General features: G+C 41.6%; 1 protein-coding gene across 1 annotated transcript; it reads left to right on the top strand.

The window, feature by feature from the left end:
- Positions 1–25,315: 25,315 nt before the first annotated feature.
- Positions 25,316–119,428, top strand: DOK7 (docking protein 7). The gene is made up of 10 exons (XM_077814666.1): positions 25,316–25,547; positions 31,653–31,853; positions 48,131–48,250; positions 58,628–58,735; positions 60,846–61,720; positions 92,797–92,839; positions 103,614–103,679; positions 104,741–104,812; positions 108,575–108,727; positions 119,292–119,428. The coding sequence occupies exons 1-10, from the start codon at positions 25,328–25,330 to the stop codon at positions 119,426–119,428; spliced, it is 1,995 nt and encodes a 664-aa protein (XP_077670792.1). The 5' UTR covers positions 25,316–25,327.
- Positions 119,429–132,608: the final 13,180 nt, after the last annotated feature.

Below are 132,608 nucleotides of genomic sequence, written 5' to 3'. Positions count from 1 at the left end.
TGCCAGGTGCCCCAGAGGGAGTGAACCTAACAGGTAATGATCAGGTGATCTCTCTCCTGCCATCCATCTCCACCCTCTGACAGAGTCTAAGGACATCATTCCTTACCCATCCTGGCTAATATCCATTAATGGACTTAACCTCCATTAATTTATCTAGTTCTCTTTTAAACCCTGTTATAGTCCTAGCCATCACAACCTCCTCAGGCAAGGAGTTCCACGGATCGACTGTGCACTGTGTGAAGAAGAACTTCCTTATATGTGTTTTAAACCAGCTGCCCATTAATTGCATTTGGTGGCCCCTAGTTCTTATATTGCGGGAACAAGTAAATAACTTTTCCTTATTCACTTTCTCCACACCACTCATAATTTTATATACCTCTATCATATCCCCCCTTAGTCTCTTTTCCAAGCTGAAAAGTCCTAGACTCTTTAATCTCTCCTCATATGGGACCTGTTCCAAACCCCTAATCATTTTAGTTGCCCTTCTCTGAACCTTTTCAAATGCCAGTCTATCTTTTTTTAGATGAGGAGACCACACCTGTACACAGTATTCAAAGATTTATATAAGGTTAATAAGATATTCTCTGTCTTATTCTCTATCCCTTTTTTAATGATTCCTAACATCCTGTTTGCTTTTTTAACTGCCATTGCACACTGCATGGGTGTCTTCAGAGAACTATCCACGATGGCTCCAAGTGCCTTTTCCTGATTAGTTGTAGCTAAATTAGCGCTCATCATATTGTATGTATAGTTGGGGTTATTTTTTTCCAATGTGCATTACTTTACATTTATCCACATTACATTTCATTTGCCATTTTGCTGCCCAATCACTTAGTTTTGTGAGATCTTTCTGAAGTTCTTCACAGTCTGTTTTGGTCTTAACTATCTTGAGCAGTTTAGTATCATCTACAAACTTCGCCACCTCACTATTTACCCTTTTCTCCAGATCATTTATGAATAAGTTGAATACGATTGGTCCTAGGACTGACCCTTGGGGAACATCACTAGTTACCCCTTCCCATTCTGAAAATTTACCATTTATTCCTACCCTTTGATCCCTGTCTTTTAACCAGTTCTCAATCCATGGGAGGATCTTCCCTCTTATCCCATGACAACTTAATTTACGTAAGAGCCTTTGGTGAGAGACCTTGTCAAAGGCTTTTTTGGAAATCTAAGTACACTATATCCACTGGATTCCCCTTGTCCACGTTTGTTGACCCTTTCAAAGAACTCTAATAGATTAGTAAGACATGATTTCCCTTTACAGAAACCATGTTGACTTTTGCCCAACAATTTATGTTCTTCTATGTGTCTGATAATTTTATTCTTTACTATTGTTTCAACTAATTTGCCCGGTACTGACGTTAGACTTACCGGTCTGTAATTGCCGGGATCACCTCTACAGCCCTTTTTAAATCTTGGCGTTACATTAGCTATCTTCCAGTCATTGGGTACAGTAGCTGTTTAAAGGACAGGTTACAAACCATAGTTAATAGTTCCACAAGTTCACATTTGAGTTCTTTCAGAACTCTTGGGTGAATGCCATCTGGTCCTGGTGAATTGTTACTGTTAAGTTTCTCAATTAATTCCACTTCAATCTGTGACAATTGCTCAGATTTGTCAACTACAAAAGACTGCTCAGGTTTGGGAATCTGCCTAACATCCTCTGCCTTGAAGACTGAAACAAAGAATTCATGGTCCAATGGAACCGTCAATAACACAGATGGTGGCAATGATTGCATACTCTGTCATCCTAACAAAAAGTCAAACTGCATTGATTTGACATCAGAAAGCCATAATCCTCTGACCTGTGTCATCAGAATTGTAGATTATGGCTTTTTAGAAATGAAGCTTCCAGACATGTCAGTTACATGAAGTCTTGGAATTTTAGTTCAGATGACCTTATTCAAATACTGAATTGGGAGTTTTTAAGAGGTTTTTACTATACCATTAAATATTTTCAAAAATTGTTTTTAAATATCTGAAACTTTAAAATGGTGATTGGATACAAGTATATTATATACCATTAAAATAATTGATTCCATTTGATGGTTCTGGCAGTATCATAAACCACAGGGATTTTTTTTAGGTCCAGCAAATGATTTTTAAAATTACAAAGATAGACTTTGTATAAAAAAAGAAGAAATAAGTTTCTAAAAGTATAAAGAAATGCAAATGTTAATAAACAAGATAAGTGATGTGAATTATTGAATAAAAATATAATAACATTAAAAGTCTGTTTTTGTAGGTACTCTATTATTTTAAACATATAAATTAAAACCAATGGGAGCTTGATGGCTCAGGGGACTGGTAAAAGATGCAGGATGAAAATCCTGTGCAGAAAGCTAGTACAAACCCCAGGTTTAAGTTTCAGCAACGTATACTGGTGTGCTTGACTTCTGCACAAGGGTGACTTTCAAACCTGCCTGAAGTAGAGAATTGTTTGGGTCTGGGGGTTTGGACAGATGCAATCTCTGATCATCCAGTATGGTGATGGCTTGGTAGCCTGTGTGAAAAGAATGTGTCCATGTAATGAGACTCACTATTACCATGCTGGTGGACCACAAGGACTGAACTAGCATGAAAGCAAACTGCTACTCATCTTCAGAGATAGTGCTGCTGGAATAGGGTTTGCTGAAATCCGCTAGTGGGACACAGTGTGGGAGATTTTAACACTCCCTGTACTGTACTGCATCTGTTCTATGGACTCAATTTCACGTTAAAATTAATATCCATCTGAGCTGTACAAATTTTTTTTGGATGTCTGGCAACATGTACGCAGCCATTCAATCTTCACTCAGTTTGGGGAGGGTGAAGGAACAGCTGGCTGTGGGTTTTGGAGTTTGGTGCTGATGACAGCTTTTTTGTTGTTGTTGTTGTAGTTATTGATCTTATCATTTCTTTTTTAAAACGCTCACTGAGGCATCTGGGCCCATTTATATCAGTGTACAATAACAGTAACCGCATGGACAAAAAGTCAATGAAACTTAACCCACTCAACCTACCTTTCAAACAAAGGCCTGAGGAGCAGCTCCTCTCAGCTGGTGAAAATTGCCATAGTGCCATTAACTTTACTGGAGCTCTGACCATTTAATCAAGCTGTGGATCTGCCCCCAAGGTGAATAGATAATCCCTGCAGTGTGTCCTGGAGGTCAACAAACTAGAATGTTGTAATATTAGCAGGAGAAGCAAAATCCAGAGACAAAAGACTCCACTGAGAATGGTCTGCCTCCAGACTCTCATTCTGTTGAGAATATTGTTCACAGCGCATCCCAAAGGGGCATCATCCCACTCTGTGCTCTTGAGATTTTTGTTGGGTTTATACCCTTGATCAAGGAATTAGGTGCCTACATACCTTTGAGGATCTAAGCCTAATTTAGAACTTTGTTTAGATGGAAATTTTAATTATACCTCATATTGTTACTTCACCATTCCCATATATTTACAGATGAGGGATTATCTGACTGGAGAGAGAAATCCCATCCTATATTTATGCTCAAATTAAAGATGATTTTAGCTAGAAATTGAGCTAAAGTGAAAAGCCAGTTGACAGAAACAAGTCCCTAATAAAATACAAAGCACACTTCATGCACAATTTTAATAAAATCTCCTTTATTATGTATCATGAGATAGCTCATCCAAAGTGACTGATTCAAAGGAAATAAATACACTTAAGCATCTAATGATACCAGCTAAAACCAGAATATTCTATTATGCCATTGTAAGAAAAGTGTACTGTGGTGTGGCTACAGAAGCTCAAAGAAATTCAGAAGATGGAATTAGTTAGCACCAAATTCAGACTCTGGTAGGAAATATTTTTAGAATGATAGACTTGAATTAGTTCATTGTTTAATTAAGTAAATCTAAGGCAATCAAATACATAGCCTATTTTATTTATCCTGTCAGCTAGAGGTTAAAATTAAGTGAGGCTGTTTCACTTCATTATCTTGTGCCAGTCCCTTTTGAAAAGAAAAAAAAGGAATATTTATTAATCTCAAGTCATCAGCATCTTGTTTCATACCATCCTTAAGGCGGCCCTGAGTGGTGTTTCCAGAAAGTATTTTGTGAGATAGCCTTTACATTAGAATCATAGAATCATAGAATATCAGGGTTGGAAGGGACCTCAGGAGGTCATCTAGTCCAACCCCCTGCTCAGAGCAGGACCAATCCCCAATTAAATCATCCCAGCAAGGGCTTTGTCAAGCCTGACCTTAAAAACTTCTAAGGAAGGAGATTCTACCACCTCCCTAGGTAAAAAGAAAAGGAGTACTTGTGGCACCTTAGAGACTAACCAATTTATTTGAGCATGAGCTTTCGTGAGCTACAGCTAACGCATTCCAGTGTTTCACCACCCTCCTAGTGAAAAATTTTTTCCTAATATCCAACCTAAATCTCCCCCACTGCAACTTGAGACCATTACTCCTTGTCCTGTCCTCTTCTACCACTGAGAATAGTCTAGAACCATCCTCACTGGAACCACCTCTCAGGTAGTTGAAAGCAGCTATCAAATCCCCCCTCATTCTTCTCTTCTGCAGACTAAACAATCCCAGTTCCCTCAGCTTCTCCTCATAAGTCATGTGTTCCAGACCCCTAATCATTTTTGTTGCCCTTCGCTGGACTCTCTCCAATTTATCCACATCCTTCTTGTAGTGTGGGGCCCAAAACTGGACACAGTACTCCAGATGAGGCATCACCAATGTCGAATAGAGGGGGACGATCACGTCCCTCGATCTGCTGGCAATGCCCCTACTTATGCATCCCAAAATGCCATTGGCCTTCTTGGCAACAAGGGCATACTGTTGACTCATATCCAGCTTCTCGTCCACTGTCACCCCTAGGTCCTTTTCCTCAGAACTGCTGCCTAGCCATTCGGTCCCTAGTCTGTAGCGGTGCATTGGGTTCTTCCGTCCTAAGTGCAGGACCCTGCACTTATCCTTATTGAACCTCATCAGATTTCTTTTGGCCCAATCCTCCAATTTGTCTAGGTCCCTCTGTATCCTATCCCTGCCCTCCAGCGTATCTACCACTTCTCCTAGTTTAGAAATTTTGAATTATCTTATAATGGAGGGAAGTTTGAAAGGCATGAGATGGAATGCACCGTCCTAGCGATAGGGGTTCCACGACCACCACGCTCAAGAGAAGGAGGCGGGTGGTGGTGGTCGGGGACTCTCTTCTCAGGGGGACTGAGTCATCTATCTGCTACCACGACCGGGAAAACCGAGAAGTCTGCTGCTTGCCAGGAGCTAGGATTCATGATGTGACAGAGAGACTGCCGAGACTCATCAAGCCCTCGGATCGCTACCCCTTCCTGCTTCTCCACGTGGGCACCAATGACACTGCCAAGAATGACCTTGAGTGGATCACTGCAGACTACGTGGCTCTGGGAAGAAGGATAAAGGAGTTTGAGGTGCAAGTGGTGTTCTCGTCCATCCTCCCCGTGGAAGGAAAAGGCCGGGGTAGAGACCGTCGAATTGTGGAAGTTAATGAATGGCTATGCAGGTGGTATCAGAGTGAAGGCTTTGGATTCTTTGATCATGGGATGGTGTTCCAAGAAGGAGGAGTGCTAGGCAGAGATGGGCTCCACCTAACGAAGAGAGGGAAGAGCATCTTCGCAAGCAGGCTGGCTAACCTAGTGAGGAGGGCTTTAAACTAGGTTCACCGGGGGAAGGAGACCAAAGCCCAGAGGTAAGTGGGGATGTGGGATACTGGGAGGAAGCACAAGCAGGAGAGCACAAAAGGGGAGGGCTCCTGCCTCATACTGAGAAAGAGGGACGATCAGCGAGTTATCTTAAGTGCTCATATACAAATGCAAGAAGCCTGGGAAACAAGCAGGGAGAACTGGAAGTCCTGGCACAGTCAAGGAATTATGATGTGATTGGAATAACAGAGACTTGGTGGGATAACTCACATGACTGGAGTACTGTCATGGATGGATATAAACTGTTCAGGAAGGACAGGCAGGGCAGAAATGTGAGGGAGTTGCATTGTATGTAAGAGAGCAGTATGACTGCTCAGAGCTCCGGTATGAAACTGCAGAAAAACCTGAGAGTCTCTGGATTAAGTTTAGAAATGTGAGCTACAAGGGTGATGGAAAGTATAGGGGACAATTTCCTGGTGCAAGTGCTGGAGGAACCAACTAGGGGCAGAGCTCTTCTTGACCTGCTGCTCACAAACCGGGAAGAATTAGTAAGGGAAGCAAAAGTGGATGGGAACCTGGGAGGCAGTGACCATGAGATGGTCGAGTTCAGGATCCTGACACAAGGAAGAAAGGAGAGCAGCAGAATACGGACCCTGGACTTCAGAAAAGCAGACTTTGACTCCCTCAGGGAACTGATGGGCAGGATCCCCTGGGAGAATAACATGAGGGGGGAAAGGATTCCAGGAGAGCTGGCTGTATTTTAAAGAATCCTTATTGAGGTTATGGGGACAAACCATCCCGATGTGTAGAAAGAATTGTAAATATGGCAGGTGACCAGCTTGGCTTAATAGTGAAATCCTTGCTGATCTTAAACACAAAAAAGAAGCTTACAAGAAGTGGAAGATTGGACAAATGACCAGGGAAGAGTATAAAAATATTGCTCGGGCATGCAGGAGTGAAATCAGGAAGGCAAAATCACACCTGGAGTTGCAGCTAGCAAGAGATGTTAAGAGTAACAAGAAGGGTTTCTTCAGGTATGTTAGCAACACGAAGAAAGTCAAGGAAAGTGTGGGCCCCTTACTGAATGGGGTAGGCAACCTAGTTGACAGATGATGTGGAAAAAGCTAATTACTCAACGCTTTTTTTGCCTCTATCTTCACGAACAGGGTAAGCTCCCAGACTGCTGCACTGGGCAGTACAGCATGGGGAGGAGGTGACCAGCCCTCTGTGAAGAAAGAAGTGGTTTGGGACTATTTAGAAAAGCTGGATGAGCACAAGTCCATGGGGCCGGATGCGCTGCATCCGAGAGTGCTAAAGGAGTTGGTGTATGTGATTGCAGAGCCACTGGCCATTATCTTTGAAAACTCATAGCGATCGGGGGAGGTCCCGGATGACTGGAAAAAGGCTAATGTTGTGCCCATCTTTAGAAAAGGGAAGGAGGAGGATCCGAGGAACTACAGGCCAGTCAGCCTCACCTCGGTCCCTGGAAAAATCATGGAGCAGGTCCTCAAGGAACCAATTCTGAAGCACTTAGAGGAGAGGAAAGTGATCAGGAACAGTCAGCATGGATTCACCAAGGGCAAGTCATGCCTGACTAATCTAATTGCCTTCTATGATGAGATACTGGCTCTGTTGATGAGGGGAAAGTAGTGGACATGTTGTTCCTTGACTTTAGCAAAGCTTTTGCAATGGTCTCCCACAGTATTCTTGCCAGCAAGTTAAAGAAGTATGGGCTAGATGAATGGACTAGAAGGTGGATAGAAAGCTGGCTAGATTGTCGGGCTCAACGGGTAGTGATCAATGGCTCCATGTCTAGTTGGCAGCCGGTATCAAGTGGAGTGTCCCAAGGGTCGGTCCTGGGGCTGGTTTTGTTCAATATCTTCATTAATGATCTGGAGAATGGCGTGGATTGCATCCTCAGCAAGTTTGCAGATGACACTAAACTGGAAGGAGAGGTAGATACTCTGGAGGGTAGGGATAGGATACAGAGGGCCCTAGACAAATTAGAGGATTGGGTCAAAAGAAATCTGATGAGGTTCAACAAGGATAAGTGCAGAGTCCTGCACTTAGGACGGAAGAATCCCATGCACTGCTACAGACTAGGGACCGAATGGCTCGGCAGCAGTTCTGCAGAAAAGGACCTAGGGGTTACAGTGGATGAGAAGCTGGATATGAGTCAACAGTGTGCCCTTGTTGCCAAGAAGGCCAATGGTATTTTGGGCTGTATAAGTTGGGGCATTGCCAGCAGATCGAGGGACGTGATTGTTCCCCTCTATTCGACATTGGTGAGGCCTCATCTGGAGTACTGTGTCCAATTTTGGGCCCCACACTAGAAGAAGGATGTGGAAAAATTGAAAAACATCCAGCGGAGGGCAACAAAAATGATCAGGGGTCTGGAGCACATGACTTATGAGGAGAGGCTGAGGGAACTGGGATTGTTTAGTCTGCAGAAGAGAAGAATGAGGGGGGATTTGATAGCTGCTTTCAGCTACCTGAAAGGGGGTTCCAAAGAGGATGGATTTAGACTGTTCTCAGTGGTAGCAGATGACAGAACGAGGAGTATGGTCTCAAGTTGCAGTGGGGGAGGTTTAGGTTGGATATTAGGAAAAACTTTTTCATAGGAGGTGTCATAAATATAAAGGGAAGGGTAAACCCCTTTAAAATCCCTCCTGGCCAGAGGAAAAATCCTCTCACCTGTAAAGGGTTAAGAAGCTAAAGGTAACCTTGCTGGCACCTGACCAAAATGACCAATGAGGAGACAAGATACTTTCAAAAGCTGGGAGGAGGGAGAGAAACAAAGGGTCTGTGTCTGTTTATATGCTGCTTTTGCCGGGGATAGACCAGGAATGGAGTCTTAGAACTTTTAGTAAGTAATCTAGCTAGGTATGTGTTAGATTATGATTTCTTTAAATGGCTGAGAAAAGAATTGTGCTGAGTAGAATGACTATCTCTGTCTGTGTGTCTTTTTTGTAACTTACGGTTTTGCCTAGAGGGATTCTCTATGTTTTGAATCTAATTACCCTGTAAGGTATCTACCATCCTGATTTTACAGAGGTGATTCCTTTACTTCTATTTACTTCTATTTCTATTAAAAGTCTTCTTGTAAGAAAACTGAATGCTTTTTCATTGTTCTCAGATCCAAGGGTTTGGGTCTGTGGTCACCTATGCAAATTGGTGAGGATTTTTACCAAACCTTTCCCAGGAAGTGGGGTGCAAGGGTTGGGAGGATTTTGGGGGGAAAGACGTGTCCAAACTACGTTTCCCTGTAAACTCAGTTAGAGTTTGGTGGTGGCAGTGGATATTCCAAGGACAAAGGATAAAATTAATTTGTACCTTGGGGAAGTTTTAACCTAAGCTGGTAAAAGTAAGCTTAGGAGGTTTTCATGCAGGTCCCCACATCTGTACCCTAGAGTTCAGAGTGGGGAAGGAACCTTGACAGGAGTGTGGTGAAGCACTGGAATGCGTTACCTAGGGAGGTGGTGGAATCTAATTCCTTTGAAGTTTTAAGGTCAGGCTTGACAAAGCCCTGGCTGGGATGATTTAGTTGGGGATTGGTCCTGCTTTGAGCAGGGGGTTGGACTAGATGACCTCCTGAGGTCCCTTCCAACTCTGATATTCTATGATTCTGTGTTTATTGTTTTCCACTAATCTGGTGGCAGATAATTCCTCTTGTAAGGAGTCAAGCTATAGCACACTGGGCTGTATATTCCTCCAAGGGAGAGGAGAGCTTCTCTTTGTTTGGTATAATTTACCTATTCTGAATTTACCTTTTGTTCATATAGCCCTCTGTCCTGCAACGGATCTCGATGAGCTGTGGATCCTTGCACCTGTGCAGTGCCCCACTGATTATAATGGATCTGTGAACTGGATTGCAAGAGGGAGGCTTGGCACTGTAAACTCTTCCAGGGGCAGACCTGTCTTAGTCTGAATTTAAGGTACCTAACACACTGTTGGGCACTGTGAGGGAGTTCGGAGACACAACTGCTTAACTCCCCTTCGTTTTAAATGGGAGCTGGTGCTCAACTGCCTTTTGTGCCTTGGGAAATCGGCTCCAGTATAAATAATAAACATGTACAGCAATTATGTAGTGCCTGTACCTCAATGGCACGGCGTAGCTAGTTTGCTCAGACTTACTGGGAAAATTCACCTCTGGGTTGAGATGAAGCACAAAACGTTTCGGTTTCTAACAGAATGAACGTGCCCAAGTTCTAATCTAAGGGGATGGAGCTAGAGTGGCAGTAGGGAGCATTGCTCACGCTCATTAGGATAACGAAGTAAGTATTTATGTCTTAATCCTGATTCTTGTCCGTTAGGCTGATCTTCCTGCCTATGAAAAGTAGCGATGACTCTCCACGGCAGAGTTCAGCGCCCTGGTTTTGACCCAGCCCAGCCCAGCCCATTATGCCTGTGCACAATGCTGAACACATGAGGACTCCCGCTGGCCTTTCACGGGACTATGCGAGTGCTTGATGCGATGCCCAGAGCTCAACGCTGGGTTAGCTCAAGGTCCAAACCCAGTTCTCAGGGTTCCTGTGGGGTGTTGGGACCGGTGCACCGCTTCATCCCATGGATCAGCGGTTAAGTTGCCTTAGGGTAGGTGGCAATCTAGTGTTTCACCCTGGCCCATTAAACAGCCAAGCGCCTCTCCCAAAGTTCAGGGCTGTGGCAAGCTGCGTATTTGCCCCCTGCTCACACACGCTAGGGCAGGGGTGGCCAACCTGAGCCTGAGAAGGAGCCAGAATTTACCAATGTACATTGCGAAAGAGCCACAGTAATACGTCAGCATTCCCCCGCCCCACACCGCTCCGTTCCCAGGGCCTCCTACCCACCGATCAGCACCTCCCCTCCCTCCCATCAGCTGTTTTGTGGTGTGCAGGAAACTCTGGGGAAGGGGGAGGAGCGAGGGCATGGCTGGCTCAGAGGAGGGGGCAGGAAGGGGTGGAGTGGGGGCAGGGCCTGGGGCAGAGCCAGGGGTTGAGCAGTGAGTGCCCCCCCGGCACATTGGAAAGTTGGCGCCTGTCGCTCCAGCCCCGGAGTCGGTGCCTGTGCAGGGAGCCGCATGCTAACGTCTGAAGGGCCACATGTGGCTCCGGAGCCACAGGCCAGCCACCCCTGCGCAAGGGCAAGGAGGCCGGTGGCACCTTTAAGACTAGCAGATTTATTTGGGCATAAGCTTTTGTGGGTAACCCCCCTCCCCTCCCCACTTCTTCAGAGGTGAAAAAAGTGTTTTTTTGTTTTGTTTTTTTTTTACCCACGAAAATCTGTTAGTCTTAAAGGTGCCACCGGCCGCCTCCTTGTTTTCGTGGGAACAGGCTAACACGGCTACCCCCTGATGCTCGGGAAAAGGGGGATCTTTCAAAACGTGTCTAAGCACCGGCCCGAGCCCTTGAGTCCGGCCGGGCCAGAGCGCAGCCAGCCCCCCTGAGGCAAGAGGGGGTGGGTTGGGGGGGTGCACTGGCTCGGCCGTGCCGCCGCAGGGAGCGCGGGGCTGCGGCTGGCGCCCCCCCCCCAGCCCCCGGGCTGTCCGCGTGCAGCGGCGAGCTAATAAAGCTATTTTGAAAGTGACCCCGCGGCCCCGGCCCCGGGAGCGAGCGAGCGAGCGCCGCGCCGCGCCGGGAGCAGCTGTCTGGCTCCGGAATCATGACTGAAGATGACGGATTCCGTGGTGGTGGAGGGTCATGTCAAATTGAGAGATGGAAAAAAGGTCCCCGCTTTGCAGCCTTCCCGCTTTGCAGGGGAGGGGGGGGCCCTACTCCTACCCCCCCCCCCAGGGACTGCCCCCTCTCTCCCCACCCCGGCAGGGCGCCGAGCCCCGGGGGCTGCTTGGCTGGCGGGGGAGGGGAGAGCTGGCCGCGGGCTAACGCTGATGTCTCCTTGTTTCTCCGCAGTGGAAGAATAGGTGGCTGGTGCTGCGCAAACCCTCCCCGGTAGCAGGTAGGTGCCGCCGCGGGCTGTGGGCGGGGGAGTGGGCAGCTCCTCTGGGGAGACAGATCACCCTCCCCCGGGCTCCTGGCAGAAGAGCCAGCCCTGGGAGCGCGCCCCGCCGGGGGCCGGGTGTGTGGAGATTAAACTCTCCGCGCACCCCAGACACGGGGCTGGGCTGGTTTCTCCTTCTTCCCTCCTTTTCTAGCAGCCAGTCACTTGGCAGGGCGCCGAGCAGCTAGAAATAGCAAGAGAGGATATGGAGGGCGCCCCAAAGTGTAACTGAAAGAGAGAAGGGGAAAGGCAACGGGCTAGCGCGGGGACCTGGCGGGCTTCGTGGTTCCTCCCCTGGAGGGCTGGCTGGCTGGCTCGCTTTAACCTCTTGGGGGTCACTGCCGGCTCCAAGCTGGTGCAGCGGCGCGGGACTCTCTCTTTTCAAGTTCCCACATCTCATCTGTTCGGGGCTGCTTGCTACCCCCTTGGCTCCAACTCGGGTGGAGCCTTGCTGTTCCCTCTTCAACAGCAGCTGGGTTGTTCGATCCATCTGATCTGGGCCTCCTCTCTTGTAATATCTGACCACTTCCGAGGTGGCCTTTTTCCCCTGGTGGAAGGGGTGGTTCCTGAATTGTTAGTGAACTTATTGGGGCAGTTTGAAAATCATGGAGTTGAAGGCTCCCACAGAACTGTGTTGTTATATTTTCAAGTCTGGAAATATTTTTCAGTGTCACATGGACTGCAAAGTCATGTTTTTTGTCTTGTGCATATGTATGTGAGCCTGCATCACTGAAAGCTGATTTTGGAATCACTATGAACTATTGGTTGGCTTTGGACTTTAGTTTATATCTTATCTTCTTTAGGGTCCGTTTTTCACATGAGCATGCCTAAAGTTAGGTACATGTATCATTGTTTAAGTAATCTAAATTCTTGTTTTTATTAATATTTACATGCTGATTACGTCTCTATTTAGCACCCAAAGTCTGTTGTTCATAAAGATAATGTTCAGGCTTCCGAATATGAATTTAGATTCCTGACTTTAGGTACTCGAAGTAGGAAACTAGATTCTTCAGAAAGTGGCAGATCAATAAAACATGAATGCTTATTCTACACTTTAAAATGTATTATTTTTATTATTTAAAATCGACCATGATTGTTGAATGCCCATAAACCAGGGTGCTCTTGCTTTGATGTGTTTTTAGTTTTCATTTCTTTAAACAGTTCTACGGTAAAGCTCTTCAACTTTGCGTTTGCAGCTGTTTCTGCTAACAGGTGCAAGAATGCAATCCAAAATGTCTGTGAGGCTTTCTGTTAGTTAATGTACAATGCAGTTTTTTCAGCTGTTTTTCACCTCTTTGGAGGGACGCCCATTCTTTGCCCAAATGAGCCCTATAACGGCAACTTGCCAGGCGTCAGAGCGCCACACCTAACATTCATAAAAAACGACCACATGCAGCTCCTGTTGTTTCGCTTGGAAGTAAGTGTGAGCTATGGAAGTTAAAGCTAATGATCCCTGCTTGAGATTATCCATTTATTTCACTTAAGAGACAGCACAGCATGCTGGGAAGGGAATCTGCACCCTGTAGATGGGGCTGGGGTGCATTTCTGTATCAAGGAGAAAGGAGGTGGTAAATTGCACTAATCTTCCTTATGGGTCCTGATACGTTTGTGAAATGCACTCCCCCAGTGAAACCCTGACATTGTGATGTTTCATTTTGTTGTATAGATGTTGTCTATTAAAACATCTTTAGGAAGAGGTTAAAACAAAAGGTCACAAAACCAAATATTGAAAACCAAAGGTGGGACACACAATGATTATGCAATAGTAGCTACTGTGAAGCGTTCAGCTAGGAAACCTGAGCTGAGATTAACAATTTGGCAGTGTAGACCACACTGTTTCGTATTTGACTAAGCTGTCAACTACTGTAAGAATTTCATTTATGGTTCGATATGTTCTAATGAACATAAGAACAGCCATATGAGGTCAGACCAATGTAAATCTAGTCCGGTATCCTGTCTTCCGACAGTGACCAGTGCCAGGTGCTTCAGAGGTGGTGAACAGAACAGGACAATTTATAGAATGATCTACCTACCCCTGTCGTCCAGTCCCAGCTTCTAGCAATCAGAGGTTTAGGGACACCCAGAGCATGGGATTACATCCCTGCTGATTTTGGCTAATAGTCATTGATGGACCTATCCTCCATGAATTTATCTAATTTTTTTTAACCCAATTACACTTTTGGCCTTCACAACATCCCCTGGCAATGAGTTCCAGGTTGACTGTGTGTTGTGTGAAGAAGTACTTCCTTTATTTATTTTAAACTTCCTGCCTATTAATTATATTGGGGACCCCGTTTTGTGTGTTATATGAAGGGGTAAAAAAAACACTTGTTCACTTTCTCCACACCATTCATGATTTTATAAACCTCTATCATATCTCCCCTCAGTTGTCCCTTTTCCAAGCTGAATGGTTTGTCTTCTTAATCTCTGCTTATGTGGAAGCTGTTTCATACTCCATATCATTTTTGTTGCCTTCTCTGTACTTTTGCCAATTCTAATATCTTTTTTGAGACAGGATGACGAGACCTACACACGGTATTCAGGGTGTGGGCTTACAGTGGATTTATATGGTGGCACTATGATATTTGCTGTCTTATTATCAATCCCTTTCCAAATGGTACCTAACGTTCCGTTAGCTTTTTTTGATTGCGAGCGCACACTGAGCGGATGAGCAAACTATCTATGGTGACTCCAAGATCTGTTTCTTTAGTGGTAACAGCTAATTTAGACCCTATCATTTTGTATGTATAGTTGGGATTATGTTTTCCAGTGTGCATTACTTTGCACTTTTCAATATTGAATTTCAACTGCCATTTTGTTGCCCACTCACCCAGTTTTGTGAAATCCCTTTGTAACTCTTCACAGTCTGCTTTGAAGTTAACTATCTTTAGTAACTTATTATTGTTTGCAAACCTTGCCCCCTCACTGTTTATCGTTTTTTCCAGATCATTTTTGACTATGTTAAACAGCACAGGTCCTAGTACAGATCCTTGGGTGACTCCACTATTCACCTCTCTCCACTGTGAAAACTGACCCTTTATTCCTATCTTTTAATCAGTTATGGATCCATGAGAGAACCTTCCTTCCTTGTCCCATGACTGCTTACTTTAAGAGCTTTGGTGAGGGACCTTGCCAAAGGCTTTCTGAAAGTCCAAGTACACTCCATCAAACGGACCACGCTGGTTCACATATTTATGAACCCCTCAAAGAATTCTAGTATGTTGGTGAGGCATGATTTCCTTTACTAGAGCAGTGTTGACTCTTCCCCAACATACTGTGTTCATCTATGTCTCTTACCATGCTGTTCTTTACTATTTGTTTCAACCAATTTGCCTGGTATTGAAGTAAAGGCTTACTGGCCTGTAATTGCCAGTATAGCCTCTGGAGGCTTTTTAAAAAATTGGCGTTACATTAGCTATCCTCTAGTCATCTGGTATAGAGGCTGATTTGAGTGATAAGTTACATGTCATAGTTAGAAGTTCTGAAGGAACTCAAATATGAAACTGCAGAACTCTTGGCTGAATACCATCTGGTCACAATGGGATTCACGATGTGACAGAGAGACTGCCGAGACTCATCAAGCCCTCGGATTGCTATCCCTTCCTGCTTCTCCAGATGGGCACCAATGACACTGCCAAGAATGACCTTGAGCAGATCACTGCAGACTACGTGGCTCTGGGAAGAAGGATAAAGAAGTTTGAGGTGCAAATGGTGTTCTCGTCCATCCTCCCTGTGGAAGGAAAAGGCCTGCGTAAATACTGTCGAATTGTGGAAGTCAACGAATGGCTACACAGATGGTGTTGGAGTGAAGGCTTTGGATTCTTTGATCATGGGATGGTGTTCCAAGAAGGAGGAGTGCTTGGCAGAGATGGGCTCCACCTAACGAAGAGAGAGAAGAGCATCTTCGCAAGCAGGCTGGCTAACCTAGTGAGGAGGGCTTTAAACTAGGTTCACCGGGGGAAGGAGAACAAAGCCCAGAGGTAAGTGGGGATGTGGGATACTGGGAGGAAGCACAAGCAGGAGAGCGCAAAAGGGGAGGGCTCCTCCCTCATACTAAGAAAGCAGGACAAACAGCAAGTTATCTCAAGTGCCTAATGCAAGAAGCCTGGGAAAACAAGCCTGGGAAACAAGCAGGGAGAACTGGAAGTCCTGGCACAGTCAAGGAATTATGATGTGATTGGAATAACAGAGACTTGGTGGGATACCTCACATGACTGGAGTACTGTCATGGATGGATATAAACTGTTCAGGAAGGACAGGCAGGGCAGAAAAGGTGAGGTAGTTGCATTGTATGTAAGAGAGCAGTATGACTGCTCAGAGCTCCGGTATGAAACTGCAGAAAAACCTGAGAGTCTCTGGATTAAGTTTAGAAGCGTGAGCAACAAGGGTGATGTCATGGTGAGAGTCTGCTATAGACCACCGGATCAGGGGGATGAGGTGGACGAGGCTTTCTTCCGGCAACTAATGGAAGTTACTAGATCGCAGGCCCTGGTTCTTATGGAATATCTGCTGGGAGAGCAATACAGCGGTGCACAGACAATCCAGGAAGTTTTTGGAAAATGAAGGGGAAAATTTCCTGGTGCAAGTGCTGGAGGAACCAACTAGGGGCAGAGCTCTTCTTGACCTGCTGCTCACAAACCGGGAAGAATTAGTCGGGAAAGCAAAAGTGGATGGGAACCTGGGAGGCAGTGACCATGAGATGGTCGAGTTCAGGATCCTGACACAAGGAAGAAAGGAGAGCAGCAGAATACGGACCCTGGACTTCAGAAAAGCAGACTTTGACAACCTCAGGGAACTGATGGGCAGGATCCCCTGGGAGAATAACATGAGGGGGAAAGGAGTCCAGGAGAGCTGGCTGTAATTTAAAGAACCCTTATTGAGGTTACGGGGACAAACCATCCCAATGTGTAGAAAGAATAGTAAATATGGCAGGCGACCAGCTTGGCTTAACAGTGAAATCCTTGCTGATCTTAATCACAAAAAAGAAGCTTACAAGAAGTGGAAGATTGGACAAATGACCAGGGAAGAGTATAAAAATATTGCTCGGGCATGCAGGAGTGAAATCAGGAAGGCCAAATCACACCTGGAGTTGCAGCTAGCAAGAGATGTTAAGAGTAACAAGAAGGGTTTCTTCAGGTATGTTAGCAACACGAAGAAAGTCAAGGAAAGCGTGGGCCTCTTACTAAATGAGGGAGGCAACCTAGTGACAGAGGATGTGGAAAAAGCTAATTACTTAATGCTTTTTTTGCCTCTGTCTTCTTGAACAAGGTCAGCTCCCAGACTGCTGCACTGGGCAGCACAGCATGGGGAGGAGGTGACCAGCCCTCTGTGAAGAAAGAAGTGGTTCGGGACTATTTAGAAATGCTGGATGAGCACAAGTCCATGGGGCCGGATGCGCTGCATCCGAGAGTGCTAAAGGAGTTGGTGGATGTGATTGCAGAGCCATTGGCCATTATCTTTGAAAACTCATGGCGATTGGGGGAGGTCCCGGATGACTGGAAAAAGGCTAATGTCGTGCCCATCTTTAAAAAAGGGAGGAAGGAGGATCCTGGGAACTACAGGCCAGTCAGCCTCACCTCAGTCCCTGGAAATATCATAAAGCAGGTCCTAAATTCTGAAGCACTGAGAGGAGAGGAAAGTGATCAGGAACAGTCAGCATGGATTCACTTAGGGCAAGTCATGCTTGACTAATCTAATTGCCTTCTATGATGAGATAACTGGCTCTGTTGATGAGGGGAAAGCAGTGGACGTGTTGTTCCTTGACTTTAGCAAAGCTTTTGCAATGGTCTCCCACAGTATTCTTGCCAGCAAGTTAAAGAAGTATGGGCTAGATGAATGGACTAGAAGGTGGATAGAAAGCTGACTAGATTGTCGGGCTCAACAAGTAGTGATCAATGGCTCCATGTGTAGTTGGCAGCCGGTATCAAGTGCCCCAAGGGTCGGTCCTGGGGCTGGTTTTTTTCAATATCTTCATTAATGATCTGGAGGATGGTGTGGATTGCACCCTCAGCAAGTTTGCAGATGACACTAAACTGGGAGGAGAGATAGATATGCTGGAGGTAGAGATAGGATACTGAGGACCCTTGACAAATTAGAGGATTGGGCCAAAAGAAATCTGATGAGGTTCAACAAGGACAAGTGCAGAGTCCTGCACTTAGGACGGAAGAATCCCGTGCACTGCTACAGACTAGGGACCGAATGGCTAGGCAGTAGTTCTGCAGAAAAGGACCTAGGGATTACAGTGGATGAGAAGCTGGATATGAGTCAACAGTGTGCCCTTGTTGCCAAGAAGGCCAATGGCATTTTGGGATGTATAAGTAGGGGCATTGCCAGCAGATCGAGGGACGTGATCGTTCCCCTGTATTCGACATTGGTGAGGCCTCATCTAGAGTACTGTGTCCAGTTTTGGGCCCCACACTACAAGAAGGATGTGGAAAAATTGGAAAGCGTCCAGTGGAGGGCAACAAAAATGATCAGAAGGCTGGAGCACATGACTTATGAGGAGAGGCTGAGGGAACTGGGATTGTTTAGTCTGCGGAAGAGAAGAATGAGGGGGGATTTGATAGCTGCTTTCAACTACCTGAAAGGGGGTGCCAAAGAGGATGGATCTAGACTGTTCTCAGTGGTAGCAGATGAGAGAACGAGGAGTAATGGTCTCAAGTTGCAGTGGGGGAGGTTTAAGTTGGATATTAGGAAAAACTTTTTCATAGGAGGGTGGTGAAACACTGGAATGCGTTACCTAGGGAGGTGGTGGAATCTCCTTCCTTTGAAGTTTTTAAGGTCAGGCTTGACAAATCCCTGGCTGGGATGACTTAGTTGGGGATTGGTCCTGCTTCGAGCAGAGGGTTGGACTAGATGACCTCCTGAGGTCCCTTCTAACCCTGATAGTCTATGATTCTGTGGTCCTGGTGATTTATTGCTGTTCACTTTATCAGTTTGTTCCCAAATGTCCTCTGTTGACAACTCAACCTGGGGCAGGTCCTCAATTTGTCACCTGAAAAGAATGGCTGAGGGAGGTGTGGGAATCTGATGCAAAGAATTCATTTAGCTTCTCTGCAACAACCTCATCTTCCTTGAGTGCTGCTTTAGCAACTTGATCATTCAGTAGCCCCTCCTTTCTGTTTTCCCCAGAAGGCTTTGACTTCCAATTTTAAAAGATGTCTTTTTGTCTCTCACTGTCTCTTCTACTCTGTTTAGTCATGATGGCATTTTCAGCTCAGGATCTGGAGGCCCTGCCCAGCTTCAGAGTCTGAGCTCCTGTCCAGGCCGCAACATCTGCCCAGCTATTTTAGCATGGTAGTGTGAGACCTGCTAGCATGAGTCTGTGGAACCAGATGGGGAGGCTCTTGCCCCAATGCAGTGTAGACATACCCTCTCTCTCTCTCTCTCTCTCTCTCTCTCTCGTGCTTCACAAAAATCTGAGAAAGATCTTGCTTTTGTTTCTTTGCACAATGGGAAACTTTTTAAAATCTCAAAATTTTTCACAGGTTGGGACAATACTGTGTGTGTGTATGTGTTTGTGTGTCCTGCCAGCTCTAGGTAGAAATGTACTTAAGAAAAAAAAACTGAGTGTCTCACATAGTCATTGTCTTCATGAGCTGTCTCCAAATACCACAAGAATTATGATTAAAATAATGGAAGTTGACAACATGGCAACTATAGTACTTCTTAATAACAGTGACCCCCATCTTGCAATCTGATAGCACAGACAAATCCTGGACACTTTTAACCCTGGAACTAGTGTCTTATGGGGATCAACAGGACTGCATGCATGTTCAGGAGTCTGCCCAGGAGAATCGGATTGCAGGATTGGGGTTTGTTTCCATTTCCACCCCAGACAGTGTTGGGACAAACTGCTGCCAATTTTACATTTTGTAAACCTGAAGAATTTACAAAATTTAAAACCAAAACAAATGTTTCTATGATATTAAGAAGATCCACTAGATTTTTTTTAAACGAAGAAATATCCCCTTGAAGTGTTTATAATTCAAACATTGCAGTGTTCTGCTAGAACTCAAAAAGAGTGACGCTGACCATGAACAAAATGGTTACTACTGGCTCATCCGTTTTCACTGTCCAAACTGAAATAAATGCAAATAATAAATGAATGATATGGTCCTAACCTTGCAGCCCTCACTCAGGCAACGTTCCTAATGAAGTCAATGGAAATTTAGTCTGAGAAACGGGGGAGTGACAAATTGAACCTCATAAGTCGGGAAAAGTAAATTTTTTTTAAAAAAGAATCCTTTTCATTTTCATCAACTATGGTGTTACAGTCTTGCTCACTTTTGGTTTTTATTGTGAGATTGATCATATTGGGTGTTTTTCTTGAACCCTTAGGTCCTGGAATCATATGATTACAACTCATTCTTTAATAAAGGAGTACTTGTGGCACCTTAGAGACTAACAAATGCATCCGATGAAGTGAGCTGTAGCTCACGAAAGCTTATGCTCAAATAAATTTGTTAGTCTCTAAGGTGCCACAAGTACTCCTTTTCTTTTTGCGAATACAGACTAACACGGCTGCTACTCTGAAACAACTCATTCTTTCTCTTTTTTCTTTTTCATTTTCTTTTTCTTTTTTAAAGTATATTTCACGGTTGTGGAGAAAAAGCTTGGAAGTGTTATTCAAGTGAAGCCTAACATTTCAGAAACCAGAAAGCAAACAAAAATAATCCCACATTTATTATATTTAAAATCTCATGATTGGAGGCCTAATTCATGAATTTTGACTGCATGGAGTTGACAACAGTGGTGTTATTTGTAACATAGATAAGGAATGTTGTAGGGATTTTTACACTATCAAGTTAAAAACATGTTTTTCATTAAATTTAGAGTATCACAAAGATGACTTAATATGAGACAACAGTACTTTTACTACTGATGTCAACACTAGCTCTTTTAACATTTAATACCTTAATTTTAGGAAATTAAGGAAATTGCTGGCTATGACATGAAGCACATGGAAAACCATATGCATGTCTATAATGCATACAAAATGCGTACGTTAATGTGTGTTAATCCTAGGGTCATGAAATTCAGTTGAGTTAGGCCCTGGACCTGCACTTTACAATGGATAGATGGGCTGATGTGCCTACAAAAAGCCCCCTTGATGTCCGTGGGGCTGCAAGCAGGTGTAACTGCCCACTTGCACATTATAAATTACAGCAGTGGTTAGCCCTGCAAGGAGTTGATGCCTTTGTGTGATGAGTCATCATGAGCCTGAGTCTGATGAGTCATCTGAGGTAATTACTTGGGAGTCCTAGGGATCCAGCGAATCCACAAGCAGGAGTCTAATCAGGTGACCCCAAGATAGCTAGCTAGGCTCCTAATGAAAGCAGACACTCAATGTCACTAAATTGTCAGGGATACTCCCTGCTGCCTGGTAGCTCTGATGCAGTGCTCCTGACCCTGCTTGTGCCTGTTCCAGCTCCAGTCATAGCTGGCCATCCCATTGTCCTGACGCTATGCCATTGCCATACCCAGGGTATAATCTAGACTGGTGAGTAGCTGTATCACCTGTGCTCTCTAACCTGTGGTGTCTTTTACACTGCTTTCTGGTGTTGCCTCCACTGGACTGCTCATCAATAGCTGGGAATGACTTACATGCACTTTTCAGAGTAGCAGCCATGTTAATCTGTATTCGCAAAAAGAAAAGGAGTACTTGTGGCACCTTAGAGACTAACCAATTTATTTGAGCCTAACCTTTAAATTTCCCATGCACGGGATGAAATTATGGAAAAGCAGCATCACTTGCCCCATAACCTCAGCCGTGCAGAACACAATGCCATCCACAGCCTCAGAAACAACTCTGACATCATAATCAAAAAGGCTGACAAAGGAGGTGCTGTTGTCATCATGAATAGGTCGGAATATGAACAAGAGGCTGCTCGGCAACTCTCCAGCACCACTTTCTACAAGCCATTACCCTCCAATCCCACTGAGGGTTACCAAAAGAAACTACAGCATTTGCTCAAGAAACTCCCTGAAAAAGCACAAGAACAAATCCGCACAGACACATCCCTGGAACCCCGACCTGGGGTATACTATCTATTACCCAAGATCCATAAACCTGGAAATCCTGGGCGCCCCATTATCTCAGGCATTGTCACCTGACAGCAGGATTGTCTGGCTATGTAGACTCCCTCCTCAGGCCCTACTCTACCAGCACTCCCAGCTATCTTCGAGACACCACTGACTTCCTGAGGAAACTACAATCCATCGGTGATCTTCCTGATAACGCCATCCTGGCCACTATGGATGTAGAAGCCCTCTACACCAACATTCCACACAAAGATGGACTACAAGCCGTCAGGAACGCTATCCCCGATAATGTCACAGCAAACCTGGTGGCTGAACTTTGTGACTTTGTCCTTACCCATAACTATTTTACATTTGGGGACAATGTATACCTTCAAATCAGCGGCACTGCTATTGGTACCCTCATGGCCCCACAGTATGCCAACATTTTTATTGCTGACTTAGAACAACGCTTCCTCAGCTCTCGTCCCCTAATGCCCCTACTCTACTTGCACTACACTGATGACATCTTCATCATCTGGACCCATGGAAAAGAAGCCCTTGAGGAATTCCACCAGGATTTCAACAATTTCCATCCCACCATCAATCTCAGCCTGGACCAGTCCACACAAGAGATCCACTTCCTGGACACTACGGTGCTAATAAGCGATGGTCACATAAACACCACCCTAAACCGGCAACCTACTGACTGCTATTGCTATCTACATGCCTCCAGCTTTCACCTAGACCATACCACACGATCCATTGTCTACAGCCAAACTCTACGATACAACCGCATTTGCTCCAACACCTCAGACAGAGACAAACACCTACAAGATCTCTATCAAGCGTTCTTACAACTACAGTACCCACCTACTGAAGTGAAGAAACAGATTGACAGAGCCAGAAGAGTACCCAGAAGTTACCTACTACAGGACAGGCCCAACAAAGAAAATAACAGAACGCCACTAGCCATCACCTTCAGCCCCCAACTAAAACCTCTCCAACACATCATCAAGGATCTACTACCTATCCTGAAGGACGACCCATCGCTCTCACAAATCTTGGGAAACAGGCCAGTCCTTGCCTACAGACAGCCCCCCAACCTGAAGCAAATACTCACCAGCAACCACACACCACACAACAGAGCCACTAACCCAGGAACCTATCCTTGCAACAAAGCCCGTTGCCAACTGTGTCTACATATCTATTCAGGGGACACCATCATAGGGCCTAATCACATCAGCCACACTATCAGAGGCTCGTTCACCTGCACATCTACCAATCTGATGTATGCCATCATGTGCCAGCAATGCCCCTCTGCCATGTACATTGGTCAAACTGGACTTTCTCTACGTAAAAGAATAAATGGACACAAATCAGATGTCAAGAATTATAACATTCAAAACCAGTTGGAGAACACTTCAATCTCTCTGGACACTCGATTTCTGACCTAAAAGTGGCTATTCTTCAACAAAAAGACTTCAAAAACAGACTCTAGCGAGAGACTGCTGAATTGGAATTAATTTGCAAATTGAATACAATTAACTTAGGCTTGAATAGAGACTGGGAGTGGTTGAGTCATTACACAAAGTAAAACTATTTCCCCTTGTTTATTTCCCTCCCCTCCCCACTGTTCCTCAGACGTTCTTGCTAACTGCTGGAAATGGCCCACCTTGATAATCACTACAAAGGGTTTTCTCCCCCCCTTCCTGCTGGCAATAGCTCATCTTAAGTGATCACTCTCCTTACAGTGTGCATGATAAACACCCATTTTTTCATGTTCTGTGTGTATATAAATCTCACTGTATTTTCCACTGAATGCATCTGATGAAGTGAGCTGTAGCTCACGAAAGCTTATGCTCAAATAAATTGGTTAGTCTCTAAGGTGCCACAAGTATTCCTTTTCTTTTTACATGCACTTTACTGCCAGTTGCGCCCAGGTTTTTACCAGCCTGAAGTATACTGCAGCAGACTCCCAGTCCCAGATATTTCCCCAGAAATGTACGTCTTGTATTGCCCAGTCCTTTCCTGGACATGCTCATCATTTTATTAATAGAAATGATGTGCACAAAACCTGTTATCCCAAGTGGAGTTTCCCAAATTCTTCAATGCAAACACTCTGGTTTAGATAAAACAACAAAGAGATGAATTTTAAGTGACTACAATTAATGAGGCATACAAATCAGAAACGCTTACAAGCAAAACAAAGATAAAACACAACTCATGTCTCATTTAACAAGCAATGTTAAATTCGAAGTAAATGTTTTCCGCGCCACATGCTCTCAGCAGTCTTACTGGCCAAACTTGTTAGGCCAGGACCCCTTCTGCTGTTTAACAGCTACTTCCTTTGTTCCTTCTGGTGCAGTGACTCAATGGACAGAGAAAGGGGTGCTCTTTGGATGTCTTCCCCTTTCTTTTTATATTTCTCTTTCTCCTTTGAGAAGCATCTGCAGCTGAGATTCAGGAGACAAAAAGTTTGTGTGGATGGGAACATTTTTCCCTCATGCCCCCTTTTCTGCCAAAGAATGACCATTTAGTAAGTAATGGCCCATTGACCTTGTTATCACCTGGCCTGAGGCATCAGCTTGCCTTTTGTCTCTGAGGAACTGGTTTGACCACTACCCAGACTTGGAATATGTTTTAGTAATACCATAAAGTGGAATTTTGTAATTTACATACAATGTTGCTAGATGTATTTTACCAGGACCATAATGACCAGCAAATTAAGTTTTCAAATGATACCCCACAAGGCATACTTTGTACAAAGATTATTACAGTAGTGCGCAAGGGGTGAATACAGGGGTGTACAGTCTGTTGCACCCGTATAAGCCTGAGATAAGGAAGAGCGTCATAATGATGGAACTTACAGTGAGACTAGATTTTAAAACATAATGTAAAAAGTGTAACAATTACTGTTATCAAAAGAGCACCAACAGTATAATAGCATCAAAATAAAAACACAAATGTCAAATCTTAAACAAATAATACAAGTCCTGGACACATCCTACGGGGGCTCACACAGACACCATGAATAAAAAGAAATTGAACATAAAGCATCAAATGTTGACTTATACAATTTAAGCCCAAAGCCTGCAACTTCTTGTGCAAGAGTGAGCTGATGTGCCTGCATGGTACCCCCTGAAGTCAGTGGGGCTCTGCCCAGGCTCAGCAGTCCATTTGCACACAGGGAATTGCAGGATTTGGGCCCTACATCAAATCCTGCACTTCAGAACACAGTGAATTCTAAGAAAGGAAATATGAGTGTGAATGCTAGGTAAAAATGAGAGGGCATAGCTTTAAGTAATTCTCTACCTGATCCATTATTGGCATTATCCAGAAGAGATTCTTTACCCTTGATCTTGTTTATCGTTATAAAAGTAAGATTATAACTTTAAAAATCACGATTTAAGCATAGTTTTGATAGGAAATTAAGCTGAAGGGCAGAATTCCGGAGAGAGACAGTCATCTGCAAGAAATATTCTTCTCTGTCTGTCTTAAGTCACCTTAAAAACAGCCTGGAAAATATTCACTTTTTACAATTTTTTTTAGTAGTTTCCACGGAGTGAAAACTGAATTAAGCCAGCCTATGGCACAGTTGGCAAATGTGTTTTCTCAAGTCGAGTACTGAGAATTGTGTTCCGTTACGCGTCAGGTTCTCTGACAGCTCTGCTTCTTTCAGATTGTTTAGTCATGTTGGTGTACAAGGATAAATCTGAGCGAGCCAAAGGACATAAGGAGAGGAGCAGTGTGACCTTAGAAGACATCTGTGGCCTGGATCCTGGTCTCTCCTATGAGGGCTTAAATCACACACTTGCTATCATCTGTCTATCTCAAGTCGTGATGCTGGGATTTGACAACAAGGAAACTATGTATGCATGGGATGTACGGATTCGCTACAGTTTGGGGGAAGGTAACCTTTGTCTTGTCACATTCTTCTCTTTTGGAAAGAATGCAAACAAAACCCTTAGTTGAAAGGGCCCAGATTGTCACTGGCCTTGGAGCCAACAGCCTTCACTTCCTTGTGCGCTCCAGGTCAGCTGTCACATGCAGTGTGTAACGTGTGTGTACTGCCCACTAGAGGTGTGCCACAGAGAGGGTAAGGTAATAACTGCAACGTGCTTCTACTATCTTCTTTGGCTCAGGTATTAAAGGCTTGTGTTTTGTGGAGCTGAGGGGCCAGGGCTCTAGTCCTAGCTATCCAAGTCAGAGGTTTGTCAGCTTTAGCTTTTAATTGTGTCTATAGCACATGGATTCATGACAAATCCTTGTGCTCAGGGAGGACAAAAACTATGAGTGTTAGAGCCATGATTAGAACCCAGGAATTAATACCCACTCCCAGTTCTGTCTGATAGACTAGATAATAAGCAGTGCTGCTGAACATCCCCTCTCAAATACATGTAATGGGAGAATCTCATAGTAAAGATGCCATTCTCACCTGTACGTTTAACTTTAATCTACTATGTCCTTCATTTTCAGATCTGTAGCTCTGAAATGCGTTGTAGTGGCCGACAATTTATGGGGATAATCCAGGGTAATTGGCTTTTAGTGTTTGGTAAAGCATTAGGACATACATTTATTATTACTGATGATCATTATTATTTATGTATAATTTATCACCTTTAAGTGTTGACGATGGGCGTGTCACTATACAAAGACACCCTTGCCTCAGAAGCTTATGGTCTAAAAGACAGATGCAGATAACTCTAGATGCACTGAGAATTGTGGAGGAGGGTGCAAGCTTGGCAGGGTTTGTTTTGTTTTCCTGATTTCATTCTAATGCAGTGTTGGGGTGGGGAAAACATGTAGTATAAGTTTGTGTGCATGGGGTGTGTGTGTGTGGTAGAAGTGAGCCTTTAAGAAGGACCTGAATAAGGTGTAGGGGGAACCTGCTGTATCAGAATAGAGAAGTTGTTTCAGGCATAGGGGGTAGTGTGGAAGGCATGGAGATAGGAATTGGGGAAAGAACTGGAGAGGCATGAAGGTTGGCACAGTTGGCAGAGCAAGGACAGGGCTTATTGAAAGGACAGAATGGAGTATGTAAAACTTGGTCAGGAAGAGCTCTTTGGAGACCTTGGGGAGAACAGTTTCAGTGGAGTGCAGAAGCAAGACAGGAGGCAATTCAGAAGGGATTTAGAGGAGAGGGAGTTAAGGTAGTGGGTGTACACAGTCCATTCAGTTTAGACGTGAAGGAAACCAGGGAAATGGGACAGTAGTTGTTTGAGGTTTGGTTCTTTGAGGTTGGGGACAGTAAAATGTGTTTGTATGCCATGGGGCAAAACGGGGAGGGGTGGGCGGTTTGGAAATAGACAGTGAGCAAGATACCTGAGTCTGACTGAGGTAAAGGAGAAAAGGATATTAGGAGGGGATGGAGGAAACTTACAAGAGAACCTGACAATTTTCTCCTTGAAGTCAACGAGCTCCTGGGCTGAGGGGGCCAGGTATGGCCTGTGTTATGCAGGAGATCAAACTACATGATCACCGGGGTCCCTTCTGGCCTTGGAATCTATGAATTTAAGGATGGTGGTTAAGGACTTGAGGGGGCAGTAAAAGGTGGCAAATGAGCATTGGTGGTTGTAGGTATGGGATACCATTAGGGAGGAGGACTGGAGCTATTTTTCAAGGAAGATGGCAGAACAGAATGAGGAGTGGGTGAACTTGGAGTGGAGAGTTTCCTCCAGAAGTGTTCTGCAGAGGGAGTAGATACAGAGGGAGCTAGTGAGATGATGGTGGGAGAGAGAGGCAAGAGAGGCAGGGTTAGAGGATCCAGTGGAATTAAGGGAGCCAACTATAAAACTGAGGGAAATGAGAGATTTCAGAGTAACAGCCGTGTTAGTCTGTATTCGCAAAAAGAAAAGGAGGACTTGTGGCACCTTAGAGACTAACCAATTTATTTGAGCATAAGCTTTTGTGAGCTACAACTTACTTCATCAGATGCATGCAGTGGAAAATACTGTGGGGAGATTTATATACACAGAGAACATGAAACAATGGGTGTTACCATACACACTGTAACAAGAGTGATCAGGTAAGGTGAGCTATTACCAGCAGGCGAGCGGGGGAGGGGAAAACCTTTTGTAGTGATAATCAAGGTGGGCCATTTCCAGCAGTTGACAAGAACATCTGAGGAACAGTAGCAGGGGAGGGAAGGGGGGAAATAACCATGGGGAAATAGTTTTACTTTGTGTAATGACACATCCATTCCCAGTTTTTATTCAAGCCTAAGTTAATTGTATCCAATTTGCAAATTAATTCCAATTCAGCAGTCTCTCGCTAGAGTCTGTTTTTGAAGTTTTTTGTTGAAGAATTGCCACTTTTAGGTCTGTAATCGAGTGACCGAACAGACTGAAGCGTTCTCCAACTGGTTTTTGAATGTTATAATTCTTGACATCTGATTTGTGTCCATTTATTCTTTTACGTAGAGACTGTCCAGTTTGGTCAATGTACATGGCAGAGGGGCATTGCTGGCACATGATGGCATATATCACATTGATAGATGTGCAGGTGAACGAGCCTCTGGTAGTGTGGCTGATGTGATTAGGCCCTATGATGGTGTCCCCTGAATAGATATGTGGACACAGTTGGCAACGGGCTTTGTTGCAAGGATAGGTTCCTGGGTTAGTGGCTCTGTTGTGTGGTGTGTGGTTGCTGGTAAGTATTTGCTTCAGGTTGGGGGGCTGTCTGTAGGCAAGGACTGGCCTGTTTCCCAAGATTTGTGAGAGCGATGGGTCGTCCTTCAGGATAGGTAGTAGATCCTTGATGATGCATTGGAGAGGTTTTAGTTGGGGGCTGAAGGTGATGGCTAGTGGTGTTCTGTTATTTTCTTTGTTGGGCCTGTCCTGTAGTAGGTAACATCTGGGTACTCTTCTGGCTCTGTCAATCTGTTTCTTCACTTCAGTAGGTGGGTATTGTAGTTGTAAGAACGCTTGATAGAGATCTTGTAGGTGTTTGTCTCTGTCTGAGGTGTTGGAGCAAATGCGGTTGTATCGTAGAGTTTGGCTGTAGACAATGGATCGTGTGATATGGTCTAGCTGGAGGCATGTAGATAGCAATAGCGGTCAGTAGGTTGCCGGTTTAGGGTGGTGTTTATGTGACCATCGCTTATTAGCACCGTAGTGTCCAGGAAGTGGATCTCTTGTGTGGACTGGTCCAGGCTGAGGTTGATGGTGGGTTGGAAATTGTTGAAATCCTGGTGGAATTCCTCAAGGGCTTCTTTTCCATGGGTCCAGATGATGAAGATGTCATCAGTGTAGTGCAAGTAGAGTAGGGGCATTAGGGGATGAGAGCTGAGGAAGCATTGTTCTAAGTCAGCAATAAAAATGTTGGCATACTGTGGGGCCATGCGGGTACCCATAGCAGTGCCGCTGATCTGAAGGTATACATTGTCCCCAAATGTGAAATAGTTATGGGTAAGGGCAAAGTCACAAAGTTCAGCCACCAGGTTTGCCATGACATTATCGGGGATACTGCTCCTGATGGCCTATAGTCCATCTTTGAGTGGAATGTTGGTGTAGAGGGCTTCTACATCCATAGTGGCCAGGATGGTGTTTTCAGGAAGATCACCGATGGATTGTAGTTTCCTCAGGAAGTCAGTGGTGTCTCGAAGATAGCTGGGAGTGCTGGTAGCGTAGGGCCTGAGGAGGGAGTCTACATAGCCAGACAATCCTGCTGTCAGGGTGCCAATGCCTGTATTCCTGTGTAGAGTGGGAGTGAGGTTTGGGGACTACACTGTAAAAGTTACATTTCAGGAAGGAAAGACTGCTACTTTCTACAGCTACATCAGAGTTGGGCCTATACCACAAAGTTTCTATCCAGATCTAAACTTTCCTCAAATTTGGGTGTGTTTAAATCTAGGTGTTGACTTGGCACATTTTAGGGGTGATTCTGGAACTCTAGCTGTCGATTTTTTATTTATGCAGCAATTGGAGCTTGCAACCATTAGTTACCCTGTTCATCATTTAGATGTGGTGGAACAGAACCACTAAGCTCATAGTCTGGTAGCCTCTAAACTAGGGCTACTTACAAAGCTCCATCTTGTACAAACAGAAGTAACGTCCGAGTGATGTCTAAGTTGATGTAAGACTGAATAAGGAACATTCTATAATCAGCGATGATTTGGTTTCACTTTGGTAGTGTATTGGATTTTTCTAAATAAGTGGTAATAATCACACAGCAGACAAGCAATATCACCTGAACACAGATTTGTTCCCCAGCAGTGTTTTGGAGCCACGCCATAAGTAGAGCTATGGTGAGTTCTCTCTCTGGCTTCCTTTTACATTTCTCTTGAATTACTTTCTGGCTAATTCTGCTAGGACCTTAGGGAAATTATCAAATGCAGGTATAGATGAGGAGTTGTCTGGCAGCTAGATGGTAATTTATTGAAGAACACAGCAGAATACTTATATGAGAAGCAAAGATCAGATGCTGTTAAATTTCCTGACATTTTAAAGGTGAGAAAATCTAGTCAAGGAGAAGGGAAGAATAGTTATAAGAATTGGTTCTTTAGTGCTTTCCCTGTGGATTTTAGTGATGAGTAGGCAGTTTTTGGGCTTAGTGTGCACCTCTGATGCAGAGGAAATTTTAAATATTTTAATATTTTAAATATGTAGTAATACTTTAGATCAAGGTAATCCTTAGGAAGTTGGTCAGTTTCGAGGTATCTGTCACCTGAGAATCCACTAACTTCCTGGGATACAGCAATAACAACAGTACTCAGCACCTTTCATCCATAGATCCCGAAGCGCTTCACAAAAGTGGGTAAGCGTCATTATCCCCATTTTACATGTAGGAAAACCAAGGCACTAAGATTGGGGATGACTTGTCAAAGGTGGCAGAGTGAGTCAGTGGCATAGCTGGGAATAGAACCTAGCCTGCTGCCCTGTCTACTGAACCACATGGATAGTACATGTGGGGAGGAGAGTCTGTGACTGTTGTGAGAATAGGATGGGTAGAACCCCGTGCCTAAAGTGAACCCCTATCTAGTTCTTGGGGTATCCTCCTGATCAGTCAGCTCCTAGTCCTGCCTTCAGCCTAGGAAACGTCAGAGCAACTCAGAACAGCCAGAGAGGGGTCAACACTCAGTGGCTTCTTTCTAAAGAGCAGGCTGGAGGGTGAGAGCAGGAAATGTCAAAGTGAGGCCCTCCATTCACACCCTCCGATTTCAGTAGCAACGCAAGCGCCTATGGAGGCCTGACATGGCGGAGGAGGAGGGTTCATTTTGAAGAAGGAGGGTAAAGGAGGTGGGGAGAGGTTCAGCAAAGAGTTGAGCAATCAGTGGAATGGAATGGAATGGAATGCATCTAATGAAGTGAGCTGTAGCTCACGAAAGCTTATGCTCAAATAAATTTGTTAGTCTCTAAGGTGCCACAAGTACTCCTTTCCTCAATGGAATTGAGGTAGGGTGTGGCCAAGATGTCTGGATGATTCTACACCCTATTGGAATGCAGTTATCTGGGGATGAATATATTTGTCCTTGAGTCCTGATGGTTAAACATGAGGTGAATCATTTGGGGAAGGCAACAGGGGTAGGAAACGAGACCACTGAGGAACACATCACCCTTTAAGGATGTTTGGGAAAAGCTGTCTCTAATCAGTCATGTTGCTGAACTATGGCTCACAGCCTAAATGCATTGCTCCAAAAGCTAAATTGGCCTAATATCTGTGCAAGTGATCCATGACTGCCATTTAGGGTTGCCAGTTTTGGTTGGACTTATTCCTGGAGATTTAATCACACGACATAATCTTTAATTTCTGGAGACGCCAGACCAATCCTGTAGGGTTGGCAACCATACTGCCATTGCCAAGATATCTGGGTGCTACCCAGAACTATTAGAGGGGAAAAAAATGCTCTGAGTTCCTTATCTGATAATAGTAGATCCAAATGGCATAGTAGCTAGGACTCAGTCTACACAATACTATTAAATAAACTGGTTTCTGTTACAAACATGCTTGTTTTTTTTCCTGCTTGCTACCATAATTAATTGGTTTATTTGTATTTTTTTTTTTTGCCCCCGAATAGTTCATAGGTTTCATGTTGCTGTAGCACCTGGCACTAAGCTGGAGAGTGGACCGGCTACTCTTCACTTCTGCAATGACATTCTAGTCCTTGTAAAAGACCTTCCACCCACGGTCATGGGGCAGTGGAAGCTCTCAGATTTGCGCCGATATGGAGCGGTCCCTAATGGATTCATCTTTGAAGGGGGCACCAGGTGCGGCTTCTGTAAGTACAAATGGAAACTGTCATTCTAGTTTTTTAAAATCTATTTGCAGATAAATAAATACCAATCTGATTAATGTGCAAGTTAGGGACCTAATCCTGAAGCTCTTCTTGTATGAGTAGTCCCATTGACTTCAGTGGGACTACTCATGTATGCAAGAAGCTGCAGGACTGAGCACTGTTATGCAGACAAAAATAGTATCGGTGTGATGGATGTTGCGTGAATACTGCTGGATGCCTTTCTGAAAGGTATACTTCAGTCAAACACAACTTTTTGCTCTCAGTTCAAGAAAAACTGAATGAAATTCTACGGCCTGTGCTATGGATCAGACTAGATGATCCCTTCTGGCCTTAAATCTATTAAACTAAGATTATATTATCATTTGTATTGTAGTAGAGGATAGTTGTTTCCTCTAGGACTCAATACAGCCAGAATCAAGGTTCTGTTTTTGCAGACAATAAGTAAGAGACAGTCCTTGCCTTGAAGAGTTTTATAGTCTAATTTGAGATGAGAAAAAACAAAGGCATGTAAGAAACAAAAGAAGGAAAGGGGGAGGGAGGACAAGGATAATGAAAATAAAATCCTGTGGTTATATAGGTTAGTTATTACACAACTTAGTGATTCTGGGTATTTCAGAGAAATGTCTTCAGAAGCAATCAAAGGCAGATTAAGATTTATTAGGGCCCTGGGCACAAAGAACATTGGGGCTCCCCACACTATGGGGGGTCTTGGGGCACCAGAACTGGGCAGGGCAGGGGAGTCAGAGGGGCCATGCCCACCCACCCATTTTCTGACATGGGTGTAGTAGCTTTGTGCAGGCTCGGAGCAGCAGTGGCAGGGTGCTTCGCAGTGGGGGGAGATAAGGTGATCAGCTCCCCGCACTGTGAAGTGTAGCCCCTGCTAGTGGCGCCAGCCTCTTCCCAGTGGGGGGCCTGAGGTGGCCCTTAGCCCCCCTCGCTACGGGGCCCTGCCCCTGCTCCTCCTCCTCCTCCCTGAGGCCCTGCCTCCTGGCCGAGCTGGAGAGCGGCAGAGCTGGGCTGTGGTAAGAGCCACCCAGGGAGACTGGGCCACTCTGTAGGGAGCCCTGGACCCTCCAGCTGCCCTGGGTGGTGGAGACACGGGCCAGGGGCTCCTCACAGTGGCCCATGCTCCCTGGGCGGTTCTTACCATGGTCAGGCTCCAGCCTGGACAGGGGGCAGGGCCTCAGGGGGACGAGGAGGAGCAGGGGGAGGGGACACGATTCTGTTGCTGGCGGCCCCTCCCCTACTTCTACCGAGGTTCTGGTGCTCCTGCAGGAGCCCTCAAATTTGCCGGGGCCCTGGAACATGGGCCCTGTGGGCCTGTGCATTAATCCACCACTGGAACCAAGTCTCAGTGTATTATTTATTTTACTAAACTATCATATCAATCTATCCATTCAAATCTATCAGTTGATCAAAATTACATCAATCACTCTAATATAATTTTGCAGGATGCCAAATCCAAATAGTCCTTTAGCATCATATTTTCAAAAGCAAACTTTGGAACTGTGCTTGTCAGTTATGTGCATATCCATTTTCACTTTCAGGTCATGAAATCAGAGGTGCAGCTACTTGATTTGCATGTGCAAAAAACTGTTCATATGCAATTGATGGTTGTGTGTTTAAACATATGTGTATGCTGCACTGCAGGAATAATTTCAGAGTTTGCGTTAGAAAATGTGGCCCTTAGTTACTTGTTGAAAATGCTAAATGTATTTAGGTTTTGAATGGAGCAGTTTACTGTGTAGAGTTTCTGCACAAGCATCTAAAATGGAGTGAAAAGTCCTTTAGAAGCTGTTGCTGTTTCCTGACCATTTGTACAGAGTACCAAGTTTTGAACTGATGAAATATGAAACAGCTGCAATATTTAGCTCCTCATCCCCACACTGCAGGGAATTATCATGGAAATGCCAAGCAACCTTTAAATAAATTTAGTAACAGATTGGTAGATTAAATCAGGTATTAATCTTTATTAACATAAGCACCTCAAAAGAGAGAGTATATCATTTCACTGTTTGAACGGAGTACTGTATTCACTTAGAACTAAGGCTCTCTTGGAGATAAGAAATGCTGTGATTTGTACTAGATAAATGGTACAAAAGTGATGTGATGCTTTGGCTTCAATTTCCCCCCCTGACTCTTCAAACAGATGCCTCAGGAGAAGACATTCTCCTTCCCTCTCTGAGCAATGGGGGCTTTAAATGTTGTCTTGATGAGCAGTTCTGTGGTTTGTGGGATGTTGCTATTGGAACATGTTGGCTTCAGAGTGTTTTGTTTTCTGCAAATTTCACTGGAAAAAAATGAATATTTTCCTGAAATTTCTCAAAAGTGAAAATGGCAGTTTTTGTACCCTACTGGCCAATAGAAAACTAATATGAAGTCCAGTCCTCACATGCCCGTAACTAACAAAACCTCAGCACTTCTCTTTGGTGCCTTCCCCTCCCTTTCCCACAGAGAGTCTCCAGTAACCACTAAAAATGTATCTGAAATCTGCATTGTTTAAAAGGTTGATTTGTTTGGTGCTTTGCTTAGCTGAGAAGAGGAGAATGTTATTACCATGGGTGTAAAGCAGAGAGATTTACTGCTACTTAGTGTACATGAGAAGAGAATGACTGAATGCAATTCCATTTGTAGTTTTCTTTCTTGACAGTAGAAATGTTAGGGGTAAGTGAAGACCAAAATGAAAATGCTTACTTAGCAGCCATCCTGCTCTGGAAGGATGTTTCTTCATTGGCTGCCTGACTAAGCCAAGAAATCTGGGAAATGCAAGGAGTTGGGTACTTTGGGGAAGGCATTTGTGCTGGTTGTCTCATAGCTGGCCAGTAAATTTATGCCATGGTGCTGTTTACTCCTGCGGTCAAACCACCTCATTGTGTAACATTGCTGCTACAAGAGGACATACAAGGACATGAAGCGTTCCCAGAGTGCAGCTCTGTAAGGAATAGTGAATGTCCCTTCAGTTAGGATAGGGGTTCTCAACCTTTCTCTTTCTGAGGCCCCCCCAATATGCTTTAAAAATTCCACAGCCCAGCTGTGCCCCAACAACCGTTTTTCTGCATATAAAAGCCAGAACCAGTGTTTAGGAGGTAGCAAGGAGGACAACTGCTTGTGGCCCCACACCACAGGGGGCCCCATGAAGTTAAGTTGCTCACTCTTCAGATTCAGCCCCTGGCGGTGGGGCATGGGGCTCCAGGCTTCAGCCTCATGTGTTGGGGCTTCAGCTTTCTGCCCTGGGCCACAGCAAGTCGAATGCCAGCCCTGCTTGGTAGACCCCCTGAAACCTGCTCGTGGCCCTCCAGGGAGCCCCGGACCCCTGGTTGAGAACCACTGAGTTAGGGGACAATCCAGTCATTGATGTTCAGCACGAGGACTTGACTGGTCACTGATGAGCTCCCCAGAGAGGGTGGGGAGAAATTCACACCCAAAGGCCACAGAGTGGCAGCATCGATATCCTATAGAGGCTTTTCCACCCGGATAACAGTATTAGGCTCTGCGGCCCCATCTATGGGGTGAAGGCAAAGGACTGTAAGGTAGTTGTAGATTTTCTGGCTTGGTCCCATGCTTGGCTCAACTGTGTCTGCCTCCAAATGCGCTCTGCACACTTCTCCACAAAGAGGCCCCATGGAGCTGAGATCTATGCAATGTAGAGGGTATGCACCTCTTGTATGGCTTCCCCAAATCTTCACCCTCCCACCTCTGGCAGTGGAACTGCTTGGGTTCTGCTGTCTGGGGAATTTTGGCACCTAGACACCTCAGGGTGGGATTTGGCCCATACACATGCTCTCATAAAGTGAACTGAAACTGATTATTCACAAACCGTTATAAAAGAGTAAAGGGTGAAAATGTGTTTCAGCGGAGTCCAGCTATACCCCCTCACTACCCCTAAATTAAACTTTCTTTACAAAAATTATATACCTGTAAGAAATATTCCCCTAAACGTTAGAAAGACTAGAAATGAATAGATAATTGGACCAGCCAATTCCTAGTACCACATAATCCACTCCAGTACCTGATCTGTAGTACCAAGCCAGCCTTAACCTTTCCCCCTTGTTATGTTCTGTAATGGAAATGGATATATACTGTTTATTATCTATAGTGTATTAATAATCTTTAGTTACAATTTGAAAAGGAATATAGTCCCAGGGTACATTATTTAAGAGTTCTATGTATTTTCTCAGTGTGATGTACTGATAGAAAAGGACAGAGTTAGAGTGATTGATCTTTGTGATGTTATTTAATATGTTGATGTTGAAACATGACTGTGTAAGTATGTATAGACCTTACAAGTTTTGTATTGTCCACTTTATTAAATATATTGTGTAGGAACTAGCAAATATTGTGGGTTTGTTTATAGTGAATAATGAAGTGTATATTAATGTCATAGTATATTACTAAGGATATATAGGAGATGCTCAGACATTTCTTATTAATGAGATGTTATTAATCAAGAATCTGTGCTATATATATTTCATGCACTATTGCTTTATTCAATAAAATACAGACTCACTAAAATGGTGAAAATTAGTGAACAAAATAAACAAAAATGATAACTTAATGATATAAAGCATCTCAAAATGTAATGTATTCTTTTTTGTCAATTGGAGTTTAGTTTTATGTGTATACTTCATACAGTAGAAGTAAACGCGTTGTAGTTTATTTTTCAAGAATGACATTTCAGCAATATAGAATTTGCTACATCATCTCTTGAGTCTTTCAAAAGAAAGGTGTAGGCCACTAATTTTTTGCACAGTTAGCAAAGTGCTTATTACTGAGGGTCTATCACATAGTAAATAAACTTTTAGTTTAACGATTGGTGTTTATACCTTTAGCCACGTGAGTGTCCTAGGATACATAAATGGCTTGATTTTCCCGACTTACACAGGGTAAATCAGAAGTATTGCCACTGAAGTTAGCGTAAAACTGTTATCAGTGAGAAAAGAAATAGGCCTGCTGTCCCCTATTCAAAGGGGCATTTTCACAGACCCAGGAAGATATGCTGTACTTCTTGATATGATGTTGATTAAAATGGTCTTTAAACACATGGTTAAGTCTGTGCAGGTGAAGTGTCTGAGTTCTGGATGGTCGTCAACTATTTATCAATGTCTGGTGTTGTGAATGTTAGTGTTGCTATGGCTCTGTAATCCATGTTAAAAAAAACCCACAAAGTATATTTTAGCCTTAATCTAGTATGAGTTTTATTGGTGTAACTGAATGTGCAGTATGTCATCTGATGCAGAGTGCGCCATGAGCAGTATCCATGTTTACTGAATATGTTGGAAAATAATCAGTGGGAGACCAGGCTAAGAAGAACCCTGTAGACTTTTTTCATTTTTATTTTTAAAAGTAATATTTACATATATTTTTATTTTGGTGTTTTTGCTGGTCAGGGCGGGGGGACACTGATCTATTATCAAGAGTGTGCAGCTGATATATCCAGGTCCTGAATGCCCACAATTTCCACTGAAAGATGTGCCATGGTCTGCAAGTCGTACATGTGCTATTAAAGAGCAAGAACTTGTGCATTCATTTGTCATAAGTTGCACAAAAAAAAATCTACCATTGTAAATAAAATAAATAAATAAATGCCATATTTCTGTTGTCTGCCATTAGCAACATTCAAAACATTATCAACAGTATGTCTATACTGCAATTAAAAACCTTGGGCTTGTGAGGCTTGGACTAAGGGGCTGTTTAATTGCAGTGTAGACATTTGGGCTTGGGCTAGAGCCCAGGCTCTGGGGCTCTGTGGGAGGGGAGGGTCCCAGAGCTCGGGCTACAGCCTGAGCCCAAATGTTTATGCTGCAATTAAATAGTCCTTTAGCCTGAGCCCTGTGAGCCCAAGTCAGCTGTGGGTGTCTAATTCCAGAGTAGACATACCCAGTGAGACCCTGGTTCAGGACAGCACTTAAGAACATCCCTACACACAACAGCATTTAAGCATATGCTTAATTTTAAGTCTGAGTTAAGAATGTGCTTAAGTGCTGTCCCAAGCAGGGATGCTTTTCTGAATCGCTACCTATGTAGAATGTTACTCTAATTGATTGTTGTAGGAAAAAATGGTGGCACAGAAGAGACCATCCTCATGCATATATTTAACTCTCCATCTCCTCATCCCCTATTCTTTTTTACTGTCCTGTACTATCAAAACTGGGCTAGTTAATGAAGACAACCAGTTAAAGGGACATATTAATTTTATAGAACAAGAAATCTGGTTACAAAAAGAGCTGAAAGTGTATATTTACACAAGTTGGCTGCCTATGTTCTCCAAAACCTCCATAAACTCACCTTAAGAAGAGTATTGGGAAGTGTGCTTTTGTTTGGGTTACTATGATAAGTCCTACATTCTAATGTTAATTGTTAGGTCATCGTAACAATGGTGCTCTGTGTTATGTAGAGTCTTCTAATGTAGTCTTGCTTTTTGTTAATCCATTTTTGTTCCCTCAGATTATAGTTCTGACTGGGGAGGAAGAGTGAGTTTAAGGTTTTATTAATAGATTCCACAATAACATATTCATTATTAGGAGGAGGAGATGGTCTTGCGGTTAAAGCACTGGACCATCAGGTTTTCAGGAGAACGCAGTTCATTTCTGGATGTTACCATCAGACCTGAGACACAGAGGGTCTGAATATTACCACAGACTCTCTGTGCCTTTCTTCCTCCTAATAATTTTCCCTTGTGAAGATAAATTGGTATGGTAAGGCACTAATAACTTGTGCTGGCAGGTGCTATAGAAGAACCTAAAACAAGTGTACTTCGATGATAATTATTGATTCAGGTGGGAGTTTGAACCCAGCCCACTTTAGCACAACTAAATTGCCAGCATGAAGAAGATTTACAAGCCCAGTTCAGATAGGTGGGACAATATTCAAGAATATGCTGCCAATATATTTTAAATTAAACAGCATTTCCATGGGACTAACTGATTATTCTTAAAGTTGCGAAACAAAACATCTACCCAACTCCAGTTTTCCTTAATTTCTGATTTGTTTACCCTTAACAGCACTATTTTTGTACTACAGTTCCGGAGAGTAGAAAGTACTTTCTTGTTCTGTTTCCAGTAGCTGCAAACAAGTGTACGTTCAGGCCAGGGGTACTGCATGCACAATATCCATCCATAGCTGAAGTTCAAACACACAACATTTTTTTGTAAATGTGTTTTGGCTCAAAATACGTTGAAAGAATTATCTAGGGAAGGAATTGCTCACATGTTTGGTAATGACTAGTTCAAATATAGTGTAGATTTGTAGTGACCACAAATTGTTACCCTTTACGAGAGATTTTTTGATTTAGAGGGCGCTGTGAAAAAATGCGTGTAATATGTACAAAAAGCCACTAAGATTCAACATGGGCTCAGGTTCTATTACATTTGTGTACTTCAGCCCAAGACTGAGGAAAATGTTCCGGAACCAGGTCTGAAGCCGCCCTACCTTCCCCACAAGTGCATCTCCTAGGAGGAGAACCCTTAAGAGGATGCTAGCTATTGTGCTAGGATGTGTGGCTGGCAATGGGAGCAGGAGTGTTTTCCGTTATCTTACTGACATTTGGGGGAAGGGAAGTGGGTGCTTCCTATCTTCTCCACTACAGTGGGTGCCCCTTGAAAAGCCTGCTGGCACCCCCATAAAGCTCAAGGGAGAGCAGAAGGGGCCATTTAACCAGAGGAGCCCCGCATGGGGAGGTCACTAGACCTTTTCTTGAAGACAAATGATAAGGAGGGGATCATTGAGGCATAGATTGTGTGTAATGGCCAAAGACTTTTCTGGGCAGTTCTGGTTTGTGTAGAGTCTCCATGCCAACTTGCAGGCATTTTACCATGGCTAGCCCTTTGCAGACTGGGCCCTGGAGGTTTCGTGCAAGTCTAGGATATGTGAGCTGGGTTAAGCTGACTATCCTATTCTGAATGGATGCAGTTTCAAAAGAGAGGACACGGCCTGAATGAGCTATCTCATCTCTACAGGGGGTCCTTCAAGGTCAGGATTAAGGCACATTGATGGGAAAGCATGAAGAAACTTGCATTGCTGCAGTGTGGTACTTTTTCTGTGGACTTCGGTCTCCAGGATTGTCTACATGGCACCTTTCATGTGTAGTAAATTCACTGAAATCTTATGAACCTTCCTCCTACACAGACAGACACACAGAGTCTTACTTGTTGTGGGGTTCCATGTAAATAGTTTGCTGGTGCATACCATTCCACAGTACGATTACAGAACAACTTCTGTGGGCTTTTGTGTGTAGAATTAAAAAAACACTAAGCAAAGTTCAGTAAGATATTATTTAGTTTCACCAGCGGTTTCCCGATCGTACTTTCTCTTTAACATTTGGGGACTGATTGTACAGTATCATACTGCCAACTGTCACTAACGACTGGCTTAGTGTTTCAGTCTTGCATGATTGGCTGCAGGCTGCTTTCCACTAAGTCCCTTACCCATGAAGAGAGAGCTCTTCAATCTAGTAAACAGCTGCATGGTATTACAGTGATGCATACCACATATTCCTGAGCTTCCAAATGCTTGTGCAGTGAACTCTGTTCCAACGGACGACTGAGCTGTATAATTTCTAGTAGCAGAGAACTTCTCAATTAGAAATTTAACACACCAGAAATAAATAAGTAGTAGTCACCTGCATATACATATTTAACATTTAGAAACACACTGCAAGTCCATCCATCCACCATGTAGCATCTTACCAGGACTCATAAACTACTATTTTCTCTATTGTCAATCTAGCTTTAATTGGTAAAGCAAGAGACAGAGATCACTGTTGTCACTTATTCTTAAGGGAGGGGATCAAACAGTATTGTGAAAGGGCACATAAGAGAACCTAAATAGATCAATATTTATTTTGCTGCAGAAGCCAACATGATTGCCTTTCTGTTTTTCTCTCACTGGGTCTCTGAATTCATTGCTTTCACTTCTAGTAAAGTCAAAAGGCTATTTAGTAGCTGTTGTATCAGAGCCCTCAGGAGCACAGGTAGGAATTGATTTATTTTTAAATTAAGTTTTAGGTTGTTGAGTCCGACTTTATGCAATTGGTGGAAGTTCTCCCCCTTTCAGAAGGCCCTCCATGTCATGGAAGCCCTGTTGTACTCCTGCATGGCAGTGGAAGGAGTATTTGGTGGGTAGGCAGTAGGAACCTCCACTAAAGCATCTGATAACCTTGCAGAGGGTGAGGAAGATGGGGAGTGTTTTATCCACACTTACAAGGATCCATGCACAGAAGCCTGGCCAGGTGAGTGTGGAGTGACAGTGGACACTGTTTTGCCCCATTAACTCAAATTGTGTCTTCAGATTTTGGGATTAGTTTAGTCTCTAACCCCTGGTACATTACCCACCTGTAGCCTTTTTACTGGGGTTCTGTAAGCGGAGTGGTGAATTTCACCCTCTGTAGTTCTTGTTGTTTGCTCCTTTGGCCAAATGGAAAGCCAGTATTCTGGACCATTTTGCGGTGATTGAGTTAGGATGAGAAATCGGTGGCACAGAGTTAGAGTAATCCTTGATCTCTTCTGTTTTAGCTACAGAAATATACACGTTAGAGATGTGTTTTCCTGAACTGCAGTAGGAACTTACATCACCCGGGCTTCTGTAGAAATCCCAAGACAGACACTCCAGCCTTGTGCCCAAGAAATCATAAAATCATAGAAGTGTAGGATAGGAAGGGACTTCATGTCCCCTGCATGGCTGTCCCTCCAGCTCTGCTTTATTTTAGGGTCACACTGATTCTGCTCACTCTCACAGCTTGGAACCAATACCTAGCCCCTGCTTTTGGAATCTAATTAGTGACCCATTACCACCACTCTCTCCCTCAGACAGGTTTGTTCTCTGGCTTCCTGCATCAACCCCCTACTTTGTGTCCAGCTTTTTTACTACAAAAGAGTCTCAGTTGTGTCTGCTCTTAGGCATGCCCTTTATTTTATTCAGTGATTTACCTAGTATCCAACACTCTTGAGGGCAGGCATTAGCACCTTTCAGCAGACATGACAAGAGTGTGTTTTAGTCTCCCCTGACTGATTTTGATGTCTGATTCTGTATCTGTATGCATGCAGTCAGAGACATGCAATGGGATCACTAAACAAATAAAATTTGTTGAGGTTCATCAGTGTGGCAAAGCCCAAAAGGCCTCTTTTCAAATTGAGTGCCACCTGAATCAACCTCCGGTGAGGTGCTTAAGATAAACTGAATCTACAATCAGACTATGCCCATCACTGGCAATCTTGTTATGCCACTGAGTAGCACAGAGTAAATCAGCTTTGACTTTGGCCTGCCTTCACATCTTTAGTCTGCATATCAACCTTCATGTTATTTATACAATGTTAGTGTGTTAATATTTATCTAACCTAAGGCATGACTAAGGTGCCTGAGACATGCGAGAGCCTAATGATGAATAGTAGTGAAGTGTTCACTTACTCAGAATTTAGGCTGCTCTGTAAGTTAGACTTCTTGGACATTTTTCATCTTTTTGACAAACTGACCACATTATTATTATTTAATTTCATATTCTAGCAAAGTGTTAATAAGTTTGACCCTGCAAAATTTTTTGTATCTTGAGAAATTGCCTGTTTGGAGGTGATGTATTTGTAAATAATTAGGCTTGAAAGGATTAGATTTCGATTGGTAAATGTTGGTAACATCGATTTCATTGTACATACACAAACCAACTAAAATATTTCCCTCAAAAATAATAGAAATTTACAGATCAGCAAAGTAAGAAAAGTGCTGCTTGAGAACTTCCTAGAGTTTGATTTAAGGTTATTGACTTTGTATATTTTGATGTGTGATGTTGGCCATTTGTGTTTTAACGGTTATAAAGCTTTGACTTTTTGAATCTCAACATCTACCATCATTAAATAATTGTCTGACCCCCTTGTAATGATGCTGGTTCTGGCGGGACCCAACCGAGAGTGACAATTCAGGACAAATTGCTTAAAGCCTGGCAGTTACAGCCCAAGGCTGGGATTTTTCCACCTCTAAGGCAAACCAAACCAGACAGACAGAGAGGACTTTGGTTTTACCCCACTGTCTAACCACAAGTCACACAAGCAATTCCCTTAGACACTCCAGTTTCCCTGTATCACCACCAATGCCACTCGTTACGGGGACAAATGGTTATGAAAACCAATACCCCAGTGAAAGAAAAAAGGTTCTCTCGATCCCAAAGGACCAAGCCCCAGATCCAGGTCAATATACAAATCAGATCTTACCCACAAATCACGTTGTTGCCAATCTTTTAGAATCTAAAATCTAAAGGTTTATTCATAAATGGAAAAAGATATAGAAGAGAGCTAGAATTGGTTAAATGGAATTGTCATAAATATAAAGGGAAGGGTAAACCCCTTTGAAATCCCTCCTGGCCAGGGGAAAGCTCCTCTCACCTGTAAAGGGTTAAGAAGCTAAAGGTAACCTCGCTGGCACCTGACCAAAATGACCAATGAGGAGACAAGATACTTTCAAAAGCTGGGAGGAGGGAGAGAAACAAAGGGTCTCTGTCTGTCTATATGCTGTTTCTGCCGGGGATAGACCAGGAATGGAGTCTTAGAACTTTTAGTAAGTAATCTAGCTAGGTACGTGTTAGATTATGATTTCTTTAAATGGCTGAGAAAAGAATTGTGCTGAATAGAATAACTATTTCTGTCTGTGTATCTTTTTTGTAACTTAAGGTTTTGCCTAGAGGGATTCTCTATGTTTTGAATCTAATTACCCTGTAAGGTATCTACCATCCTGATTTTACAGAGGTGATTCCTTTACTTCTATTTACTTCTATTTCTATTAAAAGTCTTCTTGTAAAAAACTGAATGCTTTTTCATTGTTCTCAGATCCAAGGGTTTGGGTCTGTGGTCACCTATGCAAATTGGTGAGGCTTTTTATCCAACATTTCCCAGGAAAGGGGGGGTGCAAGTGTTGGGAGGATTGTTCATTGTTCTTAAGATCCAAGGGTCTGGGTCTGTAGTCACCTAGGCAAATTGGTGAGGCTTTTTACCCAACCTTGTCCAGGAAGTGGGGTGCAAGGTTTTGGGAAGTATTTTGGGGGGAAAGACGTTTCCAAACAGCTCTTCCCCAGTAACCAGTATTTGTTTGGTGGTGGTAGTGGCCAATCCAAGGACAAAGGGTGGAATATTTTGTACCTTGGGGAAGTTTTGACCTAAGCTGGTAAAGATAAGCTTAGGAGGTTTTTCATGCAGGTCCCCACATCTGTACCCTAGCGTTCAGAGTGGGGAAGGAACCTTGACAGGAATCAGTTACATACAGTAATGGCAAAGTTCTTGGTTCAGGCTTGCAACGATACAATAAATTGCAGGTTCAAATCAAGTCTCTGGAGTACAAACATCCACACCTGGGATGGGTCATCAGTCCTTTGTTCAAAGCTTCAGTGTAGCAAAGTTCCTCCCAAGGTATGAAGGAGGATTGAAGACAAGATGGAGGAGCTGCAGCAGCTTTTTATATTCTCTTGCCATGTGGTCTTTCTTTCTTTGTCCCACAGACAAGCTATCCATCACATGGCCTGGAAAAACTTCAGAGTTCTGTCCGTAGGCATGTCCCTGTATACCTTGCTGAGTCACAAGGTGTATCTGCCTTCTCTCAATGGGTCAGTTGTATAGCTGATGGTCCTTAATGGGCCATCAAGCAGGCTAGGCAGAGCTGACACCAACTTGTCTGGGGTGTCACCCAGAAGCATAGCACAAGTTTGAACTACAGACAGTATAGAGCAGATGTGGGCAAACTACGGCCCGTGGCCACATTCGGCCCGTGGGACCGTCCTGTCCGGCCCCTGAGCTCCCGGCTTGGGTGGCTAGTCCCTGGCCCCTCCCCCACTGTCCACCTTCCCCCACAGCCACATTGCCGTGCAGGCAGTGCTCTGGCCCACCGCTCCTACTGGGCAGCATGGGGATCGTGGCTGGCTCTGGCTGGGTGGCGCGGCTGCGAGCTCCTGCTGCTGGTAAGAGGGTAGGGAGCTGGGGGTTGTGTAAGGGAACAGGGAGTCCTGGGGGGCAGTCAGGGAGCAGGGGGCAGTTGGATGGGGAGGAGGTACTTGGGGGGGGCGGTCAGGGGATGGGGAACAGGGAGGGTTGGGAGTGGAAGTCCCAGGGGGCCTGTCATGGGGCAGGGGTGTGGATAGGGGTCTGGAGGGCAGTCAGGGGACAGGGAGCAGGGGGGCTGGATAAGGGGGTGGGATCCCAGGGGGTAGTTAGGGGTGGGGTGTCCCGGGCGGGGGTGGTCAGGGGACAAGGAGCAGAGGGGGGTTGAATAGGGGGTGGAAGTCCCAGGGGGGCTGTCAGGGGACATGGAGCAGGGGGGTTGGATAGGGGTTGGAGGTTCTGAGGGGGGCAGTCAGGAGGTGTGAAGTGGGGGGGGCAGAAACAGGGGCTAGGCTGTTTGGGGACGCACACCCTGCCCTCCATACAGTTGCACAACCCCAATGTGGCCCTCGGGCCAAAAAGTTTGCCCACCCCTGGTATAGAGCCAATACTTATAACTTTATGCATGGATCATTTTTGTATTTATAGATAGCATAATCATAACCAGCAAAACATAACCTTGTCTTAGACACCTTATCTGACACCCTTTATACAAGATTTGGTGCCACTACAGGACCTTGGAATCAAGGAGTATTCTCACCTGAATCCCACCCAAAGCTTGCACACAGCAGGACTAGCATGCAAGGGGGAGAATGCAACCCCTGAAGGTGAGCTTCCCCTCCACCCTGAAGCACAATACATCCCCCCGGTATGACTCTGCATATCCCACATAGAGGCCAGTGCCTTAAAGAGACAATGAAATCTTTATTTAAGATCCCATATCTAAAGCGCAGCATGGGTGAAAACACAAAAGTGCTTAAGTGAGATGTGCACTAACAGCTATTAAAGGCTGCTGTTGAACAAAGATGGAGGATGACGTTGCCATAGAATACTTACTTATGTTCTTATGTACTAGATCTCATAGACAGGATGGCACTAAAAGGTGAAGGGCCTTGAAGATGAGTACAGAGGTGTTTTGTTTATTGTGATGGGGAAGTGGGAGCCCATGGAGGGGCACTATCAGGGGTGGCATCCCACAGCCAACAAGTCAGGAAGATGATTCTAGCAGCAGTGTTTTGAACGGACTTGAGTGGGGCAAGGAAGGAGGAGGCAAGGCCAGAACGAAGGAAATGACAGTAGCTGTGGTATGAGATGATGAGGGCTTGGACAAGAGCATGTTCTGTGGCAAGAGGTGACAGGATTTACATACAGGCTGGAAGGGTGTCAAGAGGGCCGAGTCAAAGATTATGCCCAGATTACGGGCCTGTGTTACAGGGAGGATAATGGCTGAAATCTTCTGTTTATCCATACTGCAGGGCACAAACTTCCACACGTTGCCCTTCTAGTGTGTCTCAAATCCAACTTGCAGGAACACTTCATGGTGGTGCATACAATAAGTTCAGTCTTGATGCCCGTTCAGTCATTGTTGTCTCTGCTGAGGTTGTCAGTCATGGCAGAGCCTTTTCTAATGTGGGCACTTGTCCAGTGGGAACTGGACTGAGATCAGCAAAAAACCAGCAACAGAAGATAATTTTTTGGTTATGTCTGACCTGAGTTGGATTTATACTGGCAACCTAGAAGTAAAGGATTCTGTATGGCATCTGCAATCCCTGAGCTATCTAGCCTCTGCACAACACGCAGCTCAAAGCTTGCTTATTTATTTACTTATTTATGATTCTCATTCTAAGTTTGCTGAGTGCTATTCTTAATGAATGGAAAGCAAAATACGAGAACAGAATGAAGGGTAAAGATCTGATGACAACTCATGGGATCACCTTACATTCTGTTAATAATAGGCACACAGAACTGATACTAGTTGTTTGGGTACGCAGGAAAATGGGTAAAAGAATTCTTAGCTTATAATACTGTGCAGAGAAAAACTCTTTGAGGACCAAGTCCTGATCCATTTGAAAATAATAGGTCAGGTTCTGCTCTTAATTAAGATGGGCTGAATGTGGAGTAACTTAACTAATTTCAGTGGAGTTACTTTGGCCAATCACTGGCGTCACTGAAAAGAGAATTTGGCCCAATGGGAGTTTGTCATTGACTTCACTGGATTCAACCATAATCAGTAAAGAAATGTCCTGTACCTTTTTATTGTTTTCTGAACTTTTTAAAATGAAAACATTGTTTCATTAAAGCCACAAGTCTTCTGTGTATTTATAGATCTCAGACAGTGGAATTCTAAACAGCAACAAGTGCAGGGGCAGGTTGCAGCCCAAACATTTGAGCAGACCACACTGCAGCCTGCTCCTTCGTGGCTGACTCAACACATACTGAGTCTCTTCCAATTTCTGCTCTTGAACCACCAGCAGTTACAGGCATTTTAGTTGCACTTTGATTGTGGTCAGTTTTGGGCCTGAAGAACAGTGGACAGATCTGTTTATCTATCGGTATTCATAGCTCACCAATCATCACAATATCTAGGTGTTGTGTATATAACTTTAAAAAGCACCCCTTAAACTATGGGAAAATTCATACCTGAGCTTCAAGACTCAGGCCTGTCTCAGTTCAGTTTAATCAAACCTTAATGCTGGCAAAAATTTAAGAAGGAGGTTTAACCTCCATGCTTCAGTACTTAAGCCATCTCTAACTATTAGAGGTCAGGTTGAGACCTAATGTGGGGGAGCAGATTATCCCACATTTGCCTACTGTGGGGCCCTTTCACTTTCCTCTGAAGTAGCTGGTACTGGTCACTATTGGAGATATGATACTGGACTAGATGGATCTTGGTTCTGATCCAGCATGGCAATTCCTATGTTCCAAATCCAAACAATCCTAAACTTGGGAGAGGTTCAGGTCTGAAATTTACTGCTCAGCCCCATCTCTAACTACGACTTAGATTTCTACAGTAAATACTTGATATGTAAACAAATCTCCTAAATTCTAAAGCAGATGACTGATGCAGCTCTGACCTGAGAAAGTTGATGTATAAATAAGAATATAAGAAACAGGCAGCTGTTGTTTTCCGCCGCTTGTATTTTGCCTTGGTTTAATTTGTTTTTGGTTGCATGACTCTCAGAAAGCTAACTGAGAAGGTAGAAATGATTGAGTCTGCTGCTTACAGTTTCTCGGATCAAAATGTGTTGCCATTAAATTTGTTCCTTTTATTTTTTTGCTCAGAATATATCTCACTGATTTCTTTCATGACAGCACACAACATTCTTTTGATCATCACATATAAAAGTTTAATCTTTGTTTCTGTTATGCGTGCAGATGAAAAGTCTGTATTAATGTTGTGCTTTCTTTCAGGGGCTGGTGTTTTTTTCCTTTCTTGTGCCGAAGGAGAGCAGATCAGCTTTCTGTTCGACTGTATCGTTCGTGGCATCTCCCCGACGAAAGGCCCTTTTGGGTTGCGTCCAGTCCTACCAGGTTAATATAGGAAGTATAGAGTAACCGTGCAAAGTAGGAACTTGCCATGTCTAGCACTTATTGCTCAGATTGGAATTACAGCTTGCAGACGCTTGATGGGCATGGACAGTGCAAAGTGATTTTCATTCTGAAATGTCACATTACAGATTTATCAGTTGAATGTCCCAGATTCCCTTGCTGCTCTAGCTCATTCATATTTCTGCTGCTGCTGGCCTTTGCCTGGTCTTATCTAACTGCACCAAAATATAATATTCTGAATAGGGATGGGCCCAAACCAAATCTGCGGTTTAAATAGTCCCAGTTTAAACCTAGATCCATATCTAAATCAGGCTGCTGGTTGTAATATTGAAAATTTTGCTGAGCCAAACCCCTAGAATACTAATTTTGGGGCTAGATGACCTCTCAAGCCCATTCCAAAGCCAACTGAAATCATTGGAAAAACGCCCAATGAACTTCTAGTGCTTTGGACCAGGCCCGTTCATCCTGATCTCACTCTTGCAGTTCAGGCTCTTCTCTGGTGAGTAAGGATTAAATTCCTTTTTCTGTTTTGTGGTATATGCTGCATGCACTGTAATGTTCAGAGAGAAATTAGATGTGATCTTGCGGGAGGTCTATCACCTTTTGGTTTTAGTAGGTGAGGAAATGTAATACGCAGTTAGAAGGAGTATGTCAAGCAGGGCAGGAAGGTGGAAGATGAGCTTGTAGAACAATAGCTGTGCAGTGTCTGTGGTGAAGGAGGAAACTTTTAAAATGGTGGAGGAGGGGGCTTTCACATTTTTAGCAAATGTTTGTACGTCCATAGTTAGGGGTATTTAATGGCTTTCATGATAAGAATAATTTTACAGGATTTTTATCATTGCTGTAAACACGCAAACAAACCAATCTCTTGTGTTGAAATGTGATATAAAAGATTTACAGTAGAACCTCAGAGTTGCAAACATGAGTTACCACACACCTCATTTGGAACCAGATGTACGCAATCAGGCAGCAGCAGAGAGAGAGAGACACACACAGCATTTTTCTTCTGCATAGTCAAGTTTCAAAGCTGTATTAAGTCAATGTTGTAAACTTTTGAAAGTCATAACATTTTTTTCAGGGTTACGAACATTTCAGATTTCAGAGTAGCAGCCGTGTTAGTCTATATTCGCAAAAAGAAAAGGAGTACTTGTGGCACCTTAGAGACTAACCAATTTATTTGAGCATAAGCTTCCGATGAAGTGAGCTGTAGCTCACGAAAGCTTATGCTCAAATAAATTGGTTAGTCTCTAAGGTGCCACAAGTACTCCTTTTCTTTTTGCGAATATTTCAGAGTTACAAACAAGCTCCATTCCCGAGGTGTTCGTAACTCTGAGGTTCTCCTGTAGTTTGGATGTGAAATTTTTGGAAAGATAGAAAAAACCTCTCAGTCCTACCACTTTAAAATTAGATGCATATTGTATACAGCACTTGATTAATCTTTTGCTTCCTTGAAATCAATGCTTCTATGCTACTGTAAATAAAACCAGTGAGAGAAAGGCAAATCAGGCTCATAACAGCTCACTAATTTTATATGCTGTTTTTTGCATTTATAATGTAAACATTAATTCATTTAAAAAATGCCAAACAATTAATTCATAATTAAGTCTTTTTGACATGTACAAAAGTGGTTGGGATGTTCAGATTTATAATTTTGTCAGTTAGGGTATACTCAGAAAATTGTAATTTACATAAAGACTTTTATTATGGACAGGCAAAAACAAATTATTTAATTACATACAAACTTATTTGGTCTCCAAAAGAGGTTCAATTCGATAAAGAATTATGACTACTAAAGAAAGAAACCTTAATTCTAACTTTTGAGTGCTTGACTTTTGCAAATTTCATATTCTTTTAACATATTTTTTTTATATAATTTCCTTTTTTTAAAAAAAAAATTAAAAGTTATAAACAAAAATTCCATCATGTAGAACTATGATGACCCTATTTTCTGGCCACCTTTCCTGGCTCCAGTTTCTAACCCTTTCTCACCCTTGAGCTCCAGCCCCTGTTCCCTAACCCTGCACCTCTTCCTATGCCTCATGTTGCTTCTCATACCCCTCTGCATTCCAGTTAGGCTGTTTCCTCCTTCTCCACCATGTTGCCTTGGGGAGCACTAAGAGTACAAGAAAGATGATTTCCCTGTTCTCGATTCCTGTGCCTGGTGTCAGAGCAGTCCCTAGCTGCCTGGAACAGCAACTGCAGGAAGGCCTGGGTCAACTATGCTCAGTGTAGATGGAGTCTTCAGAGAATTTAGCTGTCAAACTCTAACAAGTCGCAACTGAGCACGTGTGAACTGCTGTATTTTCAGAGGCTGATAACTGATAAGACAGCTATAGCTTCTCAACAAAGTGGTTGTAAGAATTTTTTTTTAACACGGGCGAAGCAACCTCTTTTCCCCTGATCTCATTCTTGGAAACAGCTTAACCATTTTATCTGAAACTTTACAAAATAATCCAAACAAATTACTGATAATCATTAAGTTCCAAATTGAGGCAAACTTCTGGAATGGTAAATTCCACCTTGAATTGTTTAAGTTGGGCAAAGTTATCAGCAACTGAAAACTGGTTCTTATAATGGAAAGTGCCACTTCCTGTGCTGCCTATAATAAATTTTGAGACAAATGGTGCCGCCCTCTGTTAGTCCAGATTGATCATAACCTGCTCCACTGGAGTGACACTAACTTCAGGGGAGTTTTTTAGATTTATATTAGTGTAACAGGGAGCAGAATTTGGCCCTGTGTTGGCTTTGTACAGTATATTAGGATTTACATGTCTAGGAGCCAGTTCTGCATTAGTTGCATGCCCAAATCTCCCTTTGGCTTTAATGGGAGTTTTCGGTGTGCGAGGAATACATACGAGACCCATATTGGAACAGATTTGAAAGAGGTAATCCAATAGGTTGAGTAAATAGTAGTTTTCCCCACTAGTTTTTTATTGTCTAGAAAGTACAGAACAGCAGCTACCATTGTCTGTTGTCTACAGTGTAGTTCATACTCTTCTTTGAGAGAATAAAATGTGCAGCTACAAGACGTGAACTAGAAGCAAAACGAGAAAGCAGGAATAATCAGGGTTTCTAATGACAGACAGGAGCTTATGAGAACTGGGAGAAGTATTTTACCCATGTCATAGCATTGCAGAATTGATTTGGGTGCGTTTACAGCTTATTTGACTGTTTTGTCTTCTACTGAAGCATCAGAATTGGCTACTCCTTATGCAGGCAGCCAGAACTGAGGATTGCAAAGCATATATATCTGTGAACAATGGGGTACTTTTTTCATTAAGCTAATACAAATCAAAGAATTATAATATAAAAACCACCAGTGAAATGATCAAAACTGACAAGAGACAGTGTGATGCGTTGTCTGTTGTTCTTGCTGTTAAACTCCCCCACCGACCCACACAGAGCACTAGGGAATGTGTCAGCTCCTCCTGTATGCTCTGCAGCAGTGGTTCACTAATAAACATTATTCTTAGAGCTGGCCATATTCCTGCTGATAAAGATGTTGGGCAGACAGAGGGAAACAAAAGTACATAGATCTCTTGAGGCACTTGAAACGTGTCAGAATGGGGGGACGGTGACAGAAACGCTCTCAATTTTTTCTTTTTTTTTTCCCCTGAAGATTGAATGTGGTTATAGAAAATTGTCGCTTTGTTGACTAATCGATTCAGGCACTGCCATTGCAGCTCATCCTGCTGCCAAACTCCCCCTTTAATTAAAAGGGCCAGACCCTCACATGGTGTAAATGGTGTAGTCCCATTGAAGCCAGTAGGGCTACACTGGATTGCGCTAGTTAGGGATCCGTAAAGGGTCTTTATGAACCTTTTTCTGCAGGGCACTTTTTTGATATTTTTAGTGGCCTGCTATCTCCCAAAACTTGGGCGTAATTGTACTTTGGTATAAAAAATCCTCTGTGGATATAGATAAGTATGTATACTTCCCTCTGTTCTCTATCTGTTGTTTCATGATTTATACTATATCAATCACTCTGGATGCCTAAGCATCTGTGGGCCGTTTTTCTGTCTTTTCCCTGATTTTCCTAGCTTTCCACTGTCATCATTCCTGTACAGAAATCAAATTGTGATCTACCATTCTTATATCTTCACCTCCCACATCAACACTTCAGCTAATATATCCATCTAATGTTCCAAAAAATGCATCTATAGATTTTTCTATGGCCTCATCGTCAGCCGCAGCCAATATATGGTTTTAAAATTTATTTTCCCACCTATGAATTTTGAATGCTTCACAGATACATGTAATATTGTCATAGTAGATTGGAAAATGTACATGGCTGTAATCAGTAGTGAATGGCAGAACAATATACGGATGACTGTATGTGGACATATAGAAAGCAAATTAAAAAAAGGTGACCTGACTAGCTTGTATTATTGTAAGAGGCATATCTTTGCATGCAACTGCATTTCAGACTTGTGTTTATCAGGTGCCATTCAAAAGTTTAAGACGTGTGTTAAAATGACACAACCTATCCTAACTTCTGTGTAGTGCTGGAGATTCATGTGCAGACTAGTTTTCCTTATCAAGTATTCTATTACACAGAATGTACTGTATTACTTGAAAAGGTCAGGTTGCCAGCAGCTGCATACTGTATCTGGCAAGAGTATCAAAATCCACCCAGTCTGTTGAAAGGAATATGTTAAATAGATAAATCAGCCCTGCACTTTAGCTAACTAGATCTAAACTTCCTTGTAGTGGATTATACTCAGAAATACTCAAGTTATTAATATTATTTACATTTACATTAATTAATGCAAAGTCATGTTAATACATTCTTTCTTGGGGCTTTATTTATGAAATCTTCTGAATGGCGTAATTTGGTTGGTTTAGAAGTTTAAGTATGAACTAGAATTTCTTTCCACAATTTGCTGATGGATTTTGGATTTTTGCCTTTGACCACCCCTCTCTGACTACTTGGAACTTAGAGACATGCCTCCTTGACAGCCTCAAGAAGGAAAAGGGTCCGTAATGTTTGCTTAATGTAACAAAGGCGTTTTTGCGAAGAGAGAGAGAATTTAGTGCAGTGAAAGGAGTCAGATTGAATTTTCCACTATCCACAGAATAGGTATAGACTGGGGAAGCAGCAAGTCAGCTTCCCCAAGCTTCCTTCCAGTATGTCTATGGATAGGAGGAAATGATGATGTACACCTCTCGTAGCCTTTTATGTGCAAAGTTCACAGAGCATCTTTGCTAAATGGTGCTCTGTCATTATTAAATATTAACCCTAAGAAACTGTAGGGGCACAGGGGAAAGTATAAATTGGAAAACTAGCATATTCTCTTGTTTTTATTCACAATAGTGATAATTTGTCTAATTAAAAAACATCCAATTTCCAAAGGTGGTGGCCTTAATTGCATGCATAAGTGGGCACATAGCTACGCAAACGTGGCCATTATATGTTTAGGTGCATACTTGTTTGCTCAAATGCAGGATTTGCATGGGTAGTTTAGGTATTCAGTTTTGAAAAGTATAGTTCAGTTGTGTAGAAAATATAATGAACTTTTGGTACAAAAGTATTTTCCTGATCCATGCTTTCTTTTCTAATATACATACTTTAAGAAATCTGGTGTATATGAAACTTGTTCTACATTTGAATAACCACTGTGATGCTTTGGAATGGATCATTCAAACAAATACACACATCTCTATAATAATTAACCCATTATACATCAATCCAAAATAAAATTTAGAAGGAAAAGATGTGATAGTTCACATTTATTATTAATTATTATTACATACAGTATTTGTTGATGGAGCAACATGTGAGCATTAAAGACACAACCCCAGCCATGAAGATGTTACAGTCAAAGAGCTTGATCTTGCAGCATTTTAAATTGCAGCAGCATCCTCAGGCTGCCCTATAACTGGAATGTCTGCAGTGTTACGGCCCCATTTCAGCATGCCCTTGGTACACTTACTGTGTCAGGGCTCGTGAGTGATGATGTGCATGGGCTTATGGTTGTTAGCTTTATGGCTGTTGTCCACGGTGCCTGTGCTGAGGGAATCCTCCTTCAATCAGACATGGAGCTTCTTAGGTCCCATTTACACTCTCCGTCCCTTTTTACATGGTGTAAAGGGGCTGAACCAGGTGTAAGATCACCCTACACTTGTAACAGCAAAGATCTGACTGACACATGCAAAGGAAGGAAATGCAGAGATTAAGGCTGCTGCTCCATCCTTGACTGATTTTTGTAAAACAATGTAACATAACACAGTAATACATTTTTATGGCACCTATAATGCAAGGACATCTCAAAAAGTTACGGATTCATCTTTTATGGATCAAAATAAATGACTAATTTTAAAATAATTGATTTTATTAAGGCTTTTGACACAGACCCACATGACCTTCTCCTAAACAAACTAGGGAAATGTGGTCTAAATAAAATTACTATAAAGGGTGTGCACATCTGCTTGAAAGGCCACAGTCAAAGAGTAGTTATCAATGGTTCCCATAGCTGGTAGGGTCCAGCAGGAGTCAGTCCTGGGTCCAGTACTCCTCAATATTTTCATTAATGACTTGGATAATGGAGTGGAGAGTATGCTTATAACATTTGCAGATGACACCAAGTTGTGAGGCATTGCAAACACTTTGGAGGAGAGGGTTAGAAGTCAAAACAACCTTGATAAATTGGAAAATTAGTCTGAAATCAACAAAATAAAAAATTCAGTAGAGACAAGTGCAAAGTACTGAAGTTAGGAAGGAAAAATCAAATGCAAAACGGGGAGTAACTGTCTCGTAGTAATACAGCTGAAAAGGATCTGGGGGTTATAGTGGATCACAAATTGAATCCTGGAATAGGCTTCCAAGGGAGTTTGTGGAATCCCCATCTTTGGAGGTTTTTAAGACCAGGTTGGACAAACACCTCTCAAGGATGGTCTAGATTTATTTGGTCCCACCTCGGTGTAGGGAGCTGGACTAGATGACCTCTCGAGGTCCCTGGCAATCCTACATTTCTGTGATTCTACATAGTGCTCATTCCATGGTCTTGGAGCTTTTAAATACATGAATAAAATGTCACAGTATGAAAGTATTCAAAATATCCCACAATGGACTGCTCAGCTGGTTCTAATGAATACCCACCAACGCTCATGATAAAAATAAAATCCCTCCATCATAGGTATCTCAGTCAATTCAACCTTCACATAACCCCCTGCTAATTAACCAGGAAAGTAGGGCCAGGGGAAGATTTCAGCAGCTGATGCGCAGCTTTCTTTCACAAGAGGATCCATTTCTGTTTGGAAATGATGAAGTATTTTTCTTAATTTGAATTTTTGCATGAATCTAAGTGCTTAGATACTATGGGCTCAGGTGTATGGACAACCTGGGGGGGGGGGGGAGAGAGAGAGAGAGCTAGTGTTCGTGAAATGATTCTCTGGCTAGAGCTCTAATAAGATGTTGCGTGGGAAGATGCTGTAAAAACTTCCTCAGACAGCTATGTCCAGACCGGTCATCCTATCGCTGTCCTGGGATTCTCTGGAGCAGAGACTGCCTGTCATGGCAAGTTATTACACATTGTTTAGTGGTTTTGTATTGTGCACAAATGCGGTGTAGGATGACACCACCAACCCATTTTGACTTGTGACCTAAACCAGTATTTTTAAAAAACCAAACAAACAATTCTCCGGAGATCAGAAGCCTTAATGCACTTTAACCCACGTTTCCTCCTAGCCCATCTTAATCGGTTCTTTCATATAGATTCAGTCTGGTTTTGTTCACTCACTCACTATACCAGTCTTGCACTTGAAGTGCTTTGTAAAACTTATCTCTGCTGAACTACATCCCCCTTTGGATGTGAGAGCACGTGAATAGAGACAGCAGAAGAAACCACAGCATGAAGAGCATGCCAAAATGGAGGGGCGTTACAGCTAACAGCTCTGCACCCTCAGGTCGTGGACAGATACAAGCAGCAATTTGCAACCTGGTATACAAAGAGCCAACTCCTCGTTTAGATATGTCTGAGTTGAGCCATGAGGACTGATGGAGAAATCTTGCAATTTACATTAGCAAGGTTCCCACTGTATGCAACTGGAGTTTTGCTTAAGTAAGGATGTGCAGGATTTGGTCCTAATCAGTGCCTAAAATGGGTTGGGTTGCAGGGGGATAAGGGTGGGGTCACAGACCCAGCCTCCAAAAAAAAAAAAGAAAAGTCTTTGGCGATGCCTCTGAGACATGTCACTAGCAAAGAGGGTTATAAAGTCAGTGGACCTCAGGATGGCCTGGAGTTGTGAAATGGGAGTGACGCTGACTTTGTTCCAGTCATGATCATTGATAGACCCAGCATTTCTTTGAGAACACTTTAAGGCCTGTCCCTTGCAGAGCAGCTTTAATGTTCAGTATAAGTATCTATAACTAATACCTAGTATACCCAATTCATTCTGTCAGTGGGAACCAGGCTACTGATCTGCAGAAATGAAAAGCCCACCTAGATGGGGAGGAAAGCTAAAGAGTACGCCGTGACTGTAACCTCTTCTCCACTAAAGGGCTTAGGGCCAGCTGATGCAGCCCAGAAAGTCAGTGGTGAGGGTCAGGGCAAGGGATCTGTGAGATATTTTGATTGAGCTCATTCAAGTACTTAAAAGGTTGTTACAAGGAGGGGAATAAAAATTGTTCTCCTTAACCTCTGAGGATAGGACAAGAAGCAATGGACTTCAATTGCAACAGGGGTGGTTTAGGTTAGACATTAGGAAAAACTTCCTGTCATGGTGATTAAACACTGGAATAAATAGCCCAGGGAGGTTGTGGAATCTCCATCACTGGAGATTTTTAAGAGCAGGTTAAACAAACACTTGTCAGGGATGGTCTAGAAGATAATACTTGATCCTGCCATGAGTGCAGGGGACTGGACTAGACGATCTCTCCAGGTCCCTTCCAGTCGTACGTCTCTATGATCTCCTGGATGTCCTTGGCTGGTCCTATACAACCCTGGCTGAATTGCTAAGCCTACTGTCTCCAAAGGTGGCCAGTAATAGCTGTCACATGGTTGTGAATGTCTCCATTGATGCATCTGCACTGTAGGAATGAACCAAGCCCAAGTCTTTGAGAATGGAGAAACACAATGTAAAAACATGGAAATCTTGGTTTCCACAGTTAGAAATTGTTCATAATCTCAACCAGCACATGAACAGCAATGTATTTCTCTGTTTATCCTTCCTCTCTTGTTAAATGATTCCGTATATATTTGTTACAGATGCTGTGACTATCAGTGTGAGCAGGAATGTGGTAACTGCAGCTGTGCCAAAGCTAATCTGTATTGTATCTCACATTTGCTTCTTTTCCTGTGTAATTATGAGACCAACTGAAACTTCTATGAGAATGAGTTAGCAGCCCATATACACTGCAGCTGTTAAACATGCCGTACATTTTTAAGATGTTTACAGTAATCTTGTCAAATTATTCTCAAGAATATAATAATGATTGCTACCAACATCTGGTTTTATCATGCGTGGCTGGAAAATGAAGCGATACAGAGAAGAATGGCATGTTTTCCGAGGAAGGTGTACACTCAAGTTTGTGAAATGTTCAATACCTTCTCCCCCACCACAGGAGGTGGTGGGATCCTCTCTCATTGTGACATTTAATTGAGCTAGACTGGCTAAACCAGTAGAAAATATACTATAAGCATATAAGCAATAGTCCTTTATAGGCAAGGTCTAATTGACCTTTTCTCTGTCTAATTTTTACAAGGTTTTAAAAAACCACGTATGCTGGGTATCCTTTTAAATAGCTGGCCCAGATGACCTCTTGAAGTCCCTTCCAACCTCGTATTTCTATTATTCTAACTTGTATGGTAGCAAAAATATTACTGTCTTTGAATTAGTTTATAAATCCACACCAGAAACTCTCAGAGTGAAAACCCAGCCCCCACTGAAGTTAATGGCAAAACTCCCATTGACTTCAGTGAGGCCAGGATTTCACCCTTAATTTTAAAGGTCACATACTCTCTTCTTAATCCCCCAGATCTAGGTTCTCATCTGGGCACTCAACTGCCCTTGATTCCAGTGCAGTACCTTTCAGGATCAGTCCCCTAGTTACTACTTTTGCTGACTTTAGGTTAGATCCTGAAAGGTACTGGGCACGCAGAACTCACACTGATTGCTCAGTGCCTCTCCAGGTCAGGCCTAAAGGTCACTTGTCCCATATCCTATGACCTTTTGGAGAGGGGAAATAACAAGATAAAAAGTTTGTCAGTGAGATGTTACTTAGGAAGGTAGCCTATGCAAACACATGACAAGGTTTGCTAAAGCCCTATGGTAGAAGATGCAGTATAACATTTCGTTGTTTTTCTCTCAGTAGTTTCACTGCCTTTTTCAAAAACTTACCCATTTGTTCCTTTCTTAAAGATCCAAGCGCAAATCCAGCCTACATGGAGGAGAGAGTGGCCCACGAAGCTTTGCAATTAGAAAAGCGTCTGAGCCTACTATCCCATTCAAGTCGCCAGGGCAGTGGAGGTAAGAAATGCCTACGATCAAGCTATGATACAAGTCTGGATTTTATTTCAACGGTCTTTTTCTTGAGGCTTTTGATATAAGAAAACCATAGCTTTTTAAAATATTGAGTCTTCCAAACGTATTGGACAAGGTCACTCTCTTAGCTCCCTTTGCTTTAAGGGCATGATCAAAAGTCCACTGAAGTCCGTGGGACTATTTCTGTTGTCTTCAGTGGGTTTTGGATCAGGCTCCAGAGCCCCAAGTCAGGAAGGTACATAAGCATGTGCATAACTTTAAGCATGTGAGTAGTCACATTGAAGTGAGCAGTCTCGTTGAAGTCAGATATGTGATTAAGTACCTTGCTGAATTAAGGCCTATGGCATGAAGTGATTTGCATAAGTCACACAGCAAATCTCTGGCACGGTGAGGAACAGAACCTTGGTTTCCTGTCCTTTGACATTAAACCCTTCCTTTTTCTGTGTCTTTGGGCGCGTGTATGCATGTCAGTCTTAAAGACATTTACATGTGGAGGCATAATTTGGTGCTTAGTGTTTCTAAATATACATTTACTTCCAAATATTTTTAAAAGCCAATAACCATTATAACTTGCTTTGTCCTCAGTAAAAATCTTCTTTGTAAATAGATTCACACATTCCAGGGTGCATTTCTTGTGCTATGCTCTGGATTTATTGTTCTGATTTTTACTTATTATATACCTTCTGGTAATAAAACTAGATCTTCCCATCTGGAGCCAAAGAACATGAAAAACAACAGTCAAGAGTCAATGAACGTAGTGGGGAAAAAAGGGTTAGATTTAGGGGGCTATATTTTGATTTCCTTTGCATCCGTGCAAATCCAAAGTGACACCACAGAGTCCAATGAGGTTACCATTGTAACTGAGAATAGAAGTTGATTCATGCTCAGAGCATTGAGTGATGCAAATGGACACAGCACCAATGATTTCAGCAGAGGTATACCTATTTACACCAGCTAAGAATCTGTTCCACCAAGTCTAAAATTAATACTAACAAAATGACCCATTGTCTTCCCATTAATTTCCATTCTTAAGTAAAAGGGCAGAAAATCACTTTCTATACCATAATACCTTTAATTGGGATGAAAATGCCTGGCTGTCCTTACCATGACAATTCATAGCCTTTTCTTAGTTTTCCACTTCCAGTGGGTGCTTCAGGTATGTATGACCTTCTGTGCAAATACTCTTGCTACAGCTACTAGTGGGGAAAAATAGTTTTTCAATCCATGCATAAAAGTATCATGGTGGGATATGTGTATATATTATGGATACAAAACTGTCATCATAGCCATATCGGTTACATTTTCATCTGCTCACGTGATGTACAGTTTTGTTTTTCTTTGGAACGTGGTAGAGTTTAGTTTCGGGTCTATCAGCTAAAAGATAATCTCAAGCTGAACAATTGATTTTTGTATCTGATGCCTTTAAAAATGTTGACTTTGCAATTGTTCAATTAAAATTCATTGGTAAGAGATAAAAAGCATCAAACCAGCCTTGGCTTGGGGGATGGACTAGATGACCTCTTGAGGTGCCTTCTTGCTCTACATTTCAGGGATTTCTATGAAACAGAAACTCATTCAACAGCTTCAAATCAAATACAAATGTTGAAATCTAATATACAGCTCGTAGCAATTTAGAATTAAAAGTTTATATTTTGGAACATCCTCAGATATTTTGAGGTCATTTGGCCTACTTCTCCTCTCTGGTGTAGGTTAGGAATAGCTGAACTGAAGCCAGTGAAATAACACTGGAGTAGAATATATGCTGATGTATATTTTACCCCAGTGTTATGTAATTGGCTTCACTTCAGCTATTCCTGGTCTACACCAGAGAGGAGATTCAGGCACATAATCTTCAATTTTAGCATAGAATGTGATATATTTTCAGAGATACAATACATTTACACTAAGGGCACCAAGTTGTTCTTGAATCTTTTTCCAGGGGTACAAATTGTAAGATGCACTCTGTTAATATGGCAGAACCAGCCCTCCCCTGAGACAGATAGAATTCCATGGTCCTCTCTGCTTATTTGTCCTTTCCTTGCTTTTAGTTTAATTATATTTTGAACATGGGTTGATCTAGTTTCTTTTATTCCAGGAGATGATAGAAGCCTGTCAAGTTCGTCTTCAGATACCAGCCACTCGGACGCTAGTGTTGGGAGTAGGTTAACAATTTGGCCTGAACAGTCTTCGGCCAGCACTTCTCAAGAGAGTCATGGACTGGTACCTGCAAAGGGCATTCATTTTGGGGAAGAAAAAACGCTTGCAGAAGGGGCACGTGGCACCACCAAACCACCTCCTAAGCCTCTTCGGTCTAGACAGCTACAGGAAATAGGTCGTCAGAGTTCTTCTGACAGTGGGATAGCTACTGGTAGTCACTCTTCTTACTCTGGAAGTTTCTCTTCCTATGCTGGGAGTCTGGATATTTGCCATGGTGATGAGTTTGGATCATTGCTTAGCCTGCCATTGAACCTTCCTTCAGATCAGAATTTATGTACTTGCCTGCACAGTGAACCCCAGAGGAGCTTGGGCTCAGAATATCAGGTTCCTAGCCCTGTCAGACATATTTATGACACACCCAGGAGTTTATTACAGGCAGCTGCTATAGATGTACAACACAAGAGTGCGGATTCCACCCAACCAAAGGACCAGGACCCAGCACCTCAAGGCATTAGTGACCCTAAGGTGCTGGTACCACACTCGGAAACACGGATGGCACCTGAGCAGAGCCAAGACAGGGGGAGGCATGCATCCTTACTCCCAGAAAGCACCAAAGACTCAAGTGATGAGACATATGTGGATTTTGTTTCGAGGTGGTCAGATGTAAAACCACAAGGACAGGTGTTAGACTCCAAAAGTAGTGAGCTGGCACCACCTAGTGGAGTCCCAGCTGACCCCTGTGAAATATATAGCCCCCACCCTGGGATGACAAGAGCTCTCTTTTCAGCTTGTCCGATCTGTGGTGGACTAAAGGTAAATACCTAATACTGAGCAGATGCTAACAAAGACTTAAGTACCATATTTAACACCATTAATTTAAATGATGTAAGGATGTAAGAATAGTTGTGAATTGCAGCCTATTTCTTTTTGGGATAATGACATTTGTGCTGTTTTATGGGTATGTTGAAAGATTCAGTAGATGGCAACCTCTCCCCTCCTTAAAAACCATGTCTGGAACAGGAAAACATTGAAACATATAGACCATCAAGCATTGTCTTTCAGTGGACCAGATTCTTTCCTTGGATACACATGAGTGACTCCCATTGACTTCAGTAGAAATGTCACAGGCACATCGGAGGGTTGAGTTTGTCCCGTGATAATTAATTTAGTGCAAATGAGGATGTCTTGCTGTTGGTATTCCTTGAGTAGAGTGAAGGGAGGCTGAAAAGGATGGATGATTATGCTAGGTTAGCCATTTTTTAAAAATGCATATTTATTTTGACAGATAGTTGGTTTGTGCTCATGACTGTAGCATGTGAGCACCTTGTGTGCATGGGGAAGCCAGAATGGTGGCGCTTCTGACTGGTGAAGGAGAACATAAGAGCTACTCTGTTGGAACAGACTAGTGGTCCATCTGTATCATGACACTAAGAGTGGCCTGTGTCAGATGCTTCAGAGAAGGTGCAAGAAACCCAGAAGTAGCTGGTTATGGGAGAGCCAGCTCTCAGGAAAAGTTCTTCCTAACCATCAGTAGTTAGAGGCTGACTTAAGAACTGAAGCATGAGGGTTTGCATACTTTCCTACACTTTTGTTTATTTTAAAATATTTACTATTATGAGTCTGGATATTCTTGTTATCCATATAAATGTCTAATCCCTTTTTGAATCCTATTAAATTCTTGGCCTCAGTGATATCTTGGTAATGAGTTCCACATGCTATTAATGCATTATGTGAAGAAAATATTTCCTTTTACCGGTTTTTTAGAAGATTTTTTTTGTGGTGTTTTTATTGTGGTTGCTAAACTGGAACTAGATAAAGCTGTGTTCATGTTGGTGAGGCACAGAAAACCTGGGAAAGAGAGAGAGAGAGAATGTAAAAAATTAGGAACTGAAGTATAAACTGAGAAATCAGGCAAAATTATCTCACTTAGAGAAACAGTTGTTAAATAAGGTAATTTAAGTGTATAATTTTAAATGAGTATGTGGGAGAGAACAGGTTTTCAAATTAATAAGCTTGTTGGGCTGTTGGCCTTTTCTTGTCCTGCAGTGCTCTATGTGCTTGTAGTGCAGTCTATTTTAAAGTCTCTGGGCACTAGAGGATGGTATTGGCACTCTACGTCTTCAAAACTGTAAAGGACTGAAGTCACTACTCCCCCCTTTTCCAGTCCGCTCCCTGACTGGACGATTGATTCTAAATGCATTAGACCAGACACCATGTAGGAGGAAAACTGTGAGGCCACTGTACTTTCAGCCATTCTAACAGTAGGGAAATGTTGGAAAAGGTCTTATGCAGAATGGACGGTAATCTAGAAAATAAACAGTGACATGAGAAATGCTGCCCTCCCTTGAACTTGTTTTAGTACAGGATAAATACTTTTGCTTCTCTTCCCTGCCCATCTTAAAGAACTCTGAAAATATGCTTTACTGAATTATACAAATAACAATTGTGTTTCTGTTAAAAGTAATCAAAACCATTATAGCAAGATTAGTTATTTTAGAAACGACTACTGGACCCTGTCCGTGCCTTCTTTACACGTAAAATGGTGCAGGCACAAACCCATATTCTGTAATTAAATATTTCCTATTCTACATGCTGTGAATAGGATACATTTGGGATACCACTAGGAGCAAGCTGAATTGAATCATGGATTACTTGACATCAGTTCTCCACATCTATTTGAAGATGTTCAGAAAGCCTTTATTGGGCCAATGTTTTGCATGCTTTTGCAATTTCAGATAAACTCTTAATTAAATTGTGTTGATGTTTTTAAATTCCTGATATTTAGTCTAAGTAAATGAGATGGAGAGCACAGTATAGTCCATAACAGTAGTGAAGTACAGCAGCAGTTTTTCATGTTCATCCTTGTTAGTGAACTTTTGCAAATCTTGTAGTCCTTACTCAGGCAAAAGTTTATTTCAATGGTAATTTGACCAAGAAAGAAGGGAGTAAAAATGTCAAGACTGGAGCAAGTACAGGTGTGCGGTGTCCTCTGGCAACAGAACCAGTAAGGGAGGCCGGATTTGGGGTTATGGTGCAGGGGTGTAGACACCTGTGTGTCAGAGAGCTGTGTATCAAGGGACTGAAATGGGTCTGGGATAGAAGATGGAGAATGCTGGATGTGGAGGGTAATATTTGCCTTTTCTAATCAAGAGTGACTCCAGTAGCTAGTTAAGGAGCAAAATCGAGAAGGCTCATCCACTCCACTAGTGACTGGAAGGATGATGACCAGAATGCAGGACATCAACATTTGGCTTGTAAACTGGGAATCTTCCATGCTCAGATGGAAAATATGGCAGTAACGCTTTCCTGTTTCACTCAAGGTGAAGAATATAACCACTGAGCAAATCTATTGTACATTGAAATAAAACATAAAGGAACTAGAAATATATTAGCAGCTGAGGTTTAAGATTAGGAAGTAAATGTCCAAGCTCTTTTGTATTCTGTGGTACATTGCCCCAGTGTGCGCAAGATTCCCTTCATTATAAACTGCATTGTGTGTGCCTTTGCCACTGTATTTTCATATAGGTATTTTCAGTTTTGCAGATAAATATTTTAGCTGAGATCCTTGTATAGTATATACATCAGGCATATTTTAGGCTCAGAATCTTGGATTGTTTTTATTAAGGTTTATAGATTTATTACTGGGCCATGTTCATTCCGTTTCCAACTACCTAGTCACTATTAGAATGGGGAATAGCACTTCACTGTACAAATTTTTTTTTTCTGTAACTTCATTTGATGCCATAGTTTAGGAAATAACGTCAAGATTTTTATAGAATGTTGGTGTTGGGTTTTTTTAAACTCCTCCATTGTTTGTAAAATTTCATAGAAGCCTGGAAATAAAACTGTCTTTTCCAACTGATTTTGTCCTTTTCCATCTGGCAGATACGGTTTTCCCTGCCCCAACTGTCATCCTCTTGCATTTTGAATGGATATGAAATGAATATGGCTGTTTTTATTGACTTCCTTGTGGTGTACCAACATCAGTGAAGGTAGCAAGAAATGTGCCTAACTGTGGAAATGGTGGCCCCGATCTTATATTCCTGGCTTACCCCAAACTCTCAATGATTTCAATAAAAAGAAAAGGAGTACTTGTGGCACCTTAGAGACTAACCAATTTATTTGCGCATGAGCTTTCGTGAGCTACAGCTCACTTCATCGGATGCATACCGTGGAACCTGCAGCAGACTTTTTATACACACAGAGATCATGAAACAATACCTCCTCCCACCCCACTGTCCTGCTGGTAATAGCTTATCTAAAGTGATCATCAAGTTGGGCCATTTCCAGCACAAATCCAGGTTTTCTCACCCTCCACCCCCCCACACACAAACTCACTCTCCTGCTGGTAATAGCCCATCCAAAGTGACAACTCTCTACACAATGTGCATGATAATCAAGGTGGGCCATTTCCTGCACAAATCCAGGTTCTCTCACCCCCTCACCCCCCTCCAAAAACACACACACACAAACTCACTATCCTGCTGGTAATAGCTCATCCAAAGTGACCACTCTCCCTACAATGTGCATGATAATCAAGGTGGGCCATTTCCAGCACAAATCCAGGTTTTCTCACCCCCCCACTCCCATACACACACAAGCTCACTCTCCTGCTGGTAATAGCTCATCCAAAGTGACCACTCTCCCTACAATGTGCATGGTAATCAAGGTGGGCCATGTCCAGCACAAATCCAGGCTTTCTCACACCCCCCCCCCTTTTCCCGGGGACACACACACACACACAAACTCAGTTTGTGTACCAACATCAGTGAAGGTAGCAAGAAATGTGCCTAACTGTGGAAATGGTGGCCCCGATCTTATATTCCTGGCTTACCCCAAACTCTCATTGATTTCAATAAAAAGAAAAGGAGTACTTGTGGCACCTTAGAGACTAACCAATTTATTTGAGCATGAGCTTTCGTGAGCTACAGCTCACTTCATCGGTGTGTGTGTGTGTGTGTGTCCCCGGGAAAAGGGGGGGGGGTGAGAAAGCCTGGATTTGTGCTGGACATGGCTCACCTTGATTACCATGCACATTGTAGGGAGAGTGGTCACTTTGGATGAGCTATTACCAGCAGGAGAGTGAGTTTGTGTGTGTATGGGGCTGAGGGGGTGAGAAAACCTGGATTTGTGCTGGAAATGGCCCACCTTGATTATCATGCACATTGTAGGGAGAGTGGTCACTTTGGATGAGCTATTACCAGCAGGATAGTGAGTTTGTGTGTGTGTTTTTTGGAGGGGGGTGAGGGGGTGAGAGAACCTGGATTTGTGCAGGAAATGGCCCACCTTGATTATCATGCACATTGTGTAGAGAGTTGTCACTTTGGATGGGCTATTACCAGCAGGAGAGTGAGTTTGTGTGGGGGTGCGGTGGAGGGTGAGAAAACCTGGATTTGTGCTGGAAATGGCCCAACTTGATGATCACTTTAGATAAGCTATTACCAGCAGGACAGTGGGGTGGGAGGAGGTATTGTTTCATGATCTCTGTGTGTATATAAAGTCTGCTGCAGTTTCCACGGTATGCATCCGATGAAGTGAGCTGTAGCTCACGAAAGCTTATGCTCAAATAGATTGGTTAGTCTCTAAAGTGCCACAAGTACTCCTTTTCTTTTTGCGAATACAGACTAACACGGCTGTTACTCTGAAACCATTGATTTCAATGGGAGTTTTTTTGTGCATGAAGAGTATAGGATTAGACTAAGGTTTTGCTAGTTAACTTGTTGTGACTCAGTCAGCATAAAAATAAAAAGCATTGTTTTTCTATGGGTCTGTTATGAAACACCAGCATATATTCAGCCAGTTTGATTGCTTGATCATCTGGAATACCACTACCTCTGTGGAGATGAGGGTCCCAATTCACTTACAATGGTACAAATCAGGAATGACTCTATTGAATTCATCCATCTATGGTACTTGTATAGCTCCCATTACCATAGTATCTGAATGCCTCACAACCTTCTGCACAACACCCCTGTGAGGCAGGGAAATGGGTGTTATCCCATTTTACAGGTGGGGAGCTGGGGCACAGAGGGCTAGATTCACAAATGGCACGTTGATGGTGCAACACCTAACTCCCAGGCTTTGGGGTATTCTGGGGTGGAGCGCTCTCAGTCTCTCCTGTTGGAAATTTGTAAATAGTTAAATATTCATTGGGCCAGAGAGCAAAAGGGAGAGTCTGACTCTCTAGCATGGTGGTTGGAGCACTCACCTGGGATATAGGAGACGCAGTTTCAAGTTCCTGGTTCAGATCAGGCAGAGCAGGGATTTGAAAACACATCTCCTACATCCCAGGTGAGTGCCCCTATCTGGTGGGCTATTGGTGATAACAATGGGTGGGTATCTCTGATTTTTTGTGAGAAAGAGCTAGCCTGTCTTAGGCCCTTAGGTGGATCCAGGGGTGGGTTCACAGGCTGTGACTGAGCAGAGTCAGGCACCTCCCTCAGGCCTGGACTTAAGTGCCTACCCACTCCTCTCCTTGGCATTTCCTACTGGCTAGCTTAGGTAGTTACCTTACTCAGCTTGCTGGCTGTTGTGAATCCCATTCTGAGGCATCTAACTCTGTCCATGCACTGTAAAGTGAACCTGGGTGCCTGGCTGAGGATTTCACTGAGCATCAGGCACCTAAAAGTTTGACATTGCAGTGCCCAAGTCCCTTTGTGGATCTAGTCCTAAATAACTTACCCAGTGTCACACAGGAAGCTTGTGATAGAGAAGAGGCTTGAACCCAGGCCTCCTGAATCCTATGTCACTGGGGATAAAAGCCTATAAAATGGGTGTGAAAGAAGAATGTCTGTAGGATGTAACCTTGTGTAATGGGATGGCCACAGACAATTTCATTGTTACATCTGTAAAGGGAAGTTTTTCAGTTTTTTTGTTTTAACACTGAAGTTTTCATTAGTGGAAAAAAAAAAAGATGCTAAAGAAATCATAGAGGTGCTTTATAATTAGGCTGGCAAAGCTAGATTTTTTAAAAATAATGTTGATGATTAATATTGATTACGTTTAAGCATTTTTTATTCTCCATTTTAATGTTTACAGTTGTGCAAAATTTTAAGCATTTTTTCAATATTTATCTATTTACATTTTCAGAGTTGTGGGAAATAATGGGGGGATCAGATAATTATTTAATGACAGTAGACTGAGATTCAGAAAGTTAAGTCTTTATAACCTTCAAAACACAAATTGTCAACATCACATGTCAAAATATATACACAGTAAATATCTTAAATGAAACTCAAATAAGTTCTTAAGCAACATTTTTCTTACTTTGCCTATCTGTAAATTTTGATTATTATCAATGGAAATATTTTTAATCATTGGTTTTTACGGTGAAATCGGTGTTTACTGATAAATCTAATCCTTCCACATCTGTTTATAATGTACAGTATCAGTATACACATCCATTTTTCTACTAGTGTCATCACACTCCCATCTCACGTAAGACAGAACTGTTCATTTGTGCCTTGTAATGTCTTTGGTCTCTTCTAATTTCCAAATATAAAGGACAACATAGGACGACATGTCATTGGCAAATACACTTATCAATATTTAAACTCTGTTTGTTCAGAGGTTTGTGTAACTCAGCTCACATAACAAATATGATACTTTTAATTCTTATCAGCACATATACACATTTTCTTCTAAATGACGATAGGTAAGCTTTGTTCTAAACAGATTTTTTTGCCTTTCAGTCAGCTAGTACTAGAAAATCTCTACTAAAAAAAAAAGTCTTACTGTCCCTTGCGTGTAAGTCAGTGTGTTCTGAGGCTTAACAATTCTGAGAAGTTATTTCTATATGTAAATCACCTGCTGATTAATACTGCTATGAATGCTTTGCATTTCTATACTTTTTCTTTTCATTTGAGGATTTTAAGTGCTTAAAAAAATTAACCCATTTTAAAGATATTGAAACAGACACAGAGAGGACCTGACTAGATCAGATCAGCGAGACAGCAGCAAAGCAGCTCTGTCTCCCATTTCCCAGGTCTAACCATCAGACAACACTCTTTATAACCCTTTTTTCCATCTTTGAACATCTCCATTGAACCTCAACAAAAATATTCTACTACTTTTACCTTTAAAACTCCAGGGCAATTCTAAACTGCCTGGAAAGACTGTTCAATTTTTAAAGCTCCACACCTTCCTCTTCTTCTTCCATGATCAGAGCTGTAGGCAGTTCCTGAGCGTTCCCACTTATCTGCTCTCATTTTTCATTTACAAATAGGCGCTGATGCTGCACCACTGAAATCAATGACCGATTTGACATTGACTTCAATGGGAGTGAACAAGGCCCATAATAAATTGTGGGCTTTGTCTTACGTAGTTTATTTTTCTGTTAGAAACACTTTAATGCATTGGGCCAAACTTGACTTGATACCATTTCTTTCACAGAGCTGCAGTGAAGAAGCCTTCAAGCCCAAATGCTTTAAAATACCTGATAACACAGACAAATCCAAAAGTTCCAAATAAAAAAAAAACAACCCACTGATTATTGTGCAACATGTTGTAACCTAATTATAAAAGGAGAGACTGTCACACTCATATACAAATAAATAACAGCCCAACAATAAATAATATTTAATTGCGCAAAGAAGAGGTATGTCTGGGGATCCATTACATTTGACTGACTCACTATGAGAATGGACTTTGATGCCATTGGCATTTGGCATAAATCAGAACAGTTTTCAGGCTATTTCTATCCATTTCTATTAATAGTATTCTCTTCAATTACATCTCATTTGGTGCTCTTAGTTAGGGCCAGACTGTGATACCTTTACTCACAATGAGTAGTACTTTGCTTCCCATTGACTTAAATGGGGCTACTCGTGGTGGAAGATGAGCAAGGGTATCCCAGCGTGGCGTTTCACCTGCATCCGTTTATTGGCTACGGCTACGGCTACACTACAGAACATGCAGCTGCACCACTCTAGTGCTTCGAGTGCAGAAGCTCTAAGCTGATGGGAGAGAGCTCTTCCATTGACTTACCTATTCCAGGCCCCGCAAGCGGCGGTAGCTATGTCAGCAGGAGAAGCTCTCCCACCGACCTAGTGCTGTCCACACTTGCACTTAGGTCATTGTAACTCGTGTTCCTCCGGGGCGTGGCTGATTCAGACCCTTGAGCGACATAACTTATACTGTATCTGATGAAGTGAGCTGTAGCTCACGAAAGCTCATGCTCAAATAAACTGGTTAGTCTCTAAGGTGCCACAAGTACTCCTTTTCTTTTTGCGAATACAGACTAACACGGCTGTTACTCTGAAACATAACTTATACTGACATAAGTGGTACTGCGTATGTAGCCTTAGGCAACAAAGCTTCTACAGAGGCAGTGACAATAGCAATTATCCTTTGCATGAACTCAGGGCACCTTAAATAATTACCTCATAACATCCCCCTGAAACAGAGAAGGAATCTGAGGATCACTTCACTCACCACTGAATTGCAGCCACTTCTGAAGCAGTTTGCATCAACTGAAAACGGCATACAGCAGCAGTATACCAGTCTAAGCCTGGAAGGGAAGAATACTTTCCCAAATGAAGCTGTTAGGGAGATATTTGGTAAAATAGGTGGCCAGAATGCAATAATTGGAGCTGGAATTTGGACAAGACCCCAGGGTTAACATCCTTACTCTTATAAAAAGTGCCATGGGATCCTTAATGGCAAGTGATGATGACCTTTTTATATCTCATTCCACAGACAGTACTTCCAGTGATACAGGGTTCCCTAGCTCTATTGGTTTATTACTGACTCAAAGAGAAAGAGAGTCTTCTACTTGTATCATCAGCATCATTTCCTACAGGACCTTATTAGTGCTCCTTGGAGGTCTTCCCTGCGAATACTATAATGCGTGGCTCCCAATTCCCCAACAAGCAAGATGAGGCCCAGCTTCCACATGAGTTGCTAGAAAATGTTTTGGTGAGGTTCCCTGTAGTCTTTGAGAGATGCGGAGCACCTGCAATTTTAATGGTTGACCAAAGGTTTCTCTAGAAAAGCACAGGGAGACTGAGACACTGGTTTGGAGCCCTACTAAAAGGGTCCCATCTTGGATGGGAGACATTCAAAGAACACACAGATGCTGTAGGAAATTATGTTGGTGACATAAATGGATGGCACTTCCCTGAGTCAGTACCACAACCATGATACTGGAGGTGCTATTTTAACCCACACTGTGTGTGTGTGTGGGGGGGGGGGGAATGGGGGGTAGGATTTTTGTTTCCCTCTAATGGCTGGTGTATATAAGAAGTTTTTTGTGTCTGCTGCTGCTTTCAGTGAATGGGCTTATTCCTTCAATTTGAGAGTAGAGGCTCATGCATTAAGTGCTGAAGGTTCCTGATTTGATCACCATCATTGGCATAACTAGGGCCCGTTTATTGTATCTTTCAGATGAGATGTAAATTAGATAAACTGACCATCTGTCATGAACGACCCCATCGCACTTTTCATCAGAGTAGAGATCTTAATCCAAACTGGTTATTATAAATAAGAACTATAGGAGCTCAGCACCTCTGAGGATCAGGCCCTAAAATACTAGATTGCCCAAAGATCTACATTTGGAAAGGAACTGGCTGGCATAAGAGAACTGGTAAGTGAAATGGTATCAAACACCTCAAGAATGATAACAACTGAGGATGATTTTAGTATATTAATTCCCTGTAGTGAAATAATTGCTTAGAGTGCTGGGTGGACAGCTCATCATTATTAATCCACATGGCCTAAGCAGACACTTTTGCCAAAGCGTTTGTCTGTTGGTAAGCTGAATAGTATATTGATAGTTTGGATATTGATCCATTTTACCCAGTCAGAATGAGTAAATGAGAAAAACCACTTGTACTTGTGAAAGAAAAAGAAGCTGAACGATATACGATATATAAGAGCAAAAATTACAAGAGCTGACTACCCTCCTCTTTCTCATCTGGGAGCAAGAGCTTCTCTGGAGAGAGAAAGAATTAGCTGTTTTAGAGGAGACGGAGGAGGAATCTTGACAGAGAATCAGGAAAAATGGTTGTCTTCTGAATTGATGGTAAAGAGTACAATCAGAACACTGGGACTATGGCTAAGACAGGAAAAAGGAAAAGAAAGCATTTTTTTCTTCTGAATCAAACCCGTTCCTCACTAGAAGAATTATCAGTTGGAACACTATACAATGAAGTGGCGGAATTTGCCAAAAAGAACAACATCCTATACCTTCTTTCTTTTAAGATACAGAAAGAAGAATCACCACTCCAGCATCACACGGCAGAAGAAAGTATTCCTTTTACCCATTCAGTCAAAGAAAAGATAATAGAAGAGACTCCTCTTGTGAGAAGGATATACTGTGGAATATGGCCTGTTCTAGGGATGACAAATTCTGGCAGAACTCAGAGGCATGCATTGTGCCCTAGTTATTAAAGCAGAAGGCTGGGATTAGGATTCCTTAGTTCCTTAGCCAGATGTACCTTTGAGTTGCTCTATGGCCATAAACAAGTAATTTAAGAACGTCTCTTTTCCTTGGTTTGTCCATCTGAAAAATGGGTATAATGTTCACCTACCTCACAAGGCTCTTGTAAAGCTCATTTAAACCATATTTGCAAAGATCTTGTGATTAAAAGAAGGTATGTAAGAATTATTATTTATTAGCCAGCAGTGCCAAAGTAACTGCATGAGTCAGAAAAGGACTCTGTAAATGACAGTAGGATATGAGTGATATGCATGAAATGTCTGGAGGCTTGGCAATAATCCACTATGGACAGATAGGACTTGAAGGCGAGAGAAAATGGATACTGAATGGACCTAGAGTCTTTTACCAAAAACCTTTTCCATGTAATCACTTAAAGTTGACAATATGGACAAGTTTGCAATGATGACTTTGACCATGCTGATCTAGGAAGTCTATTAATCCAGGAGCATACCTATATCCTTATATGGACTATATGCTTTTCAGAGCTAGCTCTCAAGAAGGTGACAGACATAGCTACAGAGTGGCCAGTAGATGCATTATAGAAGTATGATTTTTGTCATCAACTTTACAGAGTGCCAGTTGATATCAACTCAGAAAATATATCTAGGAGTTATATGTTCAGAATAGGATGAGGGCAGTTTCAGAAAACCATCAGTCATTCTAGTGTGGATGGAAAATCAACAGGCATCTGCCATGCAGGCTCTAAGACTAACATGATTAAAGTTTTTTTTCCTGCAAAAAATGGTTCTTGGATCATTCTGCACATTGGTACAAATGTTCCCATTGGAATACTGGAACTGTATGGAAGGCATCTTGGGAAAAGCTTCAAGTGATTCTTCAGACTCTACACAGCAGAGTGAGTAAGGACTCAATCCACTGCTGCTTCTACCTTCTCCCATCCAGAGTAATAGCAATAAATTTCAACAGCTTGGCTGTTTGCTCCTTGCAGAGGTCAGCACAGAGCATATAGCGTGATTAGGAGAGATACGAGGACATGAATTTTCTTCAATGCAATGCCATAAAACTAGCCATTCTCACTTTTCAGGCACATCTTGCGCAGCAAATTATGATGGTAAAGTTGGACAACATGGAGTCTGTTCCCTCCGTATTCTAGAAAGAAAACACAGGAAGTGTGAGAGAGAAAGGACCTAGCGGTTTGAGAGTGGGACTAGATTTTAGGACATCCTGAGTTCTAAGCCTGGCTCTACCTCTCTCTTCTTCTGTGGCCTTAGGGAAGTCAACGACGCCTCATTTTGCCTGTCTGGTAGTACAGGCATGATAATATTTACCTCCTTCCTGGAACTATTGGCAGGATTGAATAGATGTTTGTATAGCATTTTGACTGTGTAAAGTACTATACAAATGCTAGCCCTTCACTCATTCCTCTCTCAGGCAAACTCTCTCTGAAGTCAACAGCAGTTTTGCAAGAGAAAGGGCTGAGTCAAGATTCCAGGATCTGGCCCATGGTGAGATGCTTAAGAGCAGTTAAACTTGCGGTGCTTCTATAGCTATTCAAAAATCTACTGAGGAGCCTTAGCAGGGTATTTCTGTTAGTTGGCCAGTCCCCTTGCAAGCCAATAATTAAGTCATTGCTGGATTTTCTTTGTGAGCTAGCTCATATGTAAGTTATTTCAAAGGCCGGGGTCAGGCCCATGGCAGCACAAAACTACCTGAAAGCTGCTTGAGATGAGGAGTTGAGGATTCCCCCAGCCTGAGGGAATTCTTGCCTGATGTAAAGTCAGCATAGCTGATTTCTGTTCCAGTCCCGCCTGCCGCACCCCACTCCCTCATGGTATGGGAGCATGTTGTAGATAGCAGGGGATATGACAGGAACTCACTGTGCTCTGGCTGGTCTCATGGCTCGTTGGTCGCCATCACAAGCTGGTGCAAGTTGAAGGAGCTTGGGGTTTAAGCTGCTCTAACTCACTCTGGGGATCAATTTGGCCTCCAACTAGGCCTGGTATTGTGGAGCAGGGAAGGTAACTTAGAGCAGCCTTTGCTCTTCCATCTACTCTGCAGCATCTGCTCCTGTGGAATTTTCGATTTAGCCATCAATGTATGTAACAATACTATGTGGGATTAAAAAACAGTTCTTAGATTGTGAGCTCTTTGGGACATTTTATTATATAGATATGTTGTCGGTGCCACTTTAATCCATATAATAGTAATAATTTCACCCAATTGAACTGTTGTTTAGGACAGGATGTTTTCTGAGTTTACAAATGCATAGGGTGCAGGAAATATTCTCTTCTTTGGCTCCAGATCAGAAACGTGCAAAGGAGAAGCAGTAGCATAAATTAGGGGCAGGAAGAGCACTGAAAAAGGAGGCCTCAATTCTCTGGTATGGTTGAAGCATGCACACACAAGTCCAGAGGGTAGGTAGAAAAGTGGCTTTAGAGCCTTTTATACTCCCTTGATCCTGGGGCATTTGGGTCCTGGTCCTTAGTGTAAATTAGAGGAGCCAGCTGCCAATGAATTCAAGGTACTGTTCCAGCAGCATGGAATCAGCTGGGCATAAAAGAGTCCTGCCAGGTTCGTTCTTTCCCAGCTATCCCCTCTGCACGGGATACTCTAGCTGCTCTGTGCCACCCAAAAATTCCCCAAATAGCATATCTGAATTTTGTGCAGCACTGTGCAAAATTCCTCCAGTTGAAGTGAGAGTAAGGGTTGTTGCAGAGCGTGTGGGTATTCGGGTGATGATTGCTATAGAAATCCTGATAATAATAGTAATTAATAATTTGCAACACTACTCTTCATAAGCAGAGGCAACATGCAAGACAGACCCTGTATCTGGGTCAGTATCAAAGTACTGCAAGGTGCTCCAGGTTTTGTGATTAAGTTTTATTGCTGGTGCCAATTTCTAACTTCAGTGATGGGCTGCAAAAGAGCTGAAAATAATTTTTGTCTTCATTATATTAAATTTTGCTGCTCATGACTTCTCGCCCATTCTTTCTTTCTTCTGGCCGTTTCCCGTTCATGATGGAACTGTGAATGGGAAATGGACAGAAGTAAAAGTAAGAATGGGGGAGAAGTCATGAACAGCAAAATTAATATAGTGAAGAGAAAAAATATTTTAGTTAATTATTTTAACACATTCAGTGATCACAGGAGAAAAATTCCTTACCTGTTGTTTTTTTCTGGAGAAGTTGACTAACCTCAGCTTTAAACAAGGGGCAACATCCAGCAGTTAGAAAGGAGAGAAAATGGATACAAAGGTGTTTTTCATGAAAGGTTTCCATTTTTATTTGATTTGGCTTGCTCATGTGTTTTGTTATGGCCCCTTGTGTTCCTCTGTTTGTGTGGTGAAAGAAACTCAGGTTATAACAAGATTTTTACTTTCTGTCCTTATGTGGAATGGGCTTGAAGGAAGGAGTCAGATCCTCATCTGATATGAACTGGCACAGCTCCATTGTCTGACGACCTGGCCCAAGTATATTTTAAGTGCTGGTTCATGAAAGCAGAATTTTATCTGTCACTTTGTAGGAACAGTGTCAATGGGAAAAGAACAAGGAGCAGATCCTCACTAATATAGTCCTTAGCTGCAAATTTCAAAGTTGTAATCACAGCGTACTGTAAACCCCAGAAACTATTGTTAGTTTTGCTGCTGTGTTCGCACTCCAGACACAGAGGTTCTTTTAGTTGTAGCATGATGCCAGACCTGTGCCTCTACCAGCTTTTGTAGCAATTCCACATTTGATCCCCTCTGGCTTTACTGTGTGTTTGTTATTGTAGAAGTGCCCAGTAGCCATGCCGCTATAATTAAGCGGCGGTGTTTGTTATTTTCAGGGGTTTCCCAGCTTTGCAGGGTCCTATCACTCATCAGTAAAGTTTTATCGCAGGCAATAACTTAGCATGCAGTGGAAAATATCTTGTTTTAGTTTTTTATAATTGCTTGAATTGCTTTTAGGTTATTGATGTTTCAGAACAAGTACAAATAATTGTGATAAGTTAATAGCCTATTGCCATGCATGCACAAAAACTACTTTACAATGAAATTCCCTCCGAATTTCTGCTATGACTGTTGGCTGAAATTCATTCCTTTTCATTGTGAAAGGACAAATGCCCCACTGAAGCCCTAGATGAAGGATTTAAGTGAGTCACTGGACCCTATGCATGATGTCTAACCTGCTGTGAATTTTAAACAATCAGTGTACACAGTGCTCACATAAAAGCCTTGTTAATATCTATCGGGTCAAAAAAAACTGTTTTGTTTCTAAAAGTCATTCCTGTTCATTACAGTATTACAAGAGTATAATGAATAATTCCACGGATAATTACTGACTTTTCAAAGTTACTGATAGCCAACTTTTTTATAACTATAGAACTTTATAACTTAGCACTATATTTATGTTGGCTGTCTTTAAGCCTTGAAACTACGTCATGGTTTTCTACCTAGAAAATTATTTGTTATTTAAATTGGGGCTTAGTTACTCCACCATTACACACATCGAATAGTACCTCACTCTGCACAGTCTGATTGCTTCACTGGCCTAGTTGAATACTAAGGTGCTACTCACCGTGAATCTGTGTGGCACCATTAGGCACATGCTTATGAATTTGAACAAATAACGGAGTTGATCCTGTGACATGCTAAATGATGCCTGTGAAGTCCTGTGGAACCTCAGCTGCCATTGAATTCAGAGTAAAGAAGGGCAGGGTCAGACCCGCAGTTTGTTAGATGCACACAGTGTATCACCCCTGTTCAGAGGGTTTGCATAAGGTACTAGCTGGGTCGCATTTCAGCCCTATTTTGAGGATGAGCTGGTCTTGAATGGTGCAGAGGCCTTCTATGAGTTCTTTGCTTGAGGTGAGCTTCGCTCAGTATAGAATGAGTGTGAATTAGCAGCTTTAATGCAATAGAAAAGTCTGATGCAGTAAGTATGGGACCGTTGAGTGGCTTTTTTTTTTTAAATAATCTATCATTCCTGCAGTAGTGTGACATTACCTCCTGCTGGAAATGACAGTATATGGCTGTTTGCCTTTCTATTCAAGAGTTTCCATTGGCTCTGATGAGACCTATATATTCAAATGGCTGCCATGCTCTGTTGAGAATTTAGTATCATTACTAATCACAATTTATTTGGACAAATGTAGAAGAACTTACTATTTTGTCCAGTCATCATAACTGGATTTATTTTGAAACTATCTATTTTCATGTGTGTGAAGGGCTACAAGTGTTGTCTTGTGTATTGATTCTTCAACTGCCCCATCTTTCTGAATTTTGTACCAAGACAGATGGGCTACAAATTTGTATTCTGGACAGTTTACATTGATTTTACTATTCATGTATCTCTAGTCAAAAGGGCTTAATCACTTCTAAAAAAGAAATGATTCATAGCAAATCTTGTCTTTTTGCGTGGCTCAGGAGATGATAGACAGCCTGGGTTATGCTTTTCCTTTAGTTATTTTATGAAGTAATAACAGGAAATGGGTATGCATGGTCTATTAATTATTTAAACAGCAAACAAACCTCTTTCCATGAATCCTTATTACCCGTGAAAGTGGCAATAATTAATGCAATGCTAAGGTTGTACTGCTGTGCACTTATAAATCAGGATGAATGCATACTAATAACTTCCCCTTTTTGCATATGTATTACAGTGCAATCTTTTATTATCAGATAAAATTTCTCTGATGCACAGTCACATAGATGACATTTAGAAGGTCACATTCCATGTCTCAAATAAGACAATCTAAAAGTATTACTTTTTTTTCTTACACCCTACAGTGAGCTTTGGTCATCTGTCTGGGATATGTTTAGACAATTTTAAAATATATTATTGGAAGTGTTATTTGCATCTCTCCGTTTCTAATATCAGATGCCTAATTATCATGAGTGCATTTGAACAGGATTCAGGATGCGAGAAAAATTGAAAGTAATATTTTAAAATATCTCCAGAATAGCCATTCTATGTATAAAAATGCTTTACAGTCTGATATTGGAGCATCTATCAGGGCTGGAAAAAATGCTGTATGTTCTATTAGTTAGCAGAGGAATTGTCTCTTTCCATTGGTTTAAAACGTCTGTCCAGATCCTTTGGTGGAGTAAATCAGCATAGCTCAATTGAAATAAATGCAGCTACATCAGTTTATACCAGTTGAGGATTTGATCCTCTTTGTCTAGTCTCGAGGAGTCATGATATATTAAACCTTAAATTTGTCATTGAGACAGGACTGATTATTGCCTATTCTAGAATCTTTACTGAGTAATTCTGGAGTGGAATTCCACATTTGGAAGAAAGAAGAAACCATTTTTGTGGAGTTTTTGTTTTAATGGTGATTGAAGGCACCCTGATGTTTGGAATGTAAGGAACAAAATGGCCCCTTGCTAACTCCTGTCTGCCTGCAAACCTATCAGGCTGGGGTTACAATCTGCAGACTTTGACAAATGCCATATGTGGGCTGGAAACCCGGAAGATGGAGCCAGAGAGCAACACTCAAGAGTAGGGAGCAGAGACAGCTTGCCAATGCCACAGTCAGGTGTAACTATCAATGGGAAGACAGGACCCGTGCTTTGGCTGGTAACTCAGCAGAAGGCAGAGTTTAAAAAAATAAGTCAAGGTGGTTTAGGTTGGACATTAGGAAAAACTTCCTAACTGTCAGGGGAGTTAAGCACTGGCATAAATTGCCTAGGGAGGTTGTGGAATCTCCATCATTGGAGATTTTTAAGAGCAGGTTAGACAAACACCTGCCAGGGATGGTCTAGATCAGTGGTTCTCAAAGCCGGTCCGCTGCTTATTCAGGGAAAGCCCCTGGGGGGCCGGGCCGGTTTGTTTATCAGCCGTGTCCACAGGTTCGGCTGATCGCGGCTCCCACTGGCCGCGGTTCGCCGCTCCAGGCTAAAGGGGGCTGCGGGAAGTGGTGCGGGCCGAGGGATGTGGTGGCCGCCCTGTGGACGCGGCGGGTAAACAAACTGGCCCGGCCCACCAGGGGCTTTCCCTGAATAAGTGGCAGACCAGCTTTGAGAACCACTGGTCTAGATAATACTTGTCCTGCCATGAGTGCATGGGACTGGACTAGATGACCTGTTGAGGTTCCTTCCAGTCCTATGATTCTATGAAAATATTCCCAGGTGAGGTGGACTGGTAGGCAGAATGAAGCTGAGGCAGTTAACAGTGCATGATAAATGCAGTTTGCCTTGTGACTGTTATCACTATGGAGGTACATGCCCATTTAAATCTGTAGGTCCATAAATCTGGGGCCTTTATGCAAATAACAAAATGTCCCAGTTTTCATTTATTATGAATATGCATTATCTCATTTGCATATTGTTTAATTTTCATCGAAGGTTGTTTTGATTTTCTACTCTTGTCCCCGCACTACAGTATCAGTTACAGGGCATGCTATAAAAGTCAGTGGAAAATAAATAATTTTATGGGACATTTGGAGCTAGATCCACAAAAGAATTTAGGCACCTAAATCCACAATTTAGATCCTCAAACCCCTCACTCAGCTCCCACATAACATTGCAGGTAACTGAATTCCCTAGATACCTAAAATTCCACTGGTAAAGTCCCCTAGACACCTAAATTTCTGCTATTGGGTATATGCATAGCGCTTAAGTCCTGATGTTTGGGCACCTAGCTCTTGCCTGAACCCCAGTGGAATCTTCAGACTAGGCATTTCTCCCAAAGATCTTGCCTCTGGGGCCCAATTCAATAGGCGAATTGGCCTCACACAGAATACTGCTGCTGATGCTGCTGTGATCCTCTTACATCCTCTCACCAGATATGAGAGACCCAGGTTCAAATTCTCCCTCTGGCTAATGTGGAGCGGGGATTTGAAACAAGCTATCCCACTCTTGGGTGACTGCCCTAGCCACTGGGCTACTGGGTATTCTGGAGTGGGTCTCTCTCAATCTCTCCTGTTGAAGTTGGTCCACTTTGTATAAAAATCTATGGTCATTAGAACAGGGACTTGAACGCAGGTCTTCCACATTCTGGTTGAGTGCTCTAACCACTACCCTATTGGGTAAAAGGGGAAACCGCCCCACTACCACCGCCTCGTTTTCTTGCAAGGAGCGCTAAGGTTCTTAAGTCTAGTAGTGGGTTCATGGCTGTGAATCCTGAGCAGAAGGAGATACCTCCTTTAGCTCAGAGTTAGGCACCTAACTCCCTTTGAGGATTGGGGCTTAGGCCATATCTGTCTCCTTGGCACTTCCTATTGGCTAGTTTTGGTGGCTTCCTGCTCAGTGCGCTGGCTTTTGTGTATCCCATTTGTCGTCTCCTAGCTTGCTCCCTGCATTGTGTAGGGAGTGTGGGTGCCTAACAGACACTCTGTCAGGTGGCAAGGTGCTTGAACAATTTTTTAGCTGTTATTGCTGGTATAACAGAACCTTTACGATTGACTGGGGCTGGAATCATTCAGACTTCATTGACTGTGTGGGGCCAGCCTGACTGGTTGGAGCCAAGTGCACATGCGCCTGATTAGTTGTCTAAGAATGGATGCATGGTGAGCCTGATTACTTGGCTGGGGACAGGTGTATGCCAACCTGACTGACAGAGGTTTTAGGCCAAGTATATTGTGGGTATTCACTATAGATGAGACTGCACAGCAGTTTCCATTGTTACCACATCTGTATATGTGATGTATAATTACATTTAAGACAGTATTAAAAGACGGTTATTTAGGTTGCTATGTCAAGGTTAGGAAATTCCAGATTTATGATTGCTCAGGCAATTGTGGTGGGAGGGCTCAGCCTCCCCACTTTGTTCCTGTAATAGGCATCTCCAGTGGCACAAACCAGCTGTGAAGCTGGCAGATCTGGCCCTCTGAGAGGGAATCCACATGTGACATACTGTAGTGAATCCAGCAGAAAGGGGGAACGACTAGAGTGTCCCTGTGCTCTGTGATCCCTGGCTGCTGGATGGTCCCCATGAGGCTATGGAAAGATGCACATAAGCTAGAGCAGCCTATAGGCTGCTCCAATTTATGTCTGAGACTGTTTCAACCCGTGCCAGCCGTAGCATTGCAGGAATGCAAAGGAGGTTAAAGGTTACCATTACACCCCACCTCCCCTAGTCTTGCAGTGAGTACAGTTAAGAGAGGATGAGGGATATGGTCCACTACCCATATAAACAAATATTGCGCTGCCAATGCCAAAGATAAGTGACATTTAATTTTAATCCGTCCTGTTGATGTAACCAATGGAGAAAGCGGGACTGAGTGTTACGATACCATACATACTGTAAATAGAAGAGCTACATGTTAACATGGAAACCATGACACAGCATGCCTTCACCTCCACCTGAAAATCACTTGCTGGTACAGAGCCCTAAAAGTATCATAACAATACAAAATTGGGGCTAAGCGTCCAAAAAGTGTGACAGCACAAATAGTGCTTCTCATATTACTGTGGCACCCCATAATCCTCTCCAGATGGGGGACACCGTGAAAAGACACCAGCTATCTCATCCTTCTCCTCAGGAATACAATGCTCACAATCATCATGGTTGAAAGAGAACGCTATGTGTACTACTGCTGCGGTGATTTGCTCGGTGTCAAATCCTACCTGCTGCCGGTGTGTGAGGCCTTCCGTGCCCACAATGGAACTGCCATTTTGTGTCACTAGAGCAACCTATTATATGTAATGTACACAGATTGGGCAGGGGAGGGAAGGCAGACATGATTTCAGGTGTACCGCTTCTCCAGCACCAGTGTGACTCTCTGGATAGCTGCACACTGAGGCCAGTGGATCTGCCGCCATACAGATGCACTAGCTACTCATTGCATAGACAAATCGGGGCCAGGGGAGAGTAGCAGCCTCCCCAGAAATTTAGAGATTGCATAAGTAAATAAAGGAAATACTGAGTTTGGAACAGAAGCTTGTTTATCTCACTTTATTAAAAGTGGACAAATTTAGTCATGGTACAAAAATTACTCATTTTTTTGAACATGAACAAAAATAACGACTTATATATTCAAAAAAATGTTCCAAATGATCTTTATCCTAGGTTTCCTGAAATGAATTCCTCTGCAACATCTGCAAGCTGTAGCTTTTTTCCTTGCCTACATATAAAATTTTATCTGTGTGTATATGTAAAATCATACAGCATTGGAGGTGTGATTGTCCCATTGTGGATCAAAGCTATGTTTTAGCATAGCAGAGAGCACTGAAACTACACTCACTCACAGTGTTGGTTGCTGGTATCACCAAAATGATATTCATCCACATCATCACTTCAGAAAACAGCTGACATTTGATTTGGCTTAGTGAACTGAGATATTTATGAACTGACTTCAGTGATCTTTCTGTAAGCTGACAGTTGGCTTGCAACAGATGAAGCTGAGTAATCAGAAAATCATAGATGAAATTGAAACCATTCACCTGAAGCAGGCCTTGAACTTGCAAAAATGATGTTTGGAGTTATGAAAGTTTCAAAATTTTGAATATTTTGGTAGCCTTTCTGTTCAAATATTGATTGACTAATGGACATTGTAAAATCAATTACTTTGAAGCAGATGTACATACAACATTCCTTTGCTGCACTGGGTTCATCTGTGCCTGTTTGCAGTTTCTTGGAAACTTTTCTCTTCTGTGCTGACCCTCTCCAACTTGAAACTTTTCTGGGGGATTTGCTGCCAAAATAAATTCTAGCTTTCATCTGATTGGATGGACTAAAGTAAATTAAGTGTCATTTTCATAAAAGATTGGCCTTCTGTTGCTGAAATGTCTGACACTTGCAGAGTTTTGGACATATCTAGCACATTTAGAACATTTCAAGCTAGTTCAATACCAAAAAGGAAGTTCAACTTTCCATTTGAGTTGTTACACCATCAGTTTGAGTGCTCATTCAGGATCTTTAGTAGCATGCTTTGCAACCTTCGGAGATGCACAAAGTGAAAGGTAGTTCTCAGAAATTGAAGCCAGTGCTTCTGCAGAGAAAGTCCATTTTTTTGGACAGAGGATATTGATGCTTGGCAATGTACTTAACACTTCATATTTAATGTCCTGAAATGTAATATTTCATTTGGGTGATTTTAAATTACATTTTGTGATTTTTGTAAATAGTTTCAAGAGTATCTATTAGGATAGTATTATTTTTAAAAAGTCCCAGCATGCCAAATTCAAAGCATGTCCATAGCAATGAGTTATGTAGCTCTTGCAGTCTAATTGATACGCCTGTTACTAAGCCTGCCATATTAGCAGCACCCTGATAACGTCCATGATAGTTGCTGAGCCTCTGATTTAGACACAGTAGTGTATCTTTAATTATTGACACATATACCTCTGCAGATGTACAGGTTATATTGTACAATCCGGTGAACTCTTCATCAACGTTCATGTCATCATCCACATATAACATCCATAAAACCACTTGCTCTTTGTTGGAGAATTCCGTTGTTTCAACTACCATAATTGTAGACCACTTTCCAGGAAATTTCTCAGAAATCTCCCTCCTGGATTTAAGACTTATGGTTTCCACTATCTCATTTTGAATAACTACATTTGTGAATTTATCTTGACTCTTTTTTTAAACCACTTTGAAATATCAGGATTACATTCTGCCTGCAGACAAAACAGTTGATCATAGCTGCAGTCAAGCTGTCCACGTAAGGGTGTATTTTCAGCTTGATCAGTGTAATGGCCCTGGAGTGCAAGTCCTTGTATGCTAAGATAATGTATGATACTTAGTATTTTTTTTTAGGGTTGTCTAGTTTCTTTTGAGAGTTCTGAAAACTTAGCATATCACCAACGTTCTTTGTGATATTTTGAAGACTACCAACTGCTTGGTGGTGATACGGAAAAGCTTGGTGTCTCAGAAATTTGTCTCAAGCCTTGTTCCAGTTAGAGAATCCAGACTCTGGGAAAGCGTCATCTGTCTACTTAGTCAAAAGTAGTTTATACTTAAAAGTTGTACAACGGTAGAAACAAAGTACACTGTCACTAGTCTCAGAATAATGGAGCCATTGAAAATCATCAAAGCAGGATGAACAGAAAGAATGGCTTGCTTATCCAAAGTTGTGCACAGTTAATTACTTAAGTCATCGTGGCTGAGGGGTCTCAGAAATGCTAAAAGTATCAGGGAGCTGACATTTGGTTCCTATACAGGTGATGTTGGAGACATTTGATTACTATGACCAGCAGAAGCTGATTCACTTATTGGAAGGGTAGTTTTCCTGTTTTTAATCAGCCATGTTTTAAATGATTTCATTTTAGCACCTTGAAAATATACTTTTGGTTTTTGTACTCCATTTAATCACTACCATGTTTTTGGGGGGCTAGGGTTAAAAAATACATTGTCTATCCTCCTGCAGGCCTGATGTTGGACCATGCAACAGTTCTATTGCCAATCTGTGCCTAAGTAAGGCGTAACCTGTGCAGCAGCACTAATTAATGGTGGATTGGGTACCATTGCACTCATCAATACTTTCCACCTTGTATTTATGTATGAAATTCTTCGCACCAAGCAGAATTAATCTCTGACTAGAGCTGGTTGGGAATTTACCACCAGGATGTGGGAAAGCCAGGTTCAAGTTTCTGATCTGCCTGATGTAGGCAAGGGACTTGACCGTGGGTCTCTCGCATTGTGAGTGTCCTAACCATCCAGCTACAGAGCCAGTCTCCGGCTGGCTCAATCTCTCCTGGTGGAGCTGTTCTACTATGTATAACTAATTAAATATTCACTGGGCCAACATGTAAGTCCCTGGTCTCAGTCAGGCAGAGGAGGGACTTGGGAGTATGGTTCTCTCATATCCCAGATGAGTGCCCTAACCACTAAGCTATTGGCTATTTTGAGGTTGGCTCTTCCTGTTTTTTTTTAAATATAGAAAGGTTTCAACTTTGTCCCAATGTGGAACCTAATGCCAAAAACCTCAATATTTTTCACAAAATGGAATTCTTGTTTTCCAGACAAGACTGGGTGCCATCCTACTGAGCAATCACAATCTTCTATCTGGTAGCTTTCAAGACCAGTTTTTCATGTCAGTTGCTATAAATGTCTTCATTTTGCACATAATATGAGAGCCTATCTGGAATATAAATCCTCATGTAGCAAGGCTTATGCCAACAGAGAACTAGTGTGGGGGAGGGGCTATAAAGAAACTTTCCTTGTACACAAGTTATTTTTGCATCGTCACTGAAGCATGTGGGGCTAGCCACTGTCAGAGTTAGGATACCACATTATATGAACATTCGTGTGACCCAGTGTGTCAGTTCTGTGTTCCTGTGCATATGGCCCTGAATTAGGAACTCTGGTTCCAATTCATCCAGTAATAGCATGGACATGTAGTGGGGTGTGGTGGCTGCAGAGAGATTGTTGTGGCTCCCTTATCCCTGGCTGCTTGGCCCAGGTGGAAGTTAAAGCAACAGGGAATCTATTCTAATTTCTGAGCTTTTATCACCGGGGATCAGGCATAGTGGAACCTGGCTTCACCACATTCCTGGCACAGCCACCACCCACCCAGCCCCAAACAGGTTCCCTTCTCCCCTTATTATACTGAGGAGGTGGGGGACAACTGGCCTAGGAAGTGGCGATGCCACCTACATCAGTCTAAAGCTGTCAGAAATTTCCCTATGCAGGGAAATTCTCCAGTACAAATATCCAGTTGGTTTAAGCTTGCTGTGTGCCATTTTATTTGGTGGAGTAGAGAACCTGGGCTGTTGAGCCTTATCCTGCATCTACTGAAGTGAAAGACAAAACTCCCATTAACTTTAGCAGTGCAGGATCAGGGCTGTATGAAGTGATACATGTGATGAGATCAATTGTTGTTTATTAATATTTCAGTAGTTTGGAAATGAGGTTGTAGGCCTGTTAAGAAAGGAAAAGCTGCACATTCTACATGTGACAGTGTTCCTGACTGGCTGATAGTTTTAAGTGAAATCTGGTTAAGTAAATCAGTAGTTTAATAGGATTTAAAGTGGACAAATACCATCTTAATATAAACTGGATGAACGCGCTGCTATGGAATAGGCACATTTAAAAGCATCCTTTTTTGGGCCATAAAAAATCTTGTGCCATGGTCCTGATTTGCAAACATGGAAATGCATGCCACAGTTAGGTTACGCTTAGTCGGGGGTAACCGAGCTAATCTGCGAATAATGATCCAGTGTATCCACCTAGTAGGTCCTTCTGACATCTATCATTGAACCCTACCCAAGATATTTGAAAGTAGAACATCAAAAATGAATGTCATCTGACAGCAACCAGATCCCTACCAGGGTTAAAATAGCCTTGGACATGAAGTTCATGATGTGCAATACGCAAATGGTACATATCCGTTTACTGTGGGTGTTGTAATGGTGAGGTTGTTTGAACTAAGTCCATGCATTACATTATTTCAATACCCAGCTCCTGGGTCATAGATAAAAAAGCCTGCATTAGAAAGCTGCTTCACCTAAATTATTTCATGAGTCATAGCAGAATGGTTGGATTTATGCATAAACTTTGTCCACGCTTCATACCATACATAACAAAGATACACATAATTTAAGTTAGGTAAATTATCTTCTTGCTGCTTTGACTCAATTATAATTTACAGGTCTGTACTATGCACCTCTTTATATTTTTCATTTTGTATTTGAGAATGTTGTGTTACATTTGTAAATTTATGCAATAATCTGAAAATGGTGCAGACAGACAGAACCCTTTTTTTGTTTCCTTACACCCCCGCCCCGCCAACTTTTGTATACTACTTATGGGTCTGACAATGTTGTCATTACTGTGGCAAAAGTCATAGTGACTGAGTGGAATTTTTTCCCTAAATAAGGATTGTAGGCTATGGCCAAAAGGTGTAGAAACAGCAAAATATGGCCTATTGCATAAAAGGATGGACAATGCAATTCTGTTTGAGTATGGCACTTTTCTGCAAAGTTACTCAGTAAAAATGTCATAATGGAGTTCAATGTTGGCTGTTTTTCAGTGATTATCTAATTATTCAGTCTACCAATTCTATAATTTTTTTACCTGTCTAGTCGTATCTAATTATATCTTATTCCACCTAGTATCTAATCTTATCTATCTTAATCTGGTCCAGATATTCAAATCTAGCTAATCTAATTTAACTGTATATCTAAAATCTTGTCTAATTTTACCTAATCTTTTCTAATTAACCATTTCTATCTTTATATCTACCTATTGTAATCTAACTATTCTACTTTAATTATATATCTAAAAATCATATTTATTTGATTTTCTCTGTATAATTTTTCCTGTCTATCTAATCTATCTGCCCATTTGCAACACACTCCTCATGGTAACTGAATGTTCTCATTATTATTATTATTATTTTATTCAGTATTTGTATTGTAATAGCACCTCGCAGCCCCATTGTGCTAGGCACTGTACAAAAAGGTAAAAAGGGATGATCTGAGGCTTTTAATTATTTCCATATCAAATTAGCTCAGTTTACAAGTATAAAGGTGGTTTTCTGAACTGCTAGGAATGCAAGCTCATCCTTACATCTGAAAATCAAGCTGAATTCTTTCTAGCTCTCACATCAGCAACCCTAACAATTCTGCAAATGAAATTTAATTAACAATTCTATGGATGGTGCATGAGCCAACAAAGAATCCTACTCATTCTCCTGTAGGTGTTAAGCTTCTGCAGTGCTGACAGGACTAAAAAGGAGCAAAATCTTATTTTTGTCAGTTAAGTGAGTAGTTATGACTTTAAATACATACAGGGAGCAGAGCTGTTGAGTTAGAAGGTGCCAAAGCCACTTTTCAGGTGATAACTTCAAGTAAGAAAAACTGAATACATTAATAGTAAACTATTCAGAATATTAGAATACTTTCAGTTTACTACCACCATACCGGCGTCCTACCTCTCACTCAGGACCTGTAATATCTTGCTATCTATTTATATGACTGTACTTTGACAAAACAGTTAAAAGAACACTCTACAGGTTGCTATTTAATTCTGGCCCTTTACACATCCATCCTGTATGCTGAATGAGGAAGGGGATGTCTCATTTTAATGCAGGGCAGGAAGGGTCCTTGACTTAACCTGTTCTTAAAAACCTCTCAGGATGGGGATTCCACAATCTTCCTTGGAAGCCTATTCCAGCACTAACTATCCTTATTGTTAGAAAGTTTTTTCTAATATCTAACCTAAATCTCCCTTGCTGCTGATAAGCTGATTACGTTTTATCCTACCTTCAGTGGACATGGTGAGCAATTGATCACCATCCTCTTCAAAATATCCCTTAACATATTTTAAGACTGTTATTAGGTCTCTCTCCCCGCCCCGCCCCCCCAGTCGTCTTTTCTCAAGGCTACACATGTCCAATTTTTTACTTTCCTCATACGTCAGTTTTTCTAAAGCTTTTCTCATTTTTGTTGATTTACTCTGGCTTCTCTCCAATTTGCCCACATCTTTCTTAAAGTGTGGCACCCAAAACGAGGACACAGTATTCCAGCTGAGCCCTCACCAATGCTGAGTAGAGTGGGACAGTTACCTCCCATATCTTATAAATGACACTTCTTTTATACATCCGAGAATATAAAACTGAAAAACTAAAACTACTGCCTAGCCAGTTATTCCCCATCTTGTATTTGTAAATTTGATTGTTCTGTCTTAAGTGTAGTACTTTACACTTATCTTTATTGGAATTCATCTTGTTGATTTCAGATCAATTCTCCAATTTGTCCAGGTTGTTTTGACTTCTAATCCTGTCCTCTAAAGTGCTTGCAACCACCCCATTTTGGCATTATCCACAAATTTTATAAGCATAATCTCTCGCTAATGAAAATATTGAATACTACTGGACCCAGGACATACTCTTGCGGGACCCCACTCGATACACCCTCCCAGAGAACCATTGATAACTACTCTTTGAGTACAGTCTTGTGGCAGAGAACCATTGATAACTACTCTTTGAGTACAGTCTTTCAATCAGTTATTGTAACGAGGCGTTTGCTTTCCCTCGCAACAAATCAGCCAGAGACCCCTTCTGAGTGGAATCACCCGTGCTTTTTATTTTCAGTGTCAGCTCCCACCACCTTCTATTTACAGTCTGCTCCAAACCAACAACCTGCGGGACAGCTAGCTAGCTAACTTCTCCAGCCAGCAGGGATGCACAGCCTTTGGCAGCTCTTCCCTTTCTTTTTTTTTTTTTTTTTTTTTTTCTCTCTCTCTCTCTCTCTCTCTCTCTCTCTCTCTCTCCCCCCCCCCCCCTTCACTTCCTTCCTGCCTGCCAGCTTTATATAGCCCCCTGGCTAATAAGGCCCGCAGGTGCTTCTCTTCTAGCAATTAGGCATGGCATACTCAGCCAGCCCCAATTAATACTTCTTAATTGGAGCTGGGCTAACAGAGGCCTGGCTCAGGACCTCCTGGCCAGCACCCTGTTATAGTTATGAACCCACTTAATAGTAATTTAACCTAGACCACATTTCTGCAGTTTGCTTATGGGAATGTTGTAGGACTGTGACAAAAGCCTCATTAAAATCAAGGCATATAATGTCTTCAGCTTTCACCTTATCCACTAGGCCAGTATCCCTGTCAAAGAAGGAAATCTGGTTGGTTAAGCATGATTTAGTTCTTGACAAATCCATGTTGGCTATTACATATTACCCTGTTATCCTCTAAGTGCTTACCAATTAATTGTTTAGTAATTTGTTCCAGTATCTTTCCAGGTATTGAAGTTAGGTTGACTGGTCTATAATTCCCTAGGTCCCCTTTGTTCCCCCTTTTAAAGAAATGTGCTATGTTTGCCCTTCTCCAGTCCTTTGGGACTTCCCCCATCCTCCATGAGTTATGAAACATAATCACTAATAGTTTGGAGATTGCTTCAGCTAGTTCCTTAAATACTTTAGGGTGAATTTCATCAGACCCTGCCAACCTGAATATATCTAACTTATCTAAATAGTCTTTATCTTTCTCTATTCCGGCTTGTGTTCCGTTCTCTTATTGTTAATATTAACTGTGTTAAGTATCTGATCATGATTAAACTTTAATGAAGGCTGAAGCAAAATAGGTGTTAAAAACTTCACCCTTCTTGATATCATAATTCATATGCACAATGGGGAAAAATTAAAGTTGCACTGACAACCTTAAATCTAGCTTTTTCTCACTTTTGAGTGCTTGACTTTGCAAGCTAAATAAAATGTTCTTTGAACACGGGTTTTGTGTATGTAATTATGTAGGGGGTTTTTAAAGGAAAAAGGTAAAAACAAATTAGTATATGTACACAACCCTTCATCATTAGCAGGGTGTTAACCCTAAATCTACAGCACTGTAATCTGTCACTTGAGGTACTGGATTAATTAAATTAACTGGCAGCTACTGTTCTTGTGGTAGCATGGGCCTAGCGTTAGAATATTCATGTTCAGTTTTCCAGAATTTTCCTGAGGAACACAAATGAGAGCTGTGGTGATTGTGAACGTATTATAACCTAGCAACCCTGAGTTGCCATGGGACAAAAGAAAAAAAAAGGCACTTCTCTAGCCTCAGGGAGTCACCTCTGCAGAATTAAAATGGAGATGATATAGCTTCTCAAAAATCGTTGCAAGAATCTATTATAATGAAAAAGTTAGGCAACCGAAATATGTCAACGCCCCTTATAATTGTTGATATAATAGATCAACTCCCCTTATAATAGCAACTTTCCTCCCAAAGGAACTCAAAACACTTTTCAGACTTTACATATGCAAAAAAACATTTTACTCACCACTGAAATGCATCCACTTGTAGATTGGCACTCAGTAACTATAGAAATGAACAGCAACACTTGAGTTTAATTTGATCAAATGCTCTTTTCTTTTTCTGAAATGCTGCTAGATTTATCCTTCAGAAATGAAATCTTGGCTCTGCTTCTTTTTATAGGGTGTTTTCTTTCCTCCCAGTGTAAACAATTGCTCATCATCAATCTCCCAAATGTTAAAAAATATAGCAAGCAGGATTACACAAGTAAATATTGAAGCTTTAGATTTCATGACTGTAGTGGAGTCAGTCAACGCCTGAAATTGTCTCCTGTGTGCTCTTCCCACAGGTAGAGGTGGTTTTACATTGCAAATCTAAATACTTGTCTCTTGTTGTTTAACATTAAAAGAGCTTGAGCAGAATTCTTTCTACTGTCTAGTTCTTCTTGGAGGAGCATCCTTGTGGGTGCTCCACTATAGGTGTCTAGAAACCCTAAAGTGGAGCATCCGCAGGGACAAACCATCTCGAAGAACCTCAGTTACCACACAAGATAAGCAACCTTCTCTTCATTCCCTGAACCAATATTCTTTCTTCTTATCTTTAGGGGCCAATCCCACTCCCATCCAAATAGATGGGAGTCTTTCCATTTACTTTAATGGGAGTCGGACCAGGTCCCTAATACTGTATTTATTTATTTTTTACTGAATTTATGTATATAACTTCTGAACAGAGGTAGGCAGTTGAGAATAAGAACTTGAAGGAAGTAAATAAATTGAAAGATTTTTATTGCATGAGTTTGTCCCTGAATTAATGTGTTATCAACCAAAAAAAGCATAAGCAAAGTCTGACATTATATAGGCATTGGAAAAGATATAGGGCTGCTAGAGTAAAAATAACAGCCTTTTGAAGATCGCCTAACAGATTGATTACTAGTAAAAACTTGAGCTGTACATCTGCCACAGTGCTTAGATTTTTCTCACAGATAATGAATCATCCCACACAGTTTCCCCAGTCATCAGTGTTTGGTGCCACACTACACTGTCACCCAGTGGCATATCGCATCATGGTTTTTAGATTTTAAAATAACACATTTTCTTTGTGCATGTTTCCTGCAGGAATTCCATGTGACTTGAATTTCGATGTAGCTAATAATTAATGTGGACAGTTTTATTTTGTTTTCTACTGATTGAGAAAAATTATTTCAGATTTTTTTGGAAGTCTAACTCTGCTTGTGGCGAGGTGAATGTGATCTATTATATTGCATATGGAGAGACTCAAGCACACATACAGCCTTACATTAAACCTGTTACTCTGATTTTATCTAATCTTGAATTAGAGAGTTGAGCTGCTTTTTTCTCACTTAATTCATAATTACATAAGAACATAACATAAGAATGGCCATACTGGGTCAGGCCAAAGGTCCATCCAGCCCAGTATTCTGTCTACTGACAGTGGCCAGTGCCAGGTGCCCCAGAGGGAGTGAACCTAACAGGTAATGATCAAGTGATCTCTCTCCTGCCATCCATCTCCACCCTCTGACAAACAGAGTCTAGGGACACCATTCCTTACCCATCCTGGCTAATAGCCATTAATGAATAATTAATTCATAATCAGTGCTGAGTTTCAGAGTAGCTGTTTTTGTATGTTTCAAAGCAGTCAAAGTAAAGTTAGTGACCCTTAAAAGTATATTGTAGACATTTCATATAGGTATTGTTTATACATTTTTTCCAGGGTATTTTTGTTGCTGTTCCGGATCTTAAAAAGGCTTTTTTGCGTAACTAAAGACTCCTTCACAATGTTGATTGTACTTTTGTGTAACCTTTGTTACATGTAAAGAAAGATTTCATTCTAACCCTTTCTGTTTTGTTTAGGGAACAGCAGTTTTACAGTCTGGAGTCTTACCAGCTCTCCCAGGTAGGAGCCCATTTAGTTGTTTGGTTTGCTAAATATTACTATTTGTAATCCCAATTTGCCAAAAAGGGTGTGTGTGTGGGGGGTGCAAATTGAAGGCCAAATCTTGCAGTCTGCGGGATTGTTGACCATATAAGGACACTACATTCGGGACTGAGTTTCTTTGTGGAAAAGGATTCCCCCTGCGGTTGGCTATTCTAGTGCAGTCTGTATGATTTACATTTTTGTAAAATATATTAAAAATCTGTAGTGTCTTCAACTGCTGTTCAACACAAGACATGGGTTCACAAACTTGAAAAAAGTATTTAATTTAGAGGTAAGGTTGCTCAAGTGCATTTCCTACCAATACAATCAATAAGGTCGGGGTGAATGGTTAAGGCTAAGTAGCATCCAGAGTAAACTCAGCTCACATGACTTCCACTCAAGCTCATTCATATTTCCAGGCAGCCGAAGACTCTTCACCTCCACAACAAGCTTCCTTTCGCTGCGCACATAGAACCATTCATAATGTACACATCCAGGTCCTCTAAATAACATTCAGATGCATAGGGCCAGAACCTCAGCTAGTTTAAATCAGTGCAGCTCCATTGTGGAACTACACTGATTCACAAAAGCTGGAAAAGAAGCTACAAATCTGGCTTACAAGATTAACTATGACCTCAGGTTACTTAGGTAACGACAACGTGTTATATACTTTTGCATGGAAATTATGTCTGTCAGTAAAATATCTTACTCTCCCTAAGGTCTCTGTCTAATTTACCATATTGTTCCAGCACCTTCTCTTTCAGAGAAAGGTATAACACGATCTAATGGCTGGAAGATGAAGCTATACAAATTCAGACTGGAAATAAGGCGTAAATTTTTAAAGGTGAGATAATTAACCATTGGAACAATTTACCAAGGGTGGTGGTGGATTCTCCATCACTAAGTATTTTCAAATCAAGATTGGATGTTTTTCTAAAATACATGTTTTAGGGATTATTTTTGGGGACGTTCTATGGCTTGTGTTATGTAGGTCAGAGTAGATGATCATAATATTCTCTTTTGGCCTTGGAATCTATGAATCGTCTTGGTCTCTGATAAGATTTCATTTTTATTATCTGAAAAGAGTACAGTCAATCTGGGGTATGTAGCACCCCCACATTGTCTTTGGTGAAGACAGTTGCAAAGAAGTTGTATAGCAACTCTGCAACATCCTTATCTTCCTTAACTGCTCCCTTTACTTCCTGGTAGCCCCATGGACCCACTGATTTTGTCCCAGGTTTCCTGCTTCTGATATACATAAAAAACAAAACAAAATTGTGTTTACATATTTGTTTTTCATTTTAAACCATCTATCCTACTTCTTTAACAGCTGGATTTTATGATATCACGAATAGATTGATTCTGGAATGAACAAATCAAACACCAGAAAGTCTTCTAATGAAGATCACTTGTTATTAGGACGATTTGCATTGTGTAAGGAGGAGAAACTTCATTTAGAACCATATGGCAACTCTTGTTCTCTGTTACTGCAGTATAGTCAGTGGAGTTACTCCAGATTTATACAGGTGTAACAGAAAGCAGAATTTGGATGACTGCTTCTAATTTTGTCCTCTTTCCTTCTAATATTTAGTAATGTTATCCTAAACAAATTAGAGGTCTGCTTTATGATGGAAATGTTTATAAAATAGAACAAATGAAGTTTAAACTAATTAAGGATTAAAATTCAGCAAGGCCTCTTATTTGTAGTTGCAATTTTTAGCTGCAATATTTGGGTCGCCATTATTTCAACTTGCAAAACTATAGGTTCAAATAATAGCACATAGACTACTTACTCCATGATTTTGTGTGCAGAGGAAGTAGTTGTCTAAGTACCAGTATTTGCACCTTCAATACTTTGCAGGAGCACAAGATGTAGGTGTAAATTTCAGCTTTGAAAAGGATCACTTGATTGTGGCAACTTGCACTTTTTATCTGGGGTATATCTTCATCTGGCGAGTATTTGTATCTCTAATTGCCTGATTTGTGCATGCTGTCAAGTAGGTAGAGGTACACGCACACAGATTTGTGCTCACAATTAATGTGCAGATTTCCTGGGAGTATGCTGGGTCAGCAAAAAGGGAGGCCACCCTTCTTGAAAAAATACATCATACTTTTTGGCTTTTTTATATATTACGCACTAGAACATTTTACTTAAGCAAATAAGCATTTTCTTACAGTGGTGATACTCAGAAGTAATGGAATAATTCTAATGCATTGCAGGAGGATATAATACAAAGGGCTGGATTGTTACTCTTATTAGTAGTGCCTTACTCCTTGAGTAGTCACACTGAGATGAATAGGGATACTAAGGGCAGGTCTACACTACAGGGCTAAGTCGACTTAAGTTACGAAACTCCAGCTATGTGAATAACATAGCTGGAGTCGACATACCTTAGTGGTGTCTACATTGCACTAGGTCGACAGGGGAAACCCTCCTGTCGACTTACCTTACACTTCTCGTGCCGGTGGAGTAGCAAAGTCAACGGGAGAGTGATCAGCAGTCGATTTAGCATGTCTTCACTAGACCCGCTAAATCGACACCCTGGTGGATCGATCGTCATGCATCAATCCCCTGGTAAGAGGAGACAAGCCCTAAGAGTATTACTTAACATGAGTAATGGTGTAACAATCTAGCTCCAAGTAATTTAAAAGTCAAATGACAACTTCAACAGAACAAAAACAATAGTGGAATTATTAATGGGATCATAATAATATAAATGCATGTAATGAAGCTGGCAAAAGGAAGCGTATGCTGTGGTTTTGCATCTGAGTATATTTCAATGTGTTATCTTTTAGCAAAGGAAATGTAATCATAATGAGAGTATAATGGCTATATCTACAGGAAATGTTTGCTCATCTAAGCAAAGCAAATCTAACAGTACATTATATAAACCCACTGATGTACTTCAGAAGATCAAGATGTTCATGAGATGAAGAATTCTGCCATAATTTTAAAAAAAAGTATGCATAAAGAAAAACCTAGTTGGGATTATAATATTTTTTTGCAGCAGAGAAAGAGAGTCACACAACATTATTATAAATGTGCCACTAAGAGAAATTTCTTTGAAAATTTACAATCTTCTCCCTGTTATCCATCTGAACACAAGGAAAATGGGAAACAGATGCAAAGCTCTCTTAAAATTTACAATTAAATATCCACTTAGTGAGAAAATAGATCTTTTCTTTAAAGGGTGAGAAGATTTGAAAGTCATTGACACAAGCAAAAATACATGGCAAGAATATTAATTGAAAATGGATCAATATAATTCACCATCTGACAGAAAGAAGAAGAAATCAGCAGGATAAAGAAAAGTGGGGATTTGAACGCAACTAGTGGGCAAGATATAGAATGTGTGATAAAGATCAGAAAATGCAAGAGTGGCAAAGGAAGGTAAGAACACTTCTATAAAAGTCCAAACAATCTTTTTTTTTTTAATTATTCCTTCATCTAACTTTTATTTTCTTAGCCTCCTTTGTGATATTTTCATCTCTTCTACTTTTTTATAACTGCATCTTTGGAATTTCTTTTTAAATTCTGTATAAGAAACCCACACAACTTCTTTCTCAGTGTCTCATCTTTATCATTCTCAGATGCTTCCTTTTAAAGTATTGTCTTTGTATTTGCAGACTCATCAAATGTAACTGAACCTGATGTGTTGCAATGCTTCGGAAAGTAATACTATCCTGATATCTTGCTTCCTTCATCTTTAATCCAGGTCACGTTGTTCTCCAATCGTATTTCAAAGAATTGTATCAGGCTTAGGGAGCCTCATTAGAGCTTGCCCACATTTCTTTATTACATATATTTTTTTATCTCCGTTTTCATCCCCTGCCTTTCATTTGCTGGTGCCAAACTAAAGACCGTCTCTGACCAGGAGTTTTGAGAAAAATCACTTAATTTGAGGTAACTGATCTAATGAATTGGCCAAATAGGCCATGCACACGAAAAGCCATGGTGCAAGCTGTACACATTCACGTGTATAATTTGTGCGTGTAACTGCATGCACAATTCTGTTACCTGAACATGCAGCAACCCAATTAGTCACATGCCTGTTTCTCTGTGCATCTTAATCCTCAATTTACATAAACAATTGCCTGAACTATGCACATAAATACCTTGCACAAATGCAAAGACATCTTTGCAGTGCCATGAAGTTCTATGTGCTCTATAAAACATTTCTCTTGCTAATCACTTCAGTTTTGAATGAACAACTGGAGTTACATGTTCAGCTACCAGTGGCATGAACACAATAGGTTAAATATTTCTCAGCTTAAAAGAAATGTGTTTAATTCTAATATCAACTCAAACATGCTGTGGAAAAAGTGTTCACAAATATGTCAGTGAATAACACTTTTGTTTAAATGTCTTTCAAGAACTGCTACTAAGTGCAAAATAACCTGGTGAAATTAATAATTTAATTCTGTTTTAAAATCATGTGTTGTATCTGTCTTAAAAACTTCAGCAAGGCTGAGCAGAATGAGATGGAAGTAGACTCCCTGGAAAACTTGGTTCTGCTGGATTTGCAGGACTAAGATATCCTGAGCTCCATTATGGCATTGTGATAGTATCTATGGGAGGAGCTGGAATGGAGCTGTTCCCTGTAGGTATGTGTGCTCAAGTAAGCACGATGCCTTCAGGAGCCAGTAGTACCACCACAGAACCAGCTTTGAAGAAGGAAGTCCCTTCTGATTAGGGGAAGCTCTGCTGGCAAGTGCTTGAAAAGGATAGGCCAATATTCCCTCCACCTCCCCATCCTTTGCAACAACTAGCACCATTGGTGACTCTAGCCTTGCACAGGACCTATGTATTGGGACAAAGTTGTGGTGGCCTCACAGTTTCTACCACCACTTTTTGCACTCACAGGAGTCAGACAGAATTTTGCCTTCATTTTTTAATTGCCTGTCCAAAATCAGGAACTTAATTAGAATCGTAGCAGATAATCCCCCCCCTAAAGCAGTGAACCTGAATATAATTAGGCGTCATCGTCATTAAAACTTTTCCATTTCTTGTGCATGCAGTTCCTTTTTTTCATCTTTCAAATGATAGGTATCATCTGCATCACAACAGAGCTTTCTCCACGTGACAACTTCTTTGCTTGTTATACAAAATCTGCATAAAGCTTGACTTGGAAATGTTCTGGAGGATGAATAAAGGAATATAGGCAAAACAGTGCCATGGAATGGAATGCACTGAAATGTCAGGATGCTAATTATGAACATGGTATCTTGGTTAAATTGTTGTTATGTAGATAAAGAACGGAAGAGAGAAACCCAAGACAGCTTAAAGTGATATATATAACAGAGAGGGAATGGGTGCTGAAATTAAACCAAACTATCTGGTAATTTAGCTCTTATGAAGAAGAAGAAGAAGCGGCTTTTTAGGAGCACATCTCTTTTACTGCAGAACTGTTCAGCCTCGTTCCCCTCTCCTGAAGCTAGTTACAGTTGTACCTTCATTGATTTCAGGGGGGTTATTCCTGACTTAGATCACTGCAAGAGAAGAATCCGTGCCATGGTGACTTGGTGGCCACTGACAAGGCTGAAGGTAATTTATAATTCATGAAAGCATGGCAGGAAATTTATCATCAGTCCTTGAGGTGGGGGAAAGATAAAGTAGATTGTAATATTTTATTGGACCAAAAAAGGATTATATTTTGAACATTGTCCACACTTAATATGTCATCCTTGGCAGTGATAGAGATTTTAATATAGCAGAGTTTTTATGATGAGAAATTGATTAATAATAAATAGTCTTCTGTCATATGACTTACTCTTGCTTGACTGTACTGAATCTTATGAGCACACAATTAAAATTCCTTTAGAAAAAAGGAAATGAGCTCAGAAAAAGTGTAGATAAACTGGTACAGAATTTTAATCAGTTTATATATTTTATTTAAGGGCTAAATCTTGGCCTGAGTGCACATCTGAATAATGGGATCTGTGCTGGGGCAAGAAGGGAAGGAATCCTTCCTATAACACCATGGGCACTTGCAGAATCACTCAGTGGCTGCTATTTCCTCTTCAGAGTGGAAGTAGAGCCCATGGGTCCTAGTCCCTGCTCCATGGGAGGCAAAGGGTGATGGAGCTGTGACTACACAAATAAGATGCTCTAGTATTCTCCTGCCTCCATTCCTCGCCTGCCCCAGCTCCCCTAGCGCTGAGAAGCAGGGAGCCTGCAGATCTCAACTCTGTGGTGAACACAGATGCAGACTCTTGTGTGCCAGCATGGTGTGGGTGCCAGGGTTTTTCCTTTAAGGAAATCCATTCTCATGACCTTCATCGTTGGCCTACACAGATCCTGGACTTGGGGTGCATCAACATGTTTACAGCAGACACATCTAATATACGTTTGAAAATACATCTGTCAAACAGTGCCCATAAGGAGAGGCACCCGAGATAGGAAACTGAAAATGCCAGCCTTGGCACCTTCCAACCTTTAAGGACAGAAGGACTGGACCTGAGAGGGTTAATCAGCATGGGGAATTTTATATTCTTTATATGTCATAGGGACCCCTGCCTGGCTCTTCCTGGCGCCACAAAGAATCATAAACTGTTGTAACAAAGTTCGTCCTCTACCTTGGTGGGTCCTGCGCTTATTGGCGGATTTGCTTGCCTCAGAGATTCACGGCAGCCCTCGGTTAGGCCACTCTCATGGCTCATATCTGACGTTCACTCAGATAACCTCATCACTGGCCAGCATGGGGAAAAAGAGAATAACCACCCACGCAGTCTCTGCTGATCCACCATGTAGGTTGGGGAACAGCCCAGAGACCTCCCCTTTGGTGGAACCCACAATCCAGGTCAACTCCTCCTGTGTCTGATCAGGAGTTGGGAGGTTTGGGGGGAACCTGGGGCCGCCCTCTACTCCGCATTCCAGCCCAGGGCCCTGTGGATTGCAGCTGTCTAGAGTATCTCCTGGAACAGCTGTGCGACAGCTACAACTCCGTGGGCTATTTCCCCAGGGCCTCCTTCCAACACCTTCTTTATCCTCACTGCAGGACCTTCCTCCTGATGTCTGATAATGCTTGTACTCCTCAGTCCTCCAGCAGCACATCCTCTCACTCCCAGCTCCTTATGCACCTCTCCCTAACTGAAGTGAGGTCCTTTTTAAACCCAGGTGCCCTGATTAGCCAGCCTGTCCTAACTGATTCTAGCAGCTTCTTCTTAATTGGCTCCAGGTGTCGTAATTAGCCTGCCTGCCAAAACTGGTTCCAGCAAGTTCCTGCTTGTTCTGGAACTGCCCCTGTCACCTAACCCAGGGAAAAAGGATCTACTTAATCTGGGACTAATATATATGCCTTCTATCACGCTTCTGTAGCCATCTGGCCTGACCCTGTCACACAGTTTAGACAATATCATGACTATGGGGTGCCCTTAAAAATGTGTACGGTTTTGAAAGATTCTATCCTATCTGTAGAAATTCCCCATTATAAAGACGGGGAATATTTCAGAGTATGGCAAGATCTCTTCAGAAACAGTAGAAATGTTTGTAGATGTCCGCGGATTTGTGCACCATAGTTAAACACTATTTGTCACATAAATAAGGTGTGAAATCACTTTAAAATAGCAGAAAGATACAAGCAGGGGAGATCTTATAAATGAATTACAGCACCAGCAAGTCTTCTGATATGTTTCGATAAAAACAAACACACCCAAAGTTTCCCCATCGTCAAACAGTCACAATGGCACAATGCTTTGGATGCTCTATTATGTAAGATAACATCTCTCTTCAAAGAAAGAGAGATGAAAGAATTTGCATCTAATTAAGTGATGTGCTGAGCAGATTTAGGTGCCTCATCTAGTTTTAATGCAGCAAGTAACACAACTTTATCGCAGAACTTAAACTATTTTCCTTTTCTGTAGGTAATGACTTTTCCAGACAATAAGGCAGTCTAGACATTCAGACCTTGTTGCCAACGTTGTGAATGCAAACAAGGAGCTTGTGCACGTAAGCGCTTGTTTAACATGTGCACATTCCTATTAGTGGCCATCACATAGGTGGCAAAGTTTGAAAATTTAACTCGTAAGGCTCAGTTTATAATATTTGTACTTGAACCTCCGTAATCTCTCATTTTGTTTTTATGAGATTTTTACGCATTATCTACTTAACTGCATACATAGCAAAACATTCTGACCATTGAAGAATCGGCATAAAGGACTGACTACTGACATGAAGCTACAAGCAGGTCAGCTGGCCATTTCAAGTGTTGATTCTTTTTGTCATAGCTGCAGGAGCTATATGAGTGCAATTCTATGGATAGAATGTATGTGGACTTGATTTTCACAAGAAAAATGCCTCGGAAGGGTACCAATTCTTTGCTCCATATTGAACATTTTTTTCCTCTTAGCATGAGAAGTAAAATGTAAACAGTTTTATAAATGAGTTAATGCATTTGAACACAGGGCATGGCAGAGTCAGCCATGCTAAAAATGGACATCACCAAGAACTGTAAAACCCCTCAAAAACACATCATATGAAGTCGCCTGGCAGAAGAGCTTGGAGAGGGAAAGAGAATGCCTGTCATGGAGATGGGTGCTTCAAATTCTTGAAAATTTACCTTGTCAGCCAGCTCCTCTCATTTGCTGCATTATGTATGCTTGTGTCCGTAACAAAGAACAGGACATACCATATGTGTGGTTCTAAAGAAGCAGGGGGACATCACATCCTGTCTCAACAGACAATGTATTTATTTTAATGTTCTCCATTAGCACAAGTAGATGTAATATGGAGTTCAAAGCCACATGAAAAGACTTCACATGAAATTCCAAACATAAGTACGTCAGTCACCAGATTATGCCCAGTGGGTAACATCAACCTGACCATAAATGGATTCAAATATTTAATTTTAATTGTTTATTTTCTCTCTTTGGTTTTTTTTTTTACAAATGTCAGGGCAGATTCTCTTCTTCCACAACTCATAGAATGTTGCTTAAAAATCCACCTGCCCTCCTGGATGAATCCTATTGAATTGCACTGAGTTCCTGATTAAACTCACTCAGCTCAGTTTTGTGATGAACAGGAAAATGAAACTTATTACAATGCAGTTAAGAAACATCTGTGTCTGTCTCTCCTAAAAAGTTGAAACTGTCATTTGCATAAAGTTTATTACGTCTCAAAGACGCACAGAGGGGCACATTATAGCCTCTGGGAAGCTAGAGGAGGAAAAAGAAAACCAATCACAATGAAAACATAGCTGGTCATTACCAGGAGGCCAGATTGTGAAACACTTTTTCACTCTAAGGAACATTTACTCATGTGAGTATTTCCATTGAAACCAATGTGACTGAGTGAATAAGTGCTCACCGGGGTGTATAAGAGCTCTATAAACTGGCCCCATTTGAGGGGTTTTTTTTGTTTTTGTTTTTAAATCCAGTTCCTCAGTATTAGATACTTTTTAAAATGTGTGTTGTGTCCTCTGGTTATAGAGTACATACTTTTGTGTGCACAAGTACTGTAATGCTGAGATTTTTGTCCAGCTGTGTACTTGTGAAGTATTTGTTTACCGCCCTCTAATCTGTATTCATATTTGACTTAAATCATCTTTGTGTTGCTTCGATTTAGCATGATTCCTTGGTTATTCAGCTTTGTTTGACAGTTCAATATTGAGAGCCTGTTTATTTTATATAATTTCTTCAAGGTGAGGGTAAGATATGCTTGGCTATTTTTAAACTGTGTCTCCGAAACTCAGTCACTCACCTCTTCAAGGAATCTTCATAATTTTAGGAGGTGATGGTAATTCTACACCAGGTACCAAATGCAGTCTCCTTCTGCCAAACAGCACACAGCGCAGCTGTTCTGTCACCAGTAGTGTGGTATTAAAAAAAGACAATAAAGGGCATAGTCCCCCACCCTTACTTAAACTGAGTAGCACTTACACACACAACGAGCCCCACTGGGATTCTTTGTGTAAGTGCAACTCATCATGAGTAATGGTGCCCACAATTAAAAGTGACTCTGTTCTAAATTGCCTAAATAGATGTCATAATAACAGTCTTAACAGGTTATATAACTTGGAAATGGTATAAATCTGATGTATATTTCTACATCTGTACCATACTGAGCAATTCTGGATTGATGGAGAGATGGTCTGGATAATCTACTTTTCATGTTATCTCAGACTCCTGTGATTAAATCAGACAGTAAAGCTCTGAACAATGTTTCATCGGCTCAAGCGAGGGCTGGATCCAAACCCACTGAAGTCAAAGCCTGGCCCTTCCCCACTCTATTTGTTGCTTATTCATTGCATCATGCCTACAATTCGATTGTTTTGGATCAGGTCTGATGAGACATTAATTACAGCACCAAGTTTTGTGGCTAAACTATTCCAAAACCACAGTTAGGGTTGCAGCAGCAGCAATTCACAACTGAAACTTTGGGGGTGATTCTGTCCCTCTTACCCACACTAGGTAGTAGTACCTTACTCTGTGAATAGGCCCATTGATTGGGTGAGTAGGGATGGCAGCTTCTGGCCAGTGGAAACTTTTTGGGGGGATTCTTTGTTCCAAAGAAACAACACAGAAGAATTAATTTATATAACAACAATTACAAGATGAGGATTTCAATGAACTGAAAAAGGGAGCTATTGGAACAAAGACCTCCAATGACAAAAGCAATCTTTTGTTTCTTACCAATGATTTCTTTTTCCAGGGTAATTTATTTGGAAACATTGACTGTGAATGCGTGGGCACAACAGACAGCTAATCCTAACGAAGGATAGTTTGTATTAATGTGCAGATTTCTCTTTAAAAACAGGTGCTTCTTCTGTCATGGCAGCTTCTGGATCTCTGAAAATACCCAAAGGGCACACTCTGCAAGCTGGTAAGTATAGTGAGTTAAAGGGGGGTGGTGTGTACATAAAAGTGTGTAACTTTTCCCATAAAATAAAATATTTTAAAAAGTGATATTTAATAGTGATATTTTCCTCTGTCTTATGGCTTATTTTTCCATTCAATTTGTAGATGAATTAATATTTTGTTAGAAATGGCATTGACAGATGGGATAAGTTTAGAAAAGGGAGTGACAGGTGGGATGTGTGCCAAAGCACAGGCACTAATCCTATTCATGTCAGTGAAATGCTGCCAATATTTTAACAAGGGGCTCCCACAAACATTTTCCACCTTAGCCTGTGATAAATCCTATATACTGGCGGTGAGGGCCTTTTAAAATATACGTCACCGTAAAAACGAAGGAGGGAGGAGACAAACAAGGGCAAACAAGCACATTAAGCTGGAATATGTGTAGATGAAAACCTAATGCAAGTATATTGATAGTATAGTATTGCCTTCCTTTTACATAATTTTGATTGGGATGGTGTGTGATTCTGTAGAGGTAGCTGGGGGTATTCTCCCTGGGGTATGTTTTGTAAACACTTGTGATGTGGTGCAACGTGGTCCATTCCAAAGATGACAAATTTCCTGTCAGCAAGCAGAATCATCTCTGGGAGGGATGGCTTAAGCAATTTCCAGGGAAGAGGCGAACTCCATCCCAGTCGGGAAAATCATCCCGCCATTCTGGTGATGGAACTTTAATCAGGGCCTTCCAGGAGCTCCCAAGATCAACCTCCCACCCCTCACTGAAACCTACACTCAAGGCTCGATATTACTCCTACTGCAGTTTATGGTAAAATGCACATTTACGCCAACAGCTCTCAGTTGAGAAGTTTTAAAACTGTGTTAATGTTTATTCCTTGCAGTTGTTCTCATTAGAAAATATGAATGTCTTCTACTTGGCCTGTATTTAGCTCTTCAATTGGTTTTTAGCATTGTTATTTAGATTATGTGTCTAGAAACTACAAGAAAGCAATTGTATACATTATCGTCACCATCCAATTTACTAGCTACAGTGGGACCAAATATGTTGGAAATTTTTCAATGTTCTAGGTCCTAAAGGTGGTTTTGGGTTCATGGCACCACCTGCAGAACTTGGAACTTCTACTGGCCCTGAAGAACCTGGTGAGTAAACAGAACGGCAACCAATTACATCAGAAGGTAGAAGAAAAGGAGGACTTGTGGCACCTTAGAGACTAACAAATTTATTTGAGCATAAGCTTTCGTGAGCTACAGCTCACTTCATCGGATGCATTCAGTGGAAAATACAGTGGGGAGATTTACATACATAGAGAACATAAAACAATGGGTGTTACCATACACACTGTAATGAGAGTGATCACTTAAGATGAGCTATTACCGCAGGAGAGCGGCGCGGTGAGGGGGTGGGGACCTTTTGTAGTGATAATCAAGGTGGGCCATTTCCAGCAGTTGACAAGAATGTCTGAGGAACAGTGGGGGGTGGGGTGCGGGGAAATAAACAAGGGGAAATAGTTTTACTTTGTGTAATGACACATCCACTCCCAGTCTCTGTTCAAGCCGAAGTTAATTGTATCCAGTTTGCAAATTAATTCCAATTCAGCAGTCTCTCATTGGAGTCTGTTTTTGAAGTTGTTTTGTTGAAGAATTACAACTTTTAGGTCTGTAATGGAATGACCAAAGAGATTGAAGAGTTCTCCAACTGGTTTTTGAATGTTATAATTCTTGACATCTGATTTGTGTCCATTTATTCTTTTACATAGAGACCGTCCAGTTTGGCCAATGTACATGGCAGAGGGGCATTGCTGGCACATGATGGCATATATCACATTGGTAGATGTGCAGGTGAACGAGCCTCTGATAGTGTGGCTGATGTGATTAGGCCCTGCGATGGTGTCCCCTGAATAGATATGTAGACACAGTTGGCAACGGGCTTTGTTGCAAGGATAGGTTCCTGGGTTAGTGGTTCTGTTGTGTGGTTTGCGGTTGCTGGTGAGTATTTGCTTCAGGTTGGGGGGCTGTCTGTAAGCAAGGACTGGCACAAGAACAAATCCACACAGACACACCCATGGAACCCCAACCTGGGGTATTCTATCTGCTACCCAAAATCCATAAAACTGGAAATCCTGGACGCCCCATCATCTCAGGCATTGGCACCCTGACAGCAGAATTGTCTGGCTATGTAGACTCCCTCCTCAGGCCCTATGCTATCAGCACTCCCAGCTATCTTCGAGACACCACTGACTTCCTGAGGAAACTACAATCCATCAGTGATCTTCCTGAAAACACCATCGTGGCCACTATGGATGCAGAAGCCCTCTACACCAACATTCCACACAAAGATGGACTACAAGCCGTCAGGAACAGTATCCCCGATAATGTCACGGTAAACCTGGTGGCTGAGCTTTGTGACTTTGTCCTTACCCATAACTATTTCATATTTGGGGTCAATGTATACCTTCAAATCAGCGGCACTGCTATGGGTACCCACATCGCCCCACAGTATGCCAACATTTTTATGGCTGACTTAAAATGTTGGCATACTGGGCAAAATGTTGGCATACTGGGCTGGGACCTGGAGTAGAGGGTGGGCCCAGGTTCCCCCAAATCCTCCCAACTCCTGGTCAGACACAGGAGGAATCAACCTGGACTGTGGGTTCAGAAAAACGGCCAAGCTGAGGGCTGCCGTGAAGCTCCAAGGAGAGCAAATCCACAAATAAGCGCAAGACCCACCAAGGTAGAGCAGGAACTTTGTCACAGTCATTACACAAAGTAAAACTATTTCCCCTTGTTTATTTCCCCCTCCCTCCACCTCCCCACTGTTCCTCAGGCATTCTTGTCAACTACTGGAAATAGCCCACTTTGATTATCACTACAAAAGGTTTTTTCCCCCCTGCTCTCCTGCTGGTAATAGTTCACCTTAAGTGATCACTCTCGTTACAGTGCGTATGGTAACACCCATTGTTTCATGTTCTCTATGTATATAAATCTCCCCACTGTATTTTCCACTGTATGCATCTGATGAAGTGAGCTGTAGCTCACGAAAGCTTATGCTCAAATAAATTTGTTAGTCTCTAAGGTGCCACAAGTACTCCTTTTCTTTTGCGAATACAGACTAACACGGCTGCTACTCTGAAACCTATCAGAAGGTAGTAAATTCACTTAAATATGTCTACACTTTAAAGAAGAATCCTTCTTTCTACCTAGCTATCACCTTTGAGGAGGGTGGTTTTACTATAGTGATGGAAAAACCCTTTCCATCACTTTTGTAAGTGTCTACACTAGAGCAGCGTAGCTGTGGCTGTTCCACTGTAATGTTTGTAGTATAGACACACGCTGAGGATGGTGTCTGTTATATTTCATGGCATACAAACAGAGAAGTTAGATAAAAACATAAAGTATTCTTGCTGGAATGTTGCAACATATACTTTCTTATCATTCAGAATGATAACATACAAGAACCCCAAAACAGAGAGCAGCAAAGCATGCTGCTCTCTAAAACAGAGAAGCACAGTTCATCCTTCCTTACTGTAGGCTATCTGTTGGAAGACTGACTCTGATCATATGCTCCACTACAGAACCCCCTGCCTGCAAGCAGCACCAGGAAAATGTCTGAGAATGTAATGTGATAAATCACAATTTTAACACAATTTTCATTACACCACAATGTCTGCAAAGGGATCAGAAACATGGTAACAGCAAGAGAAAAGTTTATGCCAAAATACTGCCCAGAAGTCTCAGTAAATCATATCATTCATGCCATTCCCCCTCCGCGCCCTGAAAACCATCCCATCTTCCCCCTTTCTGTGTGATTGTTGACTACACCATTCTTCCTGTCTCCATAACTTGCAGTCTTGGTTGCAGAATCTCTAATTCTTCTTTCTTTCTCCTCTCACATCCAGGCAATTGCCAAATCTTGCCAATTCTTCTCCCACAGTATCTTCAGAATTCAAATGTTCCTCATGGTCTGTTCATGTCCAACATATATCTCCCACCCTGGCTACGTGAAACTCCTATTCCTTAGCCCCCTCATCTTCCATCTCCAGTTAATTCAGAAAGCTGCTACCAAAATCATCTTCCTTTCACGTTGCTCTGACCATCTACCCCACTTTCTAGAATTTCTTTGCTGTTTTCTTCTCTTCATATATATTGTTATCACTTTTTGACCCAAGTGGTTAGCCAATTTTCCGGATCAAGTGGTTTGGTTTTGTTAGTAGGAGAAAATGGTGATGGAGTCAGGTATTTCTTTGATGCACTCCCGTTTATTTACAAATAATGTAATAAGTCCAGTTTACTGAACACAGTAGAAATCCATAACAGGAGACAGTTTCTTTGCTCACAGTTGTAAGGCTCTTTTAGCCAGTCGTTTACCCTAAAGCTCTCCCTTTAGCTTTTTTTCTCAGGGTTACGCTACCAGTGTTTCTCTGGCTGTGTCTGGGGCTTCTGTGCTCCTTCTCTGTGCTTTTCTGCTGTTGCATTGGTGGTAAAGTATCACTCTCTATAGAACCCCTTGGGCCAACTAGTTCAGCTTCTACTCCAGGTGGGTCATGTACCTGTGCTTTGGATGTGGCTTCTACTGTTTTAGCTGTTTGGTTCCATGAAGGAGCTTGTTTGTTTGTTACATTTATTCTAAATGAAGTGCAGTGGTTAGCTACACCAACCAGCTTCAAAGAGGTTTTCTCCAACCTTCCAACATAACATATATATGAACAGTTCAAGATTCTCCTCAGCTCCAGCCTGATCAGGTCCACAGTTACGTACATGAATGCTTTAGGGTGCAGATCCCTTGTGTCTTTTTTCTACTGAGCATTTCCATATAGAACTTTTGAAGGAAATGTTTGCTTTTATTAAATGGATTATTAGTAGTTATGAACTTCAGTCATAATTGTACTATGTTAATTTTTTTAGGAGGGGCAGTAGGTTATTCAACAGATCTACCTGTGTCTGATCGACCGCACAGTGAGACAACAATCTATGTTAATATTCCTGTCACTCCTACATCGAAGAAACAGCTCCACTACATGGAACTGGAGCTTCAAGAACCTAGCACAGGCATAAGAGGTAAGGGCCTTTAAGTGGGCTATTACTACTACTAAATGATAACAAATGTAAACTGTGTGTGCATCCAGAGGGAGGTCCTGTACTCATGGCCGCCAGCTGCTTCTGCTGGGGTCTGCCCGCAACTGTCAACATTTAGAAACATTTTATTAGGGACTGTCCTGCTAAGCTCAGGCTCTGGAGGCTGCTATGTCTCCAGCTCTTGCAGGGTTGTCCTTGCCTTTTATATAATTTTTTAGGACTTATATAGCATGCAATTGTCAAAAGCCTTTTGGGGGTTAGGTCAGGGTTATCCTCTCCATTATACAGATGTGGAAAGTGAGTCACATAGGCCAGATCCACAAAGGTATTAACCACCATTGATTTAAATGGAAATTAGCAGCTAAATACCTTTGTGGATCTGGGCCTAACCACATTTTTCAAATGTAGGTGTATAAAGTTAAACAACTAAGCCCATATTTAGGCACCTACGTAAAAGTAGCCTTATTTTGAGATGCACTGAGCACCCGCAGCTCTGTAGGGCTGCAGGGGCTCATCACCTATGGATTTAGATGTCTCTGGCAGGCAAAAAAGGCCACACCCATGAAATTCATAAAACAGAAAAAAGTTAACCCTATCAGAATACCTCCTCAACGTGCCAAACCAGGCCACACAGGGCCTCCACAGTCTTTCATCTAGAAACTGGTGTTGGTGCTTCTCAGAGATGCAAGCCCCAAAAAGGCCCTACTGAGCTTTTGTGCCTACCTGATTCTGGGCTGCTCTGGTATCTAGCACTGTCCTGGCCTAATTTAGGTAGCTCAGGTCCACTGCACTCCTCTCCTGCCAGGCACAGATTCCTCTGCTGCAGCGATGTTGGTAGGGCCTCCCAGAGTAGTGGGTCTTGGCATTAGGGTGCCATTAAGATGAATGGGACTTCAGCCCTTTCAGAGCAAATGTTTCAGGTTGTCTGCAGACTCAGGCAGATATCATTTAATTGCCTGTACTTGATTCATAGTTTCAAGGTTTTCTTCATGTCTATGAGGTTTAGAGACTTGCCTTTTTAAATAAACAAAAGTTAAGAACCTGATATAATTTCATGACTCCAGGAACTGGGGCCTGAGGCATGGACCTATAGGACTTAGTTCTGCAAGATGCTGAATACTCTGGTATGATCCATAAGAATACCCACAGTAGGTCAGACAAATGGTCCATCTAGCACAGTATCCTGTCTTCCGACAGTGGCCTGTGCCAGATGTTTCAGAGGGAATGAAGAGAACAAGGCAATTTATTGAGTGATCCATCCCCTGTTATCCAGTCCCAGCTTCTGGCAATCAGATGTTTAGGGACACCCAGAGCATGGGGCTGCATCTCTGACCATCTTTGCTAATAGCTGTTGATGGACCTATCCTCCATGAACTTACCTCATTCTTTTTTTGAACCCAGTTATACTTTTTGTCTTCATAGCATCCCCTGACAATGAGTTCCACAGGTTAATTGTGTGTTGTGTGAAGAAGTACTTGCTTACATTTGTTTTAAACCTGCTGCCTATATATTTCATTATGCGACCTCTGGTTATTGTATTAGGTGAAGGGGTAAATAACACTTCCCTATTTATTTTCTCCACACCATTCATGATTTTATAACCTCAGTTGTCTCTTTTCTAAGCTTAACAGACCCAGTCATTTTAATCGCTTCTCATATGGAAGTTCTTCCATACCCCTAATCATTTTTGTTCCCTTTCTCTGTACTTTTACGAATTCTAATATCCAGCAAAGCACCTGAGTATGTGCTTAATTTTAAGCACATGTATAGTCCCATTGACCAGTGGGATTACTCACATGCTTAAAAGTAAACATGTGCTTAAGTGCTTTGCTAGATCAGAGGACCATATACCTTAATATGGCTCTGGGCTACTCAGCCCCTTACAGGATTAACCCTTTGGCACCTGAGAATAAATCATAAACACCATACATGGAGATATGGAAGATTAATTCCCCATTCAGATAAATTCCAGTGAGAATTTTGCATTTAATTCCTTCTACTCAGGACCGACAATTTTCCCTATAAGATCTTCAAGTATTGAAATTCTAAGCAATTTTCTGTATGTGTTTTTTAAATCTAGTTTTGATTAAACAGGTTTATAACTTTTAAGTGTTACCACTGTTTCTCCATGCCTATCTAAGGTACTAATCTGGCCCCTATCACTGTATAGTATCTGAGCACCTCACAATCATTAATGTAGTTGTCTTCACAACAGAACTGTGAGGTGCTAATACTGCCATTGGGGGGGGGGGGGGGGGGGAATGAGGCACAGAGGTCTAGATCTACAAAAGGACTTAGGCCCAAATCCTCAAAGGTATTTAACTCCCATTGAAATCAATGGGTGCTAGGCACCTAAATACCTTTCAGGATCTGGCTTTGCATCATTTAACTACCCTGCCACACAGTGGATATCTCAGCCCTGAGTTATGTGCCCAGGCTCCATTTACAATGAATGGTGAGAGTTCAGTGCCTAAGAATGAGATTCACAGAAGCCAGCACTCTGAGTGGGGAGCAGCCTAAAGTAGCCAGTAAGAAATGCTGAGGAGAGGGGCATTACCTAAAGCCCCACCCCAGAAAGCTAGTTAAGAACCAAACTCCGGGAGATGTCTCTGTCCACTTGGGACTCTCAACTATGAGCCCTCCCCTGAAGTTAGGTACCTAAAGTCAGATCAACCCATTCTTGGAAGTAAACAAAGGTGAGGTGACTCCCCTTTGTGCCCAATGCTAGAGCTCTCACCTGGGATGTGGGAGACCCAGGTCCAAATCCCCACTCTGTCTGATTTAGAGCAGTGGCTTAAAGACAGTCTCCTACCTAACCACGAGGCTATTGGGTATTCACAAGTGGCTCTTTCTCAGTCTCTCCTGTTGATGCTGTTCAGCTTCGTATAAATAAAATATTCATTGAAGCAAGGACTGGAACCTGGTGTCGTTCCTCCCAGATGAGCGCCCTAACCACCAGACTATAGAGCTGTTCTTGCTCTCTACTTACTTAGCCATCTAAGCCTCCGTGAGTCAGGGAGCCCCTCTGTGCCAACTGGCAGAGGGCACACCATTCCATAACTCACAACAGGCCTGACACACTCATTGCCCCAACAGTGTTGTCATAATCTATATCTAAAAGGTATCAGGTAAGGTATCGTATGCAAACCGGTAACACTCTAGTCGTTAAGATTATTGTGTGATGTATGTATGGGTGATGCATAAAGAATTAAAAGATGTGTGCTGGAAATACAGTGTTAAAAGGTGTTTTGCAAACAGGGCATAAACCCAGCCTGTCCCAGACAAAGGAATGTTGTTTTGCCTCTTTTCCTGTGTCTCCAATGTAAACTGAGCCACGTAATACCTCAGGGGACAATGAAAAGTATATCTACATATAAGGTAAACAAAGCCATCAAGCTAAATTTGTGCTGGGAGGGGAAGACCACTTAATGTTCATGATATGGGATGGAGCCTGCACTCTGCTCTTGAAACAGACACAATAGATTTTAGAAAATATAAGCAGAAACACAATGCCATTTTGGCATCCATCACCTAGGGGCCAAAGGGGGAGCAGTGCCCTTTGAGCTGATGAAAAATGGATCGTCTTGGATCCAGCTGAAACTGACTATAGGTGAGAAACCTACATAGACAAAGATTGTCACTGGATGAAATCAGGGTGGATAAAAATCAATGATTTAAAAAAAAATCAGATTTTTTAAATTTAAATAGGATTTTTTTTATAAAATGCTTTTTGAGGAAAAAACCTATCTAAAGATAGCTTTGAGCTATAATGTATCTTAATTAAAAATATCTCATCATGGAATAGGGATTATAAATTCTAATTCTATAGTATGAGACCATATATTCATGTAATGTTTAAGAAAAGATTTGTAAATGAGTTCCAATAGTTCATGGATTAGGGACCCAATCTTATGGGGTTCCAGGAGCTTCTGTATAGATTATTTAGGTTAATCTTTCTATCTACCCAATGGGACTCAATGCTCAGTCTGGAAGATACCATCAGAGATGCTTAGTTTTGCAGTTCTCAAACTGTGGATTTGTGTTTCCACGGATAACATGCTTGTTAACAGCAAAAATGTTTTAAAATAAATAAATAAAATATATAGAGGTGAGAAATAACAGACCTCAACCCTATTGTCCCTCTGCAAATTTGTGTACCTGACCTCTCTCTAAAAGTGCAAAGTTTCAAAAAGTTCAGTGAGTAGAAGATTGTTGGGGCAGAATAGATCTGGACAAGGAGAAGAAGTCTGGAGATAAATGTGAGAAGGGAGGGACAGGCAGTAGAAACAAAAGTGAAACTATTTGAGCAGCATATTCCAGAAGTCTTGAGGTCTTTCCAAGTGTAGCCTTCATTGATTTGAGATCTACCATACCATTCTCTCACAAGAAGGGAAAACCTATAATGGCAGCAGTCCGTAAAAGAAACCCAGTTTGGGAATATTTTAATGAAGTTCCTCTACCTGTAGGTAAGACAGGCATGCATCCAAAATACAAAAAGTGCAACAAAGAAATGCAAGGCCTGGTTGCACGAATGAAACAACATCATGAGAAGTGTTCCTTCTCAGGAGGAAGCTGTGTTGAAGATGATGAAAGGAACATGTCTGAACATGTAGGATCTTCAGGTTGGTAAACTTTTTTATTTAATATTTCTTTCTTAAGGACTGCCTGTCTTCCTTCTGGACTATTCTTGAATTCTCATGTTTGAGCAAAAAATATAGTTGTTACTCTATGGTACTATCATTTTAGACACAGTTGTGATAAAAAATAAATAGCTGAAATAGGCAGATCTTCCTCCTTTTACAATTTCACCTTTAAAGCAGTACTGAGTATCAATGAATGCAATGAGTAATACTAAATGAGCAGTATGGTAATAATAATTAAATAACTGCATTGACTTATTTTGTTTAGGAGAATCCATCCTCAACATACAGGATTCTGAAGACTATCCACCTTCAAGATCACCATCATTTTCTATAGTTTCAAAGTTATCTGCCAATGATAGTGTTCAGTCACATCATGTATGTCACATAGCCACAGTATATCACCTGTAGCAAAAAGAAGAAAAAGCCTCCATTATCCAGAAACAACAATAAATAAGTTTGTGATAAGAACCAGCAGATTACAAAAAGAGGTAATTGATGAAAAAATTGCCTGGTTTGTTTATGCAACAAACTGTCCTTTCCATATGATTGAGAACCCACACTTCATTAACATGGTTCAGTCATTAAGACCAGTCCCAAGCTAATAACATATGGTTGCAGTGCTCATTTGCTACACCTCCTAGCCAAAGACTTCAGTGTTCCAGAAATAAAAGCTAATGTTGTTGAAATTGCAAAATACTTCCGTAACAACCATTTAGCAGCAGCTGCTCTGAAAAAAGTGGGAGGACCCAAGATAACTCTCCCACAAGACGTGCGATGGAACTCAGGAGTGGACTGTTTTGAGCTCTATATCAAGAACTGGCATAATCTGATGACAGTTTGTGAACAAAATCATGAAAAAATAGATGGCACTGTCACAGCCAAAGTTCTCACCATTGGACTTAAGAGAAATGTTGAACAAGTGCTGAGTACCCTGAAGCATATTTCTGTAGCCTTGAACAAAATGCAGGGAAATCGCTGTTTTATTGCTGACGCTGTTGAAATTTGGAAGGAACTGAGAGAGATCTTAAAAAGAGAAATATGCAATGACAGAGTTAAAAGCTTTAAAAAAAATGAATGGGACAAGCACTATCTCCAGTTCATTTTTTGCAAATATTCTCAATACCAGGGTCAAACCTTAACTGCTGAAGAGGAGGAGTCGGCTGTGACATGGACATCCAGCAATCACCCCTCCATAATGCCAACTATAAAAAACTTCAGAGCTAAGGGTGAACCATTCAAGAAATCTGTTTGCTGATGATGTTTTAAAGAAAGTCATACCAGTGAACTGGTGGAAGTCACTGAAGCACTTGGATTAAGAGACTGTTGAAGTGATAATCTCACTTTTAACAGCAGTAGCTTCTTCTGCCAGTGTAGGAAGAATATTTTCTTCCTTTGGACTAATTCATTCCAAATTGAGAAATGGTTTGGGACCTGAAAAAGCAGGAAAGCTTGTTTTTCTTTTCCAGATTATGAACCAACAGGAAAATGAAGGTGAAGACAACTGAGTTAGCTGCAGAAGCCAATATTTTAAGTTTCTCACATTGACCTGGCTGACATAGTCGATTTAATTTTTTTAAAAAATTATTTCATTTAACTATTTTAGTTAAAAACAATTTTAACTAAAACAAACCTGATTTTAAAAAACTTGAATGTTTAACTAAATTCAAAAATTTATATGCTTGTTTTGTTAAAATATTATATGTTTGCTGTTGAAGAAAAAAATCCAGAATACATAATGTTGTTGTTTTAATTAAATAAAACAATTTAAATGTCTGTCTGGTTGTGATCTCCTCCTAATACAGCATGGCAAGAAAACTCTCCAAATATTAATGATAAATCTGTTCAATTGGAGATAGTTCACCTCCCAATGACTTCATAAATATCTGCTTCAATTACCTTTGGTAAATGAAATAACCAAACAATCATTCATTTTTTGATATAGCTGTAAAACCAATCTGAGAAGTTTTCAAAATAAATCACTTTAAAAATGTATAGTGTGTACCTTCTAAAAATGAAACCTACATCTATCTCTGAGTTGTGAAGAATATGTATTAAGGTTATAACAACCAATAAGAATGCACTTTTATGTAGAAATCCATGATTAAATCGAGTCTTCCTGACTAGTAATTTAAATCATAGATTCATAGATATTAAGGTCAGAAGGGACCATTATGATCATCTAGTCTGACCTCCTGCACAACGCAGGTCACAGAATCTCACCCACCCACTCCTCTGATAAATCTCTCACCTATGTCTGATCTATTGAAGTCCTCAAATCATGGTTTAAAAACTTCAAGGAGCAGAGAATCCTCCAGCAAGTGACCTGTGCCCCAAGCTACAGAGGAAGGCGAAAAACCTCCAGGGCCTCTTCCAATCTGCCCTGGAGGAAAATTCCTTCCTGACCCCAAATATGGTGATCAGCTAAACCTTGAGCATATGGGCAAGATTCACCACCAGATACCCAGGAAAGAATTCTCTGTAGTAACTCAGATCCCACCCCATCTAACATCCCATCACAGGCCATTGGGCCTATTTACCATGAATATTTAAAGATCAATTAATTGCCAAAATCGTATTATCCCATCATACCATCTCCTCCATAAATTTATTGAGTTTAATCTTAAAGCTAGATAGATCTTTTGCCCCCACTGCTTCCCTTGGAAGGCTATTCCAAAACTTCACTCCTCTGATGGTTAGAAACCTTCGTCTAATTTAAAGTCTAAACTTCCTGGTGGCCAGTTTATATCCATTTGTTCTTGTGTCCACATTGGTACTGAACTTAAATAATTCCTCTCCCCCTCTGGTATTTATCCCTCTGATATATTTATAGAGAGCAATCATATCTCCCCTCAACCTCCTTTTGGGTAGGCTAAACAAGCCAAGCTCCTTGAGTCTCCTTTCACAAGACAAGTTTTCCATTCCTCGGATCATCCTAGTAGCCCTTCTCTGTACCTGTTCCAGTTTGAATTCATCCTTCTTAAACATGGGAGACCAGAACTGCACACAGTATTCCAGGTGAGGTCTCACCAGTGCCTTGTATAATGGTACTAAAACCTCCTTATCTCTACTGGAAATACCTCGCCTAATGCATCCCAAGACCGCATCAGCTTTTTTCACAGCCATATCACATTGGCGGCTCATAGTCATCCTGTGATCAACCAATACTCCAAGGTCCTTCTCCTCCTCCGTTACTTCTAATTGATGCATCCCCAGTTTATAACTAAAATTCTTGTTATTAATCCCTAAATGCATGACCTTACACTTCTCACTATTAAATTTCATCCTATTACTATTACTCCAGTTTACAAGGTCATCCAGATCTTCCTGTATGAGATCCCAGTCTCTCTCTAAATTGGCAATACCTCCCAGCTTTGTATCATCCGCAAACTTTATTAGCACACTCCCACTTTTTGTGCCAAGGTCAGTAATAAAAAGATTAAATAAGATTGGTCCCAAAACTGATCCCTGAGGAACTCCACTGGTAACCTCCCTCCAGCCTGACAGTTCACCTTTCAGTATGACCCGCTGTAGTCTCCCTGTTAACCAATTCCTTATCCACCTTTCAATGTTCATATTGATCCCCATCTTTTCCAATTTAACTAACAATTCCCCACGTGGCACCATATCAAATGCCTTACTGAAATCTAGGTAAATTACATCCACTGCGTTTCCTTTGTCTAAAAAATCTGTTACTTTCCCAAAAAAGGAGATCAGGTTGGTTTGACACGATCTACCTTTTGTAAAACCATGTTCTATTTTGTCCCATTTACCATTGACCTCAATGTACTTAACTACTTTTTCCTTCAAAATTTTTTCCAAGACCTTGCATACTACAGATGTCAAACTAACAGGCCTGTAGTTACCCGGATCACTTTTTTTCCCTTTCTTAAAAATAGGAACTGTGTTAGCAATTCTCCAATCATACAGTACAACCCCTGAGTTTACAGATTCATTAGAAATTCTTGCTAATGGGCTTTCAATTTCATGTGCCAATACCTTTAATATTCTTGGATGAAGATTAACTGGGCCCCCCGATTTAGTCCCATTAAACTGTTCGAGTTTCGCTTCTACCTCAAATGTGGTAATATCTACCTCCATAGCCTCATTCCCATTTGTCATGCTACCATTTTCCCTAAGATCCTCATTAGCCTTATTAAAGACTGAGGCAAAGTATTTGTTTAGATATTGGGCCATGCCTAGATTATCCTTAATCTCCACTCCATCCTCAGTGTTTAGCGGTCCCACTTCTTCTTTCTTTGTTTTCTTCTTATTTATATGGCTATAGAACCTTTTACTATTGGTTTTAATTCCCTTTGCAAGGTCCAACTCTACTTGACTTTTAGCCTGTCTCATTTTATCCCTACGTGTTCTGACCTCAATAAGGTAGCTTTCCTTGGTGATCCCTCCCATCTTCCACTCCCTGTATGCTTTCTGCTTTTTCTTAATCACCTCTCTGAGATGCTTGCTCATTCAGCTTGGTCTACAACTCCTGCCTATGAATTTTTTCCCCTTTCTTGGGATTCAGGCTTCCAATAGCTTCTGCAGCTTTGACTTAAAGTAATCCCAGGCCTCCTCTGCCTTTAGATCCATGAATTCTTCAGTCCAATCCACTTCCCTAACTAATTTCCTTAATTTTTGAAAGTCAGCCCATTTGAAATCAAAAACCCTAGTCACAGATTTATTTTTGTTTGTCCTTCCATTCAGTTTGAACTGAATTAGCTCATGATCACTTGAACCAAGATTGTCCCCTACAACCATTTCTTCTATGAGGTCCTCACTACTCGCCAAAATCAAATCTAAAATGGCATTCCCTCTAGTCAGTTCAGCAACTACTTGATGAAGGAATCCATCAGCTATCGCATTGAGGAAAATCTGAGCCCTATTATTATTACTAGCACTCGTCCTCCAGTCTATATCTGGGAAGTTAAAGTCTCCCATGATCACGCAGTTTCCATTAGTATTTACTTCATTAAAAACATTAAAGAGGGCTCTATCCACCTGTCTGAATCAAATCCACCTTGGCTGAAATTAAGTTTTAGCCACCAGAAACATGTTTTGTTTGTAACCATGTTTGTTTTCGATTCTTATATATTATCACTTAAGTATCTGTTAGTTAATAATAAACTTATTCTTGTTTTATTATAAAACCATCTCAGTGCAGTGTGTTTAAACTGAAGGGTGAAGTCTAAACTAACAGGCTGGTGTGTGCTCTGTGTCTCTTTGGAGTCAGTAAACCTAATAACTTCTGTGAGTATCCTGGGACAGAGGCTGGACAATGGGGGGGAGACGGTTTTGGGGAGATGTGGGACTGGAAGGGCTGTTGGTGTTGCCCTGCAACTAGGCTGGTGGAAGCCAGGGGGAGGCCACTGTGATGTGAACAGGCTGCTGGTGTCAGAGAACTGAGTCATAGCTGCACAGCACATGGTTACAAGGCAGGCAGTGACACGACCCCTTTCTGGTCTGGGTGAAGCCCCAAAACGTCACAGCCCCTTTCCTCTCGCTGCCATTTCAATTTTGGTTAGCTGAGCTGGCTCCCTACTCAGCTTTTTGGCTCTGAAAAATCCCTTTCTTAGGGGCTTAGCTGTCTCCATGCACAGGGGACAGCTACATGGAGCTTAGGTTACGTGGAGTCACCCAACGCAGGATTGAAAATTCCACTAGGTGGCCGGCTGCCTGGGGTGAGGCATTGCTCCTCTCAGTCAAGTGACATCTAAAACGTTTTAAAAATCCGTCTCTAACTTACTTACCCAACATCACAGAGGAAGTCTGTGGTAGACAGGAATTGAACCCAGGCCTTTCACAGCCCAGGCTAGTGAGTTAACCTCTCGATCAGCCTTTCCCAGAAATGCATGATATTATAGTTATATTTGTATATACAGTTGTATTTGTGTTTTTTTTTTCAGGGGGCGGATCAACCAAATATGCACAGATTGACATAGCAGCCACAGAGACAGCCCACAAAGTGGGAACTCAGCACGCTCAGTGCCGTGAGGAACGCCTGCAGGAACTTGAACACAAGAAGAAAGGATCCCAGGAGTGATCTGTTTGGGAAAGAGCTTTTTGCTCACTAACTTGGTACTAATTTAAATTTCAAATGATTCACATATTTATTATTTAAAATATCCTCTTACAAAAGCTGCCCTTGTTTATCATATTTATACCAGACTCATTCCAATATTCTAATTCCTAATTGGAAAACTGGTAGCATGGTGTGTGTTTTAAGCTTTGAGTGTATTGTCCAGACGTTCTCTTTTTTTTCCATATACAGTATATGTAAGTTACTGTTTTCTTTTTCTATAACTCAATAATCCTGGAAGAATGTGGTGCCATAGCCTAATGATTACTGATCAGAGGCATTGTATTTAAAGAACTTTGAATGTGTGCAAATAAGGATGTATGTTTGTGGGTGGGTGTGTATTCATACAGTATTGATCTGTGCAAATAGACATATTTGTATACATACACGTGAGTACATAAAAAACACAAAAAACATATTCAGATATTGTTAAGGATCTTACTTAAATTCCAAAGAAAGAAAATTCAGAATTTAAAACCTTTTTCTACTGGCATAATTTTGTCCAAATACAGGCTCACTTATGCACATGCTTAACTTTATATAGGTGTGTAGTCCTATTGAAGTTAATGGTCTACTCCTGTGCATCAAGTTATGCATATGTGTAAGTGTTTGCAGTGTTGGGCCATATTCATGACTGTCCAGTTGTGCCTGCAAATCAGAGAATTGAGGCCAACATTTCCAAAATCCACTATTTTTAGGTGCTTTGGTTTTTGGGTACCCAACTTCAGAAGGCTTGAGCTTTATTTTCAGAGGCATTGAGTACCTGAACCTCCCACTGACTTTGACTAAAGTTTTGGGTGGTCAACACCTTGAACTGGTTCCTGTTTTTTCAAGCTGAGCTGTCCAAAATCAAGGTACCTCAAATTAATAGTCACTTTTGAAAATCTGGGCCTGCATTTGTATCTCCAAAACTGTGCCTCAAAAATGGAAACCAGGATCAAAATCAGTCCATTAGAGTTAAAACTAAAACTGCCACTTACTCATTCCATGCTATGCCTAAATATTGCAGAACCAATGCTATGTAAGATCACACTGTCTTTTGACACCCTACAATGCATAGGCACAATGGGATGTACTATAGAAATACAGTTTTAGCTAGATTTCTGAGATGTCTTGCTTTAGCATAGTTAAATTGACACTGTATGCTTCAGAAACTTGGCCTATTCTTTATTGCATCAATTTGTAAGTCTACGTAATATTTTGTGGTTTGTGTTTTTGTCCAGAGACAAAATGCTATTATTTGTATTTAAGTCTATGCCAGAGAACCTAGAGTAACAAACCAGAGTGTTTGTACTCTAGAGAAAACAAAATGTTGGCAAGGAGTAACATATCAGTTTTGAATTTCCAAGGATTAGCAGAAGCAAGTTAATTAAAAAAATACTCTACCGAAAAATACTTTGACAATATCATTTTAAATCAGAATCTTAGGAACCAGTTCTGCTTGTAGATCCATGCAGTAACTAACATCAATGAGTGAAATTTTTGGACTGAAATGAATTTTACTCACTGATTTCAATCCCTTGTGTCTATTTGAAGGCAACATTTCTTTTTTTTTACGTTTAACAATTAGCATTAAAAATGCTCCAGGCCTCTTAAGCAAATAAATAAGCATATGAGAGCTGACAATAGCTACTGTCATCTTTCACATAGAATTATAGAATCATAGGATGGGAAATATAAGTACATATCAATGTGCTACCTCTTTAGGGACCGTGATGGTCTATTTTATAAATATGTGTTCACCCAATTTTAAAAATGTTTTATTTTTTGCTGAATGGACAGTTATAATGTATTTTGTAAATTTGTATTGAAAAGAACTATGATATCCTGGACTCTTACTGCTTCTTGGGACCTGTTTCAGTTAGCACCCAATCCTATAAGCTTTCCTCTCCTGCCATGCATGGGACTGCCAGTGGAGTTGATCAGAGTTTTCCATAGAGAGGGCTTGCAGGATCGAGCCCTTAGTTATGTAAATATTTGTATTTAATGTTTAAAATGCATATTATTTACCTGATTTACTGAAAAGTTTTTTTATGTTTTACTGCATCACTTTGTAGTTAGTCACTGTTTTTTTGAAAAGGTGGCTTTTTGATACAGGGCTGGTATTAAAATACTTGTAATAATTACTAGTGTCACGGAAGGCCAATGTTTGGACTTGAGGAGCCTGATCTTCCCTGTCACGTATATAGCAGCAGTCATGCCAATGGGGAGCTTCTGTCATGATATACTAAGCTGGTATTTACACCTTGCAACATTACCTTAATAAATGGCAATACTGTATAGGGCAGTGCTGTCATGTACTGATTCAACATCAACCCCCCAAAGCCCTGAGTCTGCACTGGGATCTGCTACTGCAGATCTCTGCACCCAGACAGAATTTGCATTAGTGAATCCTGATGCAGGATTGGGATTGTAATCATTGCAATATCATGACACAGCATGAGGCTACCCGCAGCAGACAATTTGAAGGGGAAGGATGGTGGCATTTCCCTGCTTTGGATAGAGTTCATCGCTCTCATTTTGACTACACTGACCTAGCCATGGATGAATGACTCTTATCGCCAGTTCATTCAGATATTTCTGATGAGCCAATACATGCATGGTCTTTCAGAGGTACCACAGTCCATCATAGTGAACGTACCTACCAGGGAAAGATGCGCCTTTGTAAAGGCTGCATTACCCTACATGCTCCTCCTCCACACAAATTACTCTCTTTGAACACTGGACATTGCAACATGGTTATTTGGGGGCAGAAGGGGCACACAACTTTGGAGCCCACAAATTCTTCAGCTGCTGCTGCCTTTAAATATTGAGTTACAATGTTAGAGAGACAGTCAGGTTAAAATTTATGTGTCTCTGTGTTTTTATAGATTATATATAGTAACATTACTAAAGAAAATTGTCCATCCATCCAGAAAGATACATCTCCGTACTGCGGATTATAATAGCACCCTATAGGGCTGCATGAAAAATTAAATTTTTAAACCTCTTATTTACTTTTCAGTAGTCATGATCTTTGTTTCCTTTTTGTCTTTCAGATAGCTTGGATAATGAAAAGTAGACTACCATTTTTCACTTTTGTATGCAATCAGTCTGCTTTTCTATCTGATTTCAGTGTCAGGATCTCATGCACAAGTGCGATGGGGTACAATTTAGATGCAGATGCAACATGGCAGTGTAAACTTATTGAAAAGAAAAATCTGTTTCAATTGGAAATATATATAAATCACAGAAACATTTCTATTGGCCTTTCAGTTGATAAACGCTGGTTTTTAACAAAACATATATTCTGGGCTAAATTTGGGCTGGCTGGTGTCCCTTTAATATGTTTATATGGACTTTCCTATATTGAGAAATCTTGTACTGGGATGAGCAGTAGCTGTTCAAATCTCAATATCTTGGCTATGTTAAAGAAATGGGTGGTTGTTAGTTTTATTTTTAAACTATCACACAGGCCTCATCTATGTTATGGACCTACACAAGCTTACTTTAAGAAGGTTTCCTGAGCTACAGCACAGGAGCATACAAAAATGGGAAGTGTTTATCTTTTAGACTTCTGTAAAGGCCAAACAGCTCTTTCAACAAGTTGCATTACAATAAAAAGTTAGTTTCCAGACTAATATCTTGGTCCCAGTGCCAGACCAAGACAAATTTTAAAGGCCACGCTATAATTCCGTGACCAGACCATTGTTAAATATAGCAGTGCTTCTATCACACACATTTATAGGGGTACACACACACATACTCTTAACAGAAAGAGAGGGGAAGAAGAGAGAGATCTAGACTGCAGTTTGTGATTCAATTCAGAGCTGTGGCCAAAATACCAAAAACCAGTAAATCCCTTTTTCTGACAAATTTGGCATTCTGATTTGTCCTGGGAGAAGTGAAAAGTTTTGGCCTTGATCCTACATTCTTCACACACTCAGTGACTTCTGTAGGGCTTGCAGGATCTCATCATACAGGTGACCTACTCTCCAAAGAGTAAAACAGCATGATGTCTGCTGATCCCTGGAAGATGTTGTTACTCTTGGTAGTGCCACCACCACAGTAACAACACAAGCCGAAAGTGGTAATTTATGGAGCAGTGCTTCTAGGGATGAAGTCAGAGAAAACTGGCTGTGGCTACCTGTCATCAGGGGAAGTATTGTGGGCAGAATGGTAGTCAGACAGATCAGGAAGTCTAACCAATATTTGGTCCATCTCTAGTATAGATATGTTTCACACACATTTATGTGTACTCTGTGTGATACCTCTTCGATTTTGCTGGTCTTACACAAGTAGGATACTTTCAAACATAACTACTTCAGTGGCTTTTATGGCATTGTTTTAAAGCAGTGATGTGGCATTCACTGTCATGTGTGTCCCTTTAGGTGAAAGAAGAAATTTCTCTCAACTAAATTGTAGAGCTGTGGTACTGGAGCCAAGATTTGTAAAGGAATTTAGCTGCCTTAAAATGCAAATAGATATCTAGTGGGCTTTTCTAAAGCATGTAGGCACCTAACTTGCTTAGGTAGGTTTGAAATCCCCACTAGTATCTATCTACATCTTTAGGCACCTAAATACCTTTGACACTCTGGCCCTGGGAATCCTCCTCAGCAAATAGCTTGGGCAAATGCTTATGCTTTTCTCTGTAAGACTTAATATAGTTTGGTGGGCTGTACTATTATTGTCTTATCCCTGATTTACATCGTTTTGTCAGGTCATGAAATGGATGCAGTACAGTAAAATAAGCAGTTCGTTGGTCCATGGAAACCCTCTTTACCCTTTGCTGAAATGGCCATAGCAGGAAGTGAATTGCCAGATAATACCATAGTCTTGCATTTATACAGCACCTTTCATCCAGAAGGATTGCTAGTTGCGACACAATCTGTTCCACAAACAGGTCATTGCATACACAGCTGAAATGTAGTCAGAGTGGATTGCAACACAGCATCACTTTAACCTCACCCCGCAATGCTACGCAACAGATTAGGGTAAGGAACAAGGAAGAATACCATACTGAGCTGAAGTTGTAGTTAAGTAGGCAGAATATGACATCCTGGCCAAATGTCAGCTCAAGTAACTGGGGTTAACAAAAAATGCCATGCAATCTGTAATGATCACATGTTGATGACCTCACTAGTGCATTTCTTCAGAAAGATGGAGCTTTGGCAGCACTGTATTCTTTTAAGTCTTGGGTTGTTGATGTTCAGGATTTCATAGATCACTAAAACAACCTTATCTGGACTTTCTTTGAATGGACAGAACATGTCTCAAAGGGAAACATAACTAATGGATATTGCGAATTGTAATACAATACACTTTTTATTAAAGCTGTGTGAAATCTTAGAAGAGCCTAACTGCTAAGCAAGCTTACATTTTAATAAAAGTTTAAGGGAGATCTAATTAGTTTCTTACTGTAACTTCAAAAAATATTTGCTTCTACTCTGGTGCTGCATAAAGAGAGTCCAGGAAGAATTTTAGTCTGTTATTCTGCTGCATATGTGTATATATTCAATATAAGCATTTTATTAAAATAGTAAGTGACAAATTCTTTGAGGGATAGGCAACAGGGAAGGGGAGATCAGAAGGCAGATTTAGTAAGTGTGTGAGTAATTTCTTTCTTGGTCAGTACCATATTATATTGTGAGAGCCTCAGAAAAGACCAGCATCTGGTCCATTCAGTTTTACCCATCTGTGAACTATGTTGGTAATCTGCAGGGAGTGTAACTTGTACAAAACGTAGTAGATTATGGTTGTTCTTATCTTTAGTAGGGAGACATAACCCACTGAGACTACAGGGTCCAGTTTGCAATGAACCATATAGATGCGTAGTACACAGGCCCATGTTTCTCTGTAACAGAGACAGTAGAACCCTGTGGGCTGCATTTGGCTTTCATGTCACACTTTTACTATGAAGAGGCTGTATCTAGAAGCTCTTGGCACAAATTAGAAATACATTAAGAATTAGTATTGGGAGTCTGACAGGCAGGCAGGTGGACTGGCAGTGAAGGTCTGAAAAGCCCTAGTGGTCAAGAGCAGCACTTAACCTTGTCAAGACAGAGACCAGGGCTAAGAGCAGTGCAGTAGAAATCAGGTACCTCTTAAAAAAACAATACTATAGTATTCTAGTAGAGGATTTTCAGAGCCACCCAAGCAAGCCCATAAGATGTCGTGTTTGGGACCGTTACTGAAGAATACCATATTTCTTTGTAGACAAAACCAGGTGGCAGTGACCTGAGGTGACTGCACCTTTTGCCCTCCTAGTCAAATGGAACGTGTACTAGAATGTTGATAGTGAGCAGGGGAAAGAGGCACTGGGAATGAAGCAGAATCTCCAGAACAGAAGAATAGACAATTCCCATGCCAGTTCTTGGGTGCCTTAAGAACCCCATATTAGTCAAAAAGGTATAAAAATATAAATGAAGCTCAGGCTAACTGCAGCAGCTACAACCATGGGTGTGGTGCAGTTAGCAGTCCATTCCACAAGTCGTAGCCCAGGCCAGGTCTTATAAAGAGCCTGGACCTGATTCTCCTCTCATTTACACCAGTGTAGATCAGTGGTATCTTCCTGGAAATCACCAGCTTTATGGCAGTGTCGTGAGAGAATCTGCTTCCTGTCAGATGGCACTCGTCAGCACAGGACATGTTACTAATTCTGGGAGTTGGGGAGAACCGATTTAATCTCACTGTGTCCAGCTAGCTAACTAAAGCTATCTCTGGATTTGTTAGTGTCTCCTCCTGTCTCTTCTCTACCCTATGGTATACAAGGCTACAGTACTCTGCATCTTGGTGAAAGGTTAGCAAGTTCCTCAGCCTGTAGATGTTTGATACTCTCATGCTGCTGTACATTTTTAACTCATTCACATATACTTGAGCATCCTTGATGCAGATCATGTTCTTTACCCTTAAAGTATTGTCCATTATAAAAACACAAATATCCTTGTACATCACTCTGGTTTGCACTGAAATTCAATGAGATTTGGCCATCTGACTACCTTATTTACCTTTCGTAAATCTCTGACTTCAGCTCTAAATATATGGCAGTTAGAAAAGGAGGAAAAGTAGGTATAGGAATGCCTCTTGTAGGTATAGGAATCAGCACCCTGCCTGAATTGTAAGGTGATTACTTGGGAGAACTATGTTTTGCAGCCATACAAACAACATTTCTCTGTAGGGGAAAAATAATGTAGGTATTTTTGTTGTGTATTGCGAGCTGGTGGCCAGTATGAGAATAGCTATTTACTGTTAGAAGCTCTAACGCGGTACTGAGCATACTCCAGAGGGTTGTGGAGGTGTGTGAGGAAGTTTTTCAAAGATGGATGCTGCTTTGCTGTCTATATGAACCTGTACCAGAACGAAAGACCTCCTTTCTTCAGTTCTAATTTGCTTTGGGTCTCCAAACACTATTTTGGCACTGAGGATAAACTGAAAACAACAACCAGCAAGTTCTATGTGAATAAGTGAAAACCTTGTTTTTAATTGCAAAGAAAAATGGCCACATATGAAAAAATTGAAGAGCAGGAAGAATGGATTCAGTACCAGAAAAGCCCAGTGCCCTTTGGTGAGCTTGTTAAAGTTGTCATGCATCATAACTCCATGCCATCACAGATTGTGCAGTTTTATATTTAACAGTTTCTCCCAACAACCTGGAATGTCCGTGGCAGTTTTGGTAGCAGAACTGCATCATTTATCAGAGCACTGTGATTTTTGGAACTATATTAAATGCCATGTTGCAGGATAGACTTATCTGTGGTACCGGTGATGAAAGAATTCAGAGACATCTGTTGGCAGAGTGCACCTTAGATTTTAAAAAACACCTCTGGAAATAGCACAAGGCATGGAAGTAGATGCACAGCAGACTTTGGATTTACAGGGATGCACTAACCAGCAAGTAGATAGCCTAAGAGTCATGGGCACCCATGCACAGATTGCCCAGCATTCTACACCTAGCAAATGAATCTTTAAGCACACAGAGATATCTCCTTAAGAACACACACTATTGCTTTAGATGTGGGGAGAAATAGAATGCCAGGTTTGCTGGAAGCAGGTCATCTTGCAAAAGTGTGCTGTAAAAAAACGGACATGTGGAAGGGAAAATGTGGGTCACAAGAAAGAGCCAGAAGCTGAGGACTTAGCTATTCCATGTTTAATGTTACCAGCAAAACCCAAAGGGAAAAGCCACCATGAAAGGATGTTACAATTAATGGACAAAGACCAACCATGGAGATTGATACAGGAGCTTCTTTCTCTGTAATCAATGAGGTTCCTTATCACCAGTTGTGGCCAAGGGACAATACACAACAGCTGGGACTGGCAGAGAGGTTAAACCTATTAAAACTTAACTGGGCAGACATCAATCATGTTCATACATTAAGCATAGAAGCACTTCTTGAAACACACTCGGAGCTGTTCAGTGAAGGTCTTAGTACTTGGAAAGGAGTCACTGGCAGAACTTACATGGGTCCAGATGATAAACCATGTTTCTTTAATCCAAGGCCAGTTTCTTATGCCATGTGCCCTAAGGTAGACCAGGAAGTGGATTGATTACAAGCAGCTGGTATTGTTATTGAGCCTGTCCAATTATCAGACTGGGCTGCTCCTTTTGTTCCAGGAGTGAAATCGAATATCGGAATGAAGTCTGCAAGGTCAACTGTGTGGCCAAGTTAGCTACATATCTGCTCCCCAGGATAGAAGACATATATACCACCTTATCTGAGGGAAAAACTTTCACAAAAATCGATTTAAGTAATGTGTACCTCCAGATCCCTCTGGATAACAGATCTAACCCCTGTGTAATGATCAGTACTCCAAAAGGGTTGTTTCATTACAACTGCCTCCCATTTCTAGCGTCAGCAGCTCTGGGTATTTTTCAAAGGGCAATGGACAATTTATTTCAAGCCATGCCACATATCTACGTATACCCTGATAATATTTTGATTACAGGGGATCTGAATCAGAACATTTACAAAACTTTAACTGGTTCTGAAAAAACTGGCTGACACAGGTACACGTCTTCTCTTGAGTGTATTTTTCAGGCTGCTGAAGTTATTTACGTGGGACACAAAATTACGGCAACTAGCTTACTTGCAGTAGAGGAGGAGGTATGGGCCATTACTGAGGCAACATCACCAAAATCTGTGAATTGAAATCCTTTCTAGGCCTGCTAAACTATTCTAGTAAATTTTTATCCAGTCTGGCGTCTGTATTGGCTCCATTACACAAACTGTTACAGAAAAGAATAAAATCCTCCTCAAAAACAAAAATTAGCTTTTGCAGAAGCAAAGAAATTGCTAAAGTTATCAAATCTTTTAGTTCATTCAGAAAGAATTAGTACTGTCATGTGATGCCTAATCAAATGGGGTGGGAGCGGTACTAGCCCACTGAATGACAGGTGTATCTGAGCAGTCCATCAGTTAGGCATAAAGGTCACTAGCTCCAACAGAAAAAAATTATTCCCAATTAGAACAAGAAGTGCTAGCCATAGTTTTTGGGATAAAGAAGTTCCACTTTTACCTGTGTGTCAGGCATTTTGTTATACATTCAGACCATAAAGCACTGAAAGGTCTGTTTGGTGGGGCACACCTGTACCTTCTGTGGCATTTGCCAGAATTCAGATATGGGCTCTTCTCTTATCAGCTCATGATTACAAGTTTAATTATAAACCTGGAAAAGCACTGGATAATGCAGATGCTCTTCTTTACAAGATAACCCACTCAAAGCACCCCAGCCTGCAGAAACCATCTGCCTTATTGAACTACTGTCCACTTCCCTAATCGACGCAGCACAGCTAAAAAGAGAGCGACTCATTATTGTCTCAAGTGCAGAGAATGGTTACAAATGGCTGATAATCAATCTCATTATTCCTGAAAAGAGTCTTTGTGTCCAGGATGGGTGCTTATTATTAGGGTCCCTTGTGATCATAACTCTAGTAAATAGACTGGTGGTGCTAAAGTCACTACATGAAGTGCATCCTGGCATGTTACACATGAAGAGGCTTGTGTGCAGTAATGTGTGGTGACTGGGAAAGGACCAGGCTATTGAGGGTGTGGTTTGCCAAGCAAGCTGCCATTCTCCACTGAAAGTTCCCTTGCACCCATGGGAGTGGCCTCAGTGATCCTGGATGAGGCTTCATGTAGACTCTGCTGGTCCATTTATGGGGAAAATTTGTTTTTAACAACTGATCTTCATTAAAAATGGAGTGAGGCACACGTAATGCCCTTGTCTATAGCTGAGGCTACAATTGATAAACTTTGACTTACCTTTTCCATTTTTGGAGTGCCTGAGCCAGTGGTGAGTGACAGTGGTACCCAGTTCACTGGTGTTGGATTTCAGGAATTTATTTGAAAAAATCAGCATTGAACACATTAAAACTGCATGGTGCCACACTTCTCCAAGTGGCCCAGTAGAGTGGACAAAGAGAAATGAGGGAATGAAGAAGATAGCATATGGTAACACAGAAGCCAAGGTGGCCAGGCTTCTGTTCCAGTATCACGTGACACCACGAGCCACAACAGGAAAATCACCTGCAAAACCTCTTAATGGGAAGGAAACTAAGAACTCATCTGGAGTCTCAGACCCTGATGAAGCTGCTACAGTGAAGGAAAGGCAGGCAGCTCAAAAGTTATAGTATGATGTAAAAGCATCACCAAGGACATGCGGTGTAAGTAGTGTACCTAATGCTCTTAATTTTTGCAATGGCCCTTGCTGGTTAGCAGGTTGCATCATAGCACCTGTGGGACCACTTTCTTGGGTGACTCAGTTACCAAACGTGAGGCACATTCGTAGATATCACAAACAAATTCATCTGCAGTACCATGAGGAGTTACCGATAGAGCGGTGGTTATTAACCTTTAGTGCAGCCTGAACCCCTTGGGTTCTCAAAATATGTTCTCGCACCCCTTATCAAAATCATTGAAGTAGGTCAGTTCTTTAAACCTAGATATATTTTTTGTTTGTTTATTACAGTAATTGTTAAAATGTATAATGTTAATAAATACGTAGGTTTGATTAAACAAAGTAGTTGTACATAAGAATGGCCATACTGGGTCAGACTAAAGGTCAATCCAGCCCAGTATCCGGTCTACCGACCGTGGCCAATGCCAGCTGCCCCAGAGGGAGTGAACCTAACAGGTAATGATCTAGTGATCTCTCTCCTGCCATCCTTCTCCACCCTCTGACAAACACAGGCTACGGACACCATTCCTTATCCATCCTGGCTAATAGCCATTAATGGACTTAACCTCCATGGATTTATCCAGTTCTCTTTTAAAGCCTGTTATAGTCCTAGCCTTCACAACCTCCTCAGGCAAGGAGTTCCACAGGTTGACTGTGCACTGAGTGAAGAAGAACTTCCTTTTGTTTTAAACCTGCTACCCATTAATTTCATTTGGTGGCCCCTAGTTCTTATATTATGGGAACAAGTAAATAACTTTTCCTTATTCACTTTCTCCACACCACTCATGTTTTTATATACCTCTATCATATCCCCCCTTAATCTACTCTTTTCCAAGCTGAAAAGTCCTAGCCTCTTTAATCTCTCCTCATATGGGACCCATTCCAAACCCCTAATCATTTTAGTTGCCCTTTTCTGTGCTTATGTGCCTGTGCTTAACTTTGTTTTTGATGATTTACCTTCTAAAAAAATCTGGCATGTCTCGCACCCCCAGAAAGGGCATCTCACACCCCCAGGGGGTGTGTGCACCCCAGGTTAAGAACCACTGCTATAGAGGATTCTTATTCAGATGTTGAGATACCAGGTATTACGGAGTCATTAAACTATCCAACTGCTACATCCAGAAATAGTGAGACTGGTGAGGACCCCGTACCAACAACTACAGAGGACTTGAAAGTTAAACCTGCAGAGATGATTGTATTATTAGAAAACCTTTCTGCACCTGCTATGGATCAAGAACCACAGGTCTTTCCACTGCACCATTCCAGAAGATCTCCCAAACCTAGAAACAGACTGGACTGGTAATAGTAAAACAATTATACTACAGGGCAGAATAATCCCTTGTAATTGCTTGAGGATTAGGATAGTCTATCTCAGCCTCTTATTTAGGATGTTTTGTTTTGTTGTTGTAAGTTTATTATTAGTAATAATTTAAAGGGGGAAGAGTGTAATGTTGTAGGTATTTTTGTTATGCTTATTGTCACCTGGTGGCAAGTGTGAGAATAGCTATTAACTGTTAAAAGCACTAATGCTGTATTGAGCATGCTCCAGTGGGGTGGAGTGGATGTGTGAGGAAATGTTTGAAGTTGGAGGCTACTTAGCTGTCTATGTGAACCTGTATCGGAATAAAATGTGTCTTTTTTAGGTGTAATCTGTTTTGGGTCTCCACACACTACAGGAAAATGGTCAGTCTCTGGCATGATCTGAAGTAATTAACCAGGATTAAGGTTGTCAGAACAGCACCAAACTGAGGCTAGGGTAAGCATCAGTTATGACACATGCCTTTTGTATAGATGACAAATTTTACTTGTTTGGCTTAGAGCAGGGTAACTTGAGTGTTTCAGGGCATATTTAGTTGAGCTGAAGTTATTCAAGTTTCTGGAATATGGCTTTCTGACTGAATTAAAGTCAGTCAGACTGGATTTGTGTTTGGTACAGATTGAGACTGAAAATATCCACGGCCTTCATAGTCATGCCAAGTTAAGTAGGCCATTGATGCTGGCTCAGAAGCTATTCAGGGGTTGTTGTCAGTCTGGAGAAAGAAAGAAACCTCCTGCCAAACTCCAGTGTTGTGGCTGTACCATTCCTCCTGGTTAGCGAATACCCTATCTTCTGTCATAGGAGTTGCTGCCAGCCCTAGTGCTCTCTCTCGTATAAAATGGGGGAAAATACCAGATCCTGGACGAGACTCCAGCTGATTAGACTTAAAAAAACCAAACCTTGGAAATTGGTGGGGGCAAGTGGATGAAGGGCAGGACAGATTTCACCCGTCTTCCTCCCTGTCAGTGATCTACTGCTGGATTGGGAGGATCTCCACCTTTGTTTTTAGACCCTTGCTATGAAAGTGGCCCCTTGTAACAAATAGTGGTCCCCTTTCCTGCTCTCTCTGTCTGACCTTTGAAATGGAGCAAATGTGAGTTCAAGAAGGAATTTCATGGGCCAACATCTGCAAAGGCTATTTTCATCCTGATTGGGTCTGAAGTGTTTTAG

The sequence above is a fragment of the Eretmochelys imbricata genome, chromosome 4, assembly GCF_965152235.1.
Source record: "Eretmochelys imbricata isolate rEreImb1 chromosome 4, rEreImb1.hap1, whole genome shotgun sequence".
NCBI lineage: Eukaryota > Metazoa > Chordata > Testudines > Cheloniidae > Eretmochelys > Eretmochelys imbricata.
This window is presented reverse-complemented; position numbering and strand designations above follow the sequence as displayed.

Coding starts and splice junctions, on each gene's coding strand:
- DOK7 (XM_077814666.1), top strand. CDS start 25,328: ATGTTGGTGTACAAGGATAAATCTGAGCGAGCCAAAGGACATAAGGAG. Junction 31,854..48,130: donor GGGCACCAGGTGCGGCTTCT/GTAAGTACAAAT, acceptor GCTTTCTTTCAG/GGGCTGGTGTTTTTTTCCTT. Junction 58,736..60,845: donor AAGTCGCCAGGGCAGTGGAG/GTAAGAAATGCC, acceptor CTTTTATTCCAG/GAGATGATAGAAGCCTGTCA.